Source organism: Pipra filicauda, unplaced genomic scaffold, assembly GCF_003945595.2.
Source record: "Pipra filicauda isolate LSUMZ 115617 unplaced genomic scaffold, ASM394559v2 scaffold137_size4652046_pilon, whole genome shotgun sequence".
In the NCBI taxonomy this organism is placed as follows: Eukaryota; Metazoa; Chordata; class Aves; order Passeriformes; family Pipridae; genus Pipra; species Pipra filicauda.
The window spans coordinates 150,589-276,015 of record NW_024103851.1 but is presented as its reverse complement, the minus strand read 5'-3'; the positions used below and the strand labels follow the sequence as shown (position 1 = coordinate 276,015).

The window sequence follows — 125,427 nt, the reverse complement described above, 5'->3', positions numbered from 1 at the left end:
TAAGTCCTCACTAAGTTTTCCTGCTTCCATACTAGTCTCTTTTCTGCTGCTGCAACTCACTCTTATCCAGGCAGCCACCCTGCTGATGTCAGGCACCATGGCCCAGCAGCAGGACAGCAAGAAGATTCACCATCTGTTTTTGGCTACAGCAGAAGCCAACCACCCCACTTCTCTGGACCTCACCTCTGCCTTTCATAAATAGACATTGTCTTTTCACCATATTTTTGAGATCTGAGAAGGAATTTGAAGAGGTTATTGGTGCCAGCCATAGGCAATACCAAAAGAGGCTATTGTGTATACACAATATATATCTAGCTTCCAGATGATACTGAGCTAAACTGAAAACAGATCCAGGCACATCCTTATGGCCCTCTGCCATGTACGTCACTTTAGCTTCTGTAATGATATCTTCTGCAGGAATGAAAGCTGAAACAGAGCTTATGATGGAGACACCCTGTGAAAATTTGGGCACGCCGCATACAGAATTATTTGTTTGTTTGTATTTTGTAATCCATAGTGCCACTGCACTAGGTGGAATTAAAAAACCCAAGACTGACTCGTGATTAATGAAAAGAGCTGACGGCTGGAAATCCCAGATTTGAATGATGACTCTCCCAGGTTTTCTATGCAACTTGAGCAAGCTCTTGCAGATGAACATTTCAAATTGATGACCTGGCTTTACCTACTCTGATAGTGTTGGTCTGTTTACCAGAGCTACTGAGTTCAGTTGCTGAATTTAAGCTATGCAAAAACTGTGGGTACTCAGTATCTCTGAAAATCAGGCTGCTGTTTTTCTTTTAGGTTTCTAAATTGAGGTATATCTTAGTACAATTAGTAATTCAGCTTTGTAAGCCTTGTTCTCTGTTTTGATAAAATTTGCTGTGAGAAATCTTATATAAGCATATAAAAACGAAATTAATATCAAGTTTAAGAGTAGGAATAGGATTTTTTTTGTGTGTGTTTAACTGTAAAATGGAACTACGGATATTAACCTAATTCACCAAAGGCATTAATAAGCACAACCATTACATTTGTATATTGCTTATCTTCTGTCTGAGGTTCTCCAAGATCCAGGATCAAAGACTTTTTGATCAATTGAAACCATCCCCTGAGCCTATCCTTCACACCAATGATATCTTCTCTTTTTCATGTTCCAAGGATTGTCTTTCAGTCTTTGAAGTTAACCTGAACATTTCCTGTCATGTTCTGAGTGGTATCATTCATGATTCTCAAAGGTAAACCAGACAGAAAACAGAGTTAAACAAGTTTGGAAGGCTAAGAGGCTTTAAAAAGAAAGACACTGATAATTGGAAAAGATAAATATAAGTAAGCAAAAGTACAAAAGACTAATTACAAATTTCATAAGAGAAACAAAATATCAGAGAGGAAATGCTTGAAAAACCAAAAATATCCAGAAAATCAATGAGAAATGGCCAGAATTAGTTTTGCTGTTTCGTTTTGCTTTTTAATTGCTGGTGCCTGGAACTTTGGAGGGTAGAAATGTCAATGTCAAGGCAAACAAAAACAACAGCTACCATATGTCCTTGAAGAAGATCACATAAGCCTTCTGACCAACCTCACCAGTATGAAGCAGCTAGGACCAAAGTGTCTCTAATTCAGTTCCTTTGTAAGGCCTTTTTTAAAAACAGCTGTCCAAACTAAATAGGGAAAAATCTGTAGAAGTCTATAACTCCTACTTTTGCTTAAATTCTCAAAATCTTAACAAGAAGGAATGAGGCTAATATGGGACAGTTACAGTAATAATAGATTCATAGAGCTCCTTAAATCCTTAAATAAAAATTGAGAGGTCATTGCAAAATGGGAATCACTTGACTTTACATGATCTTTGTAAGGGAGATGAGTATTGTTTTGACAAGAAAAAATTGAAAACTGATATGAGTCACTTTGTTAGAAGTTAGGATATTTTTACTGTTTATTTAATCAGAAGTTAACTGAGAACAGATCACAGTTCTGAACTAATGGAGTCTTTAATGACGGTGATTGAGTCACTTAAAACAACAAATGAAAATGTTTGGCTCGCTGGAGATCAGTTTAACAAATATTAACTGGTAGTTCCTTTAAGTGTTAGTTTCTGAATATTTCGAAAGTCAAAGCAATACCAAAGTGTATGTCAGTAAAATAAGGTGCAGGAACGTAGGTTCACACTTTAAAACATCTCCAGACGTACTTTCTCCACTTGGACAGCAATAGCTTTTCTGGAAATTTCTGGAATAGGGTGTAGTCTACTGGCAAGTAAACAATGGTAATCTTCTGCAGCTGAAATAAATCTCAGTTGCATTTTCAATTCTAAATAATGGTATTCAGGATGTCTTAAATTAAGTAGGAAGTTTTTCACATTTAAGTCAAAGAGCAGCAATATTTAGCATCTCAAGCATGTTTGCACCAGCTGCCCAGCTTCTATACATAGAACCTTTTTTGTGGTGGAGTTTGGCAACAATAATGAATCAATTATTGTCAGACACTGACCAACGAGGTTGATGTTAAATATTAGGCAAAACCAAGACCGTCCACATGGAAAACCAAGTTGCACTTACCACTTTATTCACTTTTGTTCTAAAGTGCGGTAAATATTCCAGTTTAGACAATCCCTTGGACACAGGGATTTCATCAAGTGCTTTCTTGAACATGGCAAGGCCAAAAAAAAACCCCTGAGCAGTAAGTCCAGCATGCATTGTCTACAGCATCTTGGTAATCATTAGTCTCAGTTTTATCATGTCATCTTCCACAGCATGGAAACAAAAGGAGCAATCAGCATCATATTAATTGGTAATAAGTTAAAAATAAGATGTCTGCAGTCTAGTGGCTGGTCTGTGTTCAGAGTACAATTTTACAGATTGTTAATTAACCATTCACAGTGTGTACTGTGAGGGTGTACAATGCATCTGCGTGATTTACTGACCTTAATGTCATTAGAATTATTTTCAAATGTTTTCATATGTTGTCCCTTAGGGATTAGTTGCCTTGGGAATCACTTGTATTATTTAACATTATTTTCCTTACTGACATAGCATGATCTTGACTGATAGCCTTAAATGGTGCAAGGGTGGGGGGGATAGTGTACTTTTTGATCATCAGTCTTACTCTGATGGAACAAAATTGCCATGATATTAAAGATAAGTAATCCTTCCCAAGCATATAGCCAAGCTTGTGTTAAAAGGTCAAAGCTTATATTATGTCTTCAGCATTAAAAATAAAGATAGCAGCAATTAAAATCTGACTTGCATGGTGCCAAGGAGTGTGTACAGTGGCATAACACTTAACCTGGATATGGCATCTGGGCCTAAACACTACATATTGTTCTTCATAAAAATTTTTAGCTTTGTTCTCTTGCTGTATTGTATTACTAGAGTACACGTGGTTATTACAGATAGGCGCACTTATAATAATAATGGTTTTGTGGGAGTACCGTGTTTCCAGAAATCAAAATACAAAAACAAAGGAAAATGAACACATTTTCAGCTTTTAGGGGTATTTTTGTGCGTTTATTTCCGAAGGGGGCAGATGTATTTTGGTAATGTCTTTAAGTATATGGCACTCTAAACTGTCCCAGATTTTAATCAAGTTTAGTGCTATCACAATTTCTATGATAAATTTCAAGGAGCGGAGGCACTGTTGTCTGTAATTATTGTTCAAGTGTATTGATAATGGCTTTTTGGAGCACTAGGCTTTTCACATACTAATACTACTATTAGTCATTTTTTCATGCAGTCTTTTGTTTAGTGAAGAGATAAAAGTATTTATTATCCAGCAAAGTAGGCTACTTTTGCAATGATATGTGGGAGATCCACTGTAAATTGCTGAACAAAAAAAAAAAGCAAACATAATGACAAATAACTAAGAGCATCAGTCACAAATAACACAGTGTACTTGGTTTATTTTAGAACAGCAATTTTAATTCCTTCATAATTGACTTGTAAATTACCTTCCTTTTTAAGAAAAAAATGTACATCATCTGTTACTATCTGGGTTTAATACTTGGCTATGAAAAAACACCAGAGAATTAGGGTTAAACTGATTACTTGCTCTGCTGAGTGTAAGTCTGCCACTTTTTTTTTGCAATAGCATATAGGTAGTTGCTATTAGCCAACAGAATAGGTCTGCTAGCTATAAAAATTCATTAGGTTTTCTCAGACTTCAGGGATAGGAACATTAAGGCATTCTGGCAGCTCTCATTATGCAAATTATTAAAATCTGTCTTATCTAAGCAGAAATCTCACAAACTGTATTTTTGGACATTTACTGACTATTTTATCTGAATATAGCAAATTAATTCAAGGTTTTGGCTTTAGAATCTAGGGATCAAGTCTCTGTACCCAGGAGGCTATCAAGCTCCACTGGGCACAGCTGCAGGGCATCCCTGTAAATTCATCTGGACGTCCAGACTATGTAAAGAAGGGAATTTATACCATAGGTATAAATGAGTTCTCACCAGGGCTTTGCACAATACATGTCTTTCCTATGGAAAGGCTCGTAGCACTTCAGAAATCTCTTCTGCGCTTATTAGAGAGGGTGTTTCGAAATTTTCTGGTGCTTATTACATTAGTGTACGTCTAGTTTGGGAGTTTACCTGTTGTAGTATTACTACTGATTTTAAATGCAATGCTTCACTGATTGCTGCCTAATTTCATGTTGCTGACAGACCAGTAAAGCACTTTTAAGTCATGTGGACTGAGCAAGTTTTCCTTGCAACACTCAGGAAAAAAAATAACCAGCTCAGTTGTGCAGATCAGTTTAAAACACCTCAGCTAAATACCACTGAAGGAAAGGGTACTGAAAGCTTGAGAAGGTATCACCCTAGCAAGTTTGTTCACATCCTTGGAATGCAAAAGGACTGTTGGTCTCTCTCCCATAAGGCTTATTTCTTGAGTGGTCTGTCGGGGAAAAGGAGAAGCCACCCAGTGTGTTATTGGAAATGTCACTTTAGGCTACTGAACCCCAGCTGGGTTCCTATCTGAAATGAGGAAATGATTGTGTCTGTCTGAACAAACCCTTATTTAGCAAACCACCATCAGTTACATTAAAAACAGCAGTAGAAAATGCTACTGCCTCTGCCCACTCCTGGTAAAAAACAAGCATACTTATGTTTTGGAAAAAAAAACAGGAAAAATGATGCAGACACACAAGCACACACATATCTATACCTACGCCTATATCAATATCTATCTCTATATCTATCCCTACAGCTATTTCCTGGGTTAGTGCAAACAAACCCTGACATCCCAGCAGCACTGGTAAGTGCAACGGAGGGCCTGTGCTGAGGACACCAGTTAGAAACAGCAGAGCTGCATCCAGGGCAAAGGGAGACAAGCTGGAGGGAACTGCAGCACCAGTGCTCTTGCAAGAGCTGTTCATAAGCAAAGGTAGGAAAGAGAAGCCGTGAAGGAACAGCTTGTTGCCAATTCACAAGATGTCCTGACGTGGTACCAAAAGGAAGGAGACAGTTGTAGATGTGAAGGCCCAAAAATAGTGACCTCCCTAGCTGGTAGAAGAGCCAGGCCATGGGGAAAAAGAGGCAATGGATTGAAATCTTTCTTTTGTCTTAGAGAAACATGTTGCATGCTCAGTAAAGGGCAGCACTGATGAGTTTTGCTCTGCCAGGTGAAGGACCAGTGTCCTTTGGCACTGGCAGGCATGTCCATTCATGGCCTTATGTCAACCCTGGACCAAGGGTCTCCCAAAGAAAAGAGCAATCTTCACAGCTCCCCAGGAGGTGCTAGAGCTTCTGTCAGTGTCATAGGTATCTATGGATTCCCACCACAAATATCAAAAGCAGGGACTTGCAAAGGTTTCTGCAGCACAGGCTACATTTCAGAGAGCTTTTCAGGTATCATCTGTTTTCCTGACCACAAAAACCACCTCTCTTCTTACCATTCCTGCCAACGTCTGTGCTACACTGATGCCATGCACTCATATATATGCGGATAATGCATTAAATTACTACAAATCATCCCCTTTTTAACTGTTACAATCCACTGGTCTTAGCTGCACAGCTACTGAGAACTTAGGATACAAATATTTCCTCCTTCATACAATTATTTTCTTCCACCAAAAAACTCTACAAGAAGACCTTAAACCATATGCTTTAAGCATATAAACTCTAAAGTATCATGGCACTGAAGGAAAAATCAGAAGCTTGTCAGTATTTAAATACACTATGAACAATCTCCTGTTGTGCTCCTTATTATGCCTTCCTGCTTGTAGGAATTCTGTGTACAGTGGCTAAACCCAATGCTGCTGAGAAACTAATTACCTGACAAGAGAATGTGTTCTGCGAAGCATCTAAGTGAACTCAAACCAAGAAAAGCAAGCCTTGGAAGGCCTGAAGTTTCAGCCTGAGGAAGCATGCAGTAAGGATTAACTCTTGTTTTGAATCTGCTAGGTGTGAAAAGCTGAGCTGTGACTTGCAGGAGAAGTGTGCTCCTGTGAGACTGCTCTTCCTCGTTCTCCTCTCTCCAGGTAGAAATACCGTGAGAAACAATTTCACAAGTTAAGCCCAAAGAGCAGTGTTTCTGTATGAAAAACTTTAATGCGGTACATCAATTTGCTTCATTATACATGTTGTGTTTGTGAACAGCTGCCTGTTCATTATCACCAAATATCAAATGACTACAGAAAACATACAAACAAACAAACAAAAAGGAATACAACTTATACTAAGGAAACTTAAGAGTTATGCTGCACTAGCAGCAGATTAGCTGATATTCAAAATTAAAAAAAATAAGTAAAAAAAAGAGAAGCATAACCGAGGTTGTCTTTCAGTCCGTAAAAACTCCTACAAAGAAGGAGCTCTAACAAGTTAAACGAATTCTGAGTCTTGGATCTCAGGCCTAAGAGAAACCTTTAGCCCAGTGAAGGAGAGGATGGAAAAAGAAAACACAGTGGCTCAGTGCATTATTTGCCACAGTAGATAACAGAGGTGGAAAGAGATCTTTTCTGACTGAAGTTTTTAATCTAGAAATTACTGTAAAGGGAAAAAACCAAAAGCTACCATCTTCTTTCCATTATGAATTCCCAGAGCAGATATGTGCCTTTAGATACATGAACAAATACTCTCAGTTCTGGAATTTAAATACTTTAAAGTTGGGAACGAGGTGGACATTTGCTCATCTTCCATCCAAAGAGACATAAATTGTCTTTGCTCTGGATGGGCAGTGACGTTCCACTTCTTGTGATCCTACTTTGCGAGCATAAAATCTCGACATCCTATGGTGAGATCAGAACTGTTCAAAATGATCAGGCCAAACTGGTCATGGACTAATATATGGTTGTAGGTCCCTTCTAACTCAACTTTTTTCCTCTTCTCTATTCTAATGCTGAAATTCAATCTTCTGCAAACCTCTGAAACAATCAATTGTTCAGATGACAGACACCAGGCAGAGAAGAGGAAAATCAGAAGTCTTGAGGAGAGCTGCTGTCCTGTGCACTGTACACACAGGTATGTAAAAACATGTATCATTCCTGCTGGTGATACTGCCAGAGAAAGTGCTTGACAGCATTAACATGGGCCTGTGGCTATAAAAGGAGCAGATTAACCGAAGGTTACCATATTTCTGCAGCATTCCTAGGCTGCCTACTTATTCAACATACGAACCTGGCATTACCTGTCTTACACATGCAGAGACTGGCCTTTGCGAAGAACAATCTGATCTCTGCAAAATGTTTTTCACTTTCCCACAGCACAAGAAGCAGTAGAGCACTGGAGTGTCATCTGCCACTGATAGATTTTTTCAGGCACCTTTGCATTTGGAAGCACAGGTGATGCCTCTTCTCAGTTTACACAAATGTGCATGACAGACTGATTTACTAAGCAATGATGGACAATCCTGAAACTCAGATTTTCTACTCAACAAAACAGCCGTAGAAATCTGTAGCATGTTCACATACTGTACACAACCATATATCCCTCTCCCAAGCATTGTTTTATATTTCCTGTATCTTGGCTTGCAACCCCCCCAAAAAGGAACAGTAAGGGGAAAAACACACCTGCTGCCTCTCACTAGTTCAAACAACAGCAGCGCTCAGAGCAAGGAGCAAACTCTGCTCAGCTCAAAAGAAGGAATAAAGCATTTAATTGGGGAACTATCACTTATGAGCTTATCCAAACATCCTCAACCAAAACATTGAGGAAAATGGATCTCCCAGAAAAAGCAAGAGATGTTTTCAATGCAGCCATGCAATCTTTACCAAATCTGGTTATCGTCTGCCCTGCCCATAACAAGCCCATGCTCCTGGGTGGGGGTGATATAATTACTGCTTTCAGAAGATCACTCTAGATGTAACTAGCAGGGAAAGTATCCCTCCACATCAATCCAAACTCCCCACAGTAGCAATCAACTAGCAGCCACTGCAACTCTGTCTTTGAATGACTCGGGCTTTTCTTCGCCAACAGAACTACCTCCTTGCACTGACGGCAAACATTGTCATGATAATTTTCTTGCTTGATGTGTGCTGATTCACTGCTGATGCAACAAGTGTGAAACCTGCAAGTTCCTTTGAAAACAGGCCCCTCTCAGCAGCACTGCAAACTCATTTTAGTGAAAAAAAGAGTGATTTCTCTCATGAAGTCTGTCCTTGAAATTTTGGCTGCCTCGGTCTCTAGGGGAAGCTTCTCTCCTTTCATGCAAAGTACATAAATTCCACTGGACAATTTGAAACGCATTAGCCATCCTGCTATGAGTAGGTTGGTAACACTTATTTTGGCATTCAATTCCCTTTTCTCTCTGTGACCACGTACCCTGACACTGGAATACTTTCAACAAACGTATGAAGGAGCCACGCCATGCACCATGTCTGAATCGTCTAGGGAGGCTTTTTTCACGGCCTACCTTTTAAGAGTGCCAGCTGAGCTACCACTATTATGAATAAAATCAGAGAACTGTGCCTTACCTCTTTATAGTGAACACAAAGCATAATGTAATCCTAGGGGAAAAAAAGAAACAAACCTTCAAAACTCTAAACTGTCGGATCTCAAGATTGTACTGCAGTTAATCACAAAAGCTAAAAAAACACAGTTTAGTGCGAGATGGTGCCAATTCAGACCTTCCGTCTCACCATATCTTCTTCCCTTCCTGTAATTTCTCTTTCATTTTCTTTGCTTATCCATGGCTCTGTTGTCTCCTTGTTTCAGGCTTTTAAAACAACGATGCCTTTATCTCTTGTATATACAGCTGCTGTAAAATACAGCACCAAAACTCAACTTTACAAGACTCAAAAATTAGTCCTTATTTTTTATGATCGGTTCACCCTCCCTTGGATTCAGTTCCTGTCTCCCACAGACTACTTTGTTTGCCCTCAATCTCCCCAGTCTTTAACACACCAATCAGAACTGGCCATGCTGATGCTGACTAACACAAACTCTCCTCTAGCACAACTCACATACGTTAGGAAGCCAGAAATTCAGTTGTGCCTAGGAGTGGTATTTGCAAAGTACATCTACATAGGCAAAATTAATATAAGCATCGTGATGCCACCCAGTCGACTGAGACAGTGTCCCTGCTACACATTAAACCAGTTCCTCAGACAGTGCTTCCCAGGTGCTTAGTCAGCACTGCTTCATTGGAAGGGCTGTGTCACTGACTGTGCTTGTGTCCACTTCAGTAGGCTGTGCCGTAGTAAGGCATTATTATACAGGGAAATAATTTTTCAAGCACTTATATGACTAAAGACCATTAGCTTTGAGAAGGCCAATTTTCAGAAAAGGTGTACAGCTGGTAGAACCAGAAGGCAAGTGAAGTACTTTGCAGAGAAAAGAAATCTTCTGTTTCTTCCTATTGCTTCCCCATTTCTCTTTCACATGAAGCTACTGCATTTTCTGGGTTGAACTCTTGATATTAATATAAAGGACAAGAACTTTTTTTTGACATCTTTTGCAAACATTGTTCTTTTCCTTTGCACCACTGCCCCAGCAATATAATTCCACAGTCTTCAAGAATAATTAAGACAGGACTGACTCCAAACCACTACTTTTCTAAAACCTGCCCTAATTTTGGTATAATTTTGTATTATGGATTTCATACAAAGAAAAATTAACTGTCTCACTTTCAATTCACATATAACTGATGCAAATATGCTAGGAGATTTACATTTTATCATCATATATTAAATTATCTAGAGTAAGTATTTTTGCTTAAATTTATTCACAGATTGCAAACAGGTCCGTGTAATTTCTTATTCCTCAGTCAATTAGACCAAATACTTTCCCACATCTTCCAACCAGCTCACAGCTGAACAATAAAATTTCCTTTTTTTTTTCAATTTCTACCCTGTTCTTCTCTCTGTAATGTTGTTTCCAAGTTGTTTTGGTACTGTTCTGAAATTGACAATTACAGAAAGACTTCTATGTTCTTACAACAGCCACACTTTAATCAAAGTTTTCAAAGCAATGTTCATGCACCTCGAGGTAATGATTCCTGATGTGAATAACTCAAAGGAGCCTCACAGCTTGGTTTAACACTTGCTTGACAAGGACACACTGTTATCCCACAGCTGTACCATCCACTCAGGCTCCCAGACACAGTATGGTGCCACTCAGTATGTCCAGGACACTCTAGAAACCCACGTTTCTCAGAAATACAAAAGCAGCTGCTTAGTTAAGGATGGAGGAAGCGTTATCACGCCTATTAGGCGTGATATCATCCTGAAACACACAATTATAGAATCCAAGGGGTAGGAATGGACCTTAAAGATGACCTTGTCCCAACCCTCTCTGCCACGTGCACGGATACCTCCCACTAGACCAGGCTGCTCAAGGCTTTATCCAACCTGGCTCTGAACTTAAATTTCCCCTCTTTCAATTTGTACCCATTACTCCCTGTCCTATCACTACAGTTCCTGATGAAGAGTCCCTCTCCGACTTCCCAGTAGTCCCCTTCAGATGCTGGAAGGTTGCCATGAGGTCTCCACACAACCTTTTCTTCTCCAGACTCAATAGTCCCAACTTTCTTAGCCTATCTTCATAGGAGAGATGCTCAAGTCCTCTTATCAACTTCGTGGCCCTCCTCTGGACTTGCTCCAGCAGTTCCATGTCCTTTTTGTGTTGGGAACGCGAGAACTGTACTCAGGACTCCAGGTGGGGTCTCACAAGAGCAGAGCAGAGGGGCAGAATCACCTCCTTCGACCTCCTGGCCACGCTCTTTTGGATGCAGCCCAGGACTTGTTTGCTTTTCTGGGCTGCGAGGGCACATTGCCGGCTCGTGTTGAGTTTTTTGTCAACCATTACCCTCAAGTCTTTCAGCTCATCCTTCAGCTCTTCTGGCACTGGACTAACTCGGGGAGGGGTCGGAGCAGGGCCGAGGAGATGGCGGCCGGCCTCCCCGCGCAAGGAGCTCCAGCGAGCGGGCAGGCTCCGCCAAAGAGCCAAACCCCAGCCTCGGGCCGCCACAGCCCCGGCCCCTCCGCCCGCCGAGAGCCGGGGCGGGGCGGGTGGCGAGGGGCGGCGCCTCGGCGATCCCCGGGCCGCGCCGGGGGGAGGCAGCGGCGGCGGATCCGGGCCCGGCGGAGGCGGAAGGGGCGGGCGGACGCGGCCCTGACTCTGCGGGACGCGCGATGCTGGTGAGTGCGGGGAGGCCGCGGCGTTGTGTCGCAGCGAGGCCGGGCCCGGCCCGGGGCGAGGCGGCGGCGGCGCCGCGGAGCCGGCGGAGCGGGGCCCGGCACTGAGTCACGCCGCGGGGAGCGGGGGCAGGGGCGGCCGGGCCCGGCCCGCCCGCCCGCCTTTCTTCTCCCGGGCGCGCTCCCGGCCCCGGGGCGCGGGGGTGGCGGGGGCCGCTGCCCGGCCCGCTCGTGGATCCGGCCCGGGGAGCCGCGGGCCGGGCCGGGCTGGGCCGGGGAGGCCGCGAACTGCGCATTCGGAATGCATCGCCCCCGTCGGGGCGCGGGAGCGGCTGCCCCGGCCCCGCCGGAGGGATCTGCCTGTCCGCTCCCTCCTTCTCTGCCTCCTGCCCTGCCCCGGCCCTCCCTGCCCTGCCCCGTGACCGCGGCCCCCGCATGGCCGGGGCGGCCCCGGTGGCTGCCCCTGCCTTTCCGTGCCGTCCCGGCTGCTCTCAGAGCTCGGGCCCGTCCTCCCGGAGCCCCATGCCCTCACTGTGCCCCTCCTGGCCCCGGCACTGCCCACCCGAGCCGTGCCAGGCTCGTCCCAGGCCTCTGCCCTCATTTTTCCCTTGTGAGCTTTTGTCCATAACCTCACCGTAAGTGTTTAAGGGTGTTCACCCGCTTTCTGTCCTCCCTGTCCTTTTCTGTGCCTCTTCCTTTCACCCTGTTGTATCCCAGCCATCCCCAGAGCCCCAGTGACGCTCAGGTCTGTCTAGGAGCTGTTTGATTTTACCTGTAGAGATTCCCCAGTGTCCCCAGCACCATCCTGGCTGCTGGGGGATATTTGCCACACTTCAGTCTAGTCACCTTCTCCAGGTTTCTCTTGCTCTCAAGGACTGAGCACCAGGCTTCTCCGTGTTGCCGCCTACTGTTGTGGCCTTAGCAGAGAAGGTGCCCCCTGTAACCTTTTGTTTGTCTGTTTGTGCATTTATCGCCTCCATCCAGATGACTACTCCTGCAGTTTTTGTCTTTTTAAATAATCACCTCATTTGTTTCCCAGTTACTTTGCCACTGAAATCTAACTGTGTTCTTATTGGGATCCTTTCCCCATCCTTCTTACTTCCTCTTCAAGTTCTATTCCAACACCATGATTATCCCTCTACTACCTTTCCCCTTTCAGTTTTCTTCCTCCCAGTAACCATTTCCTTCACCATGTTTTTTTGCCCTTCTGATCTTACTTTCCTGTCATTAGAACCTTCCTTGTGATCTTACCTAATACTTTTTCCTTCCCACATAGTCCTTTCCTTTGTAGACTCATATGCTGTCTCCCTGACTTTGTATTTAAGTCCTTCATCTGTGCCTTTGAGAAGAAAGGAATTTAACCCTAGGTTATCTGTGTACTTGTCAGCACTAAGAGGGCAGAGATGACTTACTTGTTTTACCTTATTTTAATTTGTTTTGTTACTGACTTCCTCGGCAACCTGGTATAGGTGTTCATATGTAATCATATACCTCCACCCTAAAACACACACGTATCCTGGTGCTAGTCAGGGAGGGAAAAGTCTGTATTGGAAATCCTTTTGGCAGGACTGGGAGGAATGGTCCGCGGGGGCCAGAAATACGTAGTAGCCATGTAACTTGAATTAGGCCAAATAATGTTTGTAATACCATATTGTGAATTGGTACTTAGTTGATATGGAGTGTGTTTGGGATGCATCCTCTTTGGGAAAGTAGTAAGATAATATATAGGTACCTAGTTTTTACTCACAATGAACTGCTGTAAGAGTGTGTGTTAATGGTTAGGTGTCCGTCCATGCTGCATTGATACTTTGTGTCTTTGATGGTGACTGGACTGGAAAGAAGTCTTTTCCCTCTGCTTTGTACCTTCTCTTGTATCTCAGTATTTGTTGTCCAACTTCTTATTTTATGTCTTTCTTAGCCACCTTGGGTCTTAAGATTGGTTACATTTCACAGTCATGTCACCACCATGTATCTGAGGTGCAGTTGAAACACTGGATCTGCTTGTCCCATGGAGGCAGGATGAACACATTTGATTTCAGGAGTAATTTATACACCTAACTCGAAACCCCAGGTTTGATGCCTAGCGTTAACAGCTTCATATTTTCTCAGCTGGCTACGCACAGACCCTAGAAACTTGACAGCAACTCAGAACAACTGAACTAGGCTTCTGATCTGAATTACCCCTCTGGAGGAAACTTTCCATTGCCTATCTAGAGATCATGTAGAGAATACCTAAATTAGGCATATGCTTCCTGCTCCTTGGCTGACAAAATAGTTGTGCTGGTTTAGCTAATGATTCTTCTTCCACCTCACTCCTTTGTACACTGGTTTGAACTGGCCTTGTAACTCCGGCCTGTTACTGAGACTGTCAGCTTGAGAAAATCACATTGCTTTAATTTAAATAACTTAAATTCATTTAAGCAAAATGGATGCACATCCTTATTTAGATACTGCTTTGGGGGTGACTTTTTTTGAATTTAGCTTATTCTTAGCCTTGGTGAAAGTTCTTGGATTTTAGCTGTATTGTTACGAAAACAATACCGAGTCCTTTGAGAAAGTTTTCTCAGATATTCAACTTAAAATTTTTGTCTTACATGTTACAATCTCTGAGTCCTTCTTTTCATCTGTAGTGTTTCTTAAGTAGTGCCTAGGTTAGCATGGCCACAATTATTTCAGTAGGGCCCAGCTTAATGATGAGTCATATCCTGGGTGTCAGTAGTTGTGTGAATTGAGAATACCTGGAATCTTCTCTCCTAGCTACTGGGAAGAGCACTGGTTTAGGAAACAGTGTGTGTCCCAGTGGATAGTTTTCTGTCACTTTTCTTTTTACCCACAGAACCGCTGATACCACAAGAGTGAACCTCTTCATGTTGCTGCCTTACATCTTCTTATAAATACTACAGGTCAAAATCAAATACATATTTTTTTTAATCAACCAAACTTTGACTACATTCCACTTTATATAATGCAGTGTTTTTCAAACCCCTCTTTATCTATGAGCCTCAGAGAAATAAGTGAAGGCTACTGTGAAAATAGGAGAATAGTAATTCTGTTTTACACTTCAGGAAACTGGTATAGAGTCATATGTAAATTTTTTTACAAGAGTTGGAGTCTCTTATACTTTATCTCTCCAAAATTGCACTATTTTCTTTGCCGGTTGTATCCTGAACTTGTAAAAAGAAGCAGGTGATTCTCACCCTCTCTTCTGCTCTCATGTGACCCTGCCTGGAGCACTGCATCCAGCTCTGTGGCACCCAGCACAAGAAAGACATGGACCTATTAGAGCAGATCCAGAGGAGAGCCACAAAAGTGATCAGAGGGATAGAACACCTCTCCTATGGAGACAAGCGGAGAGAGTTGGGGTTGTTCGGCCTGCAGAAGAGAAGGTTCCAGGGAGATCTTATTGAGGCCTTTCAGTATATAAAGGGGGATTATAAGAAAGATGGAGAGAAACTTTTTACCAAGGCCTGTAGTGACAGGACAAGGGGCAAAAGTTTTAAATTGAAAAAGGGTAGATTTCAATTGGATGGAAGGAAGAAATCCTTTATTGTGAGGATGGTGAGGCACTGGAACAGGTTACCCCGAGAAGTTGTGGATGCCCCATCCCTGGCATTGTTCAAGGCCAGGTTGGATGGGGCTTTGAGCAATCTGATCTGGTGCAAGATGTTTCTGCCTTTAGCAGAGGGGTGAGAGTTAAGTAATGTTTAAATGTCTCTTCCAACCCAAACCATTTTATGGTTCTTGAATAAACTGTGTAACTTTGATGTGATGTTCTTCCAAAAACTCAGGAAAAAAATGTAGATTGTCTTCTTTTCTTACCCTTTTGATTGTTCTGGTTTTGGAGTCAGAAGGTTCACTGCTGTAACTTGGTGTAGCAGGCACAAGGCATTGCTTGACATCAATACTAAGAATAAAGGGTCAAATACATTTTCTCTGATGTCTTTGTAGTTACCACTAGATTTGAATATCGGTTCGATACCATTGACTTCTGTTTTTCTTAAAATTAGAATTACATACAGGTGTTATAAAATGCTCCTTGTCTTTGGATTTCAGTAGATTTGCTCTGGTTAATGCTGCTATATGTCTCAAGTTTGGTGTTATTGTGAAGGAGAAATGGAAACTTTATTTACACATAGGATGGTGAGGATCATGATGATGTAAAGTCCTTGCAGTGTGGGCAGCTTCTCACTCTGCTCTAGTAGTGTACTTATCTTTTGAGGACACACATAATGCTTCTCTTCTCCCATTTTTTTTGAAGTATTGGTGGTTTTGATACTGGGCTCCAGATGTATTCAATTCATTAATGTACAAGGTAGACAAAAGTTAATTTTTTGAACTTAAAGCAGGGATCTACAAGAATTAGGGTTATTAGTAATTTAATTTCAGCCCTAGCTGAACTCAGAAGCTTCTTGTTTGTATTTTTAATTTGCGTGCAATGTAACTTTGCTTTTTGTTGCTCTGTGTGTTTAAGTTTGGACAGTATCTTAATGTGGATTAGAGTTCAGAACTAAGGCTGCTGGTGTGACCTTAGTTCACCCTGTTTTGCTCTGTAATTTAAACTTAATTTCATATGTAAATTTGCAAGTCCTGTAGTCTCACAGCAGTGGAGACTGTCATCTGAAAGTTTTATCTAAAGTTTGGAGGATTGAATTAGGGGGAAAAGGAGGGTTATAGGAAATATACCATTTTATTAGCTGTTAGTGTTTTCATCTTACTTTTCATGGTAATAATAATTTCATGGGGAAATGCTCTACTTGCTTCTTGGTAGCTAAAGGATAAACTTTTCACAGTACGATTCAAAATGCTTTTTTAGAATGCTTGCATTTTCTTAAGAAAACAGATTATTCTCATACTGTCCTTTATTCAGAGGTAACTTTGAAATAGTTTTGTTATCTCTGAAAGTGTGCCATCACCCCTTTGCTAGGGTGCCATCACTAATAGGGATAGTATAAAATCAAAATGTGTATCCTTAGATAATTAAATTGATTTTGTTAGATTCTGATGCAGGCTTAGATTTAAAACTTAATGATGCAAGCTTAATCAACAAGAAGGAGAATATAAATGTGGCTGCTAGGGATGTGTGTCAATTTTAACTTTTACGAAATTAAGTCAAATTTTTTCACTTCTGTACCAGAGGTGCCTGTTGCAGTTATCAGAGGTCAAAACTGATTAAAAGTTCAGTGAAAACGGTAACTGAATTTAAGCAGAACTAATATTTTGTGAAGCCTAAATTCTTTACTGAAAGTTAGGGCTGTTACAATTCAGATTGCATAGTTGAAGCATAGAAATTACATACAAATCCCTTTCTAGACTTTAATGAGAAATTTCCCATTCTTTTTTGCACTGGCTGTGTAAGTGAGTACATGTGCCTTGTCAGTATTTAGGCGTCTGGAATGACTATAGGAGAACTGTACTGTTCATTGCTAGCAGTGGTTGCAGCATTACACCGTAGTAGGACTCAAGATCGCTAGCACATATATCTGTGCACTTAATGTAGACCTGATTTAAAAGAAAAATAAGAAAATATAGAGGGGGTGGCTTTCACAGGTCATGATTTTGGAAATGAACGTGAGTAACTGCAACAGTCCTTGATAGTTGCAGTCTAGTGAAACATTAGTATGAAGGTGAATATAGGAGGAAGCTCTTCAGTATTTAAGTTGTGCTATTGTGGTATATTTGAATGTCTGAAAATATCAGACTGTTTGCAAGATGACTTGGTGTGACCATCATCTTTATTTATAAATTGAAGTGGAAAACTGCATTGCCTTGATCAGTTGAGCTCTTGCGAAAGTACCAAGATGGAAGATGCGGTAAAATTAGCAACCTGTTGGGAAGAGATTCCAGCCAGAATTGTTTTATGCTTGTTCGCAACATATTAATGTTGGTTTAAAATTGTCAGTATGAACTGCTACCTACCAAGGGCATGGGAAAACTCTGTATGGAAATATTTTTGCAGGTGAAAATTCCTGTTTGTGTCTTAACATGTCAGTATAAAAGTGTGTGTTGTGGTGCACTGAGTGCTGTTAAAATGGTGGGGGATTTGTATTGTAGTTCAGAGGCGCTGTGGGTTCTGGTGAAGGTCATGCTGTGTCTGAAGCAAACTGTAAGACGTACCAAGGTTTTCTTTGTGGAGATCAGTAGGATCATGGTGTTTTAGCGTATTAACTTGGATTTAGTTAAAGTTTGATGTCTGGTAAGAGCTTTTGGGAAAGCAGTTATGTGTAAGAGTTGTCCTTGCAGGATCATTAAGGGCTCTAAACTGGCTCCCTGCTGCTGTTGCTTTTTTTATTTTTTTTTTTCTTTCTAAGAAAACAAGGTGTGTTATTCTGTCTTCTGCTTGGCATGTTGGGTATCTAGCTTTGAGTTTCTGTGGCTTGTCCTCCCTCATTTTCCTTTTCTGCATCTTCCTAACTGATTCAAGAAGTGTATCTTGATGTGTGTTGTCCTTCAGGGCTTATGCTTATTTGGGTTTTGTTTGGCTTTGTTTGGGTTTTTGTTTGCTTGTTTCATTTGGGTTTTTATGCAGGTTGTATCATATATATGATTTGAGCCAGAAAGACAATGGGAATACTCAAGGCCCTTTGTTTTATTGTGGTGGTTTGACCCTGGCTGGGTGCCAGGCACCCACCAAAGCCACTCCATCAATCCCCTCCGCAAATGAACAGGGGAGGGAAAATACAATGAAAGGCTCATGAGTTGAAACAAGGACAGAGACAGATCTGTCATCGATTACCGTCACTGGCAAAACAGACTAGACTTGGGCAAATTAATTGAATTTATTACTAATCGAAATCAGAGCAGGTTTTGCAAAGTAAAACAAATCCTAAAAACACTTTCCCCCCACCCCTCCCTCCTTCCTGTGCTCTACCTCCTGCCCCCCAGCAGCGCAAGGAGACAGAGAATGCGGGTTATGGTCAGTTCACCACAGGCTGTTTCTGCCACTGCTCAGGGAGAGGAGTCCTTCACCTGCTCAGGTGTGGGATCCCTCCCACAACAGACAGTTCTACATAAACTTCTCCAGCATGAATCCTTGCCATGGGCTACAGTGCTTCATGAACTGCTCCAACATGAGCCCTTTCCATGGGGTGCAATCCTTCAAGCACAGCCTGCTCCAACGCGTCATCCACAGGATCACAAGTCCTATCAGGAAACCTACTCCAGCATGAGCTCCTCTCTACACGGGTCCACAGGTCCCTGCCAGGAGCCTGCTCCAGCATGGAATTCCCATGGGGTCACAACCTCCAGGCATCCACCTGCTCCTGTGTGGGGCTCCTCCAAGGACTGCAGGTGGATCTCTGCACTCCTCCATGGGCTTCAGGGGCACAGCCACCTCACCATGGTCTGCACCTGCAGGCTGCAGGGGAACCTCTGCTCTGGCACTTGGAGCACCTCCTTCCCCTCCTTCTCTACTGACTTGGTGTCTGCAGAGTTGTTCCACTCACATATTCTCATTCCTTTTTTCTCTGAGCACGTATACTTCTTAAATGTATTATACCAGAGGTGTTACTGCCATCTCTGATTGGCTTGGCTTTGGCCAGTGGAAGATCTGGAGCTGGCTGGCATTGGCTCTGTGAGACATGGAGGAATCTTCTGGCAGCTTCTCACAGAAGCCACCCCTGTTGTCCTCCTGCTACCAAAGCCTGGCCACACAACCCCAGTAAACTTATGTAAACCTTTCTTCCTTCTCTTCAGTGCACTCATGTCTTGACTTGATTCTCTTTGCGTGATGTTGTTCTTTTCCTAATCTGCTGCCTTCCTTTTTCTGAAGTGTAAAAGCTGAGCATGATCAGTGTTTTAAGGAGGTATGAAGCTTATTATTACTGCAGGACCTGTATCCTTTTTGTAGCACAGGAATATTGGAGCCCTTAGGTTAGAAAGGACATTTCAGTTTAGGAGTAATCTAAAAACTTTGTACGTAAGGATTACTTCATCAATGACAAAGTGAGCTCTCTTAAAGATGGCCAAGCAAAACTTGAAAAGTTTTGTCTGTACAGTTAAGTATGTAGTTCCCTTGTCCTGTTTTCAAAGTTGATGTGGTAAGACTACTAGGAAACTTTTAAAGCTGAAGGGATTGTTAATATTGACCAAAGTTTACTTTAGTGGCAATTACAGAAGGGAGAGTTTTCTTTTATGGAATACAACAGCAAACCTTGTCTAATCAAGATCTAGCCTTCGTTTATGAGGCAGCATGTACATGTTGGGTTTTGGCATGTTTCGGGGGGTTTTTTGTTAGCTATTGCATTACTGTAGTGAGATATCTGTTAAAAGCTGCAGGTCAAGGAAGAGAAGGGTAAAGGAAGAAATAAAGGAAAAATGTTAAAGAGCTAATAAAACAGTAGGCAAAGAGAAGTGAAAAACTCCAAGTTTCTTGATGCTCTTCTGAGGAAGAGTAATTGATGTTTTGGAAAAATCCTTGTAGTCAGGCATGCAGATTAAAACCATGTCATTTAAAAAGGCTTTTAGTGAACACAATCATGCATAATTTAAGTAAATAATGCAAGTGTGAAAACTGCGATTCCAAGTTACTTCCGTATATTGTGTTTAAATTTGAAAATAAAAGTGAATTTAAGTGTCTTTCTAGCTGTGAAAAGCATATCCAGGCTTTTGTTTTATTTTTTCAGTGACAACTATATCATTGGCACATGAAGTAATGTAGGAATGTATTCCTTATAATGCTTTAGGTACCATTGATCAGAGCTATAACACATACAGGAGAGGGTGTGGGGAGAACACTGGAGCCCTAAACTAAGTTGTTGTTTGGGAGGTACAGTAGTAACTGCTCAAAATTTACACAAATTTACATGACTTGGTCTGAAATTACTGGCAAATTAAATGTACTTGCTTCTACTCTATTTTTTTTTTTTAATGCTGCACAGAATGTTTTTATCACCAAAGACAACTTTTGGAAGGGAGGAGTGTATGCATGCATACATCTTTGCCTTTTTCTCATAATGAACTGAATTTAACTCTCTTGAAAATAAAATGAGCTAAAGCTTTTCACACTACATGTAAATCAGTATTTTGTAATAATACAGAGGAACTGAACATTGTAATTTTCATAATTTGTCTCTTAAATATCTTTATTGGAAAGGGAGAAAAGATTCTAATATTTCTCTTCTGGTACTGATGTGATTTCTGGAATAACCAATTTTTCACAGTAGTTGTGTCATTTTGCTGGGGCACTGTGAAAATGTCTGCTATAGACAGATTCTCCAGATGTTGATTAATTACACATTTGTAGCATGTGAAGTGCTAAGGATGTTACACTTCCTCCTAGTCTTGCTTTAAGGATTGTGTCACATGCATAAACTGCCTGCCTAATTTATATTATTTTATTTATATTTGGTGACCTAAAATACTTCTGGACAGAAATGTGAGTGCTAAATAATGTTGCATGCAGGACCATGGCCCAACTAAGCTGTGTTAAAATTTTGAGCTCATAATGGTAACCTCAACTGGAATCAAGTAAACACAAAATTAATTTGCAGGTACATGGATATGAAAAGTGTCTTTGAAATCATAAATTGTGAGTGCAAGTGATTATAGGGACAAAATAGAATTACTTCTCATGTCTCCTCTCCATCAAACAGATATGTGTTGGAATGAAGGTTACGTCCTTTAGGAGTCAAGAGACAATTTTTTAACCTGGAAAAAATTTCCATGAAATAGCTTATACTTTGTGAAGGTAAAGAAGTAAAAGGTGACAGCAAACAGTTTTTAAATCTCTCCCCGCCTTGTACTTAAATATTTATACTTTTGTAAGTATATACTTACATAAGTATACAAGTATATACTTATATATACGTCTCCCAGCGCTTTCATGTAATTAATCGGGTAGATTGTATCTTACAGGCTAACTGGCAGCAGAGGGAGATGTATTGTTGTTAGCTCTGTACATTGCATGCCTTTTTAAAAGGCATGTGTTTGCATGACTTCAAGAGGAATCTTAAAGCTGGTTTGTAGTATGGGTCATTGGCAGTCTCCTATCTGTGAAACTGTCCCTGTTTGGTAAGAGAGGATATATGAATGTTAAATTGATTATTTGGGGTACAAAAGGGGTTTGGTGTTAATTTTTTGGTATGTTTTGTTTCAAACTTAAAGCTGAAGACAATAAATCTGCCTTTGAATGCTTACTTTAAGGCAAAAACAAACCAAATGTTTTGATATGGTAATACTTAAGGGTCACTTCAACTATAGCCATTTTGAAATTTATGTGAGCTAGAGTATAAACTAGCATTCAGTATCTTATGTTGTTTTTAAAGTAATACAAGAACAAGCAAACAGTTTGTGCTAGACCAAAGGTTTTGTTTAATGTGCTTCTGTTTTAGTTTCTTGAAAATACTTGTATGCTTGTGTCATATAGCATTCAATCAATGTTGAATATCTTGGGTCACTTGAGTAGTTGCCTTGGCTCAGTGTAGTGGTAGCAGAGACTTTGAGGGGAATAAAGCTGTTCAGGAACGTTATTGAGTGTTGCCATTTGTTGAACACAAAAGCATCTGTTGAATTTCTGGATAAGACTTGCTGAAATACAGCAACAGGAGAGCAGGATAGAGTAAGTTAGAGGAGTCAGGCTGGAAAAATGGGGAGGAAAGAGTTTGCGAAAGGAATTTCATGCTGCATTTTTAAGGGTGTGACTGTATTAAACTTACTTCTTTTTCTTGTCTTTTGAAGCCAAAGATTAAACGTTCGTTATGCTTTTTTCTTTCAGCACAGAAAGATATTTTGCTTTTAGCAGCCATTAAAGTGAACGTGGTTCACTGCCTCAGTTTTTACAAAAGATACCAACCTGCACCCACTGTCCAAATGAACTAGTACTCTGTTTTTGTTACTGAGAAACTAGCATTCAGTTTTAGAAAAGGAATATGAGGCAGTGTACAGAGATGAAATTCTGACTTTTTACACATGCCTGTAAACTTTGGAAACTTCATAACACTAAAGGTCTTTGAACTTATTTTTAATGACATTCATTCCACAATAGCTTATTAGTGAATCTTGCTTCTCTTCTCTAATGTGTTTGTTTTCAGTATGATTAAATCTGGTCACCTTAGCTCATGCTATTAGACATGACAAGAATGTTCTCTTCACGTCTGAAATTAGACAGGAGATAAAATACTTGGAAATTACTAAGTCTAGGATCTGTTCCTGTCTGTGTCTTTTAAAAAATGCCATCTGGGCTCTTGGGTCAGCTGGGAAACCTTGCTGTGGACCTGTAAGTTCTTTCTGGGCCAAGAAGCTGATAAGTTCAAATTCTGTCTGTAATTATTGAAGTAAACTACCTTGAAATCTGTAATTTAGAAATAAGGAGTTGTGGGAGAACAGCAGATGATGCATAGGCCTTGGAGCAGTGAAGCTGAAAGTTGTGTTGTATTAGGACACAAAAATGAGATATTTCAGCAGATGGCTTGAGATGCTGTAAATCTGATGGAGTTTATTATGTTTTGTAGATAAAAGGGTTAACTTTGGCATTTTCCTAAAGGCCTCTTAGAGCATACAAATCATTTTCCTCGTAGGGGATACCTAAAAAAATACTCTTAATTATTAGATTATCAGTGAAAACAAAACCACTGTTTTCTAACACAGTGTGTTTCCTTGCATATGAGGTTTGTCATGATGTGTATCCTCAAGTAATGAAAAAGAGGGAATAACATTTTCTTCTGTCCTTCGAGGCTGTTCTAAAGTGTTACCTCCTTTTGTTTTGTTTGACTGTTTTAATTGCAGTACCTGAATGGAGAGTTGAAAGATTGAATGGTGTTGAACAGTCATATTGCTGCATCACACTGTGTATATATTGTCTGGAAACTCCAGGGGTAATTTTTTTCATGTAAATATAGTTGGCCTGAAGCTGTAATGAAATCTGGATTCTGTGGTCCAAAGCTACAGAGGGCATGTTGCAACTTGGGCAGGTGGTCTTATCCTTGAAGCAGGTCAGCAACAAGTCTGATCCGTTTGGGCAAGAAAGCACAGGGATGGGCAGTTCAAAACCAACTTGTGCAGAAGTCCTGCCAACAGCACTTTGCAAGGTGAGAGACCCCACTGATGTAAAGGTTATGACTTAATGACGAGGTTTTAATTCACCTGTAGCAATTCACCTTGCTCTTGGCAGTTGTGCATGGCCTGGGCACTGAGAAATTGAACTTAGAAACTCTTTCTCCCTCTTTTAAGTTTAGCCATTGGGAAGGCGGGTGAAGAGATGCAGAGTTACTGCTGTGGACCAGATTTGACCTTCAAGAATTGTTTGCCTAGGAAAGGGTTTTTTGTGTGTGTGATACACAAAAATAACACTTTTCACATTAAATACAATTTCAGATTTTCACTGGGTGTTTGTGTATAATAACAGTGGTGCTGAGTTACATAGCCTTGTTTTACCCCTTCTCTTTCTATACATTTAATATCATAACTTAGTTTAACCACTAAGTACAAATGATTGCATTCATAAATATGCTTTTGTAGTCGAAGTATTCCTATGTATTGAAACTTTATTCCTGTTAAGGTAATATATTAATAATTACCTTACTATTTTTCTGCACATGAAAAAATCTGCAAAAAAAATTAATAGTAGCTTCATCTATTGCTCTATTTCATGATTGTATTAACTAGTAATTAACTGGAAGAGGTAAATTATTTGAGCCTAAGAAGTGAGATGCTGTCATTCTGCTGGCTACGCTTTCTGCTAGCTAACAAGGGGTCGGCCTTTTGTTATAAACTTTTATCCAGCAGTCAAGTGTTTTATATTAGGTACACCAAAATGTGTTCACTAAAATGCGCTCTAAATCTAGGCTGCTTGCTTTTGGCAGATTGTTAAGAGAGCAACAGTCAGTTAATTTTTGCACACATTCATGATAGAGTTGCAGATTTGTAACTGTGTCTTCTCTTACTTCTGTAGAGAGTTCAAATAGTACCAGATTTAAGGAATCAAAAAGTTTCTGCTCTCCTGGATTGTAGACATTTAATTAATTTTCTTGCTTTGCACTGCAACTTATGATCATAGTCCAAGATTGTGGGTGTGTAACATGCACAGAGTATTTCCCTTAGTGGAGGTGAGTGGTAACTCCTGGACCTTTGTTCTTCCTGGTTTTCATTTCTCAGTTGTGAAAGTCCTTCATCATTAGTACCACAGCAGGTTCGATTTCCAGAAATTAAAGAAGTTAAATACAAACAAGGTATCATCTAGTTTACACTTCAGCATTATGATGCATTATTCTCATCTGTCTTTAATGATGATTTTGCTGTAATTACGGAAGGAAAACGACAGGGATTAATTTTAGGTGTGTGTTTTCTGAGGTATATATTGATTGAATTCTTGTTTTTTCACCTAATTCTCTGAGTAATTGTTACCCATAGAAAAAGAAAAATTAGCTACATAAGCAGTTGTATGTCAGATTAAAATGAGACAGTACTTGTTGCTGAGACTGACATAATGAAAGTATTTCTCTGTGTATCTACTTAGAACTTGAGATTTAAATGCTTACAGGTAATGGGAAAGTAAAGGGCTATTAGGAGTGGTAATTTCTGTGTTCCTGTAGTAAGACAGTCATTGGCTGAAAAAAATGAAGAAATGTCATGATCTTAGCTGGTCTTGTTAGGGTCCAGGAGAAAAGGCAGAAGAGAACTACAAATAATTGGGTGGGGTTCAGGGAGGGCGTAACACAGTACTTAATCTTTAAAACTGTGAAACCTAGAGTGGAACATGTAGTAGCCTGGAAGTGGCTGTGAGAAAGCACCTCTGACTTACTGTAGATCCTGAAGGAATATCTTTATATTCTGCTGTCAGAAGCCAAAAGCAAATAGTAGGATTTATCTAGTCTTGACCTATACTATCTTTGAAATTATGGAAGTGTTCATATGAGCCTTTGATGACAGGTTTATCATAAAGCTGTATTGTTTATAGAAGAATGGAAAAACATCAAGTTTCATTGTGTTCTGAGTATTTCAGTCAATGAGCTCTAGGGTACAGAATAACAGGATGGTTTGGGCTGGAAGGGACCTTTAAAGATCATCTAGTCCAGTCTCCTTGCCTTGGGCAGGGACACATTCCACTAGATCAGGTTATTCAAAGCCCCATGCAGCTCAGCCTTGAACGCTGGCAGGGTGGGCGTCCACAACTTCTCTGTTTCAGTGTCTCATCATCACCCTCACAGTAAAGAATTTCTTCCTTCTATTCAGTCTAAATGAACCCTCTTTTAATTTAGAACCATTGACCCTTGTCCTGTCACTAGTCGCTGGTAAAAAGTCATCTTTCTTATAAGCTCCCTATATAAGTGGAAAGGCTGCAGTAAGATTAAGTTGGTCCTGACTTATTAAAACTCTTATTTTTGGGCTAATTTTTTTTATTGTGCTACCATCTTTGTTATTTTTTTATATCTTAATTTTGTTGCTTTGGGAAAAATATTTTTATGGACTTATGTAAAAATGGATCTTCTCTGCTTGATGTTTTTAGTGGTCCTTTCCAGGTGACTGTTTTCCTACCCTGTCATTTAATGAAGTTGATGAATTGATAACCATCTTTTCACTATGTCCCAAACTATGGTCATTAAGACTCATGGGAGTAGTGCATTTTCTTAGTTTCTGATTCTTTCGTTCACAGTTCACACACTATTTATTCTGTGTACTTCCCTTCGTAGTTCCTTCTTCCCACCACTTTTGACTGTATGTTCTCTTGCTGTTAAAATTACATGAAGGAAGTGGTGTTCTTTTACTTAGCAAAGAAATCAATGTAAGCATGGGTTTACCAGATGGAAAAATTCTCTGCTTCCAAAATACCTTGGACTTTCAGGTTACCTGCAATAGAATCTCAAGTCTGAAGGAGTTACTGATAACTCTTTCTTTCAAGAAGAAGTTATTTGTAGTATCTTCTGGTTAATCTTTGATATCCATTAGGATGTTTGTTAAACGATGAGCTACCACAGAACCCGGAGTTGGAAATACTGGAGTTTTACTGTTGTATGGGGAGGAAACACTTCTTGATAAGATAGTGTTTGCTGCTTGGAAAGATTTTTACTGTTATGTTTTGTTACTAGCATTAGGATTTTGTTGTCAGCTGCCCTGACCTAAGTACCTGCAGCCTTTGAGCAGCTCTGGGCACTAACTGTCCCATTTTCTAGTGGATTGCTGAATTGCAAGATTACATTCCTTGGTTTTGGTATTTCAGATCTCATCTTGGATTTCTCATCTATGTAATTGACAATGTTTCAATGAAATAATTAATTTTGTATCCTTAGTGTGAATGAATTCGGACTGTCATATAAGGTGTATATTTTCTTTTCCTCTTGCAGGTTATCTTCCTGGGAAACATCACTTCTTGCGTGTAAAGAATATCTCACTGAGTTGCCGCAACTGAGTTTAGAATGTTACTTGACTTGTGATTCTGATGGAGGAATAACCAGATCTCAGGCTGCTGCACTGGAAGACTTTACAGGAAATACAAAATGTCATCGAATAGGAGTCAGAACCCGCACGGACTTAAACAGATTGGTCTTGACCAGATATGGGATGACCTTAGAGCTGGAATTCAACAGGTTTACACCAGACAAAGTATGGCGAAATCCAGATACATGGAACTCTACACGTATCCTAATGCCTGTGACAGTTAGTACCCTGCTAGTAGATTAGAGATAGCTTTTTACTTCTCAAAACTCAAAATTGCTTCATAACCATTGGACTTAATGGCTTTTAAGAATACTTATTTTTATTTTGAAGATTGGCCTTTTCTATTTAATATTACTGGCAGGAACATTCCGTTATTTGGAAAACTGACTTCCGTAATTATTATGGCTGCCTCTGTATTTCAAGTTTGGTTACTATTATTTTTGATAGAGCAGATGTTTAAAGTGATTTTATTAATAGGTGTAATTTTGAGTCCACAATACACACAAAGAAAACAGAAGTTTTTTTTCCTTTATATGTTAGTCTCTGGCATTATGCTGCAGGTCTTAGTGGTAATAATGTCCAGTTACCTGAAAAATTTTTCAAATGTCATCCTCAAAGTAATATGTGTCCAGTGGATTTCTCTTTAATTCCTAGCTTGCATCAGAGAGCTGTTTTCCAGTATCTTCCCATTCTGGGAGTGGTTATAAGATGCTAAAAGGGGGGTTAACATCCTTGTGTGAGTGTGCTGGAAGATTGTAGGAAGCTTTTTTCTGTCAGGTAGTGCATAAGGATCTTTTAAAACTAATTTAAAAGAGACACGTGTCTTGTGCTATATTATAGCTTCAATGTTTGACTTAAAGATTTTATTTAGAAAGTGAGAAATTCTTTTAATTCTACCTATACAGTGGCATGTAAAAGGATTTGGTGAGAAACCACCTTTGTTTTGCATCTATTATGTTGCATTGACTCTCGTAACCTTGTATTGCTCTGTAGAGTTAAGTACTGCTTGAGAAGGTGGTGGTAAGTTGTGGTAAGTAAGAAGGTGGTTGCTAAGTGTGTAGACATATGATAGAAGTGATGACTGAATACATTTCATATCTTCCTTTAAGTAGTCCTGCTATTTTTCTTTATCAATTTTTAGAGTTGCTTTATTTTAACAAAGTTATTGTTCTGATACATAAACTAACGTCTAAAGCTGTTGTTGGCACTGAGTGCAGCATATGAAATTTTAGTCTGTGTTAATTTTTTTGAAAGGACAGAGCTTTTATAAAAGAAGGAGGAGCTTGAAGGCTATAAAGCAATTAATTTGGCAGTTCCTTGGACTTTCTAAGGAGGTAGAAAAGTTTTTCTGTACGTGTAATCTCAGCATCAATGTGTAATCTTACCCATCTGTGCCTGCAGAATCTATGCTTCCGGAGGTGGTGGGAAGAACCCTGATCGGTCTGCTGAGTGTTTCTAGGATACTTCTTTAATAGTGATGGGAAGATGTAATAACATTTGTTTCGGGTCAGACCTTTTACTAAGACTTAAAATTACTGATTTCTTGCAGCGCTAGGTTCAACATTGTTCTTGACTCAGTGAAACCAGTCTGCAAAAGTTGAATGTCTGACAGAAACTTGTCATGTGGTAGAACCTCTGAGAGAGTTTTTTCTTCTGAGTGCCTTTAATATATCCTTGTTTGTGAGGTCTGTTAAGTAGGGCAGCTGAAGACTAGGTACTAATTATAATGGTAAAACACTTTTTTTTTTTTCTTTTCCTCTCCTGATGTTCTCAAATATTCTTGGAATGGAGCTGTAAAAGGGATATACTGTCTATTAACTACTCATTTTCTTCCCATTGCTTCTTCAAGGAGTGGTCAGGTTCAAAACTAAGGACCGTTTTTGTTACTTTCATAAGTGAATTAATTTAGTGGATAATTTTGTTGGTCAAGTTTGATTTGTGGATTAATATAACAGTTTGATAACTCAGGATATTTGACACTGGTTAGGCTGAGGTTTTCATCTACTACGAAGATAACAATGCATTTTGCATCCTATACCATGTGCACATGTTCAAAAGTTGTGCTTAAAAGATTACTCTCCTTTCAAATGCAGTAACTGTAACGTATTTGCTCAGTCTTTGTACAGCAAGTCCAGTAGATTGATGGACTTTTATTTCAGGAAGCTCTGCCTATTGAACAGCTTAGTTTGGAAAGCAGAACAGATGCGGATGAGTTTCTGCTGCACCTGTAATTGGTCTGAAGATCAGCCCTAGTTAAAGGATGCTAGGTCTTGTGCAGTGGGCGCTTCAGTCTTCCCTCATCCTCTTTTGTCCTTTTCCTCCCTTCCCATCCCCTGTTTTTTCTTTTTTTTGTCAGTGTATGAAATGGATTCAATTTCATCCCTCTAATTTATAAGCAGAGAAGAACCATGCATACAAGCAAACTTGCCTTTAATCCTGTATCTGCTATTGATTTTTCAGTCAAAATTGATTGGAGATTTAGAAGGTTTTATTGTGCCTTGGTCAAGTGCATCTGGAAAAGAATTAGAATAGTTATGCAATTCAAAATGTTTGTATCTCTATCACACCTGCACTAATTTTCTTTATTCAGTGACTCTTTTTGTGAGACACTAGAGTCAATCTCTGAGTACAGGCCAAAGTTTGTACTTTAGGTGGGGTTTTTTTCCCCTTCATTTCAGTGGGAGAAGAAAGATGTTGGTTATTCCAGGGCTTTTCTAGATCTGAGAATACTGAAGTGAACCAAAAATCTTTCCTCTCAATGGTGGTTACCAAGGTTGTCATCCCTCCTTTTTCTAATTAAAATTTATTTGTGCTTTTGATTGCAGGATGCGGGGTTTTTTGTCAGTTTTTTTGTCAGATCAGATGATCATCTGTTTCTTTCTTGTGTGTTTTGTTGTTCTGGTGTTTGGGCTTTTTTCCCTATATGTGGGATTCTTGAAAATGAAATCTGGATGCTTTTCTGTTCCTTACCCAGATATCAAGTAATTTCTAGTACTGAAGTGCCTGATAGCTCCTACAGCAGTAACTAACATCATCTGACAGCCTGTATTACAAGCTAGCATAGAATTATATGCCAAGCGTTGACTTCATGCAGAAAGGAGAAATAGTCAATAAAATTAACTAGATTTCTCGGAACAGTAGATCTAACAGCACTGCTAATGTGAGTGAAGGGCCTGTGTACCCTATTTCTAGTTTAGTGACAATTAGTTTATAGGCTGTGAGCCATGGGACTAGCTTGTTAAAGTCAATGTTAGAGCAGTATATATAGACAGAAATCTCTCAGCAGCATTTAGTCTATTTGGAGGAAACTTCAGTTAGACTGTCCAAGAGAGGACTGCGTTTGTGTGTAGCAAGTTGCCAGTTTCTGTTTTGAATTGTTAGTTGAAGACTTATTACGTTGTTTACTACAATTATTCTTACTTAACTTATTTATATTGCTGTAAGTCACTTGTCTTTATGACCACCTCTTCTTAATGTCACCTGGCAATGATAAAATAGTCATACATCTTGTGTTAGTTTCTTTTTTTTTTTTTTTTTTGCCACAAGGTGATGCCTGTTTTTCAAACTAATCTTATGGTGAAGCTGCAGTTTATTTTCCTGAGGCCTCGTGGAATGAGAGGATGAATTGGGATTTACTTACATTTGTATTTAAACTCTGCAGTGGAGAGAATGAAAGGATTTTGTTAATTTTCTTGTTTTATGTATCTTAAGCAGATTCGCAGACCAGGTACTAGACTGTCAGAAAACTTTCCTGCACTATTAAAGTAGCATAATTTTTCACAGTGACTTAGACAAAAAAGTTAGTAACTTCTTAAAATACTTATTTTTTTTGTCCAAGCACACATCAACTTACCAATTTTCAGATATGAGTGGTGAATGGAAAGATCAGTGTTGTGCTTCTATTTTGTATGTGTGTACTTTTTTTGAAATGCCAAAATTACCAGATTTTTATATAAACTCAGTTTAATATTTAAAGAAAATTCAATTGGGAAAACTAAGACTGTTTAAAGATTCCAAATGCCATTAATTTACAACAAATAAGATTTTTCTTTACATGAAGATATCTTAAAATCTTTTCATTGATAAGGATAGTTTACTATACTGTGGAAAGTGTGGTGTGGTTGTTTTGCTAAGATATAAAATGCAGTGTCCAGATTGCAGTGTCTGGATTGGCTTTCAGAGTCTTTCTAATGTGTACATAAAAATTACCAGTGATACATTTGAGTAGTTGTTTGGCATAATTATCATATAGCTCTTATGTGAAAATTTGAAGTAAAATGACTGAATTTACTATGACTTAAAATTTGCTCAAGTCACCTGTAAATTGGATTTTTCAAATGTGTTTCTTATATTATTCTCTTATTAGCCATCATTAGTAATTATTTTCAGAATAATTTTTTAAAGTATTTTAAGGTTAGGCTGTTCTTTTACATTTCATTATTTTATGAAATCCTTTTTTCAAAATTTGCTTATTGTGATTCAATTTTTTTTTACTTATTTACTTATTTTAACAAAGAGGTAGTTACTGATTATCCATTGGACCAAATGTAACTAACTGTACATCACAAAAGGTTACTGTAATTGTTTTATAAGGTGGGATTTTTTTTTTTCTCAGATATTGGCAAGTGGTAAAGGAAAATGCTGTGTTAAACATTAAATAATTAAGTGTAGTATGCTTACATTTTAAAACTACCAGATGACTTAGGATAATCTGTCTGTTCATAAAATAGAATGTATAAATATAGTTAGCAATTTTTTTGCCTCTGGATAGATTCAGCACCAGTAGCACATGTTGCCCAGTCAAAACCATGAAGCCCTTCTCTTGGCATGCATTTGCAGTTGCTTCTATTGCAATCCTTTTCCTAGTAGCTTTCACTTGAATTCCTGTATTTTAGTAGGATTTTTACTCAGCACATTCATATTAAAACTGTGAAAATCCTTATTTTCTAATTACATGATTCTGTTGTTACCAGGCAGCATGGTATGTTCTTGTGGGGGTTTTTTTGTCTGAAGAGATTATTATGCTTTTTCTGATACTGAGAAGATACTGAGGTGTTCGGGCATGCTTTTTTTTTTTTTTTTTTTTTTTTTTTTTTTTTTTTTTTTTTTTTTTTTTTTTTTTTTAATCTTGGAAACTTCCACTTTCTCTCAAGTTTCTGTCACTCTAAGACATCCTTTCACTTCAATGTCAGATTGTTTAAGGTCGCTTTGGTGCATCAAAGCAGCTTCTGCTGTCTGCTAGTATTAGCCTTGCTTACTTTCAATACCCGATTTCATAGCATTTATCATGTGCCAGTTAGGGCTTGTGTGGAACACGAAGGTAGAAGTAAATGTATTTGTTTACATGTTTGAAGGGTACATAACATGTGTGGAAAAGTAGGTATCATTGTATGGATTTGTGTGTAGTTACAAAAATGGCAGCTTCAGTTTGAAAGAAGGGCAGAATATGTTTATATTACTCATTTCCCTTTATGTCCTCTTCCACAGTGATCGCTTGCTGTTCTACTTTGCTTTTTATAGTAACCAATAATATTCTGTACAAAACCAACCTCTGTCAATGCAACGAAAGCTAAATTTAAAAGCAACCTCAGTTACAGTGGATCTTACATTTCCTGGCATTAAGACTGTACACTTTGTTTATGCATTTGGCTTTGAAAATTTGTGTTTTTCTTGTAACTCAGTGCTTCTCTGTGATTCTTTTGAGTTTATGCCATGAAGAGGGAAAAAAGAAGTTATCTATTAGTCTTCAGATAGCTTTTGCTGGAAGTTTCTCTGATCTCAGACTTGTAGAAATGTGTCTGAGCTGAGTTATGCCTGGATTTTCATAGCAGCTGCACAGCTGATGCTGTAATAGCTCCTTCAGTCTCTGCTGCAGTCCTTCCCTGACTAAAATGGTTTGACTGAAATGGGATGGTTGAACAGCAATTGTATCAAATCTAAATACTTAGATGTATCAATTAAGTCTAGAGACTTAATTGCTTTGTAACACAAGTGGTGAATGTGTGGGGTTGGGGAAGGGATCTTAACTTGTTTCTTTGTTTGTTTTCTTTGAACTGTTTTGTGGAGGTAACCCTTCCTTACTGAATGATGAACCGAACATACATAAAATCTCTTGATGATACCTTCTTGAAAAGAATGAAGGTTTCTGGGTTTTTTGTTTTACTGCTGCTCCTCACAAAGCTAAAGTGAGTGTTTAAAGCACTTGTTCTGAAGATTGATTGCTTTTTGACAACCTTATAGTTTCAAGAACTTTTGCAAAATTCCTTAATCTGTTTGGCTTATGAAACATTAAAGTCATGTAGGTATGTCTCTTAGCAGCTTTACTTATGCCCGAGGTGGCTTTGTGAGGTTCACACAGCCTCATCTTCTGGATTTCAACAGAAGTTGAGTGGCTTTAATTTAAAGAAAATATGTAAAGCTGTTCTTTAGTAAATATAATAGGCTGTATTCTTTGTATTAGAAGTGGTTTTACAAGAATACAAAACTTCCATAATCGTTCCTAGCAATTTTCTTATCAGTATTTTCAGTAACTTTCTGTATGATGTTTTGCATGCCTTTGGTGTGATCTAGAAAAAATACAAATTTTTCACAGAAGTGGAACTAATTTCAACTTAGTCCTGTTGGCCAGCCATTAAACATAGAGCATAGAGTTAATTATTGCTTAAGATTGAAATAGAAAGTTTATATCTAAAACTGATGTTTATAATAAAGAGACTAGACGTAAAAACAGAGAAATTTTGGTAGAGTGTTCAGCTTTTGTTGTTGTCGTTGTTGTGGGCTTCCTCCTTTTAAAAAGCTTAGTTGTCATTTCTCTCTGCACTATAGTTTGTGCTATGTTGTGTTAATTCTGCTACCCTTTCAGTTCCTTCAATTTTACATATCTGTTCCTCAACAGACTTCTTCCAGTTATATGAATTTTTCATAGGAAAATGGAAAAACTGTGGGGACCCAGCTGTACTGCTGAAAGAGGAATCAGTTATTACCTCAGCAGAACTGTTTTCTTTTTTAAAAATTTAAGACTAAGGACTCGTGCAAAACTGAGTAATTTGCACCCATCAGTGTAAAGTCTGACTGCTTTCCTGTTGTGTGTTGAATTACAAAACTGATAATTTTCCTCATATAATTTCTTTTTGCAGTTGCTCTTGGACAAAATTAAAAAAAAAAAAAGCTGTGTGGAGTACTTTGGTACTTTTCTGGGGAGGAGAGCAGGTTAGAGCTGAGCATGGCATGCTCAAGCTTGTGTTTTGATGGCATACTTGCCCAAAAAAATATATGGACTGTTACTGAGAGAGCCTGTTTCACTTCCCTTGTGTGGACACAGAAGTTCAGATCTACTGAGCAAAGGATCTGGGAACAGGGACAACAGTTAGTTTTAGTGGTGGTTACTTCCTTAGTCCAGATGACTGATGGCCTGCATGAGCTCTCATGCTACTGAAAAAGCAGGTGCCAAGGAAGCTCTCCAGGTGGGTTGTGGAAATGGTCTTATACAAGGTGGCTTGGAGGCATGGGATTTTTTTTTCCCCTTTGCTCTGCTCACCTTTAGAAACTGAGCCAAGGAAGTCAAAAGTAGTGTCAATTATATTGATGACAAAGGTGGTAAAATTAATTTGTCTTTGGCTATTTTTTGTATCCCATTTCGAAGAGTATTATAGGAGAATAACATTCTGAAATAGATTTTTCATCTTGAATAGCACAATGCTGAATCATTTCATAAACTTCCTTGCAGTCTTCTTCCTTAAATTTTAATTTAGATAAGTAAATGTAATTTCTCCTTCACTGTAAGGAAGGTGTAGAGGTTAGAGGACATTGATCTCGATCTGTTCCTCCTATAGATGGTTTGTCTGCTGGGCCAAATCTGAAGTTCAGCAACCGGAAGCTTGGGGACCAGCACGGCTTCACTGTGGTGCAAACTATTCTACTGATGAATTTACTTCTCTGCTTATTGTAGTTGGAAATTGCTATGCAGCATTGTGCAAACACCCACAAAAAAGTTTCCTGATAGCTGTTTGTGTATGTATATGGCTTCTAGCATACAAAGCATTGAGGGGATTATTTTGCCTTCTGCAACCAAGAATTCTTCTCATAGTGTTCCCCTTGTTATTCTGAGATGGACTGTCATATACTTTGTTGTAACAGCACAAATCTGATTTTGTTTTGAATATGTCAATCTTTCTGTCAGTGGCTGGCTTTAGCAGATGGGGACACAGATTGTAAACAAAGTGTGAGAGAGCATTCTTTTAGATGTAGTATGTCAAAGAGTTATTTACACTTGCAAACAGCCTTCTGCACAGGCAAACTAACTTCAGTGTGACTTGTATAGAACAACTATATTAGAGAATTTCAAAAGTGCTGCCTTGAACCCTTTGGCTAGCAAGTCTCAAGCCAGAATAAAAGACAAAGATGGGCATTACTGATATTACTTTTGTTCAGCTCAGAGTTGATTACTGTCAGGGATGGACAAAAAGTCTCAATCTCTCTCAGTATTACAAGGAATCCTGAGTTTTAATAGTAAAATGTATGGAGTTAGGAAAAGGCTTATGCCTTCTAACCTTGGTCTTTATTTTTCTGAAGGTTGTTGTGATTGTTTGTAGACGTGAACAGAAGGAATATTTTTGTCAGGCGCTACTCTCAAAGCTGCAAGAATTACCCATCATCTAGACGGTTTTCATATTTTTAGGCTTGCTCAAAGCCACTTGGGATAGGAGAGTTAGAGGAAGAAGGAGACAAGTCTGTCAACTGGGTATTTATGAATCAGCCCTAAGTTCCTTGTATCATGATGGAGAGGTTTTGAATTTTAGATAAATTTATAGTAACTCCTTTAAAATTAAACTGTGAGATAAGCCCTGCTTTTCTTGTTTCTGGAAATAAAGTAAGTTGCGTATCTAGAAAAAAATTGTTGTGCTGTGCGGTGTTCCTCACTTGAACAGGGAATTCTGAAGTCAAAGTGTAGATGATAATAGTAGCAACAGTACCAGGGAATTTGAACAAACAAATGATTAGGTGGTAGAAAAAATCATTAATGTCCAGGAAATCAGTGGCTGATAGAGATAAGGGGCTGATTAAAAGTTCAGTTGCTTCAATTCAACACAGATGAAGTCTTTATGTTACTGGTTCATACCATTGGAAATTTAGCTTTTTGGCACCTGGATGAGATAACAGATAGGAAATGAAAATATGCTATATGTTTTCAGAAAGGGTTAATCTTAGGCAAAGGGCATTGCTTCTTTGCACAGAATACAATGGCTTTCTGAACAAGTATGTGAATACAGACCATGAGCAGGCTTTCCTTCCAGTTTGATATGAAGACTGTGGGCCTTGTTCCTGATGGCATGCAAGATACTCTGATCATTAAACCCAGTTTAAGGGTATGATTTGTCTATGAAGCTTTTTTTAAAGTTAATTACAAGAAAGTTAACTGGATACTGTAAGAAATTTTTTTACTTGAGTTTACTATTTATTACAAGCAACTCTGTTCACAGTGACTGTAATGTGTCATATATCTGGGGTTTATAATTCCCTTGGGATTTGGTTGTGCTGATGTCTTCCACTACATTGTGATGGAGTTTCTGAAAGATAGAAGTCAACTCTCTGTTAATTTCATAGCATATGTTGTACTGTGGAAGAAACCTGTCTGGTGGTTAAAGCTGGGTCCACTTGTGCTAAACACAAGTTAAAACCAAATTAAACCTTCTGGATTGGTTAATACAGTGTTCTCTAACAGGAGATGTGATTCAAAAGCCTGCCCTTAGACTGTCAGTAGAAGCGTGAGTGCTCAGTAGCTTTGTTCCTGTTGGCTGATTGTTTGCAGTGTGAGTCATTAGGGTGATTTTTGTTGTCAGATCTGAGTCCTCATCAAGTTCTTTTAGGTGCTACCCAGCTAATTTATTTTTCTTGCATGTGGAGTGATTTCTTTCAGGATGCTTTCTTATTTGAAATGTTTTGGGCAATGTGACTTCCTCTTACTACTTCGAAAGAATTCTGAATATTTGAATGTTTTAGGTCAGAAAACTGAGTGTTTTCTTGAAATGTTATATTAATAGTTCCAGGCTGTATTAGTGTAAGAGAAAAAATTATTGCTATCACTTCTTAGGGTTGTCTGCTGCCTTTGTGAAGCCTGGCTTAAAGGTGTGAAGAGAAAACTTTCTACCCTGGTATGGTCCTCAGATTTTTCAGGTAAACAGCGATGAAGTTGCAGCAAGAAGTCCGAGGGTAATCGAAAGACACTTCAGGGCCTTGGGATGACTGGTTAAGAGATCAGGAGTACAAGTACTTTTCTCCTCTCTCCTTGAGTTGCAAGGAATAAGAGAAGAAACAGGAAAAGCTGGCAGATCAATACCTTGGCTCCAAGCCTGGTGTCATTGACAGAATTTTGATTTTCTTTTTTTTTTTTTTTCATCTTGGATTGGTTTATACGACACCAGGCCTGTTGGCAACAAACAGGGTACACCTGTCTCAAAGGAGGGAAAGTGTCTTTGCATAGCAGGGCTCATTGAGAGAGCTTTAAACTAGATTTGAAGGGGGAGAAGGATGAAACCAGGGGGCAGCACCAATGTTTAAGGGGTAGCATGCTAGTGAGATCCTTCAGTCTGCCATCTCAGTTGAGGTAGGGGATAGAGATCCATGTGACAGCAAAGACAAAAGGGTCACTGATATGTTAGAAACCACAGAATTGCCTGGTTGCATAGGAATTAGAACTTTTCACCCTGGATCACCCTGGGTTCAGTAACCCAAGTGCATCTGTGTCAATGCTTGCAGCATGGGCAACCAACAGGCAGCCAGTCACAAATGTTCTTCCCCAGGGCTCAGTACCAGCACCAGTTCAGTGTAATATCTTCATTGATGACTGAGACGAGGGAATCAAGTACACCTTCAGTCAGTTTGCACAGGACACCAAGTTAGGTGAGAGTGTTGATCTGCTGGAGGGTAGGAAGCCTCTGCAGAGGGATCTGGACAGGCTGGGTCAATGGGCCAAGGCCAGTGGTATGAGGTTCAACAAGGACAAATGCTGGATCCTGCACTTCAGTCACAACAACCCCAGGCGGCACTACAGTTTGGGGGAAGAATGACTGGAAAGCTGCCCAGCAGAAAGGGACCTGGGGGTTCTGTTTGACAGCTGACTGAACATGAGCCAGCAGTGTGCCCAGGTGGCCAAGAAGGCCAATGGCATCCTGGCCTGTATCAGCAATAGTGGGGCCAGCAGGACCAGGGCAGTGATTGTCCCTCTGTACTTGGCACTGGTGAAGCCGAAGCTCAGATCCTGTGTTCAATTTTGGTCCCCTCGCTATACAAAAGACTTTAAGGTGCTGGAACGTGTCCAGAGAAGGGCAACAGAGCTGGTGACAGGTCTAGAGCACAAGTCCTGTGAGGAGCAGCTGGTGGAATTACTGTCTCTGGAGGTATTTAAAAGACCCATAGACGTGGTGATTAGAGAGGTGGTTTAGTGGTGGACTTGGATGCGCCAGGTTAATGGTTTGATTCATCTTAGAGGTCTTTTCTTACCTAAGCAATTCTATGAGTCTGTGATTTTACACTTAAATGTTGGGATTATACTTGTAGCCTAAAATTGGGTTCCATTATTTATTTATTAATCTTTATTTATTAATCTTTTAAATGTACATGTTTATCACCATTACTGCTTTCCAGGTTTGTGCCCTGTCTGCCAGTGTTAAGTGGACAAATCTTTTATAAAGGATTGTGTTTGAAAGAATGCAAAAATATTCTCTATGTTTTCAACTACTGAATGTTGCTTGAGGGTTAGTGTTGAAATTTCTTCCAGTTCAAATGAAAGCTTATGTATTTGTACAAGGCCAATATAATACATCAAATAAATTCCATTTAAATGTTGAAAATAACCTTATCAGCAAATTCCACTGCTTTGTTTTCTTAGTGATCTTGTTAAGTAAGTGTTAGGTAAATTTGATGTTGAGGTTAGTACTTGCAGTGCTCTCAGCAGTTTTACAGATTTCTACTGCAGATAACTCTGCTGAAAATTACTTCATTTTCTTAGCTTTGGTATGGTTTGATGTGGCCTAATGCATCTTGTAATGTATTATGTTTAAGTCATATAAGTAACAGCTTATTGAAATGAATGTAGTTTTTCATTTTATTTTTAATGTCTTACACTGGTACATATGTGTTCCTTAACGCTCCTGTCAGTCATGTTTATAACTACTGTACCAGTGTACACCAGTCTAATCAAGCACGGGGAGCTGGAGTACCTCCTTCTAAATCAAAAAAGGGCCAGACACCTGGAGGTGCTCAGTTTGTTGGCTTGGAGTTGTACAAACGGCTAAAAGAATTTCTGAAGAACTACTTGACAAATCTCCTTAAGGTAAGATGGGACGTGAGATTGATCTGCACTTGTAGTAAGTAATAGGGGCTAGGTTGAGAAAAGCTTGTATCAACAAACCTAGAAGTGTGTGCAGCCACTGGAAGTAAAAAAAAAAAAAGAATAATCTTGAAATCTGCTTTTGTCTCCATTAGCCACTAGAATGTTTTATAGGCTTTACCTCAGTTGCTAAGTTGTACCTGTGAGCTGCTTTTCCCCATCAAACCAAAACAGCATTCCTGTGTTTTAGAGAAGTACTGTTACATGCCATCTTAAGCTGTCTTGTATTTTAACATTATCCAGAATGTACTCATGGTTTTATTCCCTTGTCCATTCAGGCTGTAGAGGTCCAGTTTGGAAAGACACTTGAACTTTAAAATTTTATCTTTCCTTTTTTTTTTTTCCTTAAGAAAAGGAAATATTATGCCACACCTGTTTTCTTGAATGTGGAGCTTCATTTACTACCCGTTTACTTCATTACTACTTCTCTCCCATCCACACTCACTGGTTTCAGCTCCCCAAGGAGCAACAGTGGGAATGGGTGGTACATTTTATGGAGGTTGTCATTCTGAATGCATTACCTGGTGCACCCATCAGTGTCACTGCTTGATTCTAACACAGTGACCTCATGCTCTCTCCCATAGGAGGGACAGGAGTATCTTCTGGACCTTTGTCTATGCTGTGCATTTTTTTCCCAGCATTTTAATTCCAAAATCTCATACTGGCTTTGTGCTTTATTAATGTAGAACTAGACGTATTAACACTTACGTTTCCTATGAATATATTGCATGGTGTAGATTAATTACGCAGTCAGTTTGTACACCCTTATGTATCTTGGTTTTACCTTGAAATTACCCAACAGTACTGGTAAACTGTTGTTATTTTAGGATGGTGAAGATTTGATGGATGAGAGTGTGCTGAAATTCTACACTCAACAGTGGGAAGATTATAGGTTTTCAAGCAAAGTATTGAATGGGATATGTGCCTACCTCAATCGACACTGGGTTCGTCGTGAGTGCGATGAAGGTCGTAAAGGAATATATGAAATTTATTCAGTAAGTAGCTTTTTGAAGGGAGCAATTTATCTATTCCATCTGTCATGTTTGCATTATCATCCTGCAGATTGCTGCTTGAATCTTGTAGGAAGTTCATAGAAGTTGAGCAAAGTGGAAATCTCCCTTCCTTCCATACTCCCACCCCAGTATATTTGTAAGAATTCCAAGGGTCTCAGCCTGTGAGATGTTCAATCTGCCTTGTATGTATTGAGACTTGCAGTATTAGACTGTTGAGGGTTGTCTGAATATTTGCTGCTTATACCACTGTCTGTGTGCATCAGTGTGGCCTTGTCATTCCACTTAGAATTCAGCCAAGTGTTTCAAATACCAAATGAAGAAGTAAATTGCAGTTTTTTTCTGATGACTTCAATACATCTCTTCAAATTTTTTAGCATTCAAGCTGCTAAGATTCAGTCAACATTTGGTTTGTAGTGTAAGTTATTTTGGTACAGTTCTGAAAGATTGATATGTGATCTTGATAATTTTTTTTGTAATGTAAAGTAATATAAGTAAGAGAAGAACTTAGCAGAAGTGCTGTATCTCAGATAACTAAAAGTTTGTTGTTTGGGTTTTTTAGAAATGATAATTATTGTCCTTGCTGGTGTAGCATTAGGAAAGTGATGTACTGTTTTACTGCTTCACTAAAATAACTTTGCATATAGTAGAAAAACAGTTAGTATCCTTAGTTCCCTTCCTCTTAACTTTACCAGCCTAATGCTAAGGGACTGTGTCAGCCTGGAAATTGCCAAGAAAAAAAGCTGTATATTGTCAAAGTAATTTCCTGGCTTTGTTAGTTTTCACAGTTGGCAGTGGATCGCTGTCAGAAAAGGCAGAGTTAATAATAAAGCAAGTGGTAATTTAGGTGTGAAACAGTCTTGTTGATTGAGAAATGTGTGTGCCAAAATACAATAATTTTAAAAGTTCTGATTATTTAGCATACTATATCAGCTTTCTTTAAGAAGTTATCCTGCATGTATATGTGTATATGTAAATATTTTTATTCCATCTTTCACCTCCTTTCCTTTCCTTCTAGCTTGCCTTGGTGACCTGGAGAGACTGCTTATTCAGACCATTAAATAAGCAGGTATATATATAAATATATTATTATTATAGTGTTATTTTATTGGGTTAGTTTTATATATTGTTAGTAACTGCTTCAGAGAGAATTTGGAGGATGGGAGGGGCACAAACCCTGAAAATAAAAGGGAGCCTTCTGCTTCTCTTTTGTGATGTTAAAAAAGATAAATATTTGAGGGAATAGGCCTTTCTCTGTGTGTATGATTGAACCTTGATAACCAAGACTGTTCTGTTAATCTCTCTGCTGAGAGGACTCTTGTCTTTTTTTAAAAAAAAAGCTAAGGAGACTCATTTTAAATGAAGTAGCAACTTAAGCTGTTTCTAAGCCATGCAGGAATCGGGGCTGATGACAGTCATGTCTTAAGGTTTGAGAGTCAAGATTTTATGAGAACAGAAAGTGACAGGCAGGGATTTTGGTCTTTTCTGATGTTACTGTGAACTGTTAAATCTACACCGATGCCTGGGAGATTCAGGTCAACCAAATATTTTAAATTATTTAAATCAACACAATATAAAACCAGACATTCTACCACAATTTTCAGGTATGTATGTATGTTGATTTCACTTACTTACCAGTACTTCATGATGAAGTAGTTGCAGCAGATCATTTGTGTAAAGAACAGGTGATGAGTTCAGCTCTTGCCACAGAGTCATCTTGTCTTTTAGGTATAAAACAAAAGAAGTTTGGCTTAGAAGGTGCTTTTTTGAAATTAAAAAAAAAAAAAAGATGAAGAAAAAAGACTAAGCACTTTAATACCCATATATATCTGACCATTAATCAGACTGTAATTATGTTATATAACTTAAAGGTGTAACATACTCTGTAGGAATTTCATATGTTCAGATCTCTTTAAATGTTGTTTTCAAGGGGCTTGACTTGTCTTCAGTATAGGAATACACTCCTGATTAAATACTGTGCTTGATCTGCCAGCTGCTTTTTCTGTGCTTGACTTACTTTTAATTCCTGTTTTCTAAGGTAACAAATGCGGTGTTGAAATTGATTGAAAAGGAAAGAAATGGTGAAACTATCAATACAAGGCTGATCAGTGGAGTTGTACAATCCTATGGTAAATGAGATTTCTTTAAGGTTCTATTATTTTCTTAAGAATAAGTAAATATAGGTACCCTATCAGAGCCTGGAAGTAACCTCCCACCTCCTCGGATGTCCAATAAAGATTTTTTTTTTATAGTAACTTAAATACAGTTATGTATTTTTTAACTTCATATTTGTACTGACACTTGGTACAATTACAGTTGGTTATACCATATTTGTAATACTTGAAAGTGCAACCGATGGACGAGAGTGTTCATTGTTTACAAATCTGTTATTTAGAACCTAAATCTAGAAGGGGAGAAGTATAGTAGTTTACAAAGCAGAGTGGGGTTGTTTTTTTCCCATTTGCATGACATTGAGAATTTTGCCATCCAGATTATAGGTTTCATTAATAAAAACAAAAGCATATAATCTGGGGGAAAATTTGAACTAGCTTCTGAGATTGCAGAGTTTTCCAAATCCTATAATCCATTTAAGAAATGTATCCAAAAATGAAATTTACATGAGTAATGTCTTGTGTTGGTTATTGTGTAAGTGCAAAATCAGTGTGTATTTTTAAAAGTTTTTAAAAGTGGCATTAATACAGTCCCAATCCATTACCTTCATCTAAGTTAGAAGGAGTGTACTTCATTTATTTGCAAGAGACCACTTCATAAAAAACAGTTTTGTCATTACTTGGGTTTTTTGGTTTTGTTTTTTTTTTCATGTAGTGGAGCTGGGACTGAATGAAGATGATGCATTTGCAAAAGGACCTACACTAACTGTCTATAAAGAATCCTTTGAATCTCAGTTTCTTGCTGACACAGAGAGATTTTATACACGGGAAAGTACTGAATTCTTGCAACAGAACCCAGTCACAGAGTACATGAAGAAGGTAAGTTACTTAATCAGCTTTGTGATTAATTTTTTTTCCGGATACAGGTATTTTTTAGAGGTAAAATAATATAAATTCTAGGCTTTTATTATCAATTTCTTAAAATGCTGGTTTTTTGACAGGAAGAGTTAGCTCTTTTTCCCTGTAGTGATTTGCTTCTGTGTTTATCTGGTCTGAAGTTTGTCTCCTTTGCTGCATTTCAGGAAGTACAGTGGAAGTTTGAAACATTCTTAATGGGCAAAACAGAAGAGAATGTTAAAATAAATTCACATTTTGTTAGACTTCAAGACACTAAAACAATAGTTTTGCTTTAAACCTACAGGTTGACTATTCCTGTACAGGAACTGCGTGTTGGCACATTTATTGGAATCTCTTCCTGACCAAGCTGGCCAAGGAAATAGATCATTAATGAACTTTAATTCTCTCAGAATATTTCATTGTAATGAGCCTTACGCAGTTACTTCTGAGCAACAGAGGCCAGATTTAAAGTCTTGACTAGTCTCTGCTTTTGGGAATCCCAGACAGAGCAACTAAGAGCAAACAGGATAAACATTGACTATTTCTAGCCTGGTTATTGGATCAGTCTTACTGAATGTGAAATAGATAGGTCATCTTCCGTCTTGGACATGTGCTGCTTTGTATATTTTTCTCAGCACATTTCTTTACTTTCTGAATTGCTGCTTGTTTTTTCCCTTTCAGCTTAGTTAAAAAATAAAGAGTATTTTGAGTATGTGATATGCAGATACATATCCCTCCATGCAGTATCTTTTGTGCAATGCTTTTTACCACAGAACACATCCTCTCTTGACTCTTGGCATTGAAGTCAATGAATTAACCAAGAAAAAAAAGTGGGAGAGTCCTTGAATATAACATAGTAAAATGAATCATGCCTTTAGTCTGTTGGGATAGTTGCCCAGTAATTAGCCAACCTACCTATGTTTACTTTTCTGTTGTTGAATTAATTATTTTTTGCTACTTCCATTTTAATTTCTTGTCTTAACTTTCATCCTAATATACGTGTAAAAAGGGAGTAAGGGAATTTCGGTCATTCATAACCTGAATGACTGGCTCATCCAGGCTTCCTTGGTACAGGACAGTAAAAAGCTGTCTGAAGGTCATTGCTATTTCAAGAACTGGAGATTAGTGGCAAGTAGAAATAACTTATTAGTGCCCCAAACAATCCTCAGGTCTTCAAAAATCCGCAAAAGAGCAAATCACTGCTAGAAGCTGATGTTGAAGCTGAAAGCACTTATAAACTTGGCAGAAGACAGGGCAGATCTTCAGCAAGAAAATGTGTAGCCTTAAGTCTCTACTCAAATTAGTATAGTAGAGATGTATACAAGCTATTTGAGCGGTCTTGGCATCTCCTTATAGACTAGTGGTTATAAGATCTTAAAAGTAATCTGTTGGAAGCATGAACTGCAGACGGAGTAATCTGCTGTTAGTACGCTTACTTGACATTCTCCCTGAAGCACTGTACATTACGTTCTGACTGGGCATAAATAGCATCGGAAAATAAAAAGAAACCTGTTGGAGTACCTTAGTGCACACCAGCATAACATCACTGTTACCATGTTATAGTAGAATTGTGGTTGTTTCTTGTAGAATACTCAATGAAATCTTAATTAGAATTAGGATTTGTGTGTATAGTTATACAGGCAGACTTACTGAGTTTAGAAGGAATGTGAATTTTTCTTCTCAGGCCAGAACTCATGAGTAAAGCTGGCATAGCCTGATGTGCTGTAGGGAAAAAGGTCAGTATTTTTTAAGACTGTCCCTTGAAATATAGTCTGAAACTGAACTTTTGATCACTATAGTTAAAACAGGTGAAAATATTTTGTGTGAACTAATTATTTTTCCCTTGTTTCTGAAATGTGACTTTAAAAGGAAAATGGAATTATAAGAACACAAAAAAATGAGACCATAAGCAAACATGAAGTCAGAGTAAATATTTCTTTTCATAAAGGAGCTGAAAGTGAGAGTTTACTGTTAATGTTAAAAGTGATGGTCTAAGGATATTTTAAGAAGCAGCATTAGAAGCAGCAGAATTTTCTGAACTACAGAAGTACAGAATTGCTTAAATACAAGATCAGTAGAACTACTAGTCTGATTCCAGTCCCCAGTGTTCATCAGAAAGATTTGCTGCTATTTGCTGTCAGTAAAGATTGTTACTCCATACTGGTAAGAAACTAGCAAGTACTCTGAAGCAGGAGTTTATATTCCTTCCCAAACTGTTGATTTCATTTCCTATATTTTAATCAGTACTGGTTTAGCTCTAGGAGACAGTAATCCAGGACCATTTCACAAGAACTTAAGTGCAAAATCATTACAGAAAGAAGTGAAGCTAACAGTGGGTGAGATTATTTAAAGCTGTCTAAGTATGATGCAGTGGAATTGTTCCTTTTTTATTGTCGGTATTATGGTCTTTCATGCTTAGTCGATATTCTGACATACTAGGAAACTGAATTAACCTAATGTCATTTTCTTGGGGACACTGCTAATTTAAATAATTTGGACTGATAAGAGGACATACACACTTTATCCCTAATAATGTGCTGCAATTAGAGATGGCTTGTAAAGCAAATCTTTAACACTTTTCCAAACAAAATAGAGATAATTGTTATATAAACAATTTCAGTTTTACATTTTGGCGTAGGTACTATTCCTCAAGTGACATTTAAAATTTTAGTTTGCCAGGAAGATGCGCATATGTAGCATTTCATATGCCAAATTAAATGCTAGTATAATTTAAATGATTGTAGTTTATTGGGAAGCTTTTCTGTGTAAGAATGTAGATGAGATCATTCAAATAAATTTGTCATAGGCATACTGTTAAATTGTAGTTTTCTGCCTTTTAGTTTTGTGGAGGCATGAAATACATTCATGTTTGTCTTAAACAAAACTACCCCTGTAGCTGGTGAGCTTTCTGATTCTAAAACTGCCAGCATCTCATGTCAGCAGCTTTCTCTTTTTCTGACAGCAGATTTCCATCTGTAAACTTCTTATTCAGAAGCAATGGGAAAACAGTCTTGCTGTGATTCTCCCCCACCATTTAAACAGTACATAATATTATCATCAACATAAGCATCGATTCCAAACATATGTTATGATTTCCAGAAAAACAACTGCTTGAGTAGGTGGTCCATAACACCACATTAGTGAGAGGTTTGATTTTTTTATTGTTGTTTTCTAGATTATTTTGCCGTTTCTAGATTATTTTATCTGTTTTCTGCTGTTGGATTCGTGTTCTACCTTCCATGCAGGTTTCATGTTTCCCTCTGTATGTTCTGTAGGCTGAAGCTCGCCTTCTCGAGGAACAGCGTAGAGTTCAGGTATATCTCCATGAGAGCACACAAGATGAGTTAGCACGAAAATGTGAGCAAGTACTTATTGAAAAACATCTGGAGATATTTCATACAGAGTTTCAGAATTTGTTGGATGCTGACAAAAACGAAGGTAAGGAGATTCAAACATTGGTTTTAGGCTTAGAGCTCTCCTCCCTGATGATTTGTGAATAATGTAAAATCTGGTGCTGGCTAAATATGATTTGTTCAGGAATTAGATTAAGAGAAAAGATAGTCACTAAACTGATTGACAAGCAGGTTTTGATTAAATTGGGATGTCTGATAATATTGCTTCAAGGAAGCTATCCCAATCCCAAATACTAAGGCAGAACATCACTAGTTTGATTTCTGTTAACATGGCTAGAAGAGCTTCAAGAGCACTGGGGCCATCCTTCCAGCAAGAGCTGAAGTTTGTGTGAGAGAGATGGGAGATGAAAAACAGATCATTGCTCTTCCCAGCTGTTTCAGTTTAATCCATGGATCTTTCTGAGTGAGAATTTTAAAATCTAAAGTATTTAGAATTATGTATAGGAAATGTGAAAAGAGGAATAGAAGCAAATAAGCAGCTTTTAAAACAGACTATATAAAATACGTAAAACCCCATATCAGCACAAGGAAAGGGTGGAAATTACTAATTGATGAGTTAATTTTAGCTGTGAAAATGAGTCTTAAGTGTTACTAATGGATCGACTTTATATCATCATTGAGAATACATAGAATAAAGTCTTCTTCAGCAGTTCCTCTAACAAAAGTGAAGATTATCAGAGTTTAGGTATCTTTAAGGAATTGTCAATTGTATTGGTTTTTACGAGTTTCTTCGGAAGTTAATACATAGCACAAAGTAAGTTACAACTAGGGGCAGGTAGTTCCTGTGGATCGTGCAGATGATAAGGGTGAGTAATGTTTCTGATTTTCCAGTTGGGGAATTAATTAAATCTATATTTGAAGTCAGAGTAAGGCTCTGTAGCTGAAATACTGCTTTTAAGGATTTAAGAGATACTATGATTAAGTTACTAATGATGATACTATTCACTTGAAAGTTTTGGATTGCAACTATGACTGTCTCATTATATATCAGTCTCAAAATAGCAACTATGAATTATTACTGTAATAGTCATGTTGATAACTAAGAGATGATTCAAAACTGAAAAGGGCAATTCAGCATGATTAGTAGGTCAGAAGCTAGCTGATTCAAATATAAATATTCTGTACTAGTATTTAAGAGTCAAATGTTTATGTTTGTAAATATTTACTTTCTAATTGGAATAAATGACTTTATAAATGACTTCTGACAATCGAAGTAGTAGTAGAATAAGCAAGAAAGGGGGTGTTTTGGACTCAGGAGGCCTTCACAGGCTTTTTTTCCCCTTTTATCAAGCTCATGGGTTATGTGAGCCTTTAATACAGTCACTTACTGTAGTGACACAATTCTGTAAGTTTGTCAGGGTGAAAAAAAAGAAAAGGAGTATCTTGTGTCTTGGGCACTGTCTAGTTGTATGTCTTTGGTTTTACTTTCGTTTAGGTTATTTCTAAGATAAGTTAGGTCTTTTAAAACACTCGATTTTCTTCTTCTTTTTCAAAATATTTTCTTTTCTCTTATCGGGCTTCACTTGTGCAAATTACAGTAGTTCCCTGCCCCTTTTCTAAGTTTCACAAAGCCTCAAGATTAGAAACATTTATTTTGAAAGATTGTCTGATAATTCATTCTTTAATCGGTCTAATCAGTTCATTCTCAAATTTGTGATATGCTAACATAGCCTTTTACAGACTATCCTAAACTTACAATAAAAACTTCTTGCTCTCAGTTAAAATATATATTGCTTTGCTCTTGAAAGTACACACTGGTTTTGAGGTCCTCCCATGTGAACTGTGCTTAAGCATATCGTATTACAGGCCACTCCTGTTGGTGTTCTGTAACTTTTTAATCTCATTGTGCAACTGATAAAGTGGTTATAAAGGTTGTGGGACACATTCATCATGTATCACCTGTTCACATCAGTATGATCCCTATAGGAAATAATTATGTTTATTGGGAGCAGACTGTAACAATGTAGGTGGAGTCATTGTGCAAATCTTCCTCGAGGCTTTGTGGCATCTCTTCCTTATTTCACCTTACATAGACATCCTGATAGACCAACCTGTGAATCCTTGCTTGTGGATAGATCTGGCAGCAGCTTATTATACCTGTGCATGGCGTTATTTTCCTGTCTTTTTTATAAAATTCTGTACAGTATTCTTATGTTCTTATAAAGGTTAACATCAGGTTGCAATCATGGTTTTCATAGAAAAAAAAGTTTCCTTTTCTAATCCAAAAGTTTGACAAAGTTCTAAGGAACAGAAAATGTTACACAGAAACTGATCTAAATTGAGATGTCATCGCTTCTGTATTAGAAGGCATCAAACTGTGTGTTGCATTTCAGAGTTAGTTAGAGCTCCAGCTTCTTTATTGCTCGGTTTTGTTTAATCTGATAATCCTCATGTGGTAACAAATTGCTCGTAAGCCCTTCAGAGAAGTCCTTACACTTTAGAAGAGCTTGATACAGCCGACAACCTTAAGATGGAATTGACAAGGTGAAATATCCTCATTAGTGTACAGTAAATAATCTGATTGTTTACTGTTTCACTTGAGTGCCTGTTCAGTGAGGGCAAGATTGCAAGAGGATAACTAGTGGGTTTGCATACCTGGTTTACAGTAAAAAAGTTTGCTTTTTATTTTAAAGAGTTCTGTACTCAGAAGGTACAAAGCATCTACCCTGTTTAAACTGAATAATAAAACCAAAACCCTCTTCAATATTAGACTTCCCAGAATTACCAGTTGATTTGGAAAGTCTTGGCTGAAAACTGGTGAGATTTTAATGTGATGTTTTAACATATGTGAAATGACATCCAATTTATTTTTACCTTTATTAGTTTTGTTCTATGGTGATACTTTTCATAACCTCTTTTTTTTCTTTTAGGTACAATTATTTCTACTGATAATCAGTTTGGGGTTTTTTTTAAGAAATGTCTCTTATTAACAATGCTTTATTGAGAGAAATTTGATTTATGATGTTTCAGTTTATCTGCTAAGGTCATATCAAGACATAACATTTTGCCTTAAATGTCCAACCATTACCACTGATGCTGCCCAAAGTAAAAGTGTTAATATACAGAGGGCCACAGGTAGTGTTAGATGTCTGAGAACTATCCTGTTCAGATTAAGATTTAAAGGACAGTGGTCGGCTGGAGAATGTTGTACTTGTAGCACAGCCAGCAGTAATGCTAATAACAGTCTCTAATTCATGGTAACACTTCAGAATGTTGTGTAAATAAGAGCATTTTAACAATCATTGCTTTAAATCTATGAAAACTAGAAATCAGAAGTAAATTTTCTACCATTCAAGTGGGGTTTTTATAGTCTTGAGATTTATGTCACATGGTGAAGCTAAAACATATTAATATTAAAGGATTGTTTTCTCTTTAACTAGTGTTAGCTTTCCAGGTGAGTGCAAAGGTTTGCTATACTTTTTTACTTTTGTATAATTTTTTACTGTAGTTTTTTCTGTTTTTTTACAGAAGCAATTGAATGTGTGTTTTTGTTGACAGTGGATGTTTAATTCCTATTGGCAGCTTGTAAATGAGGAATTGGAATCATAGCCAGTGCAAATGGGAATTGTTAGATTGCCTCTTTTTTTTTTTTTTTGCCTTTTCCAGACTTGGGTCGCATGTATAACCTTGTATCTCGAATCCAGGATGGCCTTGGAGAGCTGAAAAAGCTTTTGGAAACCCACATTCATAATCAGGGTCTAGCTGCAATTGAAAAATGTGGAGAAGCTGCTCTAAATGCAAGTATCCCATCAAACTAAATCTGTGTGCAGTTGCTGCCAGTTTTACATTAGAGGATGGTGAACGCTTTCTGATAAAATTTCCAGTTTGCTTATGTTTTCCCTCTCACTAATTTAATTTGTAGGTACTAGGCAATTCTTAAATGTTGATAATAGGCTTAGAACAACAGTTATATCACTTTATTACTACTTTGAGTTTTGAGGGGGTTTTGGAGGTGTTTTTTGGTTTTGTTTAGGTGGGAGGGGTTTTTGTGTGGTGTGAGGTGTTTTTATTGTTTTGGTTTGGTTTTGGGGAGGAGGGTGAGTTTCTGTCTGAGTTTTTGCTCTCTGTCAGGATGTCATGCTGCTTGGAAAGCTGGCTGTACAGATACAACACCCAACACTTAAAATACAAATACACCTGACAGTCCACTGTTTCAAGAAGCATTATCTCCAGGGGACTGTATTTTATTTCATCATCTTACAGAATTCTGACTTGGGTAGGACTGTCTGGAGAAAGCATCTGTTGGTTTGAGTTTTTTGGTACATGGTTTTATGCTTTTTAGAAAAGAATGAGAAATAGAAGAAGAAAAAAAGAATTGAAGTGGTTGGAAAGGTCACAATATAAGGAGCAAGTCAGGCCTTCTGAAACACTGCAATCGTTTAGCCATGTAATCGGTTTTTTTATTTTTATCCCATAATTGTAATTTCAGACTTATGTCTAATTCATTATTAGGGTTGCATCTTGGAAACATGACGTTGTTTAAACCCTTTGCTGACCTTTCTGCCTATATATAGATAATATGATATTTTCCAGGAAAAAAAAAATAATTAAACACTGCACAAGGCAAAATCAGGATAGAATATAGATTCTGGTAAATTTTATTTAAAGTGGAGTTCAGGAAGCACTTGGAGAATGCTCTCAGGCATTGTCACTGATGATCATATCAGCATGGTTCTTGGGGTGGTCCTGTGCAGGGTCAGGAGTTGGACTTCAGTGATCCTGTGGGTCTCTTCTAACTCAGGATATTCTATGATTAACTTTGATTTTTGACAGAGTTAATTTTAAACTGTTGCTGTCTTGAGAAATTCTTGAAATAACTTCATACTAGTAATCTTTAAAGCAGTAATCTCTAGTGATGTGTGTAGGGTCTGTGGTTCACTTCAGTAGTTTTAAGTACATAGCTTTTTAGCAGTGTTGATCCTTTATGAATCATGAAGTAAGCATGAAGCAAGTTCAGGAATCTTCAGCTTCATCTGTAGATATCACCTTAAATTTGGAAATCAGATGCACTCTGATTGTGTGCTTGACACATCCCCCTAGTGGTCATCACTCTTGAGGTTTTTTTCTGTTTAGGCCTCGAAGAATTTATCAAAAAAAGATAAGAAAGCTCTTTCTCCAGGAATTAGTTCCTCTTTGAGAGAGGGGAGGCCCAAGATTTGTATGTATTAGTTTTTTTGACTCCATCTGTTTACAAAACTCAACCTGCTCATGACACTCTTCCTTGTTTTTTCATCTTTCTCTTTTGTTCTTTTTTTTATTTCACACATTTGTTCTTCATATTCATAGCAGTACCTTTGGCTGTTTCCCTTGGGAACCATCTTGCCTGTTCTTCAGTATCACTCACACCACTGTGTAGCTGTTCATCATTGCCTTGTTAGCCCTCTGTCACACGTAGGTAGGATTGATTCCACCTAACTTCATTTACCCGTACTGTATCTAAACAGATAATCAGCTGAGCAAATGCTTCTCAGTTTCTCTGCAGTCAGTGCAGAGAAATAGTCATACCAGTTTGACTCATTTCACCTATTTTAGATTTTTACTGCAGAATGAGTTGTACTCTGGTCTCTGTTAACTATATTAACAAGACTGCTCTTCACTCAGAAGATTGCTGCTTTTTGTGCTTTTGGGTTTTGTTGGGGGTTTTTTTTGAGTCCTTGTAATCAGTAGATGCTTTTCTGAATGTTCTTCAAATCCACTTGTGCTTTATGAGGTTCTCAATAATCTCAGTTCTTTATCTCAAGCACAGCATTAGATTGGTGGTCCACGTAGTCTATGCCTGTCTTCAGGGGCAACAGGAAGTGTTTTTCAGGATCCTGATAAAACCCAACCTGTATTCTACCATTTCTTGCCAGCATCCAGAACTCTTGTTGCCAGATAGGAATGTTACAAGAGTAACTCCATGCCTGGTTGAACTTGCTGATTCTGTTTCCAGCAACCTGTGGCAGCAAGTTCCAGAAGTCCACTACCTTATGTGTAAAGATGGCCTTTATCTGTCTTAAACACTTTCATCAAATGCCCAATAGTTACAAAATGTGGCTTTTAGTGATAATTATCCTTCCAGTCATACTCTCTTCAAACTTCTGATTGAAGATGTCTAGACTTTTTAGTCTGTTGTATAGTAGCTGTCCTGTGTGCCTGGTGTTTTACTTGTCCCTCACTGTCCCTACTGTGACTCCACTCTGTCTTTACTGAGATGCAAAGATCAGTAATTGCACATAGGACTCAGTCTGTGAGTGCCATAAACTGATTCGAATTAAGCATAAGTTTTTGAAAATGGTTGCAGTGGTTGAGTAAATGATTTTGTTGTCTTTTGTACTGTGTAATGTGATACACTGTGCACTCTGGTTGCTGTAAATGAAAACTTGCACTGGGGTAAGTCAGTCCTGAACATAGGACCTGAATTACTCTAGTTACTGTTTTACCTTTAAAATATTTCTAACACTTTGTAGACTTCCCCCTTAAAAATTTGCTTAGGCCAGTGAGTAGCTCCATTTTGGAGGAGGTAGAAAGTCAACGTTGCAAAATCCAGTCTCTCTTTATTGCAGGATCCAAAAATGTATGTACAGACTGTGTTGGATGTCCATAAGAAATACAATGCTTTAGTCATGTCTGCATTCAACAATGATGCTGGCTTTGTGGCTGCACTAGACAAAGTAAGTGTATGGAGTGGCATATGGTGAACTTCTTTTTTTATTTCCATTCAGTGTTTTGTCTCCCAAAATTTCACTGTCTTTTGTGATTTATAGGCTTGTGGTCGATTTATAAATAATAATGCAGTGACAAAAATGGCTCAATCATCCAGTAAATCCCCAGAGCTACTGGCACGATACTGTGACTCTTTACTAAAGAAAAGGTACGTCTTCAAAGACAAATTATTGTTTCATGGTGGCTTTTGTTTTAAAATGTTTTAGTGTTTGAAGTTTTATACTGTATCTTCAGAAACAGAACTTAATGGTCCTACTGGATCATTTTGTATCCAAGTTCTGGATACAAAACTTTAAATAGGATCATTCCTAAAGATTATGTTGACTTTTCTTTTTTAAGGAGGAGGGGAAATAAGAAAACCTTTCTTTCCTTATAGGAATATAACTTCTGGGTTTTTAATAAAACAGCAGGAGGTTTTAGGTAGGTTTTTTTATCAAAAAAATTTGAGTTGGGTTGTATGTTATAATGAAGAGAGACACATTCCCTTTTCCATTAAAACTCTTGCTTTCCTCCTGTTGTTTTCTCTATACCTTCTTCCATCAGGGCAGAAATCGAGGAGGACAAAAACTGCTTTCTAATTTCTGATGGTTCATATTTTAATTCAAAGTATTTGGCTTCAAATGGTTCAGCAGGTCATATACTGTTGGTATCAGTTCAATTCATACTGGATTGGTGTCAGTTTTGTCACTGGCAACATTTCTAATTGTTTTGGGGGAGGAAAAAACCACCACCAAACAACCCAAAAATGGAAGAATTTGTTCACTTTTCCCTTCCCCATCCCCTCCTTCCTTGAGCAAAGGTTTTATTTTCTCCTTTACAAATACTAGCTTTCTGCAGGGTAGATTTGGGATATACCTGCTGGACAATCATGCCGTGGAGGAAAAGTGTGGTGCCACCTGAGCTTTTCACTCAGTCAAGTCCCAGCTCTATGAGCTGTTTTCTTCTCACTGTACTAAGATAAGAAATAAAGATAGCATTTTTAGCAACAGGAAGAGACAGATCTATGTTTAAGCCCATAAATCCTGAGAAGTATCAGATATCAAGAAGTCCCGAGCAAGTCATGGTCCAGGACTTCACCCTGGACTTCAGTTGCATACTTCAGAATTGCTCACAGGTGGAGTAGTGAAGTGTTAATTTCATTACATTGTTTCCTCTTTAAAGAGTCTCTGATCCCAGAACTACTCAAGTCTGTATTTCTTTATGAAGTTTCCACATACATCCATGTGTTGGCTTAATTCTACTGTTTTGAGATTCATTAAAAATGCATTTCTTTAATTGCAGCTCAAAGAATCCAGAAGAAGCAGAGTTGGAAGATACACTCAATCAAGTGGTAAGATGTCTATAAATACAGTTCTCTTCTCAGTTAGCTTTGACAAGTTAGGAGTATTCGATTGTCACACAAGGCAGATAAGGAAAAAAAATATTTTTACATATTTGATTTCATTACTTAGTATTTCAGCTTTTCAGTAATAATCCCTGTGTGGCTTTTTAAAAATTATTTTCTTTTGTGTGTTAAAGAAAAGCCCTTTCCAGCAGTGGCTATATTAAATCTGTGCTTTTACTTCATCTTTGTATACATATATAATTTCTACAGTATCTTTTTATATCATTAAATATGCACATATTAAAAGGCTGCACATGTGGAATATAAAGTTTGTGTGTTCAAATCATATCTACATTTAAAACAAACACACACCACCACTCTGTTCTCCTCCCTCCCCCCTCAAAAAAAAACCCGCCAAACAAAACCCCTGATCTTAAAAATTTAGGTGCAAATGAAGTAGCTACTGCTACAGATTTTTCAAGACAAATGTTTAAATATTTTTTTCCTTACAAGCTATCTTGGCTTTTCCAGATGGTTGTCTTCAAGTACATTGAGGATAAAGATGTGTTTCAAAAATTCTATGCTAAAATGCTGGCAAAAAGACTCGTACATCAGAACAGTGCTAGTGATGATGCTGAGGCAAGCATGATCTCTAAATTAAAAGTGAGTATTCCATGACTGTCCAATGATCTACATCCTTGCACGTCTTCCAACTGTTTTGGAAAGTATTAATGTATGTCCCTTCATTTCTTTATTTTATGTACAATAGAAAAATGCACAACCTAGGTCTTTTTTTTCTCTTTTTTCCTTTTTTTTTTTTTTTTAATCAAAGGAGCTGGTAATGCATGTCTGTCCGGTGGAGTTAAACTTCATTATTCTTATCCAAATAAATGACATGGATATATTTGTTCAAGGGAATGACTACTGAAAAGTAGCTTAATTTCATTAACTCTTACTCATGCAGAGTCAAGCAAAATATGATCTAATACCCTTTGAGTATTCTGTTTCGCTGTGTGTTTTGCTTCATTGTCAAACTTAATTTTCTTCAGTTTTCAGTGACAGTTAAAGAGCTCATCTAGTTGGGATCAGTACTCTGAGTGAGGGAAATAGGGAACTTTGTGCTTTTTTTAAGGAAATAAGTTCTGGTACTTTGTTCTTCTCATTATCCAATGTCAAAAATGTGTCTTGCTGATGTATCTGTGCTTTTAAAATACAGCAAGCTTGTGGTTTTGAGTATACCTCCAAGCTGCAGCGGATGTTCCAAGATATTGGTGTAAGCAAGGATTTGAATGAACAGTTTAAAAAGCACCTGACCAACTCAGAACCATTAGATTGTAAGTAATACATTTACCTAAGTTACTGTTGCATAGTTTAGCTTCCTCTTATTTCTGTAGAGCTAACTGTGTGAGGGAAGTATTTGACTTAGACATTGTTCTGCCAGAAGTTAGTTAGTGTTCTTCTGTCTAAGATAACTGGGATTTTTAAATTAATCCTATAGGTCTGTTCTTTGTATTCTGATAGCACTTTATATCTTTTGTGGGTAGCCTCCTCCTGATTTTGCAGCTCATGTTTAGGTATATAACAAAATGAAGTTGAATCCCGTCTTTTCTTTTTCTCTTTTTCTTTTCCTTTTCCTTTTTTTTAATTTTTGACTGGAGAGATGTTTCTCTTTAAACAGTTTTGATTTTGAACACAAAATGGCTTAAGTTCACACTTGTGTGAAAGTATTGAGGAAAAAAGTATAGGGTGTTCCATGTTGCTAGATGGCGTTACCGCTTTTTTTATACATGTTTTTTTAATTGAAGCACATTGAACCAAATTCTGCCAGGAATTGATAATTAATTCTTGGATTACAACTAGAGTTGTGTATTGTCAGGCTTTATTTTACTTAGTTTCTAGTCTTAGTCGACTTGCCCAAAATGCCTTCCACGTAGAAATGTGAAAGGTCTATTCTTGCAGTTGCGTCTTGTGGAGTGATGACGAATGCTCACAATTTTCACACTTGCATGTTAAAAAAGAAGTCCATTGTGGGGATAGGAACAGGATAACTTCTCCAAATTAGAGAAAATTGACTGCCTGTCACATCTAAGGCTCTCCAGTTGCAGCGACATCTTTCATGAGTGTCTTTGGTTTATGATCTGAAAAAAAAAAATTATTGCTTAATGATTCTTTACCATGTTAGTTTGACCAGAAGGCATTTGTGTTAGAACTGGGGCTGTGTTTGAAGAGGGGCTAGGAGCAAGGGGAATAATGCAGCTCAGCCTCTTCACTTCTTTTTCAGTGGATTTCAGCATCCAGGTGCTGAGTTCTGGATCGTGGCCATTTCAGCAGTCCTGCACATTTGCTCTGCCCTCTGAGGTGAGGCACCTGCACTTGGTGCATCTGAACATGAAATGATCATGTGAGAAATTTGTTTTACAAGGCTGGTGTCTCCTTCTGTTTTGTTGTGTATGAGAGGGGACTGGGAAGTGTCTCTGGTATTTGCCTATTTGGCCTGAGGATATTTGGAACAAGATAATTGAGTAAAGTAGTAGGAAGGAACTGTGTGAAACACATGTTTTTTCTAGTTGTGCTTAGTGTATCATGAAAGAAAGAATGAAACTTAAAATGCTGGTTTACATTTGTGTTGTTAATGGTACTTTAAAGGGGAAACTCGTAACAGAGGGAAATTTCATCCAGTCTGCAGAATTTGAATACTTTGGATTTCTGTTTGTGTTATTCAGACAACACGGTGGTTGAGGGTGATCAGATTTGATGATGTTCATCTGTTGCTTCATGTTGTAGCATGTTTTAGTAATGGTAAACAACGGTGAATAATATTATTTATTTATTTGTTATTGTTTTTATACAGTTAGAACGGAGCTATCAGAGATTTACTGCATTTTATGCCAGTCGTCATAGTGGAAGAAAATTAACATGGTTGTATCAGCTGTCCAAAGGGGAGTTGGTTACCAACTGTTTCAAAAACAGATACACATTACAGGTGAGGACAGTGTCATGCCAGTAAAACAATTGGTAATGATTGCATTCAGAGGACTGGATACAGCTGCTAGAACCTTTATTGTGTGTTTGTTTTATTTACTGCACTGATACTTACGATCTGTGCTTAAAAGAAAATTGACTTCCGAAAGGGAATACATTGCCTGTGGTCTAAACAGGTGTTGAATTGCATTGTGTGAGACAATTGCAAGCTCTTTGTGTAGGACCTGATGCTGGTTATACTTTTGTGTCTGCTTTCTCTCAAAAAGTCGACAGAGCAGGGGAGTTTGCAACAGTGAGAAGAAACAAGATAATCTCAGACTTTGACCATGTTATTAACATATGTTAACCTTGTGGTGATAGCCACTGATAGCTGCCTTGTTTATAAATTCAGTTTCATTGTTCTGCTGGAGTTGTGAGAATTAATTCAGTAGTCTGTGTAGGTTTTAATGAAGATTAAATGGGTAAGAGTCAGGGAGTGACAGAGGAAAATAATTTAAAACTATATTAGCAAGTACCAGGATAGTGCTTTGACACCATAAGATTTGATGAAGTGTCTGCAGCTAGCTAAATGATCAGAATCCTGGGATTTATGTTTAGATAATGCTGGAAGGTGGAATTCTGGTTGGGTAAGCAACATCAGATTTTTCTGTATTATGTAATGATTAGCATTAGTTGGGTATTCTCTGTTGTCCAGATATTCCAGTATTTGTGTTTAACTGGTAAATTTCAGGCTGTTCAAATTCAGAAAATGTGTTTTTTCGTTCTCATTTTCTGATTTCCCCCCTCTCCCCTTCATTCTCTGTTTTTGGATCTGTTAGGCATCCACATTCCAGATGGCGATTTTACTGCAGTACAACACAGAAGATGCCTATACCGTGCAGCAGCTGACAGACAGTACTCAAATAAAAATGGTAGTGACTTTGCACATTTTACCACACTCTTGTGAACAAATCTTTTGGTCTTCAGGGCTCTTTCTGCTATCGTAAGAAACTGGGATTGCATGTGCTTGAAGCCAGAGTCGGTTTCTGTCCTGAAGGTGACAGATGTGCTCTATTCTTGGTCAACTTACTTTCCTCGTTTACTTTCCTGTAATCATAACTGCCTGATTCTGATGAATCTTAGTGAGTGTATACTCCTGTTCATGACTGGAGTGAATTGTCTAGCTCCCTGCTGAGCTCTGATAGGAAGTTTTCAGGGTTTCACTACAGACATTTTAATGTTAAAAGACAGCACTGTAGCAAAAAAAGCATTACCCCTAAATGATTGATCTGTGTATCTGTCATTCTTTTACATCTCAAGGCTTTTATACATGAACATAGCAAAATCTGAAGTTTCATTGGCTAACTCTCCTGTGGAACAGGTTCCCTCCTTTTCTTTCCAAGTAGACTTTAAAGCCCACAGTTTATTTAGCATCTGTGGCCTTTATAGTAGGTGTGAATCAAGTCTGCTTCAACTTCTGGAAAGTTAGGCAATTCCTAGTCAGTGAGATCTTTACTTCGAGAAATTCATATCTAGAAAGTTACTGCTAATGATGGTTTACAGCAAACCCAGAAGTTTTAGGGGGTTGCCCTTTATTATAGATACTTTTTTTGTGGAGAGAGAGATTTCTGTAAAATAAATATTTAGCCCTAATTATGGCTGGATCAGAATAAAACTCTTTATAAAGCTGAAAACTAAGTGCTTGGATCACAGTAGATTTCCACTGTGGTAAAATAGCAGTTTTGCAAGCCTGCTCAGAATGTTGACCCTAGTAGCCATCTGGGTGACCGACCAGCAACATCAACAGAACAGATCCCTAGTGTAACAAAGAAAGTAAAAAGATGTTAATCAGAAAGCAGAGCGTGCTTTCTTTCTGAAGTTTAAGTTTGCCATGGTATATATATTTGCATGGTTTGGGAAAAATTATTTCTTAGACTTATGAATCTGCTTGCAAAATACTTCCTAAACCAGCAACTAGAAAGGTCTACTGTTTTGGAATTAGTCTTTCTTAAGAATTTTATGTTACTTGACCGACCACAAGGCAAATAATATCATAACACCCAAAAAGGGCCTTACTGTATTTTATTTCTGTGAACTATGTTTTTACTGCCTTTTTTTTCCCTCCTCATTTTACAGTGTTCTGCACTTGCTAGTTCTTAGTGTAAATATGTGCATTCTTGTTCAAGTTTTTAAGTTAGAGAAAGTGCAGTCTGTACTGATAATATTTCCTGTAATTTTGTAGGATATCTTGGCACAAGTTCTACAGATACTTTTGAAATCAAAATTGCTTGTAAGTACTCTTGCTTTTTTATGACCTGCTTAACACACAGTAAAATGTGTTAATGCCTATTTATTTATTTGTTTGTTTATTTATTTCCTACAGGTTTTGGAAGATGAAAATGCAAATGTTGATGAAGTGGAGTTAAAACCAGATACTTTAATAAAACTCTATCTTGGTTACAAAAAGTAAGGAAAAATTTGAGCGGCATGCATCGCTTATGTATAATGGGTAGCATCCTCCTCTGCTTTCAAAATCTGGGTAAAACCTAATATACCTGAGATGAAAGCTTCAGGGTTCAATTGCCAATTGAAATACAGATGCAATGTGTACCAGCACTAAGGGAGAGGGCTGGCAAGTGGGGGGGATGGATAAGATTTCAGCTTTATGACTTAAAAGTCTGTCAAGGCCTGGATGTATTTTCATATGCCCTTTTTGTTCCTTGATTCTTGTCTAATTCTTGAATTATTTATTTCTGGTAAGACACGGTGCTGCTGTTTTACTGGGGTGCATGACTCGCTCGCACTCAGCAAAATACGTGGTATTTTATAAGGTTACAGTTGTGCACAGTGACCAGCAAAGGTCAGAGTCATAAATGCTCATCCACTAGAGCTCACATGAGAAGATCAGGCTCATTTCAGAACCACAGAGTGTACAGTGATTTGAAGACTTAATAAACATGATTTTCAGTAGGTTTTATTGCCTATTTTAAACAGTCCTGCATTTGAAGCTGTTTACAGTACTTGTGGTGACTTTTTATCATGCTTACCAGAGCATAGATGTAAACACACGTAAATTCAGTGAGTTCGGTACTTCCTGAAGATAAGATATTGAGTGAAAGAACCATTTTGAAACCTTTCCTTGTACCTCACTGTTTACCTGTTTTCCCCTTTACCCATAATTAAAGGTTTGAGCATTCGTGGTCATTTACCTTAATGCAGTGATGGGAACAGCTCAGTGTTGCTGCACTCTGCAGCTCAGTGGTTCCCAATATATGATGCACAACACTGCATTAAATAAAGAACAGATTCCCCCTCCAGTGCAGCCAACAAGCTGAGCAGAGCCCTGTGCATGTTGGTACTCTGATGCTGAGGTTTGTTCCCCACTTGTGACACAGCACCTTGTCTTGAGAGTAGTGGGCTCACTTCAGCACAACCATCAGCACCAGAGAGCGTGTAGAAGAAAGGCAGAATTCAGTTTTACAAAACAGATGGATTTCTTCACATTGTGGTCAGAATCCAGTCTGTAAATCAGAAAGGTCATTCTGTTTCGACTTACTTTTCTTTGTCCTGTTCACTGACTCAAAGCTTCTTACTAAACATAGAAATGTTTCAAATACAGTGTAATTGTACAGTGCTAGCTAGACCTAGCAGGTCACTAGCTGGATTCAGTAAGACATGAAATACAAGAATACCAATCAAAAAGCTATTTTGGTTTTTTGATTGGTTGGGGGTTTTTTTCAATATTTTTTTTAACTTAAATAAGAGTGTCTAAAATTTTCAGAAGAGCCACAGTCCTCTTTTGTTGTAAAGTAATTGTGGTGGTGTGGCTTTTATTTTGGAGTTGGATTTTGTTAGGGGGGTTTTTTCTTTGTTTCTTTGATTGGTTTCTAAACAGGCTAATTTTTTATTAACTTCTGCTTTTCTTTACAGTAAAAAATTAAGGGTAAACATCAATGTGCCAATGAAGACTGAACAGAAGCAGGAACAAGAAACTACACACAAAAATATAGAGGAAGATAGGAAACTACTGATTCAGGTGAGTTGTATTGCAAAATGCTGCCATGATCTCAGAATTACAGCTTTGTAATCCTTTAATGAAGCTTACTGTGGGGTTTTCTTAATTTTTATTAGAGGACAACATGCCATTGCAGTGCACTGTGTTAGAGTTAAAAATGTGTTTAAAATGCTCTTAAAGGTGATTGAAGTCTGTAATAGAAAGTGGAGGAGGGCATTTCTACAGATAGAATGTGTTCTTCACATTTGTTCTAATCTGATGTTGATAATGTTTGGGTTGATAATGTTTGTTGGATGCACACCCTCACCAGACCTTGTTCTGGGTGAAAACTAATAATACCCAAGTAGTATGAAATCAACAGTATTTTTATATCATTTCATTTGGAATCCACTCGAGAAGCAAAGAGGCAGGGGAAGGAGATACACATGTGCTACTAAGAGAGCATTACAGTAAAGTTAAATATATAAAGAAGGCTTTTTGTTACACAAAGTAGTTTCATGTTGCTCTTGGTACCAGCTGGTGCTATTGATAAGACCAACGGTAATTACAGGTCTTAAGTCTTGTGTCAAAGCCACTTCTAAAGCCTGTGTGCTGTGTAGAACCTGACTTCTTATAGTCTGCCTGAGTAGCTGACATTTGTGGGCAAACTTCTCCCTGTCTGGTACTCAGGTTTGTTGTGGTGGTGCTTCTGCACAAGCAGATGTGATCTGTTGGGGAAGTTAAATGTTAAATGGCATTATCCAGGACAAGTACTTTGTTCCTAAGCACACCTTTCCCACTTTGCCGTGCAGGCTGCTATTGTGAGAATCATGAAAATGAGGAAGGTTCTAAAACACCAGCAACTGCTTGGAGAAGTGCTAACACAGCTGTCCTCAAGGTTCAAGCCACGAGTTCCTGTAATTAAGGTATGGGAGAACCACATCTCTGTACCTGTGTTCCAGGAGGTGAGGAGTGTATATATATAGACAAAACACATGCTTCTGAATTGAAAAGGAAAGCTAAGGAGATGGGATGGGTAAGGACAGATTTTTTTGAGTTTTAAGTAAGTAGGAAATGTTTTAACCAGAAATACTGCATTTCTCTTAGGGTAATATGCATGTTTCACATTGTTGGCAGAAGTAAAATAGTAGCTTGATTACATCTTTTCACATCAGTGCCAGCTTACCGTAGCCTTTGCTCCAGGCTTACTGTTTATTCCTGCTCTCCTAGTTGTGGGAGTGCAGCCAGCCTTTGGGTTGGCTTGATGAAACAGCTTCCTGATCTCTTTCAGGATAAAAATGTTGGGATAGGAGGCACTGTATTTAATTATTTACTAATAATTGTATTGATTTTATTAATTACTAATTAATGTGTGTTAATTTCTTCACCAGATTGTTAAAGTGGGCTCACCATAAAAAAACCAGTGGTTTTTACATACACAGCCAAGGGGATGGGTGGGGCAAAGAAGAGGCAGTGGAGACCAGTTGCATAAACTGGCACCGGTACTGAGGTGCTTCCGGTCAGGCAGTGCCACAGGCAGCTCTTACTGCAGCTGCTGTGTCTAGTGCCCTTACAGTGAGCACTCTGCACCTTGGTTTAATTCTCTATTTGCTGTCTTACTGTGAAGTTGCTCAGCATACTGATGATGGGTTGATCTACCAGCCACTCCCCTGGAATAGCATCAAGTAGGTATAATTCAGTTAAATGGATTAGCAAAGTCCTCTACTTGGATGTGGTCAGAAACAGGAGAGCAAATTGCCATGGTTTGTGCCCTTTGCCTACTCCCATCCTCGGCCTGGCAGGGAACTCCCACGGGGAGTTCCAAATCCTTCAAAGTTTGTAGCAACCACAGAGAGAGGGCTTTTCTGCCAGTGTCCCACCACTGACCTCTGTTCCTCCCACAGAAATGCATCGACATTCTCATTGAGAAGGAGTACTTGGAACGTGTAGATGGTGAGAAGGACACCTACAGTTACTTGGCTTAACATTTTTATTAGCAATTACTTGACTGTGTGACACTCGGCAAATAGGTATGTGATGGAAAGGATGAAAGCGACGGAACTTCATAGCAGCCACCCTGCTGCCATTTGGACCTCCCTTTTTAATAACTGAGACCAGGACTCCCATCAGCCAGTCTCAGATTTACATCAGAACTGCTCAGGATTGATACATTTCAAGTATGTAAATATGGACACCAATGCCATTTAACCTAACTTAAGAACAGAAAGGAATCAAACCCTTCTCCTTTAAGGGTTGCATGCTACTGCATTTAAATCAATACATTGGCTATATGATAAACAGCTGCCATCACAGGCAGTACTTATACATGTTGGCAGCACTTGGAGAGCGAGTCTGAATGGACCCATGTGTAATCTGCTATGAAAAACCATTTGTATAGTGTGTTTCATTTTTTAATGTGTGATAAATAATAAAAAAAAATTAAAAGATTTCTGTACAAGTTGCATTTGGTTTTATTGTTTTAAGTTTCATGACTTATCTTTCTAAATGTAAATAAAAGGTATAATGGTTATGAAAGCTATTAGAAATTCGTTTTGCTTTTCCTCCCTGTTTTCTGGTGATTTAAGCACATTTTGTTCTCTGAAGAAATTGTCATCTATCATCATCTATGCATGTTATTTCTTTTTTAAGAGGAAAGGTCTGCACTTTGAAAATAAAAGGAGGTTGTGATGATTTCACAAGATCTGCAGAATAGAAAATACTTAGGATAGACATGGCAATCCTTGGTCATCTGAAATAGGGGCTGTTTTTAATATTGCTCAGTGTGCTATAAAATGCATCACACTTGCTTAAATGCTACCTGGGATCAATGAGGTTTAGGCTGCCCATTTCTTTGGCTAGAACAGAAAATTGAATGTGTTCCTAAAGATTAATTCCCATTAAATGCAGCCTGTGATGGGAATTAAAATACTTTTGAGTGTTACTACACATACATTGATTGACCAGGCTTCATTCCATTCTTCTCACAACATTTTGTGAAATGAATATTGGCTTTCCACATGCTACAAGCAGGATGCTGCCATCCTCACAAGTCTCATTTTGGTAATTTATATTTTCTAATCATGATGGTGAAAAGAACTTCTGCAGCCAAACCCTTTTTTCCCTTTAGAATTTGTGGTTTGTTCAGTGTTTCTTCTCATAGGAAGATAAAGGAGCCAGGTTTGGTGTTGCTAATGTTTTTCTCTTGAGGGAAACTAATGGTTACAGCTGAACTCTGACCTAAAAATATGTATGGGTTTAAAAAAAAATATGGAGCAGTATTAGATGTGATCCAAAGTGAGCTGGGGGGAGGTTCATCTGCACCTGAGATTTTGCAGGCTTTCTATTCATGTTCTGAATTAATGTTAATTGTACTAAAGACTGCCAGCATGGGGACTAGAAGCATCTTGCTGTTCAGTTTTAAAATTGCTTTTGGAAATTTAGAAGAGTGGAGCTTGTGATGCTTTCAGGGATGGCTTTTTTTTTTTTTTTTTTAGTAGTAGTAATAGTAGTAGTATTGCTGTGTTGTTTTTGTAAACAATTCTTGCAGAAAGTTCAGAGCTAGTAGATTTTTGTAGCAGGATTTAAGAGTGGTATGATGACAGAAAAACAAACAGCCTGAATGTTGTTCTCAGTTGGAAGGCCAGAAAGGACCTGCTCCAAGTTGCCTCTCAAAGCCAAGCCTTAACCCAGGGCTGGTTAAAGCAGTACTCTGTATACTGTCAGCGTGAGACCCAAGAGCCATGTTCTACCCAAGCATAGAGAAAATAAGTTTTTTATGTTTGGACTTCTTTTTTTCTCTCATGAATTCTCAGTTCCTAGGCCAGCACAGAGCAGGAGAGCCTGCTGTACATGAGAGTGTGGCGGTATGTGCTGAACATGACCCCTAGGTGCAAGAAGGTACACAGTCATCGTGGACAGGATTTCTTGAAATCAGTTTTGCAATGTGTCCCTGTGCCTGCCCTCCCACTCCAGCTGTTTTGACTAGAGCACTGTGTTCCATCCAGCAATAGGCTGCAGAGTTCACACTCCACGGGCAAGAAATAAATGTGTGGCAGCCCTGTACGAGACCCAAACGGATTAACTGCAATCTAAATAATTTTGGATGAAACTATATATAAAAAAATGAAGAGGTGCAGAAGAGAAATGTATATGTAATTACTGTTGCATTCATTATTCAGTTGGTGCTTCAGAGATGCCACTGCTGAGGGCATCTTGTACCACAGCTTTGTCTTGAAAGTAGCATTTGTCACAGAACTCGCAGCTGTTCTGGTTTTTGTTTGTGGGGGGGACGACCCTTTTTCCCTTGCATTAAATGCCTCTACTGCTAATGGAGAGACCTCTTGTCTGATGCAACTCGGCAAAAGTGGAGAAAGACTAAAAAAATGCAGTGCAACTCTTCCTGTGACAAAAGGTTAGATGTAGGAGCTGAGGATGTAGGATGTTGGGATGTAAAGGTTAATTGTAGGAGTTTCTCAGCTGCAGCCATTACTCTATAGAGAACATGAATGTAGCTGCCATGCCAAGGGAGCACAAAAACTGCAAGACCAAGACTGACTGAGGTGCTGCAGCACCACCCTTAACCTGACTGATGTCTCCTACACTGTTTGAATCTTCACATGAATCTTAAATGTGACCTAAAGTAACAGTATCAAGAGGGGACAAGGGTGGAGCTGCCTTTGCTCAGAAGTTACAAGTTAAATTCACATTGCTTCCTCAACTGGCTGACACAAAATTCCAACTCAGTTCCAGTAAAAATGAAGAAGTTCAAGTATCCTTTATTCAAGGTTGAAAAATGTACCACACCACATTATTGCAAAAGTTCATAGGTACAAAACACTTTGCAGCTGGTGAGAAGGCAATAAAAAGTTGTTTTTTTTAAAATTTGTTACTATAAATTACTGTTACAGTACTTTGCAAATACATAATTTCAAATTGCATCGTTTTTATTTTTCTAAAATTGCCCACAGTACTAGAAATTCCTGAAGATAAGGCAGCTGTTTGTTTAAAAGAAGAGGTAGCTGGTGTCAAGGGATTTCCATTTCTCTTTCAATGCCCACATACTTAAGGGCATCAGCTTGGCTATATCTGAAATTAAAAAAAAAAAAAAAAGGCAAATAAAAACCAGTATCACTGAACATTTCAGCTTCACTTTTCTGACATGACAGAAGGCACTACAGACTGGAATACTCATACTTAGATTTCCCATAGTTTCATCACCAGCTGGGGCCTTTCCTCCTCGTTTGAATTTGCAGGTGAGGAACAATGCTGACCACTCAAGGAACTACTTTTAGAGGAGTTTGATTAAGAGGAAACAAAATTCCACTAAAATTCCACACTTTTTTTCACCTTGAATCTCACCAAGCTGAAGGTCATTTTAGCTAGTGGAAAGCAACTGCATTTCTGAAGGTTGACTTGCACTGTATTGGCACTGGACAGCTTAGTTTTCTTTAAGTGGGATGATTTTAGAGGAAAGTATGAACACATTCTTATCAAGCACTTCTCTCTAATAACACACAATACTTCTTGCTCATTTCTGAGTGATGGGAGAGTCAGCCCATACTAGTACTAAGGAGCCCTACCAGTTAAAGTTGTGCAGCTCTGTCCCCATTTGTCACTAAACTTTGCTCTATACAAGCTGCTGTTCCAAGTTTGCTCAATTCAGTCTTACTCTGATATCTGGCTTAAAAAAACAATGCAGAGTGTGGATTCTGCTTCTCAGCTGCTGAGACCTGAGGTTGCAAGGACCAGGCAGGTGGAGTAATTAACTATGAGCTGAACAGAGATACTGAAAGCTAATCCAGTCTATGACACAAAGAAATTACAAAATCCATCTACCCACCTGTAGTCAAAGAACAGTTCTTCACCAGTCTGAATGGCTCTTTTAGCAAATATTCCTATTCTGTGATCACCATTAACCATCATAACTGTATAAAAGAAATTTAAGCTTATGTTAGTACAAATACTGATAAAGTGTGCATGCTAAATAAGTATCTCACAACATTTCATACATTGCTGAAAAGCAAGAAAATTTAAAACTTACCTTTTGCATAGCAGTTGGGATTTACTGAATGGTTTGCAAATCTAATTTTGTTGCCCTTGCGTGTTGCATCAACCACAAAATCTAGGGGGGTGGAAAAAACAACAAAACCCACAAATGATGGAGAGTCACCTACAAACAAGTTTTTGTGTTTAGTGCCTAGTGTGCTTGGATTTTAACAGCTGGAGAAGATAACTGCACAGCTTCCTACATGGAAGAACTGGCCCATCATCCTACAACAGATGTACCATTCTGCAAGACAAAATATTCCTGCTGCTCCACACTGTGCTTTCCCTTTACCTCTTGCCACAGTGGCACTACCTTAGCTTCTCTCATTTTGAAGCTTCTATACCTTTATTCCACAAGGACAAGCTCCATAAATATGCTAAGCAAACATTGACATAAGGCAGAGGATTCTTCCTCCTTTCAGCTCTTTTCTGGTATTTTATGCTTGACACTGCAGTCTGTATTTTTATCTGCTAGTGGCAGTAGCCACATAGCATGTATCTGTGTGTGGCTCTCCTTCCCCCCCAACACAATTACCATCATCACTTACTGGTTGATTTAAGTCATAGTAAAATTATTTCAGGCAATACTCAGCAAGCCTTTTAAATTATTTAGTCTACTTAATGCCTGCATCTAATTTTACTCCATGAAATTCAACTTCTACTCATCTTGTATAGTTACTTGTGTAATAGGCTCCATCACTACATCTAGCTGACTAGCATTTAGGGAATAAAAATAAAACACTAGCTATCAAAATTGATAGGGAAAGATGTGCAGAAAAAAAATCTGTGTTACCTGCTGTCTGCAAAAGAACAGGGCTGAACAAAATGGTGAGCATACATATTTTATTTATGCTGCAAGGGTTGCAAACTAATGCATACATACCATTATTCAAGTTAAACAGAAAGCTGCACATGTATTTGTCATACACTTTTCCTCTTCTGTCTGCCTCATCCTGAGAAATAATCTGAAAAAAATAGTACTTTTATAAAAGAGATGAACTCTTCCCTTTTGCAATATTAACAGCTTAAGGTCAAAACCCCCAGACATTCTGAAAGACAGGTGAAGGGTATTTTATTCTCTGGGATTGAAAGTATTCCCAAACATAAAGTACTGTTTTTAGCAAGCATTCTGCACTAACAAAACATCCACAGTTTGCTCTTAGCATAAATAAATCCTTTCAGAGCAGAAGAAAAGCAAGAATTGCTTCTCATCTCAAAATCAAAGCTGCATACCTGATTCAGGGTTCTATTGCTACAGAATATAATTTTGTGAAAGCACCTACTGACTTTTAGTACTGTACAAAATGATTTGGCACAAAATTCCAAGCATGTCTGAACCAAAATTATATCTAAGATAAAAATGACATTCCAGCCTCTCATTCTCATAAGAACCTATTTCAGATTTTTTGTGACATTTCAACCATGTAGCTCCTGGGTTTTGAGTCTCTGACACCAGTGTCTGTGCACTTAGTCAATCGCATCACTCTGTCTAAACATGATACCAGGTTATAGACAATCTGCTGGTCCTTGTCAACAGAAAACTTCACCAACTAAGCTCATACATAACGAGCATTCTCCATCCTTACCTCACCACAGTACTCAGAGATGAATTCATTCTTCTGTACAGGATCTTTGATAAAAATTCCCCAGCCCGCCACATCTGAAGGTGCCAATAGTAAGTGCTGTGGGGCAGAAAAAAAACAAAAAATTTAGACATGCCTGGCTTAGTTTAAGTTCAGGGGTTTTTTTCCATTTTGTTTTGTATCACTTTATGAAATGTATTTGTTGGGACTCCAGGAGAGTAGACAAACATAGATTCTTCTAGTTATCAAATGCACACTAAAATTACAGCTTGTGGATCAGAAGATGTATGTAAAAGAAAAACAACCTCAAGTATTTGAAAAGCATTAAAAATTTTAGTTTAACCTGGAAATGAGGGTGTTACATAAAAACACATTTACTAAAGACTTCAACCTAGAAAGGTCTGCAGACAAAAGCCTACTACTCACTCATTAGCTCAGTACTCGACTGAACTAGTTTGTGAGGTGATGTCCTAGAGGTGATGTTCCAGAGTAGAAATAAGCTTTGGTTGATTGATTGATTTACCAGAGCTGAATGAGCTTTCAAAGTATCTTCAGTATACCTGATACAAGTTTGTGCATTAGAATCAACAACTGGATAGAGAAACAGCCATTCTGTGTCTGAGACAAACTTCCTTATGCTGATCTAGGGAAGGACTGCTGAGGTATCACTTTAAAACAGCAGCCTATTTGCAAATTACAAGTGAAGCCTGAATGGGGGAAAGGAGATAATCCACTGCAGTGCTACACAGAAAACACTAATTGGTACATGACAGAATATAGACAGAACTTAACAGCAGCATATAAGCAAGCTAACAAGTGACAGCTACCACCCTTGTCGTTTTGTTTGGTTTAGGGGTTTTATTTTGTTTTCATGTTTGACAGCACAAAGGCAAAGAAATTCCATTCTCTGTCTTGAAAACATAAAACCACCTCAGAACCCAGGTAATAGGCATGTAGTTGTGTAACTATGGTCATACCTTTTTGGATCCTCTCTGAATGCTGCAGTTCTTGCAAGAAACATTTTTGCTGTCCCAGTGGTCAGCTGCTCCACACGTGAGACAGAGGTCAGGATCACACTCACGCACAGCCAGGTAACACGGACACTGCTTGGTGTTGCATTGTGCTTTACAACGACATCCAGGAAACCGGTTTTGGCCTACAGAGGAATAGATGGAAAAGAGCAGGTATGAAAAAAGTACAATGTAAAATTAAGACCGTGCAGATTATAGCATATCAGAATATTAATATATTAATAATAACACAGCTACTGATATCTGTATAGAATATTCAGAAGTACTGTAAATTCTTTCCTTTCCTGATTTTAGTCTTCCTCAATTTTAAGTCTGAAGACTTTCTGACTTCATGCAATGGCTAATTATGAGGGCCAAATTACGCTGAACACGTGCTCACACTATTTGATACAATTTCCTGCTACTGCAACACTGTCTGCAGTACGGACTGACTGCAGTACCGAGCTAGAGGGTGGGACAGGGAAAGAAGTTGATAGATTACTTTAAAATGTTTTACTTACATTCTGAGCTGCACTGACAAAACTTCTCACAGAAGTTTTGAGCAATTACACATGGGCATGAGCTATCACAAGGCTGACGTGGGTGATCACATGGCTGATAGTTGTAAACATGATTCGATGACCCATCTGAATAAAAATAGCAACATTTTGTAAAGCTGTAAGTTGCAAACAAACAATACACAATTTCCCTCACTCTCCAAGGTAGAAATTCCCTTTTAGTCATTTAACTAAGAAAGTCCCAACCATGAATAAAATACCCAAACCTACAAATGAGTGGGGTTAAAAACCTGAGACACCTAACCAGAACTGTAACATCAGTGAGATGTTCTACACCATTAGCTGCTGCTTTCTTGGGCACTTTATTCTGCCCATTACTCAGCTGCTTTGAGTATTTCAAGCTGAAAGCTCTTTACTGTGGAAAACTGAAAAACGAAACTACAATGGTATAATTTCCTGTGAGAATATGTTCTATAACAGGACCGATATTATTCGGCAAAAGAAATTTGATCAAATACTCAAAAGTAGTTTTTAATATGGAACAACAGTCAACTTTCAAGCAGGTTAACACTGGCAACATAATACCTGGTTATTATACCACTGTGCTTTCCCAAGTCAATTTTCCAGTACAGACAATGCTTAAGTCTTCTAGAGGAGAAAGGAAATATCAGGGACGAGTCTAGAGCTTTACCTACAGAGCAGCTAGGAAAATTTGGCGGTATATAAATTATATTTGCTGTTAATACTACTGAGCTGGTGTTGGGTTTGCATGAATTTGTAAAAGTGCTCAAGTTAGCAATCAGCAACAAAAAAGGAGACAAACTGATCAATTATTTATGTTGCTAGAAGTCCCAACTATTCTCAACAGATTTTCAGAGAACTATTTCTAAAATAAACTGGTTTTTTTTTTACAAAAACCCACAAAAGCAGTTTTTATCGCAGCTCCAATTGCTAATACCATTTTTACCTGTACTTCGATGAGGCCATACTGAAAAGATTGTAAACTCAGCCTCCTTCCCTTTTAATTGAATTATACAGAACTCTTCCAGTTATGTAAACCAGAGTGAGTACCTTTTGTCCTACAATATCTGTAATGAGAGCTTACTTTTTTTTTTCTTATTATTCCTCTATAATCTCTAGCTCCCCACGGAATGTATATAATGGCCTAACATTAAAAATAGAAAAAAAAAAAGCCACAAACACAAAACCCCCCAAAAGACAAAACCAAAAAAGCGATAGTAGAATCTTAAAAGTTCAGGACATAAATTGAATGGAAAGATGCTAACCCTTTTTCAGCTGTATCTTTCTGCAATGAGCAGCCCACAACCTGCAAAAACACAAAACAAACAAGAAGGTTGACAGGAACTCCTCCTGCAGTGGGCTGGAAAAGGGAGCTGCATCTTGGACCCACACTTAAGTTAAGATGGGAAAGCTTCTGGTAACATGAACATCTGCCAACTGCACACAAGTCAGAGGTGACTGCAGCAGAAACACCCTGTCCCAGTCTCTTGGGGTTGACAGGACCAAAGCTCTGCAGGCTGCTTCCCCCCTCCCCACACCATTCCTCTAGTCCCAGAATTGTACAGACGAGCAGTCCCCACCCAGCCCAGGCTAGAGAAATGCTTAAATTCAGATGGCCTTGAAGGAAAACCTGCCAAGAGCAGGCTGCTGGAGCTGCTTCTAGCAGGCAGAAGCAGCAGCAGAAGGAAGGACTCGGAATTGCAGATCTGGAGGGTCATATCTAAATAGGGGAGTGAAAGTCTGACAGCTGTTTGATTCACAGGACTAGGCCCCAGCACAGCACTGGTTGTTGTCTACAGATCACAGCCAAGTCCTATCCTTCCCCTGATGAGCTCCAAGTATGCGGACAACAGATGATGATGTCTGTCTGGCACAGCCAGAGTGATGTGGCCTCAATATTTTATTTCTGGCCGGACAGACTTTTCCCCAGTTGTTCTGACTGGTGGTACTGCACTAAGCTTTTCCCCTTCTGCTTCAAACTCTATACACCTTTCTCTTATGTCCTTACAGTTTTCCTTCAGTGTCCCCTTTCTCAGTCAGCTTAGCTAAGCACACCTTTGCCAGAAGTGGTGCTTTTCTTGTGTAATGGGTTTTATTGTTTGGATTTGTTGTTTTGTTGGGTTAGGGTTGCGGGTTTTCTTTAAGAATAACATACTTTTGGTTATCATAACATGACTCACTACACTTTAACATTCTTGCAAGTTACAATTACCCCTTTATTTTATATCCATTTCAGATTGCAAGCTCTTTGGTAGGGAATGTCAACTATTCCATAAACAGCATGTCAGACACAATCAAGCATAAACACCTGTCTGGACCTTAGGTACCTAAAAGGAAAACCAGACTTTTGATTTCAATAGCCTTAAAATTAAAGGAGAAATCAATTGGTTTACTTTTTTCTTCACTTCTAGGCATTTTAGTTAGCACTTGTATTTCAGTGAACACACATAATAAAAAAATTAGATTAAGGATTTTCAAAGTTTATGCATCTTGGAGTTTCTTAGTATGACATATAGCAACATCAAGACAAAATGGGAGAAGCCTCATTCCCTGGCCAAATGATACACTGCCAGCTGCATCAAGCTACCTCACTTTCTCTGCAGATTTACTGAGCAGCCCAGGACACTCATGAACAAAGGTACTCAAAAATCCCCAGCACAGAACACCTAGAAAGCTATTCTGCCTTTCAGTGAATGCAACATTCAAAAGTTTGCACTCTGAAAGAAATATCTCCTGCTGTAACTACTTAAATAGGACTTTTTTAGCTGTTCCTTCTTTCATAAAAGCATATCAGTTTCTACTTCAACCAAATGGTGTGCTGCACCCCCCCACAGCTTCAGATAAATAAGATCCTCTACAAAATAGCCCTCTCAAAGCTTTACTGTTAGATTTAACTCGACAACAAACTTTCTTACAGGTATTTGAAAGAGCCCATACATGTTAGAACACACAGAGGCAGACTTGCCTGAGTAACTGAGGTTGAGGGGAAGGAAAAAAACCCCAGGACTATCAGCATTACAGAGCACTGTAATAAATAGATGATATTCCTATTAAGAGTGATTCACCCTAGAAAAAAGGCTACCAACATATATTACAAGACATTGAATCTTTGTAAGAAGATAGCTGCCATATAATTGAAAGAAGGAGTGCAATTTTAACTTAAATTACTCTAATGCACATCAAACTACTTTCTCTTTTGTCTGTCTGGTATCTGAAAAACGTAACATACCATATTTTTGAAAAAGTCTTTCAGAGAAACTTGTCTGTCACCCCAAGATAATAAGGACCTACTAGCACACCAAGCTGTTCTAGATGGGTGGCTAGACTTCTTAAAATACCATTTCATTAGCAATTAGTAGGGTTTTTCTTTTCCTAGGGTAAAATCCTAATATTTTTCCTATTATTTATCCTAATATTTTAAATGTAAAATGCCACCATCAACAAAGCACTGATGCTAACAACTCAAACCAGAAAGAAAACTACAGATGGCAGTCACGATGGGAAAGGCACCCGCTGAGCCACTCTTGTGCAGGAGACTGGGGTCATGGGAGGAGGAGGGCCCAGCGAGAAAGGAGCTGGAGACACACAGTGTCAGCATGAATTGTGGGGAATGACAGAAGACAACATGAAGGTGCCAACACTGACCAGCTCGACAGGAGCTTTGCTTAGCACAAGCAAATAGTACATTCATTGGTTTGTAACTTTCCAAAACTGCCAGGAAGCATTGCAAGTTCCCCTGGTTAGTGCACAGAGCTGGAGCCTGGTACCATACTAAATGTGGAGTAACTTTTCTATCTGCCCTATAATCTGCCATCTCAAACAGAAACAAAAGGCAAGATCTGGCCCCATGCACCAGGAAGCAAAGGCAAGGAAAAGGCAAAGTTGAGAAAGCACTCACAACTTGAAGCTTCATTTAAAAAAAGCAAACTGGAAACTCAAGTGGCAGGTTCCCAAGTAAACCGGTGGATTTGCACATCTGGTTGCTGACATCTGCAGGATAGCCAGCTTAGAAAACAAGTGTTTCCAGAAGCATCATGACAGAAGCTGTCAAAAATACTGTTCTTCTCTCCTAACAACCTACTAGACTTTGCCAGTGGTTTTAGGAGGCAGCAGTATCAGCTAATCAGGCAGTAAAAATGCATTCTTTGGAAGAAGCTACACTAGCATTTCTTGCTCTGCACAGGGATACTCTGCTATCAGAAAGAGCACTGAAAATTCAAAATACATGCCAATTATGTCAAATATGTAGTTGAGTCTTTACAGTGTTTGATTTTCTGGCATCACTCAGACTTCAGTCTCCTAAATCATCTTATCCACAGTCTCCCCGCCACTCCAAGATTCAGCCTTCCAACCAGGTGGTACATAAGAATCTGTGCCAATGCCTCAGCTGCACCTTCTACCTGGTAACAGTGAGACTTTAAATCCATACAAAAAGGCATCCTGAACTCTTGGCAGAACTACATCAGCTATTCAAACACATGCAGTGAACAGCAGTCCAGCAGAAAGCAGGGACAGGAGGAAGAAAATGAGAAAGTGGGGAAAAAAAGAAAATACTTTCAAATAAAATTTACTAAGTGGCATCTGAATATGGGATGAGAGAGAAGAGGAAAACCAAAATAATCAAAAAACAGCTGAACATGGCCTTACAATCAGTAACAAATCTTTACCAAAATAGAGGAAGCAGTGTTGATTAGTTAAAGCAAACACAATTCAGCTCCCAGCAATGGAAGAAAAACATACACATAGAAGAATGAACAGTACTGAAGTACTCTCCCTCCAGCACACATACATGCTTTTTGGAATTGTCTTGGTTCAGATTTTTTTATTGGCTTCTATGCAGAGTTTTCCTAAACTGCCAGGTTAATTTCTGATACATAGGAGAGGCTCTGACACTTCCTATTTCTCCAAAAAGCAACTACATTAAAAGCCACCTTCTCTTATTAATCAGCCTTATTATTGTCATCTAACAAAAATGACACAGGCAAGTAGGAGAGAATATATTTGACTATCCAAGAGGGGTGTAGTCTTGCCAGCTAGTTGCTCAGCATGCCTATACGGGCACCATGATGACATGGGAAAAAGGCAAGTCTTGTAAGAAAATCTGCTATCAATCAGTTACAAGAGGCCACTAAAGGCAGCCTTCTGCTGCTGCTGTTCTCTTTGGTCGATACTGCTTTTGCTCAAAGGCTATCTGCCATGTGCACACGTGGAAAACCTGCAGATCAGTAAGACCCTTTCAATGGAAAAGTGCAAAAGTAAAAGAAGGGTCTTCCCAGCTCTAGGACTGGATTTACTCTAAGAGTGAGTAAACTCAACTAAAAGAAAGGTGAAAAACAGAGAAAGACTTCCAGATGTTTGTCCCAATTGCTGGTTGTGTGACATCTTTAGAGTGCTCATATTACAGCAGTATGTAGGTAGGCGAAACTATTTTCCTTTTTTTGAAAGATGACTGCACATAGGAGAACAGAGACAGCTTGATTGCCACATATTCTGGCAAATAAAAAAATGTATTTCCTTCCTTCAAGGAGAGTTAGAAGAATTAAATGGCATTTCAAAACTAAATTGCTACCATAAAAGTTTTTATATTGCCAACTAATAAAACCAAAATAACATCAAGAAACCCCATGCAATGGTGTGCGCGTTTATTTACTTGGGAAAAAAAAACTAAACTAAAAAAAGTCTCAAAACTGCTCCAAAACAATGTCATCCTGGTAACCATAAAATCCATTTCAGCTTCAAAATACATTTGAGCCTTTTAGTTGCTCTTTTTAAATAGAGGTAGTGGCACCATTTTTATAGCAACTTGTATGAATCTGACAGCAAGCTAATTCCCAGCTGCATATTCGAAGCTTGCACCATGGCTAATAACCTAAATTTAAACCGCCAAGCCCACCAAATGCCCAAACACTTGAAAACTGTGCCAAGAGCATTAAAATCAATAGCTTTTGCTGAGAGCAGAATCTCTTCCAGATGCTCACTGAATCTTTTCCTAGCTCACATCGCCAGCCTCTATGCTACAAAGCAGAAACATTCTATTCCACGTCAACAGTATCTCTGAGCCAGTATCAGGAATTTCACTAAGCCTGGAAATAATAAATATGCTTACACAAGCTAAGACAGAAGCAAGAAAAATTGATGGGAGAAGAACTGGAATAACAAACTTCAGGGAATATAGGGAACGTTAAAGGGAGACATAGGAAACTATATGGAAAAAAGTGTACTTATTGCTTGCTGAAAGAAATGCTCTTGCTTATTTTCAGTCAGCTTTTTATCTCCTGTGTTCTTAGCCCTGGCAATAAAAAAAGAAAATCCGTGCAGAGTTGCATATTCTGAACCTCAGTATTCTCAAAGAAAAATGCATTTTACTGACAGACAGTAGCCACCAAGTTTAAAATTTCAACAGAAATGGTTTCAGATGGTCTTCGTGGCCCAAGCAAAATGCTTGATTTTGTTCTTCATTGAAGCTTCATTCCAGATAATAGCTAGTTAGCCTGGTTCTTGCTAGTTGCTAATGAAACTAGGATGCTACAAAAGAATAGTGTCTCCTAAAGAAAAAAAAAGGCAATCCTACTAGTTTGCTACAATATTTTTCTTACTAACCATCTGAATTTTAATGAAATACACTTTACCATAAAAAATATGAGTTTTAATTTACAAAATTAAATGTATAACCATTACTGAATCCCATTGTAATGCTTCTAAATTTTAATGTTTGTTGCTGCAAACAAAATTATACCACACTATCTTGAATGTTGCAACAAGCTGTGTAGGGTATTTCTAATCTGAGTTTTGACTACTTGCAGCAATACACCTACAAGAATCTGCTAAGAAGACTCTGGTTGTTAAAGAGCTTAAAAAGAAGGGAGAGAGAAAGAGAAGTGGAAGGTTATATTTGCCAAGGTGGTAAGACTTTTGTCTGAAACCAAAACACCATTTTGTTTTACTGCTGCAAATTTTGGTTTTGGAAGCAAAAGAAATGTCGCACGACTTTTCCTCCAAAACACTTTCTGTTCTGATCCCCTGTGCTTCCAATTTATTGTTATGCTAAGGTTATTTAGTAACAGATTTACCTGTGTTTCCTTTTCTTCTTTCTGGGAGGAGTATCAACATCTTCAGCAGGGACTGGTGCAATAATACTAGATTCCTTTACTCTAAACTCATACACCTAACAAGAGATACCATAATACATCCACGATAAATCTCTCACTAGTAGAAAGTTGCTCATTTTCTAAGTTAGTATGATTTCCTTCAACCAACAACTTACAGATTATATCCAGTCATAGTCTTTTTTCAATACATTTAAAGCTGATTATTTTTGTCATTTAATAACTGATAGGCTAATTTAAACCTCCTCTAAATTTTATTTAAAAACATTTTTAAAACTAACTTTTATGTATTTGTGGTATGAATTCAGGATCATAGCATTCTTGGGAAAACCAAGAAAATTAATTAATTTTCTCTTCTAGTAATCAATACTGGTATTTCTATACTTCAGTTTTAAAAGTAAAAAGCTATCACCCCTAGCAAGTAGCTTCCTTTCTTACCTGTCTGCACGTTTTGGTCCCAATCAGTCTGGCAATTGCACAGAAGTTGTCATAGTAGGTGCCAATAAGAACTCTAAACATTGAGGCTTCTGCACCACTCCATTCCACATTCTCCGGAGGCTCAATATTTGGCTTCATCTTTATTGGTGTTTGACACCTAGAATTTGCTTCTGTAATAAATAATTGAGAGTAAGGTAATTTCAAAAATTTTACACAGCCCTTAAAAATGTCAAATTATTAATTGCAGTTAAAAATATCCCAGAGGTGGTTGTTGTTGTTGTTTCCTAAGCACCACAAAAACCCAATGCTTTTCACATATCTCTTGCAGAAGCTAACAGTAGCTATTCAATTACATGATCTATACGAAAATTGAGACAATTTGGGCATTTCCTTCCAGGATTTTGATTCATTAAACTCATATTATTACTCTGTCTTTTCATTCAGTCCCATACATTCTAAATACATGTTTTCTAGGATTGTGGGGCTCAACTTGTTTTGGTGGGGTTTGTTGTTGTTGTTGTTAGTTTTTTTTTGTTTGGTTTGGTTCTGTTTTATCTTCTCAAGCACTGCAGCTCACTGAATAAAGAAGGCATTGACCAGCCTCACCAGAGGAACTCGATGTTTCATCTTTCTTTTCTTCTTCTTCTTTATCATTGTTTTCTCCTCCAGTTTCCGTTCCAGCTTCTCGATCGCTATCCGTGTCTTTTGATTCCAAGACATTTATTGTTGGTGTGCTGGGTCTGCTGGTGTTGTTTGGAAGTCTCCCCCTCCGGCGGCCACCCGGGCGCTTTGGTGGTGTCTTTATACGCTCAGCGGTCAAGGCAGCTGCAAACTCCTTTGCACCTTCCTAAACACAAAACATCGCAGTTTTTAGTAAAATAATTAAAAAGTGTTTTCACCTGTGATCAGGGCTTGGGGAAGGGCACATTCTACTTGTATACTGCATAACTCTGCATTATTCTACAAAATAATCATGTACACAGACATTCCAGTTAAATGTACTCTAACCATGAACATAAAATACCTTTGATGCTACCATGAAAAAAAATCTACATTTACAAAGTACTCATGTCAGTATTCCAGTTCTCCTTTTATTTTGGCTGCCAAGTGAAAAATAATTCAGTAGTAAATTTCTATTTCCCCAGATGACAGAAAAAATGAGAATTTCCTACAGAGAATACCTGTCAAAACACAGGAACTCTTCTGGCACATGGCACTTCAACAATATGTGTTCTGCATTTTTTAAAATGCAAGTACTGGTAATTTGTTTTCTAGTGGAAAGGGGTATGACAATGTGTAGCAAGTTTTTAGATTGGAAAATTGCATAGTTTTTCATACTAAAAAATTTAGGGGAATTATGAGAGAGATTTGAAATTATATTACATCTCACCTTATTAATTTCCATTCTTTTGCTTCTTAAGACTTTAAGTCCTGGATGGAATCTGCCTTAGGCAAACTAAAAAACCTTTATAATTTTTAGTTGTGATATAATTTACAAGAGAGTTTACTCTGCAGTTCCTTGACTAGACTGGACGCAACAGCAGCAACACCATCATTAAGAGGTAATAATATTTCTTCCCTATAATATCTCGGGCTACATCTAACAGATCTAAAATATATTCCTATTTAAGAGGATTGGAATTTAAATCTTTTCTTTCACACCCACTGAAGAAAACCTACTTGACTGCAAGTGGCCCACAAGTATATGCACTATCCTAGATCCAGTGTGTCCTTATATAAAGTGTATCCTGCTATACTGCAGCTAGCACTAGCACTCAGTGAATTGTAACTTATAAAATTATCTTACCAAATGTTGATAACAGTGCGGTCCACAAGGCTTATTATCTAATGCTGTTTCTGTATTCTTTCGTTTATAAGTATTAGGAGTTGCATGGAATGCTGTTGAATCAAAACATCACATTTTTAAGTTTTCATATAAAAATATATTAAATATCTAACCTTAAACAGTATCCAAAACACAAGGTTTACCAAGACTTTACTAAAACCAGAATAAAAATATTAAGAAATGGAAAAAAGCCCCACAAAATAAACTCCATGTAGTGACATCTGACTTACCACTTAAATACACAGAGACGCACATAGGTTAAGTTTCACATATCACGGAATGGTTTGGAAGGGACTTTAAAGATCATCTCGATCCAAACCTATTGCCATAGACAGGGATACCTTCCACTAGTGGACCAGGTTGCTCCAAACCCCATCCAACCTGGCCTTGAATACTTCCAGGGATGGGGCACCCACAGCTTTTCTGGGCAATCTGTTCCAGTGTCTCACCATCCTCACAGTCAAGAATGTCTTCCTTACACCAAATGTAAATCTATTCTCTTTCAGTTTAAAGCCATTACACCCATTTACATCAGCAATCATCACATTTATTTCATGTATGAAGGAAGATTTGCTATATCTCCCTTCCTAACAAAAGAACAGACTTTAATTTATCGTCATGTTAAACAAGAATTATTCAGGGCTTCTCCTATTAATGCATGATCATTCCTTCAATCTGTTAGATTCAGTTGTTCAATTTCTATCTTATCAAAAAATCCAAGCCCATACATGCTTTGGAAAGGTAATGGATCCAACTTTACATTTTCATCAAAGAGAAGGAGACACATAAGCATTTTTCCTCTATTAGTTTATCAGCACTCCAACTAAGCTGATAGGATGTAAGAGTTCAGTTCCTGTTCCTGTATCCCAGGAACTGAACTCTTTCCCAGGGTAAAAATAAGTTAGCATTGCACAGTCACTATGGATCAGAACAACCACAGTTAAGTCTGCAACTTGCAGAGAAGTTCTGCTCCTGTATCTGATGGACTCTGCATAGCTCTATATAAGCTGCGGAGCAGTAACTCGGAAAAAAGCAGAACTGGGTATGTTACACATGCAACAAGAGCATCTTTACAACAGGATAGCAGAATCTTCTACCCATTTCTCTTTGCCAGAGCCTGTTGTCCTACCATGCAATCCCTGCCAGCAGGATGTTTTCAGAGACAGTGACTTACATGGTTTTGCTGGAAGTCTTGGGAACTTCTCCGTAACACTTACTTAACTGAAGCCTGGAAAATCTGCCACTAGACTCTCACCAAAACTCATATACTCATGCTCCCAAATTATATTAGAAGCTTTTTGAAATACTATCCTTAGTTTTCTGCAATATTCTTTTTTAAAAAAAAATTCACCTGTGTGCAAGAAAAAATTATTCTGGTTTTCTTGATATATATATATATACACAAATAGACGCATATCAATAAATACTTTGTCCCTCTGAACGTGTTAACAGTGGCATACAGAACTGCAAGGAACAAAAATGGGGAATGGACTGAAGTTCAAAAGTTAAAAAAAAAAGAGTACTCAGTGCTAGCTGTCTGTTTGTTAATGCTCCATGAAGGCCTAGAAAAGACACTCATCTGAAAATGTGGCTTTTCCAGGCTCTGTAAAAGCATTTATTCTACAGTTTTACCACAGCTGCAGTTAGGCAACTGTAACTTAGAGTGAAGTTCTTAAACATTCAGTTAATTATAAGTGCTAATGTTCAAACTGAAAGGTGAAATCCCTCCCCTCTTACCCATATTAATCTAAAAGGGCAGTTCCATACCAACACGACAGACATCCTTCTCCCTCATTAACCACCACCACAGACTTCCCTACTCATCTTATTTCTAGATCATGCACAGGGCTTCTCTCTATATATCCACTATGCTTTCAAGACTGAGCTTTTTTAATGCAGTTCCTTCCCTTTTAAAGAATGTGGGCAGAGCCCAAATATGTCTTCACAGACAAAGTTTTTAAAAGTAAATTTCATTTCAGTGGTCTGGTTTGCAGCGTAGCTCTGCAAGCATCACTGAGGAGGGTGACCAGTGGTGGTGAGCACTTCTTAAGAAAGCTTCTCTGATGAAACCACTCTGTCTTGGAACGATCCTTTCATGCTCCCCTCCCATAAAGGAGGGCAGGCTAAAAATCAAATCATAAATTCTATAGTGTTGTGCCTGTATTAATGACAATAGCACATGGGAACCCCAGGGAAGCAACGTATTCTTACAAGGCTTTCTTAAAATGGTATAAACAATATAAAAGTATCACTAATTAAATATTGCATCCCTTTATTAAAAAAAAATCATGTTTTATAAATCTGGAAACACAAAAAAGCTTTAATTTTCTACATATAGGCATGTAGCTCTGTGAAAATTATTCACAAGCAAGTATAGGAATTTAATTTATGCATATTGTTGCTATTAGCACTTTTTTCCCCCAGGTTTCAGTTAAAAGCTTTTATGGAGTATGTCAGTTCTCATATGTTTCAAGTAACCTTGAAGTGTTCATACATTCTCTAGGTAAAATACGCTAAATAACAAAGAAACCTAGCAATTTAATGCCAAGTTATCCCACCTTTTTCCAGCTTTTAAGGAACAATGAAATGATGGGAGCCCCCCACCCAAAATAGAGGGGAACCCCCCCATTTTGTAGCACTGTATCTTCAAATTTGCACAGTATACAATTTCATTCAGGGTTTTTTTCCACATAACTGTTTTACTTTCTCTTCATAGCACAAGAAAAATAATCTTACATCAATACAAAAGAATAATAAAACATTTGCAAGCCATGATCCATATCAGAGTGCTGCAGTGTGCAGAAATCAAAACTATTCTTTTCACGTGTTACTTGCAGATGCAAACACTTCTCTCACAAGTTCATTGTGCGCGGTCATAGAATGAAAATTTTTTCAAAAAATTGTTTTCCTTTGGACAATGAAGACCTGCTTAGTTTGCAATGTAGTGAAATAAATCAACCTTTGATATTTTTAAACCAGAGAGACTTCAAAAGTAGGCTCTGATACTTCATATTAGAATTATATCTTGTATTCAATTATTTAAAAAACACCCAACATAGAATGGTAAAGACAACTATAGTCAAAATCTACCACCACTGTTGCGAGGGATTTTTTTGGGGAGGAGCCTTGTTACAAAAAAAGGACCCAGAACAAGTATAAAACTATTTGTATAGCTGTATTATTAATTTTTCAAATATCAGGAATAATGTTTCTTAAAAAAATCACAAAAGACTTTTTAGGGTTTCCTAAATACCTAGAGTCCGTATTTCTTTAATAATTTCCTCAAGAAAATAATTCTAAAACTGCTTCACTGAGCATATTTTTTGTCTTTGAGATTTATTATCTGTCTCATCCCCAAGGGGCTCAACTCTCATATTTTTCATAATGTGAAAGTACACAGGCAACAGTTTAGCCTGAAATGTACATTTGCTTCACAGTCAAGCTATTTGGGAAATTCCCCCTACCTGATACTTTTCCTTCTTCTAAATTCTTTGTTAGTCCAGACATTTAGGCATAATTCCTTGCTGTCAGCAAATGAAGTCGGTACACAAGTTTTTTCAGTAATGTCATCACCTGCACATAAAGGGATTGCCAGGTCGTCAAGGGGACTTGACATGTTAAAAATCTAATGATAACTTTTCCTATATTTAACTCAAATGTTCTAGAACAAAGATTGGAAACTCCATAAAATAAGGCTAATCTTAACAAAAATGGAATCTAAGAGGGGGGAATTACAAAAAGCAAAACCAGACCCAATAGAATTCCTCTATTATTTTTTTTTTAATTCTCTATGCCTTCTCCAGAGATTTGCACCTTTCAGAGTACAAATCTGATCACTATGGCCCACCACATTACCAAAGTAATTCATCAAAAATGTCATCTGCAGAAGCCAGGACATCATCCAGCAGCACTTGGGAAGTGCATGAAGCAGAACAGAGGTAACTGTAGAAAGGTTATCAACTTTTTTTAAAAGTTAAATTGTTAAATTGTTGCAGAGACGTTGAAAATTGCTAGTGCAGCCTTCCAATAACCAGAGAGGTCTTTTTTTTTTTGATGAGTTACTTATTCCCAGCAATGAGCCTGGTGAGTTTTTACAAACACTCTTAAAATTTCACAGGAAGCAAAGAGGTCATATAACTGACTCTCAGTTTCTAAGGGATAAATTCCTAGCTCTAGACGGACACGCAGACAGACAGACACAGACAGAAAACAATCCTCTTTCTTTGGTGTTGCTATGGACAAAAGCAAAAGGAAGCGATGCATCCAAAGCAGTGAGCAGTCATTGTTGAGGTGGAATCTGGGTATGTTTTCAGGGACTGAAAGCATGACTGAAAGCATGACATCAGTTTACCACATTCAGTGTCCAGTGCGGCAGCTACATAGTGAATGTGTAAATCAAGCTTCAAGAGGCCTCTTTGTAATGATCAAGTATCAAATACATCATTACCAGTGATGATGCATGTGCTGCATAAGCTGTCATGAGGAGCATTATCATAACCAGTAATTTCACACTCCATCCTGACACAAAGGTACCTCTTGAGTGCCTTCACAGTGAAAGTGCTATTCATCCCTCTTTCTGCTATGGCCCTGAAATCCTGAAGGGATGATTTAAAGTTTGGGCATTTTTAAGTACGAGGCACAGTTTAAATGAAGCCTTGGACATACACCAGGTTGGAAAGAACACTGACTTGTTTAAGGGATGTATCAAAATTCACCAGCAACAAGAACTTAGGCAATCTTTCAGTAAAAACACTTTGTCTTCCATCTCAAGGTTATGAACACAGAGAAAGGAGGCACAGCACTTTTGGCTTAAAGGATGCTGCTAGTGTGAGAATTGAGGTCCTGCAGCCAGTCAGTGTTTCAGCCAAAGACTCTGGACTTTCCCATTGGCTGAACCAGGCACTCAAAAACACATCAAAATGTACAACAGTATGAACCTATCCTTCACAGCACTCAGAGAACAGAAGTCTCACAGAGCTCATGCCTCAGAACTGTGAACCAGTAATACCAGGCTCCCCAGAGTAGCAAGCACCAACACATGGTCAGTGGAACTTTTCAGTTCTACTTCTGTCAATCTGCAAAATGACTGTGAAAGGCAAATCTACACAGACTAATGAAATATATGCATATTTTAGAGGAACCCACATCTTCACTGGAAAACTCCTACAAGTTTATAAAATCAGTGAGAAAAATGACTTAAGACGACTGCTGCAGAAATACCTAAAGTCTTCAAAGGTGCCACTAGAAACAGTTGGTTCTCACTATGTCCAGACAGTGCTTTTTCATTGACTTAAAAAGTCAAAATCCTTTTAAAATGGCATTTAGTCTCTCTGCTAAACTATTGAGAGTGTCAAGAACTCATATAACCCCTGCCAGATAAACGGATTGCCAAGAGGCAGCATACAGCTTCACTTCCCTGGCCTACAGACTAAGGCTGCACACAGCACTTCTTGGAATGAGTCATCCAGGCAACTAAGATACCACAAAACCTACAGCTTCACAGAACACATCATGTTGAAACTGGCTGGACAAGACAGAAGCTATACACCTCCAGAAACTTATTGTTCTTTAACCTCATTCAGAAATAAGTGCTTCCTTTTATTTTTTTCTTCGTATTTTCAAGCAAGGGCTGTCAACAGAATATAAGGAGGAAGTGAAACAACAGACCTAGCTCCAAAAGGCACAAGTACTGTTGGAACTAGGAACATGAAAAGCTCCCCTCCTCCCCACCACCTGAGAACAACTCCAATTCCTCCTCAAACTGAAAGGCAACTAAGGGATACTAAAAAGCAGCAGCACTGTGCAAAGCCTTCAGTGTGAAGTACAAACAACAGGCAGATTGCATGTGTGCTGGATGAGGAGCTGCTGACAAAGCACAAAGATTTCCAAATGAACATGCATGCGCACTCACAGTGGAACATGCAAATGAACAGTTAAGTCAAAAGAGAAAATTAATTTGAGGGCATCATAGTATTCCACTCCAAGTCAAAACCACTTCATAATTGACTGTTAGTTTCCCCTTTACATTTGACTCTGTTCTCTGAGCAAGAACTGTCTCTAGTAGCACTTCAGAACCTCTCTTACTCTTCACACTTTGCAAGCAAAAACTAACATCACTGCTAAGCTCTTGTCAAATCCTTCTCCCAAAAGAATGGGGCGACATGAAAGCAATTCAGTGGAAAGGATATTACAATTTTTAAACTCAACTCCCTGAAATAATTCTTCAAATAACCAAGTTATTAACTTGAGAGGATAAAAGATAAAACTGTTCATGAGCATTTATTCTCCCTGTTGCAAAATGAAACAAGTTTGATGAATAACTAAGAATTTTTATGGAAAAATACATTCCATTCTCCATGCATAAACTGAGAAAGTGTAACATAGAACCAATAGTAGAAAATAACATAGTTTTCTTACAGACTATATAAAGAGAAGTGATGTTACAGGTTGGTCCAAGTCAGGAATATACAAAGTCCTAAATGCAAAAAGGATAACAAACTACCCCACAGAGGTGCATTTGGTTTTTTTGAGGTACAGCTTTCACTGCAAAATAATGTCAACATGGACAAGCTGTTTTCATAAGCTTCAGAAATACTGATGCTTTTATTTTTTCTTCTCTTTCCTTCCTACTGCATTGTATCCCGACTTGCAAAACCAAAATATATACAAGCACACTATAATCATACTTACGATGTAAGAAGCAATCATATTTAAAACAGCGTCTACAGAAGAGCGTGTGGAAAGAGTGCAGGCTTTGCTCCCTCTGAACGGATTTCGCATTTGGTCCATCTATGTTCGGTGTGCATTCAGGAGGAAGAGCTCCGGGAAGCTGCTGCTCAGTGAGTTCTTTATATCTTTAAAAGAAAGTAATGGATGTTATTTATTAAGTATATATTTTTTTAAAAACGTATTTTTTATTCCAGTATCACTCTGTAATTTCAATGACAAATTTAAAAAAAAAAAAACAAAAAAACTAAAAAAAACCTAAGAAATATAAGCCAGCTGAAAAGGTCAATCTCTTAGTGACATGACAAGTTTTTAATTTCATACTCATTAATACAAATATAAAATTGACTAGGAAAGAATGCATTTGTTTTCCAGACCATCATCTCTTCAAATATATTACTCACTAACTCCAAAAAGGAGATTTATTTCTTTTTTAACAAAAGCTTTTGCTTTAACACCTCAAAAAATGACATAGATTATTAAAGACACAAAAGTATACACTTTTAAACAGTTTAAAAGGAAGGCTAATAAACGCTTCTGTATTGTTTGACTCTGTGGGAATGGCCAATTCCCTTCAAGTTTCACTTGCAGCAGTTACACGACTGCCACAGAACTAGCTGCAAGGGGGACCATTTCTAATCAACAAATATTTAATGAAGTCGAGGAATCTTTGTTTCACAGAGCAACACAGCAATATACCCTAAGAAATATTGTCTTACTTCTCTTTCAGTTCTTCTGCTGTACCCTTGTCCGGAAACATGGAGGAAATGGCTTCAAATATCTTGTCAGAAGGAAATCTCCGAGGTGGGCGGCTTTCTTTCTCTGTCAAGGAAGCAAAACATTTGGAGAACAAGAATATTATATTCCTGTTCCTTTGCTACCTCAATAAGGTGCTCAGAGAAATGGGGACTTCACCAAAATTCTAACATTTAGAAATATCACAGACAACTTAAACTGGGTTAAGTGATCTTTCCTGCCGAGAGAACTCTACTAGTAAAAATGGAGAAACGATTATTTCACCACCAGATGGAGATGGCAATTCAGAACTCTGCCTACTTTAGAATAATATTTCATTTTTTGAGGAGTACCAAAACATTTATTAAACAGCTACCTGACTCATATTTGTTACATTTGACTGCCTCAGTTTGCAGATAAACAAAAACTGGAACAAGTATCTTGTAGTATTCTCTGTACAAAATGAACTCTCTTGAACTAAGTGACAAAGGCAATTATGAAAATCATGCTACTTTAGACCTGAAAACTGTATTGTATAAAGAAGGGTTTGAACAAGTTTATTTAGTGGTTAAATAAAAAGTTTTGGTTTTAATTTTTTATGCCTGCAGACAAACATACCCATCCTGTTACCTTCCCGATCTTTTTGCTTGTCATCTCTTTCCTCAGGATTGTCATCTCCATCATCATCATCTTCATCATCACTATATTGACCAAGGGCATTGACCAGCTCAACAAATATTTCATCATTGATAAATCCACACTCTGAAATTCAGCAAAATTGTGAGTGAACACAAAAGTACAAGGTGTATATTAAGTATTTTTAATCCCCCTTACACTTCAATTAAATTATGGTAAATGCTGCTGTTCATAAAAAAGAATTTTGTGTTTTTCCCCTCTTAGTTTCAGTATATGAACAAGAGATGAGTTAAAAATACTCATTATTCATTTCTTAGACTGACAACTGGGAAGGCAAGAAGGAAACTTGTGGGCATTTTTCTTTTCCCGACTTCCTGTGCTTCATATCAGTACACATACATAAATCTCTCCTCCTTGGAAGATAAAAAAAAACATTACTAGCTAGACTATTTAAGAGATTTTATGCCAGAATCCCAGTTCCAACACGGTAAGTTAAGCCAGTCTGGAAATGCATGTTAACAGTCTATAAAGTAATTCTTAATCAGCTGGGGAATCTCATGAGAGAGTTTGGTTGGTAGTCCCTTAGCATCCACTTCCCTATAGACCCCATTAGTAGGGTGATAAAAAAAGAACGCAGTTATATATAAAAAATTCAAGAGAAAACTGAAGGATACCATGCTGCATAGATCTACTTATTAGTTTATATTCTATTGTGACATTCAGAGGGCAGAAGAGATTTAACAATAAGGTATTTCTGCACAGAGGAAAAATCATAGTTAGTGTTGACAGAAACTGCTATTTTTCAAAAAATAATCATGAACTGTGCAGGAACTTCAGTGCTTATCACCGTCCTCTTTTGACCCTGGACTGGTGTTGGATGTCAAAATAACTTGACAGAAACTAATAGTTTTATTACTATGTAGACACTGAAAACACCATTTGGATGTTTTAAACAGAACTCTTAATATACACACACAGGTTAGTACAAATTAATCTCCCAAACATGCAATTATAAAGCTAGTTTAGAATTCTGACTCCTACACACGAATGCCTCTGGATTACAGATTCCCACAGCATTTAATTACAGTCACTCAAGAATACTAGTTATTGGGAATCTAAAAAAAGTCTTTCTACTTTCAATATATAGGTTTGAAGATCCCATAACAACAATAATCGCCATCATAAACTTGGGTCTCGAGATGCTCAAACAGGATTAATTTTAAAGCTAGACTCATTTAATAATAAATTAAATCATAGAAGACATTTACTACCAATGTCATCATTTTGACATAACCAGTTCTCTGACAGGGATATTAGCAGTCAGTAAATCTGTAAAAATATCCAAAGGCCAAACCCCATGAAACATTTTATGTTCCTTATGAAATACAAAGGCACCAGCTATCCTGAGGACATTAACAAGTCAAACGTGTAGCAGTTATTATCAAATCACAGGCTTAACTTTCATGAGAAGCACATAATGAACTCAAAAAATGTCATTCTCTTCCTCAATCACTTCAGCATTAACAGGAATATAATCAATTTTAAGAAACTATTCCCTGTTTGAGTGAAGGGGTAGACTGGATAGGTAATGTTTCTGTTAAGGAGGAACCAGAGTGGTCAAGAGAAACCTTTACAGCTGTAAAGCTCAGTATATAAACTTGTATACTCAGTCTACAAAACTTGTATAAACCAGTTCTGAGCGAGCACACAGAGTAAGTGAAAGGTCACCACTTCACTGAGACTTTAGCAAACTAAGAGACAGATTACATTGCAGGTAGTCCAGCTTCCACACGGGAGGAGAGGTAAACTACACATAAGAATAAATATATACAAAAACCCACAAACCTACAAGAGGTTATTCTACTGAATTGCAATTGCAAATGTTGTCATTATCAGAGTTTTGCATACTTCTCCTGCCACCTTCTCCTAGGCAGGACACGCAGGGACATTACAATATTTTATTCCAAAGTTCTGGGCACAAAATTGAATACCAAGAATCACTGTATAGTATAGGGAAAAAGATAATGTGCTTAATTTCTCCATACTACTACTTTAAAACTCTTAGCCTTATGAAAATGCAAAGCAGTATATCTAAATAAGGAAGCCAGTTATACCCAATGTTTACACAATGTAGAGATTCTAGTGACACTACTGTAACAATCAAGCCTCAAGCCTTAACAAGCAATACTACAACAATTATTTACGTAGGAAGAAGTGATTTGTATACCTGAGTGTTTGGGCTCACCTCTGTCTCCATGCACTTTCCCATCATAGTTCTTGATGAGTTCTTCAATAAAGGTACCATCCTGGTCAAGCACTTCATCTCCCATATATGGAATGTTATGTAAAACAGTTTCATCCTCTACCTAGGAACAACAGTTATAATCAAACAATTTTAAATTGCATTTTCAAGTGACCATTTCTGCATTGCTATTTTCCACAAGGTACAGGAGTCTAGCTATCACAATTAACTAACTGGCTTCACTGCTTTAGCACATTTACCATTAATTAAAGAAATGAAACAAAACCATCACTGATGTTCAACAATTTTTTGCACTCATGGTGACTGGCTCAAAATACTAACACTAGCTCCTAATCTCAAGGTTAGCAGTGTTTCCAAAAAGCTTCCACTATGGAAACCCATTAAGTTACCTAGCTTTGGGAAGCTTGTATTTGATAAGTTCATTCGCCCTCCCTGGGGATCTCTTCTACAGTAATGTTGGAAACCACAATGGAAACCATCCCTTCATTATTTTGCCAGAGATAAGAAAATATGCCACAAAAAGACTTTAAATTCAAGTTGTCTAAACAGCAAGCAGAAACATGCCTGACAATTTAATCTGAACTCCACTGTCTTTTTTTGTCTGCATATAGACTAAATGCATTAATAATACCATGTTTTATCAGTAGAATTTATGGACCCTGATACTCAGCTGCATCTTCCAACACTACAAAAGAATGCCCTATTGTTAAGAAAATAAATGTAAACTTTCCTGCTGATCATGATTCTGCAGTCCAAAATATCCAAACACTGATGAATTGAAAGCAAGTAGAAAGACGTGTGGAAGAACTCTGTACATATACTGATAAAAATGGTTATTTAAATCACTATGTTATTATTATCACAATAACCAGTCAACAAAGGTGATCATACACAAAATGATGTGACAAAGATTTGCAATAAGCTAAGCTTTCCAAATAACTCAAATACCTACATCAGAAATCTAGAGTTATGGTTTCTGCATACAGTGACACTAATCAGAAAAAAAGGCCATACTCAGGTGCTAAATGAGAATGACCATTACATAGGGAGACTATTTGAGGATTAAGTTCCCTTTATGCCATAAGAATTACTGCTACGGGTATGCTGGTTGATTGTCTTACATAAAAGTATTCATACTCCTCAGAAAACATTTCTCATTACACTAATCATATACTTTCAAATAAATTAACATTTGGTAAAGGCCACACAAGATAATAGGTCACCTGAATTAAATAAACTTTATTGCAAGATTTTAGAGATACTTAGGTTCATTGAGGATAGAGGTTTAGTTTGAAATCAAAGTTATCTTTTTCTTTATTTTATTGGGGGAGGAGGGGCTTATTTTATTGGAGGGGGGGCTTATTTCTGATTATTACTGCCTTACTACCAATACCGAAGACAGAGAGGGTAGTTGGCAATGGATTTTTGCTGGTTTACTTCTAAAATTAACACTTCTGTTTTCTCCATACATTTCTCCTCCCAGTACTTGCTTAAACTTACCATAAAATTCTGTTGAAGGGGAGACCAAGAATACATTATAGGCACAGAAGCAACAGCATTGAGAGTCTTCAGAGGGATGACTTGTTTCGGAAAATCTATGTCGCTGGTAACAGAGCACTGAAATAAGAGGTTGAAGTTACACTTACATAGTAAGATCAGAAAAAAAACCAAACAAAAATAAAACACAGAGCAGTCCACAATGTACCAAATTCTCAAAATTAGCCACATCAACCTTTGAAAAACACATCATTTTTTTTAGGGCATAATAGTATAAATAGTTTTAGCAGGAAAAAACCTCAAGAATTATTTCTATGTCAATACCTTGATAACAGGTCATGATGGATTTTTTCCACTTACTATTAAGTGGCTGTGATAGTATTTTATTTGGACTATTCAACCTACGATACAAATTAAGTTTGGTATCTCAAAACAGATTTAGTACCTGTTGCTGCTACACTGCTGTTAGTGTATTTATTCAAGCCATTTGAGAGCCAACTGAATTCCCCTGGCTTTGGATCAATACACTGCAGATATCATGTATTATTTATGTTATAAAAATAAATAAAATTTTACTTTAATGCCGGCAAGACATCTTATATAAATAAAACCTCCACGTCTTCTTAAGTCCTGCCTTGTTTTCCTGTCATTCTCTGTTTATCTTCATCCTATCCTAAAGCCTTTGATTATGCTCACTGCTTACAAAGGAAAAATGAAAATTAATTCTTAATACACAACTCTGTGTATTAAGTCAATGAGTTTTCAGCTACAGGACTACTGTTTTAGAGATTCAAAGATATATGTAGCCTCCAAAGGATAAACACTCCATAGAAATGTAGACAACATTAAGTTATTTTTTCATCTAATTAACAGTTAACAGACACAAGTCAACTTCTCTCAAATACTTGGGCAGTAGCATGAAGAACTCTGAAAAAAAAGCTAGAAACAAAAGCAGATAGAAACATACAAACCTAGGAGAAGTACAACAAAGAGGATTTCGAGATCGGTAAAACAAAGCTTAGAACAGCTACATGAAAGGAAAAAAGTGGAGACAAAAGATCTTTCTCCTTTCCAGAAGGGAAAGATGAACAGAGCTTCACATTTCTAAAGAAATACAGAAAGTAATGTAACAAACAGTATACAGAGACAGCACCCTGGTAGAATGACACAAGCCAGATTTATTTCTTTTCTTTTGAATCTGTAGCAAATGAAATTAGATTTCTGCTCTGTATATGAATATTCAAGACACTATCTATGCTATGCTACTGCTTTATTTCCATTTCAGGTTAATGTTTAATTTTCTAGCTAGCAGCCATCTAGCATATTTTTCATGTATTTTTAAAGAAAAATACAAAAGTAAAAAAACTAATTACTTTTATCTTTGGAACTAGAAATCTCAGGCTGACAAATAGGCTATGTCAAAATGACTCAAAATATTTGGTACTAAGTCTCAGTTATGTTGCCCTGTTGTTTTGGTATGGAACCCAGCTTGATGTTTAGTAGGCCAGCACGGGACACGTTATTGTCACTGGTTGAAGGCACCCACAGAACCTTTCCATCAAGTCACTAAATTTCTAACCAGTGTCTTTCTTATGCTACTCTGAAGAAATTCAGCATATTAAGAGAAAGAGATTTTAAAGTAATCTTTTAAAGTCTCCACCATTTCTTTGTCTCACTTCTCTCACTATAAATTATGGCAATCTTAAATCAAGCATTAGAGTTCTGACTCATGAGACAGAGACTGGATTTGAATGCAGTAATTAGTGTGCTCTATCAATACAGGCAGGAAATTAATATAAAGAATAGTGAACACCAAGCTTCAAAAAAAAAAGAAAAAAGAAAGAAGAATTGCGAGGAATGATCTTTTACTAACAAAAAAAGGTGAAAATTGGATGTCAATAATTATCAGAAGTTCTGATTCCACAGTGCCATTTAATAGGGAGAGCTGTACATGTAATTGCATATCCAAGGAAGTTTAAAAAAGAACACTCAAAGGTCATGGCCTGCTTGCATGTGAACACACATGCACCTCTGACACACCTCTGTCCCCCAATTCTCCACTAAAATTTGAGGAAAAGGAAAATCTGCACATAAAGTGCTTTGTTTTTTTTAACTTATTCACAGGAAGGTCTTTTCCTTCTCATCCTAGCTTTTCAGATTACAGATAAAACACCTTCAAACTGGCTTAGTTGGAAGAAGTGCCTGAAGAGCAACTGAGAAAGAAGATAAATTAACCTGAGCTGAATACAGAAAGTTGGAGTCGGCTTAAACCATTGTTCAAGCTACCAACATGACACAGGACACAATCCTGAGTAACATGCTCTAGGATGACTCTGCTTGAATAGAGAGGCAGTCTCTTCTAATCTTACCCATTTGGTGATCCTGTGAAAGCCAGTTTCGGTGCCCAAGTTGCACCACAATTAGGGAAATGTTTTTCACAAATTTAGCTTCCAGTCTGCTTGTGCAACACAAGGGTTCATCAACCTAACTAACTCCTTTTAGGATCTCTATGGCTAAATGACTTTAATTAATATAAAGAAGACTTTGTCAAGTGGGTGTGTTCACAGATTTTATGTGCTTTAACTCACTAAGAACCAAAGTAACCACTCATTTTTACAACTTGGAGAAAACTCCAATAGGTGCAAGAGTAAACTCCCAATACCACAGAGACAAAACAGTTTGATTAAAGGATGCTGAGGTATGACCCAAGTATTACCAGAAACAAAGAAGCTTCACTTTTGTGTTCCATTTAAAGCTAGGTAGCCTGCTACATATTTATTGTTTTCCAGAAGTCATATGATCAAAGTAAATAATAAAAAAATTCTTTTTAAGCTGCAAAGTCATATCATGCTGGGGGGGGGGGAAGAAAAAGAACAGCCAATTTTCCCGTAATAAAACGAAAACGTGCTAACAACCTTGTAAGTGGAATTACCACAACACATGTTAACCAACCTCCCTGGTCCCGCGCAATGAGCTCACAGAAGTCATGATGTGAACAGGCTGTATCCTACGTTGTTTCCATTCTTGATTTAAGATTTCAGTTCTTTCCAATATCTTCTGACGATTAGAATTAAACATACTCTAAAAATTAATCACAGCATTACAGATAAATCAAAGACTCTAAATTAACATGCTAGCATATTAAGGCATTATAATATTAAAAATAAACAAAACCAGACAGGTTAAAAAAAAAAAGTGCTCAGAACTCAATCATACAGATTTTGTTTAAATGTCAGTGAGATGCAATACAGCTCATTATCCCTTTCCTCAATTCAAACCACATTCGCACATTTAGATACTCAAAGGTTTAGCATGGAACTACATTCTAAAGAGTATGCAGCTAAAGAAGTTGCCATACTTGTTCTCCACAGTATCTTTTGATACTTAACATTCTCAATCCAATTACATATAAATGTATCACACCTGTTTATAAGACCATAGACTTAAGATAAGTTTTCAGTAGGTTAATGAAGTATTCAGTGAAATTGTTATAGCAGATGTTAACTGCAAGACACCTCATACTACAGAGGGAAATCAATATTTGTATAATTTCATAAGCAATAGAACCAAAAGATAAAGCACCTTTACTTCATCCGCACGTCGGAACCTCTTAAGCTGTCTCAGTCTCATATATTCTGATTTTACGCGTTTTCTCCAACAAATTGGTCCCTTCTCAGATTTTTTTCCGGTTTGACCCATGATTATCCTACAAGAGACAATGTCATGTTAATATTACCAAATCTGATGTCACTGCTTATAGAAGAGGTGGGAGTGAAGTTAGGTAGGACAAAGACATTCCTTTAATACCTTTCATATCTAATTCCTTTAATTCCTTTCAATCAGACACTTGCGATACCATCCCAATCCAACGGAGAAAAAAAAAGAAAATGTATTTAAGTGAGAGACACTGGAAAACAGTGATTTTAATTACAGATCAGTGGGACCCTTCACACTTGCTTTAACCACTTCTAATGCCTCTCTACAAAAAGGTACCTGATGGATTTAAAGGGGTGAAGAGGAATAAATCAAGATTCCCACTTCAAAGATACACACCGGAATCCCTACAAGCAGCCTTGTAAATTAACTTCTGGAGATCTATGTTCACGGCAGACAAACTTTTTCCTGCTTGCAAGAGTGGTCCTCTTCACTAAGACACCAACTCCTACAATAGGCTTCTGGAGTTGACCTCAAGAGCAAAGAGGTACTCTCAAGTACAGTCCTCCTACCTAGCCTCTCAAGCATGAAGAAATTCTAGAAATAGACTGAATAAGAGACTTTGCTCTTTTCTCAAGTGTTCTATAAAAACCCAAACTGTCCGCTGATTCCACTTTTGCTGATCACCCTCCTAGTGCCAACTGCTTCACTTTTATGTTACAGGACTGTTGGCAATGAAGTTGTATTTTTACATTACAATCCAAGCACATTGCTGGAATATGCCAATCTGCTCAGTATTTTTCAAAATCAAGGACCGTATGCTGCAACTATGCTGGCAAAGACTATTTTGACAGCATCCTGAAACTAAACCACTACATCAAAGACTGGCTTCCTCACAAAAGCTGCATTGTAATAACCTACAATATTTCACTGAATAGATCAAAATATCATTCACAATAGCCATCATGGATGAAAGGCTGAAATGTCCAGTTGTCTAAGCTCAATATATTCTCAAACAAGCATCATTAATTTGAGTAGTAACAATTACAGCCCTTCTAATTATCAAGGTAGGTCAACATGAACAGAGGTGCCATCTTCACGCTCGAGTCAAAGGCCCAGTGTTACTTTCACTGCCCCACACCACAGCTCCCCTGGCAGTCATATGTACAGCTTTATCCAAGTTATTAAAAGCTTGCTGCTCTATTTTCAGTAGCTCTGCACAGGTCAGATGTGAGTTCTATCAGATTTTATGATGGGAGGGGGGAAACTAATACAGAGTCTTTTTATTCTCTGGGTTACACCTTCATTTATACTGAACAAAAAAGGTAACAAGTCTATAAGAGCCTGACACACATCTTCATGCAAGACTTAATAATCATATTTTGTAAGAAAAATCGTTGGGTTTTTAGATTTAGAATGAAAATTAATCTACAAACAAATGGCAGAATTGCCAGCCCAAATCGTGGGCAATATTCTTTGATTAAAAAAGACACAATACAAATAAGTATCACATAATGCACCTGACTAGACAGAGGTGGAGGATGGAGAACCAGCACGGGGAGGTAAACATAGAGTAAAGCATTAAACATGGTTAGTCTGCTTCCATGCACAAGATAGCAAGCAGAATCCACCTGTATCTTATTTGCCACAACACCAAGAGATAAAAAAATAAAATAACAATTTAAAAAATAATTCTGGACCATGCATGTTAGAACACGGTCAAGACAATCAGTGATTCAAAGTGCACTATGATATTGATTAGAGAACAGCATAAAAACACCATGAAGTACAGAAAATACATTCTACTATATGTTAAACTAAGCAAAGCAAAAATATGGAAAAACATCCCATTAACTGGAAATAAATTAGACATAGAATAAGTGCCTTTAAATAACAGAATCTCAATTTGTAAACAATACAGAACGTCGAAATTCCTTCAGTTACGATTCAGCCAAAAGAAATGGAAAAAGTACCAATGAACTCTAAAGATAAATGAAAGCTCAGCTGACAATACTGAAGTAACAGAGCTCATAAAACAAAAACACAGATTACATTTACTTATTCTAATACTGCATCAACCACAGCCCTTCTTGTTCTAGTTTCCTGGAGAATAACAAATGACTCAGCCTTAAAGAAAGCTTTCTTAACTGAAATTAATTTGCCAGATAAGCCCTGCTCATCAAAAGCAGATCTATATGGAAATCATATATAATTGGATTAAAAACGACAACAAAACGAACTGACAAAACCCAACAGAATTTCCATCTTTCTTTCATACAACTTAAATACAGCCCCAGGAAGACCCCACAAACAAGGCTTTAAGATGTGAGAGATATGTACCTCCATCAAATAAAAAATACAATCTATTCAATTTTCCAGCAATGAACATCATTGTTACCTGTTGTATTAAAATGGTAAAAAATAACACCTCACAAGGAGATTCATATTTCCTTTTAAAACAGCATAACTTAGGAACACTCAGGTCATTCATCTGAAAACAAACGTGACTTATAAGAACACTCCTCTTCCACTAGTTCAAAGCTGCTATCTGGGGCACAATACAGAAAATGACTTAAATGTTCAAGGCACCAAAGAACAAATCATAGAAAATGAAAAAAAAAAATTGCACTGTTGCTTATGTCAAGTTATAGCAAGAAAAAGTTCTTCTAGTTAAAGCAATAACATTAATGGGCAACAGTCAGTGGGATATACATCATATATTAAGTCAAATAAGTACAAACAAATTAAAAACTGCCTCTTAAATGTCAAATCCATATTATGAGAAAAAGCACTGAGTGGAAAGGAAACATATGCATAGATAGGTTATAGAAAAAAATATAGCTGAGAGAAAAAAAAAAACTGTCCTGGATGCATGTTTGTAAAAAATTGTCAGTGATTTTCAAAACTGATATAACAATGAACTCTTAGCAGCAGCTTTTCAAACCAAGTGAATCGTGCTTTTATGTTTCTGGGCAGTTAAACATCGCCAAAGTAAAATTACAATGTTGCTAACATATGTACTATGGTAGGGGGTAGGGCAAGAAGAGCATATTCATAGGGGACAGAGTTAATTCTCACAGTGCAATTGATCCATCATCTTCACATTAGGACTACAGACAAACGCTACTGGCAATTTCCAATGTCAATTCAAAGGTTGTCCCCAAAACTATACATTTAAGAAACTAAACCTGAGAAACTGGGATAAGAAGTTTCACAGGCAAGGACAGGGAATGTTGGGGAGGGCAAAAAATGAGACAGAACTATGAAGTCTTAGAGGGGTGCTGGACATTACCTCCATCCCTGCAAGCAAAAGTAATTTGGAGAATTAAAAGACTTCAGGGAAACAACATAAACTCAATCTCTGAGGCAAATTCAGGATTGTAGATGCTGTCTCAAGCCTACTGTTGGTCTACTTGCATTAGTACCTGTGTGTTAGAAAAACACTTCCCAAATCACTTTCTTACAAATGTGAACAGTAGAAATTATGAAAGTACTTTGAGCTGCAAAAAACTACAGAGTTTTCACTTGGTTAGACAAGAAAAGAACATTCTACATTTTCCTTAAATTATGTTGAATGGGAATCAGCTAGGATTGCACAGCAGAGAAGTTAATGAATGTTAAAATCAATTTGTTAGAGCTAGCCAACTTTTCATATAAAGTTTCAGAATATCCCCTACAATAGCCAAAGTGGCACAAGCTAAATCCCATCTGTCTAAGAATAGTTAAGCCTGTTTTAAGACTGCTAAGTGTTAAACAGTTTTCATTTAATAAATGAAACATGATACTGGTTTGTCTCAGTGCAATGGTCTGATTCTGAGAGCCCCCAGGCCTTGTCCTTCTTCTCTGTCCCCATTTCCCCTTCTGAATCCTGCTGCTAGTTGTTTCTATTGTTTTTTAAATCTTATTCTTTCCCATTTTTCATCCTTCTGATAAAAAGGGTCCACAGAAACCACCTAACTGCCAAAGATCCCAGTCCTGAAAAGCTTTATCCAAAAGAAAGAAACTATGTAGCAGCCAACTGTTATTTATGGGCAGATTACGGCATCTCCAACACAGATACAAAGAAAGCAAGCACAACGCTAAAGCAGTTATACTGTTTCTAGAGAAAGCTCATCTCCGAAAGTGCAGAATGACTTCCATACAGAACCTGAACTAAAGAGATCTCACCTGGCATCCCACTAAAAAAGGAAACCTTGCCATAACTCCCTGCACCTTCTTTGCAGAAGAGGGAACACTGGGAAATGTGGTGAGACATCCCAAGTGATTCAAGCGTCAACACTCAAAGACTGACAGACTGTCTCATTCCACACTAGGCAATCATTCTGATTCCACAGCAAACAAGGAGAAGCATGAACCACACTTAAAGGCAAAAGCTTAACATCTTGGGTCCAAAGCTGCACTGAACACAGCCAGCCCTCCCAGAGCACAGCACTGCAGAGCTGAAGGGACCCCACGCTGCCTATCCCACACATACAGCTCAGCATTGCTGCACTCTGCTGCCCAGCTCTCATGACATCCACACTTTTCCATTACTTGTCCTATTACATCTACCTAATTCCCTGAGCTATAGAATATACCCTTGCACGATGTATCTAAGTGTATGGGTAGCACTGAACATTAGATAACTATACTAAGGACAAAACCAATGTAATTTCAAACAGACCACTACCAAATAAAAGAAAAATAACAAAACTAACCCCTCTTTTTGAAGTAAGGGGATTGAACTATACTATTAGGAATGAGACATACTGAAGCCACCTAGACACTGCTTTAAGAGGAAAAAAAATCTACAAGAAAATAGAAACAAAAACATAGATATTCTTTTCAGTTTCTACTCATACTTGCATATCTGGAAATGAAAAAAACAAAAAATGGCAGTCCCCTAAAGCATATACATTTATGTTTTAAAGAAAGTCAGCTGAGCATTTCATAATTCTGCACAAGATTCACATTCTTTATAGTAAGTTTTTATGAAAATTCATGTCTATAACCTTAAATCAGCCAACATTTACTTTCAGCAGACAAACTCTGTTCAACACATCCAAGATTCACAACAAAAGACAAAGAAGTGTAGAACAATTTCAGCTCAAATTGCTCCTGCTTTGCCTATGGAACATAGAAATAGCCTTATTTAAAGACAACGTCCTATTTTTCTTTGATCGTTTTGGCAATATCCATCAGTGACAGACAAGTACACAGATAATTCTCTAAATTAGGCAGTCTATTCAAACAGTCATATGGCTGTCAAAAACTATATTTAAGCTCCTCTGGCTACTGTGCCAAATTTCAGGAAAAAAATCAATTAATGAAAATTTTCAACTGAAAAGCATGGGAGAACAAATGAGGGGGTCTGCCCTTTTGAAAGAACGCTATTAGTTTGTAATTGTGCTTAATATTACACAATATTGTAAGCTGTAAAAATACTACATTATCTTCCCTCTACTTAGGATTCCTGTTTGGAGATATTTATGAATTAAAACATATTTTGTACAGTATAATTTATCAGTTCTTTTTTTGTGAATTAATCTACACTCATAAGGTCATTCACATATTTTAAATATATGCATAAACTGCTACAATACTGCTCTTCAGAGCACTCTTAACCAACAGTTTCAGTGCAGGGGATGGAGGGGAATATAAAACCCAAGAGAAACTGCATATGCAATCTGATGCAAACAGAAAAATAAAATAAGTAATCATGCTTTTTGCTGCCTACAGTAAGGAAGGAATACAACCATCCACATAGGTTATGGGCAGGTAGTGGGAAGTACTACTTCTACGTTCCATAAAGCAAAATGCTTTCACATTTGCTTCTCAGAACATCGAGCTCGAAAAGAATGTATTTACTGCAACACCCTGCTCAACAAACTGCTCCTTGATCTCTTCTACCTCACCCTTAGCATGCCCACAGCCCTGTCAACAGTGACTGACTTTCACTAACTGGGAAGCCCAAAACATGCATCTGAGCTGGCTCCATGAACTCTCATTTCAAATACTATAAACTTAATTAATTAGATTCAATGCTACATAATGAAGGTGTTCACCAAAGTAACTTCCTTCGCAGCAATGGCACCTTATAGTCATCCCACCCTTCCCAATTCTTTATTCACACCCCAGTACTGTCCAAAAACTGGATTAAACTGACCAAGGATAAATAAAAACTCACTTTTTGTCACTTTTTCTGAAACACAGATGAGTTTGATGACCCCATCCACAGTTGTGGCTTCCTATGCAGAGTTATAAAGCAGAAAGAATTTGATAGAAAAACAGGCCAACCCTAGAGAAAAACTACTGCAGGCAATGAGACCACAAACAGGCACTGGTTTTATACATCAGTTTGCTCTGGAGCGGCAGACATGCTCTTGAGCTGCAAGCTTTTATCAGATCCAGACAGCATACAGGTCTTTCAGCCTGAGCTTATGCAATCTTACTAATGGACGAATCATTATATAATAAACCCTATCTGAAGTCAACACGGAACTTCTTCAAGCATCTACAAAACTTACAGAAAAAAAAACAAGCCAAAGCAAACAAACAAACAATCAAAAACCAAAACCAAAGAAAACCAATCACACCCCACCACACCCTTCTATGTTTTTTCACAAATTAAAAAAATTTTTGCTTGGGCAGCAGAATTTAGGACAACTTTCATGTTCAACTCAAAAACCAGAATTTTAGCAACAAAAGGAATTAACAAGATTTTTTTCATAAGCCTGAAAAAAAAATTCAATACTTGCTAGAAAACAAAACAAAACAAACAAACAAAGCAAAACAAAAAAAAAAGCTATTTTAAGTATCAAAACCCAATGCATCAAGTTCAGATACAAAGTTGTTAACTTTCGCTAACTACCTAAAAAAATCTTTTTTGTTACAGGATTTTACACAGCATGATACAATTAAATGATTGTTCAACTGCAGCTAATTAGTTTTCATGCATGTTAAACTAAACTTTACTGCATACACTCTTGGAAATTTCCTTTTATGATTTTACTTCATGCACCCTAAATGCAAAACAAGACAATACTCTCTTTGAACCTATCCTAAACCTTTCCAGAGTAAGCAGTTTCCAGGAGAGTCTTATTACAACTACCAAGCATCTGAAAATAAACTATCAATAAAACACATACGTATTGCTAGACTTAAAAAAAAGTAACTTGAAAGTTAATTATAACTTAGTGCTGTAATCTGCCAGATCTGTCTCCTTCATTTATATCAAACTTGTGTTAACAGTACAGAGAGATTCCTGGGGAAAAAATATGGTCAAGAAACAATATTATTCTCTATGGTTAAGTAAGAAAAATTGTCCACTGTTGTGACTTCAGAGCTGCTAACTTTTTCCACATTAAGTTATGTAGGTGTGGGGGAAGAATGACACTCACAGAACCTCTAAGGGCTTTTTACCTGAGCTATTAGCAGAGACACACAAAAATATGCCTAGAAGTTTTGTAGTTGCTACTCTGCTTTCAGGATTTTCTAAAGCAAAACAAAACATGGTTTTCTTTTAAACTTATCTATGTAAAATACCACGTTCTCATTTCCATGGGAAGAAAAATATTCCCAAGGTCAGTATCAGCTTGGGTATTTCAGATACCAAACCAAACCAACTAACAAAAATCTCTATCTCTGAAATACAACATAGGAAATATTAGCATAGTTTATCAATAATATTTCACTATAAAAACAACAATAGTACATTAAATCTTTTACAGAAATAGTCACAGAAAAATAGATGGAAGTAAACTGGGGGGTGTGTTTTTTACTATTTAAATTATAAAAATGTGGTATTTTAACTTAGTAGTGCAGTTCAACCTATTTTAAAACAAGAAATATATAAAAATACTTCTATATGTTTAAAAATTTACCTCATGTTGATATTCCATAGGCTGAAGTACTGTATCATTAAAGGCAGTTTAAATTTCAAGAGAGAATTTACATCAAATGCTGCCACCAGTTCAACTATCTTCCTCAAATGCTATTTGGTGTTAGTTTTACCTGGAAAAGACATCTTCTGTCCACTGTGTAAGTGGTCACTCATTTCCACTTCTACACATCTTTCTCTACTGTGAGAGCTTAAGTGCTTACGATTCTGTAATCAAACTAGGTCAGGAAAAAAAAATCTGTCTGAACAGCCCAGAAAATGAATATACTTGGTTTTTAAACACAATTTTTCAACAAAATCAGCTCCACATGCTGGTTTGTTCAGCAGCCACAAATTTGTTCAAGCCATGAATTCTTGAATCCACACAAGGGACAGGGGTTTAACCTCTACCGAGCTCTCTTTGGCAGTATCTAAAAGAAAAGGATAGGTTCATGAACTGACCTAAGCAGGTAACTCCAAACAGCTCATCTGTGTTTCCTTGCTCTGACAGGCTTCAGGGGTTGCAGATGATGTAGGTTAACAAAACACTCATGATCAACTCTAACAAGATTACATGTTCTGCAAGAATGTTCTTGATTAGTCAAGAGATGGAAACTGTTATACAAGCTATTGTCAAAGACAAAACTATTAACTTTAACAAATTTAATGTAAGGATGAGAACCACCAACAGCCTCAGATGTACCAATGCCAACCCCAAACTGAGGAACAATGACTGTGTGAAATCAAATGTCCAAATTCCAGAAGATTTCCTCTTCCTCCTCTTCAAGTAAGCAGAAAACCCCTGGCTTGCAAGTAGAATTAAAAGTCTGTTTTGCAGTAACATCCACATATAGCCAAGATATTTTCCTGTCAGCCCTAACACCAAACAGACTGATAGTAGCTATAGTAGGCTTTCCAGGTAATATGGCAGCACCAAAGACAGGTCTGCAGCTATAAATAGGCATGCTATGAGCAGTCTCATCACAATTAAGCTCCTATTATTGTGACAGCTAGTTACTTGCAATTACTATTTGCAACACTAAAATACATTTCAGTTAGTACCATCCCTTTTAAAAGCAGCATAGTCGCTACAATATTGGGGGTTGCTTATGTACCAACAACCCAAAGATTTTGCCTCCACTGGAACAGCTGTCAAATCCAAGGCCAGTGTGCTTTCTCCTCCCTGATGTAATCAATGGTTATTAGTGTGTTAGCAGTTACCTAACAGAATTTACTTTTGAAGAACATTTCAACTCAACCAAAACTAAGCAGCACATTCACTTACCTATTTGCTCTTGGAAGCTGATAAATACATCCTAGTGTACTTCTCAACTAGGACTGGGAAAGGAAGTGGGATCTTAAAATGGCATTTATTTCCTCTCTTCATTGTCTGTCTACACTACTTTAGCATCTCAGACAGATTTTACACAGCAAATATGATAATTTTAATTGAGTTGATCAGTTACATCAAATCATATCTTTTCTGCACTCAAATGAAGCAGAGTTTTCCAACTGGACCAAAATCGTTCATGCTTTAGGTGTAAACACCTAAAATGGCAAGGAAGAAGAGGAACAATGAAACCAGAGTAATGGGAAAGCATCAAAACCTCTCCCCTTCGATGTTAGCAAACCATCACAGTGTATCATCCACTTGCCTTAGACTAGAACACTTATCTTCCATACCATATAAAACAAACTGTTATCACCGTGTCGGTTTTTTGTTCTTTACAAGACTTTGCACAATCAAAGCAGTTAATGTGTTAACTACTTCTGCAGAGTAGCTTTCAAGAAGCTGTTTCCTGCTATCTCTTGATCAACTAAAGATTGCTCTGAAAAGATGTAGTGAGTGGCAAACAATAGCAGCAACCATTTGTAACTTGTCTACTGTAGTTGCCAGCCAAGACAAATGAAAAGCTAAGGTAGTGTAGGTTCATTTAATTCAGTTCTGCCTCGCACATCCCACTACAGCCATTCACAACAACTGGGTATATTCAAATCAATCGTCAACAAGTATTAGCACAGATCTAAGGCTTCAGGCACGTTCTATTTATTCTTATCAATATTCTTTTAGAATACCGCAGGTAGGCTTCCAAACTCCTGAACACACTCTTAAGAACATATCTGTTTCTGGGCCTTATCAAATTTGGATGAGTCACCCCAAACATTTCTACCACTACATAAAAGAATTAATTCCCTAAATAGCATGCTTTCCTCCACAAATGAAGAGTTAAACCCAGACAATCACAGCACCTTCAGGATGGACAAGGGATTAGACCCAGCCAGCACGGGTTTAGGAGGGGCAGGTCCTGTCTGACCAACCTGATCTCTTTTTATGATCAGGTGACCCACCTGGTGGATGAGGGGAAGGCTGTGGATGTGGTCTATCTAGACTTCAGCAAGGCCTTTGACACTGTCTCCCATAATATACTCCTGGAAAAGCTGGTAGCCCATGGCTTGGACAAGTGTACCCTCTCCTGGATTAGGAGCTGGCTGGAGGGTCGGGCCCAGAGAGGGCTGGTGAATGGAGCTGCATCCAGCTGGCAGCCGGTCACCAGTGGTGTTCCCCAGGGGTCTGTGTTGGGTCCAGTCCTGTTTAACATCTTTATTGATGATTTAGATGAGGGGATTGAGTCCATCATCAGCAAATTTGCTGATGACACCAAACTGGGAGGGAGTGTCGACCTGCTGGAAGGCAGGAGGGCTCTGCAGAGGGATCTGGATAGACTGGAGAGATGGGCTGATTCCAAGGGGATGAAGTTCAATAAAGCCAAGTGCCGGGTCCTGCACTTTGGCCACAACAACCCCCTGCAGCGCTACAGGCTGGGCACAGAGTGGCTGGAAAGCAGCCAGGCAGAAAGGGACCTGGGGGTACTAATTGACAGGAAGCTCAACATGAGCCAACAGTGTGCCCAGGTGGCCAAGAAGGCCAATGGGATCTTGTCCTGTATCAAAAATAGCGTGGCCAGCAGGAGCAGTGAAGTGATCCTTCCCCTGTACTCTGCGTTGGTGAGGCCACACCTTGAGTATTGTGTTCAGTTCTGGGCCCCTCAGTTCAGAAAGGATATTGAGGTGCTGGAGCGGGTCCAGAGAAGAGCCACAAGGCTGGTGAAGGGACTGGAGCATAAGTCCTATGGGGAGAGGCTGAGGGAGCTGGGGTTGTTTAGCCTGGAGAAGAGGAGGCTCAGAGGTGACCTCATCACCGTCTATAACTACCTGAAGGGAAGTTCTAGCCGGCTGGGGGTTGGTCTCTTCTCTCAGGCACTCAGCAATAGGACAAGGGGGCACGGGCTTAAGCTCCGCCAGGGGAAAGTTGGATATCAGGAGAAAATTCTTTACAGAGAGGGTAATCAGGCATTGGAATGGTCTGCCCAGAGAGGTGGTAGATTCACCATCCCTGGAGATTTTTAAACGCAGATTGGACGTGGCACTGAGTGCCATGATCTAGTAAATGGACTGGATTTGGACCAAGGGTTGGACTCGATGATCTCGGAGGTCTTTTCCAACCCAATCGATTCTATGATTCTATGATTCTATGATAAACAAAATGACTACGCACACCCTTTTCTCTTACACTGTGTATGAATAGCTAACAGTGAACTAGGAGTACTGGTTCATGACCTACTTAATCCAATGAAACTACTTATTTGTAGTAGTACTACTACGAAACTAACTTATTAACTGTAACAACTATATTTTTATTTGCAGTATTATTCGCCGAACTAAAACTAAAACACTCGAGTAGTTATTAAATTATTATAACATAGGCAATACCTTGGATCTGAGCTAAGCAATGTAACAGAACTCCCTTAATGGTTGATTTTTAGCTTTCCTATGATAACAAGCATAGGAAAGATAACGTGCATCCTTCTGCATCCCCTACAGTAACTTCTGATGCAAATGGCAAACATTAACCAAATGTGACATGGCTTGCAGGTCACTAAGTTACATGTATTTTCTGCAACAGTTTCATGAAGGACTACAAGTGCTCTGGCATTATGAAAAGCTTCAGTGTGAGCACATATTTTATAAAAAAAAAAAAAATTTAATTAAAAATCAGGGAAGTCATTAAAAAGAAAAAAATTACCAGGGAGAAACACCATTTAGGGCTGCAGACACTGACGTGTCAACAGACAGCAGTCCCTACCCAAGCAATGCCATTGCAGCTAACCACAATTTGGCAGACTCATTGTCACTGTTCTCTGCTCCAGTATGTAACATAATAACATATGGGTCTTTAAAGCAGCTACAATCCTGCATTGTATGCCTCAATGTTGCTAGGAAATGCTCCTATCTTAGATATTAGGAATTCTAACCCTTGGTCCAGATTTGTTAGGAGTCCCTGTTTCCCCTCCCCATATTTAACCCTGACTTCAGCTTGCATTGATCACAACATGCACTTTCTTTCATCCATTATTGTTTCCAGTCTGTTTTTTACAGATAAATTAATCTCTTCAAACACAGTTTCTCATTACTGCCCATATATACCAGTCAAAAACTGCATGGAAGACCAGATGGCTCTGACTTTCAAGCCTCACCCCTACTTTATGCTGGCATTGCTACAAAAAGAAGCACTTTTACTTGCCACTTGTCCCTGCACCTGTGCTATCATTTCCCTCCTGAGAGCATGATTTCTGCAGCCAGACACTGACAGAAGCAAGGAAGTCCTCTGGCTGAAAGTATCTTGATGCTTTTGACTGAAGAAAAGTGAGCATCCAGCCACTCTGGTCCCACCTAAGGACACAGTGAACTATGGCCTTAGGCATTCAATTTTCAGCTCCTTGTGACAGCACTAAATGCCTACGTCCGCAGATCAATTTCTGGATGTGCTCAGTTCATACCACTTATTATTTGAAATGCTCACCTCACATAGTAAGTCAGAGCAGTTCAGTTACTGACACACAAGACAGGAAGCAAACATGTCAGCTCTTGGGCTCACAGAATTCACATTTTCTTCAACCATGTTCTCCGTTTGATGTTTTTAAATATAAATATTAGTTTGTCTCCCATGGTATTTTATGTCTTGACTTCTCCCCTAATAGTTCATTCACATAGGTAGTTTAACACTACGTGGCTTTAAAATTCTTCTCAAGAGTTTCTACCACTATTATATACTGACCAGGCAGATATTAGAAACTCCCAAGGACAAGGAGGAAAGAAAGGGAAGAATGAGGAGTCAAGCAGCTCGTGGATATTAAAGAGCAAAAATGTTGCTTCACTCCCTTTTCCCTCCTGGAAAAAGATGAGAAATCTTAATTTATTTTCTTGCTGGTTTTAAATGAGAATCTTTTATTTTTCTGAGTTAGAAAACTATAAAAGCAAAGCAACTGCCAGTATTCAATATCCCTTACCCTATCTGCCAGAATGTTAAAAACTTTGCAGCTCAGAGTTCATAGGTAATTCTTGGTCTTCCAGAAGTACCTCAAACAATACAGTCAAAATTGTATGTGTTTCTTAATATCTAAAATAATTTTAATCAACCTGCTTCAGGAAATTTAAATAATAAAAAAAATTGGTCCTGACAAAACCCCCCAATCATTTTAAAAGTTTCTGGCACTAACTATAAGTTGATTAAACACGAAGTACCTGAGCAAGATCCAGCAACAGAACTGTTCCAGAAATCAAGCTTATTTCTGATTTTCTATGAGACATAAAAAAGGAAGTCATCAGTTTGATGACTTCTTTTCTCTTAATTGTACACTGCATTTGGATTTATTTTCACATTATCTCATTTTGTAGGAGTCCTTCATTTAGAACATTTACGTATCAAGAAATAGTGGTATGGGTGCTTCTCAGTTTCATTCTCTTCAGTAGAGAAAAATTAAAGAGTTATGTCTGTTAATAAGAAAACAAGATTTCAATACAAATAATTAGATTTCCAATACATTTCCTTAAATAAATACAACAGTAGAACAGAAAAAGTAACATAGTATCATTTGTTTTCAGACAGTCTTTAAAACAAAAAGATAAATCCCTACTGGAGTGTTCCGTTAGCCTGTATATGCAAGCCTGCAACTTGCAAAGCGACTCTAAAAAAAAAAAATCTGTCTCTGTATCCCTACTTCAGGATTTAGAGAAACAAAAACAGACATGAAATCATTACTGAATACCATGTAAGGAGTAAGAGTGACCCATTTCACAGAAAAAAGTTACTAAATTCCCTATATTACCACTTTCTTCCAGCACACTTCAACATTTGATACTTTTAGAAAAATACTGGTTTGGAAATAAAAATAAGAAGTTCAAGTACTTGTCCACTTGGGTGGGGGAGGGGGAATAGAGAACAGGGAGATCATAACCAAGTATTTTGTTATAAAGACTAAACCAAAACTGGCACTAACCAAAAGCAACTGTCATCTCACTTCAGTTTGGGCAATATCAGCAGATCGACATGCAGCAGGTAATGCAACTATTTACTTTTCACTTGGATATCTGCATGTATAAATATTTTTAACTATATTTCCGTGCATGAGTAAGACTATTTGGCTCAAAAACCGAATAAAACATTTTAAAACTCTAAACAGCAGAACAGCAACAAGAAGTTTCAAGCCCAATTTTTACTGTACTTTTTACAAGTCACCATTAAAACCATCCCACATTTCTCACATCAGACCAAGTATGGTTGTCTAGAGAAAGTAAAGTTTTATGCATAAAACTTGAACTTCATCTTTGAATTATTCAAATGCGTACCTCCAAATTTCTCTCTTCCCACCCATTCACAGACACCCAGAGGAGCTAGATGACTCCCACGCAAATTCCAATCAACCTCTGTTGCCTAACACCTCCATCTCTTAAAAATTTAGCTTTTTGATATCCTGGATAAATCTGGCAGAAAAAGTAACACTTGCTGGGAACACTTAAGACATGTCTCCACAGGCAAAATAATTTAGGATGTGAATTTGAAGTGCACTGACTATTCCTCCTGAACTTGTTTTGTGGACACACCTTTTATACTCTAAAAACTAAAATAGCCACAGGTTCTTCAGTTCAAACCATGCATGTAAAAGCAACGCACACTCCATACAGGAAAAACCTTGACACACAACAATTCAGCAGTTAAATAGTTATTCCATACTCTTTCCCTGAATAGGCAAATAGCCTAAACTTTGAAATTCAGACATTACCCTTCCACGTATGCAGAATTTACTGTAGAACAGTCTGGCAAACTTTGAAGCTAAACTGGTATTTGCCAGTTGCCTGAAAAACTCCAAAATGAGCTTCAAATGATGAAAGCAACCATAAGAGTTATTTACAAAACTCTCATTTTAAAGTTCACAGAATAACTGGGTCTAATGTACGGCATCCCTATTTTTTAAGGTATATGGGGATTAATCCACCAGTACATTAGATGTTGCTTATAAAGGGAAAAAAAAACAGATACTACTTTTCCAGAAGCTTGATTTAGTGGAGAAAACTAACGAGAAATAGTTTATCTTAGAAAACAAACAAACAAACAAAAAAGCCAAAACCAAAGAAACCAACAAACAAACTCAAAATACTACCACCTTCCAGTGAAAAAGAAAACATCTCCCTTAGGCTGGAGAAGAGAACTGCAAATAGTTAGGTCTTGGGATTGATTACGTCTCCCAGTTTCAAAGCAACCATGTACTGAACACCAGGAATGGTTAAACTGCTTTAAGAACGAAACAACATATGTCAACCTCTTCTCCCAATAATTAGTGGATTTAACTTGCACTAAACACATTAGCAATAAATACTCACTTGAAACATGGTACAAATAGTAGACATACAACAGGAAGAAGTTATCACAGAGGACAAAATTTATGATGTCCTGATTATGAACTGTATCAATGACAAAGAGATGATAATAACAACTTTAATCCATTTGCCATGGTACAGTTTCACAGGTAAATTAAGGATCTATAACACATATCCCCAAGATTTCTGACTGAAGCAGCAAAATGAGTTCCAATTCTAGAATTTTTTATCTTACTAGTAAGAAACGAAATCAGACAACTACACACCTAAAATATGAAGCTTGCCAGATCCACTCACACCAAGAAACATGGAAAGGAAACCAGCTCACATTAAAAAAATTAAAATTATATATGAGCTGTAAGGTTTGAGTTTCCTTCCTTTCAAATACTTTGTTCCTTTAAATTACATCTGATGGCTTTGGGATTTAAACTGAACATGCAGGCTGTGAAAAGAGAATGCATGGCAGGAAAAACTGAACTAACCACGTAAAAAGCAGAATGGAAAAGAGCCAGATACAATAAAAAACTGACAAGGGAAATAGGCCCGGTTCTAGATTAAAAGACAATTTAAAAGTATAAAGAAATCATACCCTCCTGTAAAGATTTATTTTTACTTCCTAGCTCAGAAAGCCTAGGATGTGGAATTGCAATTTGTACTACTTTGCTTGCGTAATTACATACACGTTATTTAAGCAGGCACCATATGCACATACAAAAAAAGAAAACTAATAGCAAATTCTGGAGTATTGTGTAATTATGTATCAAGGAAATCTTTATTTGCACACAGTAAGGCGTCAGTTTTACCTCATTTTTTAATGAAATCATATATATCCCAATTAGAAGCTTTGGAAGTACATCACATTTTCAAGCAAATGACAACACTGCTGATCCACTCACATCATTACACTGTTATTTTTATCCACAGCATTCAGATCACGCGCAGTATCTATCTAAATTTCCAAATGGCCTTCTCACCTTAAAAGTACTACTGATTTTACCACTAGATAGGAAGTACAGTATGCATTTTAAATCATTCCAAGACAACAGTAGGTTTTCACAAATAGAGCAGAGGCACAATAAATGAAAAATCCTATAATCCAGACTTCAGCCAGGTAGCCAAAAGATTCCTAAAATAAGAGTGTGACCCACATTAACTTGGGGGTGGGTGTTGTTTGTTTACAATTTTTTCTGAACACAGAAGAAACATTAACAGACATCCTCTTCTCTCTCAGTATTTTTTAATTACAATCAATTTACAAGCCTGTGGCTAAATAATTTGTTAAATATTTAAGAATTCCTTTCTTTTTTTAATATTTTTTAAAAGATTAATTTGTCAATATTAAATGCAAATTATACTTTCACTCTTCTCCTTAAGAGTTCCCTCTACCCAAGTTTACAAGTGCTACTTTATCTTTTTAATTCAGAATACATATTCTGACAATTACATTGGATGTAGTTTTATCACTTTCACTGAGGTTCCAGACCTCAAGTCCACAGTCTGACCCATCTTAGTGGAAATCTAGGTGTACAATTAGAAAATACTGATAATTAAACTGCCTACTATTATCAGTTACAGAAAGCAGAATGTTTCAGAAAACTTTATTGTTTCTTGCTTGGAGCTCCACAGAACCTACTTCTTCCTTCAACAAATTTCATTCTTAGTTTCGCCTCATCCATAATCAGACATACACAGCATCATTCCAAAGTCTTTAAGCGATCTCCATGAGAACAGATACAATACCTACTTAATAATTCTGTATATTGTTTTCCTTTTAATCTTTAGCTCAAAAAAACCTCTTGCACACATATTTAGAGCTAAAAAGAAAATCCAAGCACTCTACTAACTTGTAATCAATGTTTTCATCATTCCCCTGTGAAACACCCCTTCTCTGTTTTGCGTACATTTTATATAAGATTTTACTGATTTGGATACACTTCATACAAGATTTTAGTTTGCCTCAGCCTTCCTCCTCGCAGACATAACTCCTTATCTGAAATTATTACTTAAATTATGTCAGTGCTTGAGCAACTCGTCCATTTAAAGATTGACTTATCCACTCTAGAACAGTTGTGCACGTCATATACTGAGATGTTAAATGTATAGATACATTTATAGATAGATACATTTACAGATGCTGTCTTAAATCAGATACCATTTCAACAAGCCCAGCATTGCTCTGCATGGACCTCGCTGACAGCACGAACGGAAGGTTGGTAGCAGCTTTAACATTAAAATAAATCTCCTGTTACTGTCCTACAGCTTCTGTTATCAGTGGTCTTGTTTTCTAATGTAAGTATTATTCAAACATCAAATCATTAGAGGTTGTACTTACAGTATGCAGTCCATTTCCTCCACTTTTAAAAAAAATCTAATAAGTTGAATTTTGCGTAAATAAGTAATACTGCAAAAATTACCTACTCGACTCAGTGAACTTCCTTGCTTAGCAAAAGCCAGATTCTGTTCACAAGATTTTCAGCATCCCTGCTGGGAAAAATGTTATTCCCCCTTAAGCTTCACAGATACTTCTCCCCAAGTCAGCAAAGATGCATCTATAAGCACTAACTGTAGAATTACAGAACTTTCGGATTACAGTCAACACTAAAGTTTTCCACAGCACTTTTGCTCAAACACAACGTAAATCAGACATTTATTAAGTGTGCCTTCTGTCAGTATTGCAGCCATTTTTAAAAATAACTCTCACTGTTCAATCACATGAATATAGTACTGTTATCTAAAACTGGTTTTCAGTTTTAACATGACAGCTGTGAACTTATTAAAAGGCATGCATGATCTATACACCTAAAGGAGCTGAATCATCTTGTGAATGGTGACAAAACACTTTTTTCTGGCAAATTGTGAGAGGAATTTTAGAGTGCACAAACTTTCCTGGGAACACAGTTGGACTGAACTAGATTCTAGACGTAGCTTATTCTGACATAAGCTGCTTTACAGAGAGTGGCCATTAGCTTGCACTCTCACTATACAGCTCATGCATTCGATACTGCACTACAAGAACTCCCTTCTCCCTAAGCCGAAGTTTCTTTGTAGGTAAGAATTAGTGTGGGAATATGTACCTTTCACCTGTGAATGCTGCAATGCTATGGAACAAAAAACAATTTAAAAGCATATCTTCGAAGAAATCACCATATTTCAGCTTGTTGGCAATTCTAGCAAGAAAGGAAAAAAACACAGCAGGGGGGAAAAAAAACTGAGCTTGAATTTCAAGTCTCTGGCCTGAGTTTACACACCACTGCTTTAGCTCAGTTTAAACTGAGCAGAAACACTTTATGATTTTTTTGATGGTGCGGATTTTTAGTGTCTGTCACTTTTCAAGGTGAAATTACATATTAAAAAAAATTCTCTGGGAAAAAAAAAAAATCAAACCTTTTCCCAATTTTCCTCCTAAGTTAAAATTTTGAATCCTTCCAAAGTTCCAAACAAAAATAGCAGTTGCCATCTCATGGAACATTTTACTGACACAGATTTCTCCACAGGTTGTTTAACTTTAGTTGTTACTTTCATTTCTCATGGAGACAGAGGAAGGAAAAAAATATTTTTGCTCTTTTTTTTTTTGTCTGTTTTGCAAAGGAAACTACACAACATGAAACGTAACGTTTTTTATGTAATAGCCAGTACTTGATAAAGTACTACCTCTCAAAAACACTCACCATGTCACACAAAATTTTTGAGTCCTAAAACACTGGAAACATATTTCTGAAAGACTTTGTAGCTCTGAAATATTCACATTTTAATAGTCGATAGTGAGACTAGTTATAGCACACTATGTACAAGTAATACTCACCCTTCTGAAGATGCTTTATTGTTACCACAAATAAACATTCCCCCGACTCTCAATGTGATATAGACACTGGGGACAAACAAAGAACGACCTTTAAATTTTTAAAAGTCACATAAAGAATCTGAATGTGCCAACCCCTGAAAAAAGATGAACGTATCTATGAGAAAAATCCCAGTTTAGAAATGAAGATTACACTAAATCTGCTGGTAAAAACTCTTCACTGAAATCTGTATTAGCAAGAACCAAACTCACAATAGCTGAAACTACAGTTGCTAGATTTCAGCAAAGACACTCTTATACTGCAGTAATTACATTATATTCTTCAAATTGTTAAATGTTTCTTATCAGCAAGACTGAGAATCTTTACTTCCAGTTTTAAAAAAAACAAAAAAACTTTTCTCTTGTTCCAATAAAATCAGTGTAGTGCTTTTGTAAGTTAGAATAAGTATCTTGAGTAATGTACAAGCTTATTATCCCATTCCTGCCGTATCTACGCACGCACTCCTTTTCTTTTGTCTATTAGTAACAATTTGCGTATCACCACGAATACCTGATAATGTCAAATACACGTGCGTGATGCCACAACACACCTATTTCTTTATTCAACCTCACATTTGTTGCTCAGGGACGGCTCTGCCCAGTCAGTGCCCTCCTTCTCACCTCCCCAGACACTGTACTTTTAGAGAGTGCTCCGGACCACATTAGATCCGAAACACCAGAATTTCCAGCTCCTTATGAACTTTTTTGCGGCGCTCTGGAAGATCGGGATCGCACGGTGCCCTTCACGACTGGGAAGTTCGCCGGAGCCGCCGCCAGACTGCCTTACTCCCTCGCCCCTCCTGAACTCGCTCCCTGAACCCTCCAAAGCCAGGGCCCGGAGCCCCCCGCCCAGCCCCGGTGTCCCGAGGGGCGAGCGGGCGGCCCGGGGCGCTCTCAGCCTGCCCGCCCGGATCGCTCCGGCTTCCGGGACCCGGGCGGACCTGTCCCAGCCTCCCGGGAGGAGCGGGGCAAGCTCAGCGCCGCGCTCCCCGCCGCAGGAACCGGGTTTCCCCCGCTCACACACACGCCTCCCGTCTGCCCGCGCCGAGCCGCCGCCGGAGCCGCCGCGTGCCGCCGGCAGGAGCAGGGAGGAGGGGAAGCGAAGCGCCGGGTCTCCCCTCTCCCCACTCTCCCTCCCGCCAGCCGCCCCCTGCCCTTTGAAGGAGCGGTGGCGAGCTCGCCCCCGGCTTGGGGCTGCGCCCCGCCGGGTGGGGATGGGAGCCGCCGGCCGGGCTGGACGGAGCCAACTTAGACAAAGGGCACTCCAGACTCCATGTCTCCCCCCTCCAGCTGTCACTGGCCGGGAGCGCGCGTGTCTTCCCGCCGGCGCCTCGAGGGAAGGGGACGGGGGGCGGCTGCTTCTCAGGAGCCACCGTCGCCCCCATCCCTCCCTCCCCTTCTCCCTCGCTGCCGCCCCTTCCCCTGCTCCCCTCCCCCATGACAAAGGACCCGGGTATAAATAGCCGCTCCCGGCGCCGCCGCCGCCGCCGCGAGCCCGCGAGGTGTCGCTCTCTCACTCACCCGCCCCCCCGCCGCCCCGGCTCCGCGCCGCCGGTGCCGCTCCCGCCGGTGCTGGTGGCGCCGCCAGCTCCGCCCGGCGCTCCCGCTCTCCCGCTCCCTCCCCTCCCGCCGGCCGCCGGATTCACCCTCCCGGACCGAGCGCCAAACGCGCCGGCCCAATCGCCATCGCGCTCATTGGCGAGCGTCGAGCACCGCCCCCATTGGACGGGCGGACGCGGCCGGGGCCCCGCCGGGCCAATCGGGCGCGGCAGGAGGCGGGGCGAGAGGCGGGGCCTGGCTCCCCACGTGCGGGGGGGGGCAGGGAGGGGTGGGGAGAACTCTTTGTTCTCGCGCTGCCCGCGCGGGGGGACGGGGGGTTCGCGCTCCCCGCGCTCCCGCCCCCCCTCCCCCCCGCCCCTCGCACCCCCTCACGCCCCGGCCCCCCTCTGCTCCGCACGGCGGGGCCGGGCCCGGGGTCGCGCCGCGACGGGGAGGCTTGAAACTCTCCGTCTGCCTCACGTGGAGAAGGGGGGAGAGGGAGGGGAGAAGGCAGGGAGGGAGGTGAGAGGATTGGCGGGCAGCGGGAGGGGCCGCGCTCCCGCTCCCGCTCGGCGCCGCTGCCGAATTTGAATCGGCCCGAGAGCGGGAGAGGCGCAACGGCCGTAACGGTCCCGGGGGGCGGGAACGCCCCGAGCCTCCGGGCCGGCCGTCGGTCCGTCCCCGCAACTCTGCCTGTTGCTCCCCCGGCACGGGAGCTCAGCCGCTGGAGGTCACTCCAGCCTCTCTCCATCTTCAGCGGTGAAAAATGAAATGGCCAATATAAGTTTTCCTCATGGGTGCTTCGCCCTTGTGACTAGATCCCTTTCCTGCGTGTCCCACACAGAGCGATGCTTCCGGGGTGCACTGGAGCAATCGCCGCATCCTTGCTTCCACAATTCCCGTCATCCTTCCTTACCGAGTATCAGCTCCCCTCTTCCTTTTGGATGCCTCAGTACATATTCGGGGGCAAAGCTCCGCGGTGATGAGGTCCCCAGTGGTAAAAGTCTTTCCTGGTGGGAATAAATCACAGACGCACCCGCATTCCCAAAGGATGCCGTCGGCTGATGCGCCGAATCGGTGAGCGCGGCTCACGGATCAGAAACGAGGGGAAACGATGGCAGCCTCCGAGGCTGGAGACAGCCCGCGCTCCCTCACACCGCCCCGTCGGGAAGCCCCGGCGGATGTCTCGGCCGGCTGAGTCACTTTCCAGCGGTGCCGCCTCGTGTCGTGTCTGTGACCTTTGCTTGCCCAAACTTTACCGGCACCAGCCCCGCGCTGGTGCATCGCGGCTGTCCCCGCCGCTTCCTCTCCCTCGCCGCTCCGCGCCCAGCGCGGTTTCCCCCTGTCGTGGGGGGTGGTCATAAATCGCAGCACCAGCAGCGGCGGCGATGTGCCCGCTCCACATCAGGCTCAGATCCTGTTGCTTGCTACGTGCTGTCTCCAGTCTCTTAGGCTGCTATCCTTTCCCCCCATTTCTAACCCGTGAGCCGTGCTCATCAGTCTTGTTTCTGAGGTTTTATTTAAACCTTGAGGATTCGGGCACATTTGCTCTGCTGTCATCCCGCTTTCTGGTCACTGCCAGCCTTTCTTCACCTTCAGCAGTGGAAAGTAAAATTGCCAAAATAAGTTTTCTAATGGGTACTTTGCCATTCTCTTGTGACCAGATTCCTCTCCTGAGCGTCCCACATCGAGTGCTGCTTCCTAGGTGCACTAGAAGCCTTGCTTCTACAGTCCACTTCCATCATCCTTCCTTACCAATTATCAGCTCCCCTCTTCATTGTGAATACCTTACTACGTCTTCAGGATCAAAGCTCCAAAAATGAGCAGTGGCCAGTAATGAGGTCCTGAGTGGTAGAAGTCTCTTGTGGGGGAAATAAATTACAAATACAACCTCATTCCCAAATCAAGCAGTTGGGTTACATGTCAAATAAGGCTCGGTGTTCTTCTACTCAAAGGTGATGTGCTTGTGTGCTTTTATGGTCTCTGTGTCTCTGTATGTAAGTACTTAAAATTTCCAGACTTCATCAGGTATTAAACTTGCAGTGAGAACTCAAGAGTGGGCACTGTATGTTCTCGATTTACATCCTAGCTTTGAAAAGGGGTTTCTATTACTAGCTTATTTTATTTTTTAAATCTCTGGGGGTTTGTGAGTTATGAGCAAAAAATGTGCAGTAGAAATGGTTTCCTGTTACAGTTACGTGTTGTAGTGTGGTAGGTAACTATGCCCTTCTTCATATTCTAGTGGAGTGGCTGACAGTTGGAAAGATTATCTTAAAAATATCACATTTGCAAAATATTAGTAATTTCTGGAAATTCAGCTATTTTGAATCTATTCTGCCCCAAGATGGCTGCCACCACCAAAATGGCTACCCAGTCCCTTCACAACTTAGATTTTTTAATTTATTTTGATCCTTCAAGTTGCACTTCATGGTATCTGGTCTTAGTCAGCGAGTAAAAATAACCACTGTTAAATAAGCATTGGGTAACTTTCTGTAACAGGTACAGTCAGACACAAGGTGGAAAAACCTATGCTGTAGAACCTACCCTATGAACTAGACCTCAGCACAGATCACGTTGTTTTTCTCTCTTGCACAGAAGATTATTCATTGGTTACACCTGAAACTGATGCTTACTGGAAAACTGAACACATTTTGAATGGAGTTGCTCTTTCTCCTTTGCACTGTAGCAAAACAGCCTTTCCACCAAGGCTCTGTTTGAGGCTCTTAGAGTGATGAACTTCTTGGCAAGGAACTCCATTAGGCACTGATTTTCTGATCCATAGTTCAGGCTGTCTCAAACATGCAGGAGAATTTTAGCAGCTGTTTGATTCTCTACACAGGGGTTTAATGCTGCAACAAGCTCTGTACAGACTTTGTTTTCACAGAGTAAGCCACTCAAATGGTTTTCTGTTTCTCCTGTATTTTTGTGATTAAAGAACTACTACTTTGTGATTAAAGAAGGATCTGTGTTATGCAGAGACATTCAGATCAGCTCTTTAGGCAAAAATAGTGCAATAATTCTCGAAAGAATTACCAAATCTGGTATTTTGAGGAGTCATTCTGAAAGGAGTGAATTCTGATGGCAGCCTGTAACAGTGCTTTTGAGAAAAGTAGCTACTGTTGAAGAAATATGTACGTGTTACATGACAAGGAAATAAAGTGAGGGTCAGGAAAAATGTATCAGTTTTAGACCCTTCCGGAACTGTTGAAAGCTTTTACCTTTTTTTTTTTGTTGTAGTTAATACACTGTAGAAGAGCTTTTTCCATGTTCCCAGCACATTAATGTAACATGTATGTTCATATTGTATGTATGACTAAAACAGTAGAATAAGGATTTGTCAGTGCTAGATCACCAACATCAATCAGACACAAAAATAATTGTTTGACAACATCACAGGATGTTCCTAACCATGATTGTTTCTGTGGGGGTGTACTTATGTGCCTGTTTTCATCTTTTAAAAGAAAAGCATTTGAATTCAGAAAAAAAAAACAAAAGGTACAAATAAAATTTTGCTACAAAGCAAAATTAATAGTGGAGTCGTTTCTTTTAGAGATTTTTGACATCTCAAATAAGGTGGTATTTCCAAAGCACAGTTTAGTCTTTATGCATTATTTTAATGATTTCTTCATGGTCAGAATTGTATGGTATTTCTTCCATCTGGCAGGGGGAACCAAGCAAGACCAGTCGGGGAACTACCTTAGCCTGAAATAACCACGGATGCTGACCAGTTTTGCCCTTGTCCCGTCTGGTTTTGTTAAGGAGAAGCACAGCTAGGCCGCCCCCACCATCAGCAGCCCAGAGTAGGAATGCCGGTAGCTGCATCTGGAATTCTTGTAGATAAGCTGGTGACTTGCTGATCGCAGCGTCGCTTTCCTTTGTGCTTCAGAATCGCAGTGTAACAAAGCTGTGTGCAGCTTTTGGGTGGGTCTCCTCTGTGGCGCGGACTGGTGGACTCCACATGTTAGTCACACAGCCTCAAGACGTTCAGCCTGTTTGTGTTTGAGCTCCGTTGTTCCGTGGTGGGGAGGGAAGGAGGATGCACACCCTGTCATGGTTATCCCTACCCCTACAATCAAAGCCTGTAACGCTGCAAATAATATTTCATCCAGCAGAACGTTTAGGAGCATGGTCTTTGTTTCTTTGTGGGTTTTTTTTCGTTTCAATACGTTTTATTTATTTTAAAAGTACCTTCCATACATTGCTCATTCAATTCCTAATGCTAATCTGTACTTTTCCTGATATCTCAGCCTGTTATGTGCTTAAAATTCTGCATTTTGAATCATGTGAGTTTGGTAAGGTTTTACAAAATGTTTACATACATGGAAATGTAAGTACAGCCTAAAACAGTAAATCTGTAATAACATTCAACTGTTATTCACAGCAATGATTACACAGAAATTAGCACAAACCCTACACTTTTTTAAGAGTTGGCCTCTTGTTACGTTATTGTAAAAAAACAGGAGGGTTGTCTTAGCTTTTAACAAACAGTTAATGACACTGTTTTGTAACTAGCCATTTTAAGATCAACTATGTTTTAAAATGTTTTTTCCCATTAATATCTTAATGATACTTATGGGCCAAATTCTCTGAAAGAAATGCAGCCTTCTGACCTGTTTCACAAACCCCTTCTGACCTCTTTTTTCCCCATTTGGTATATGCTTCTCTGTAGAAATGAATTTAATAATCAGATGATCAGCCAGCAGAACTTACTCCTGCTGTAGACTCTGTGCCTGTTGTGCAAGCGGGCGAGTGGTTGCCATTTGACTTGATGCACTTGTCACAGGACCCAGTACCTGGGGACTCACCTAACCTGAGGAAGTGTAAGCAATCATGGGGCAAAACATGTGCAGTGGCAAGTGGAGGTATATTGTCTAACACCAGAGCACCATGAAAAACAAATAGACTTGCATGCACGGAAAAAAGGTGTAACAGTAATTACACTGAACAAGATTTGATGAAGTGCTCTAACAGGAAAATGCACATATTTCTGTGCAGTTTACGGGCTGCCTGCATCTGATGTTGTGAATGGTAACACATGCAGCTGGTTCTTAGCTCTGTAAGTGCATCATCGCACACACACACACACACACGCCCCACACACACCCGAGTAACAGAAAGCTACCTGACCTTTCACTAAATGTTTGCCTCATGTATTGTGATACAGGTATGTAATGTATTTTATACTGAGTATAGGTGTTTTCAATATGCTGAGCCACCTCAGTTCTGTGTTCAACAGATTTTGTTGGGGATACAAGACAAACACAGGTAGAAGCAAGAGTGATGCAAACAATTAATTCAAACTATGGCTCTGTATTAAATACAGGACAGTATCCCCTTGCCTAGGGAGAAATGTTGCTGAAAGGAAAGCTCTGATGTTGTTTTTATACGAAATAGAAGCAATGTAAGTGATTTTCTGTTAACTTTTTTGAATATGCAGAAATAAAGTTTATTGCACATGATCATCCATTTCAATTTGTGAAAGGGATTGACTGACTTCCCCTGCCTTCAGTTAAAAAATAAACTTGACTTTGAAAACTGGCTATAGGTAATGGTTTCACTTCAAGGAATCTACTTCTGATTATTTTGTGGTCACAGTAGCTGCTTAAGTTGTGTGCGAAAATAAGTTGTGTCTCTCATCCTTGTGTGCTTGTATTTTCTTTTTTTTTTATTCCTTATCTGACCTGCGTTTACTGTTATATTGAAACCACTTAAAGGTCTAAATGGTATTATGTAGCAAAATTGCCGTGAAAGCATATGCACGAGAACTTAAATTGCAGTGCCCTGGCTCCATTTCCTGGTGGTTTTGGCAGTGTAGCTGTATGATACTGCCGTGTGCCACTCAGAGGGGAGAATTTTGCCACAAATTTAAAGGTTCAAGTTCAATGAGTGTTGATGGATGATGTTCTCCCATCGGGACAAATCCAAGATTAAAAGCCTGAGCTCTATTTGAATATTGTGTTCCTGATGCATCAAAATTCTTCAGTGATAGTGGCTAAATTACCCTAGCAGACAGGGTTCACTGACTAGAATCAAATCTTCGTGTTTGGCTGCAAATGGTACTTCTTCAGACAGCAAAACGCAATATACATGTAGTGATAAGTCAGACTGTTTGCAAAAGCAAATGCACTTATGAAATCTCTTTCCTCTGTTCATCATTTCACCTCCAAAAGAGATATTACCTCAAAATGTAGCCACCCTTCCATCTCTGTGTGAAGGCCTCCATTTTTAGCATCATTTACCCCTCCTCATTCTCTCTTTGATATTAATGTTGTGTCTGCTTTCAGCTCCTCCTTTGTAAAGGTGCAGTCTTGTCCTATTCTGTCCTAGAATAACCTAATCCTAACATCTAAAATAGTCAAGAGGTATTTGCAGTTGTGCTGGTCCTATCTACATTTTTTAAAAGGTAATAATGCGTATTATGTTATGTATATATGAATGTGATCAGACATATTCAAGCTTAGTTAATTCATAAATGTAAAAATGAAAAAAATTGTTTAACAGTATAAACGTGATTAAACCAAATGGGAAGTACCCAGTCTTCTCATGTCTATGGGAGGTACACTCTGAAAGTGGATTTGATAAACTGTTAAATCTTGCCATGACTGGTAAGTTGTACAGTCAAAAGAAATAAAAAAAAAGAAGAAAAATCTTCCATTTAAGAAGATATACGGTAAAGGCTTTACAGTGAAAGTAAAAAGATAATTATAATCATCCACCCGTTAAATAAACTGTCTAATACAAGTCATAAAAGTAAGATGCTCACAAAAATTTATAAAGATGTACAAAGTACAAAATATGTCTCCCATTTGCACCCTGGGTTTTTTGTTTTTCAGTCTTAGCCCTCGATGAAAACATTCACAAATAAATACAAATTTTAAAAAAGGATTACACAGACCCCTTCACTACTCAGACATTGTATCAGTGAGTTTACTTCCTAGCTTTTTGGCAGGGGTTTTTTTGCCATATATATGCAGTTCTTTATTATATAAACATCTCCGAAGATCAAAATGGTTAAAAAAAAATCACTCAACTGCTGGTCTGAGAAAGCTGTTACTGGAAAAATAATATTCTATTTCTAAAATCAGAGGATGATAAGCTTTTTTTGCTTTATGACAGAAAGAATCACCATTGCAGTGATTTATGTGTGTGTACAAATACAGACAGACCTGTACATTAAAGTCTGCCATGCAATGATGCAAGTCTTGATCAAGAGACAGACAGATAACATTACATTTTAGGTGTCAGCTGAATATGCTGCCAGATATGCTGAAAGAATGACCAATATGAATTTGTATCAAACTTGTATCATAGAATAAAAAAGGTCATTGGTTTAACAATTTAAAAATATTACATATCACTTTTGTCTCTGAAGCCTTCATGCTGGGTATGAAACATAAAATTAAGAGAAATTAAGGGAACTGGACTTCAGCCAGCAAAATTATGAAATAACTGAGCGTGCAGACTGATGCTGAGAAGTGTTTTATGAAAGATAGATTGCCGACAACTACATATGTGTTGGAACCTTGTCTATAATGTATGTGCAAAAAGAGGCATTTTGCTTTTAATAATGCTTGCTTAAATAAATAACACCAAGGGCAGAAATCAATCTTTTGCTTTCAAAGCAAGAGAGAGAAAAAGCAGAAGACAAGGCTAGGTAAGGCCTGTGCAGCACTAAATTTCAACCTAAGATTTTAAAATACTCCAAGTCACATTGAGGGATTGCTTCATGAAGTTTAGTATCTGTCAGACTGAGGGTGTAATTCTGATTTTCTCAAGCTATGTGGGTCTTAAGTGAATTTTAATTGGCATTACTCACTGGGAAAGTGAGATGAGATTCTAAGGCTGTAAGTACGAAGGGCTGAGTCAACCAAGTGAGTGAAACAGTGACTAACTAATTAAGTGAATGAGTGAGCACGGCATTGTTTGCTTTTGTGATCATTTCTATGCATGAGTGAATGGCAGGGCTATTACATGTGTGTGAATGAGTGGGGTCAGAGTTGCTGAACAATCCATACATTTGTGTGGTCTTCCCATCGCTTGATTAGACTAATGAGCCCAGTGTTTGGAATATTAATACATGCAGACTGGAGATAAACTTGTTATCTAGTTGGGAGACAAATTAAAAAAATCTGAACTATAGCGTGCCAAAGTCTGTTTTCAGTTTCATCTATGTAACTCTGGATTGGGTAATCAGCTGCTCCCTGGCAGGTTGCTTTCAGCTCGTTGGCATCGGGGAGCTGAATGGTACACTATTACTTCTTCCAGGATTATTGTTATAAGTGACATTATCAAATCTGTTTGTAGTTTATTGCAAATCTAATTGTGTCGTATAAACTGAAGCATTATCTGACAATGAAATGATTTTCTGTCTTATTACACTTGCATAAAGGAACAGATTTGGCTATCCTTATGTCAACTATTTTGCTTCCAAAGTAGTTAACAAGGCTAGCAATAATTTTGGCACCCTAAAAGCTTATTCCTTCAAATAGCACAAACAGAAGCAGAATAAAACCCTGTTATATTATGTCATATATAAATCATATTCTGTCGTCACTTTTCATTCGATAGCTGCATGCAAGTAAAAACAGTCAACTCTATGCTGCTAAAATTCAATCAAATCATGGATGTGATGAGGGGATATAAAGTAGTAGTCTAGAA

The 125,427-nt window shown here is 38.4% G+C and overlaps 2 protein-coding genes across 10 annotated transcripts; one reads left to right on the top strand and one right to left on the bottom strand.

The window, feature by feature from the left end:
• Positions 1 to 11,476: 11,476 nt before the first annotated feature.
• Positions 11,477 to 64,275, top strand: CUL1 (cullin 1). Of its 2 annotated transcripts, none has more exons than XM_027729132.2 (22): positions 11,477 to 11,571; positions 26,844 to 27,136; positions 39,094 to 39,268; positions 40,153 to 40,320; positions 41,354 to 41,404; positions 42,374 to 42,464; positions 43,162 to 43,325; positions 46,619 to 46,781; positions 50,363 to 50,493; positions 53,302 to 53,409; positions 53,503 to 53,609; positions 54,743 to 54,791; positions 55,317 to 55,448; positions 56,002 to 56,119; positions 57,067 to 57,143; positions 57,637 to 57,768; positions 58,586 to 58,678; positions 59,989 to 60,036; positions 60,130 to 60,212; positions 61,677 to 61,782; positions 62,553 to 62,666; positions 63,645 to 64,275. In XM_027729132.2, exons 2-22 carry the CDS (start codon positions 26,997 to 26,999, stop codon positions 63,723 to 63,725), a joined length of 2,331 nt encoding a protein of 776 aa, XP_027584933.1. In that variant the 5' UTR covers positions 11,477 to 11,571; positions 26,844 to 26,996; the 3' UTR covers positions 63,726 to 64,275. The 2 variants fall into 2 exon arrangements, with proteins under 2 accessions (XP_027584933.1, XP_039234328.1); XM_039378394.1 differs by lacking the exon at positions 11,477 to 11,571 and adding an exon at positions 12,098 to 12,203.
• Positions 64,276 to 66,483: 2,208 nt separating this feature from the next.
• On the bottom strand, positions 66,484 to 117,762 carry EZH2 (enhancer of zeste 2 polycomb repressive complex 2 subunit). Of its 8 annotated transcripts, none has more exons than XM_039378393.1 (20): positions 117,686 to 117,762; positions 95,747 to 95,870; positions 95,117 to 95,245; positions 92,168 to 92,284; positions 90,632 to 90,770; positions 88,387 to 88,530; positions 87,753 to 87,855; positions 86,998 to 87,161; positions 80,269 to 80,360; positions 79,068 to 79,308; positions 78,462 to 78,631; positions 77,988 to 78,082; positions 72,183 to 72,223; positions 70,900 to 71,025; positions 70,346 to 70,524; positions 69,372 to 69,467; positions 68,669 to 68,750; positions 67,781 to 67,861; positions 67,580 to 67,664; positions 66,484 to 66,825 (listed from the first exon to the last, which is right to left on the bottom strand). In XM_039378393.1, exons 2-20 carry the CDS (start codon positions 95,861 to 95,863, stop codon positions 66,765 to 66,767), a joined length of 2,262 nt encoding a protein of 753 aa, XP_039234327.1. In that variant the 5' UTR covers positions 95,864 to 95,870; positions 117,686 to 117,762; the 3' UTR covers positions 66,484 to 66,764. The 8 variants fall into 8 exon arrangements, with proteins under 8 accessions (XP_039234327.1, XP_039234322.1, XP_027584936.1 ...); XM_039378388.1 differs by lacking the exon at positions 117,686 to 117,762 and adding an exon at positions 115,195 to 116,109; XM_027729135.2 differs by lacking the exon at positions 117,686 to 117,762 and adding an exon at positions 115,195 to 116,109 and having other exon boundaries at positions 90,650 to 90,770.
• Between the last annotated feature and the right edge of the window lie 7,665 nt (positions 117,763 to 125,427).

What these genes read in the sequence shown, in the direction of transcription:
- EZH2 (XM_039378388.1), bottom strand. Translation starts at nt 115,232, where the DNA reads ATGTTTATTTGTGGTAACAATAAAGCATCTTCAGAAGG. An exon ending in AGGTGAGCCCAAACACTCAG is followed by an intron (nt 88,531 to 90,631) that starts GTATACAAATCA and finishes GCTGAATTTCAG; the next exon opens with AGTGTGGATTTATCAATGAT. An exon ending in GGACCAAAACGTGCAGACAG is followed by an intron (nt 78,083 to 78,461) that starts GTAAGAAAGGAA and finishes ATCTCTTGTTAG; the next exon opens with GTGTATGAGTTTAGAGTAAA.
- CUL1 (XM_027729132.2), top strand. Translation starts at nt 26,997, where the DNA reads ATGTCATCGAATAGGAGTCAGAACCCGCACGGACTTAAACAGATTGGT. An exon ending in CAACTCAGAACCATTAGATT is followed by an intron (nt 56,120 to 57,066) that starts GTAAGTAATACA and finishes CTTCTTTTTCAG; the next exon opens with TGGATTTCAGCATCCAGGTG. An exon ending in CTCTATCTTGGTTACAAAAA is followed by an intron (nt 60,213 to 61,676) that starts GTAAGGAAAAAT and finishes TTTTCTTTACAG; the next exon opens with TAAAAAATTAAGGGTAAACA.